The following is a 121158-nucleotide window of genomic DNA, read 5'->3' as shown; positions in this document are numbered from 1 at the left end:
CATCTCCAGTAACATGTACGGTATCTTGCTGACACTCTCTATCACCTGTGACATGTGCAGTATCTTGCTGGCACTCTCTATCACCAGTAACATGTATGGTATCTTGCTGACACACTCTATCACCAGTAACATGTACAGTATCTTACTGACACTCTCTATCACCAGTAACATGTACAGTATCTTGCTGACACTCTCGATCACCAGTAACATGTACGGTACATTGCTGACACACTCTATCACCAGTAACATGTACAGTATCTTACTGACACTCTCTATCACCAGTAACATGTACAGTATCTTGCTGACACTCTCGATCACCAGTAACATGTACGGTGCCTTGCTGGAACTCTCTATCTCCAGTGACATGTGCGATACCTTGCTGACACTCTCTCTACCAGTAACATGTACGGTGTCTTACAGACAATCTATCTCCAGTGACATGTACAATACCTTTCTGGCACTCTCTATCTCTAGTGACATGTATAGTACCTTGCTCGCACTCTCCAGTGACATGTACAGTATCTTGCTGACACTCTCTATCACCAGTGACATGTACGGTACATTGCTGACACACTCTATCACCAGTAACATGTACAGTATCTTACTGACACTCTCTATCACCAGTAACATGTACAGTATCTTGCTGACACTCTCGATCACCAGTAACATGTACGGTGCCTTGCTGGAACTCTCTATCTCCAGTGACATGTGCGATACCTTGCTGACACTCTCTCTACCAGTAACATGTACGGTGTCTTACAGACAATCTATCTCCAGTGACATGTACAATACCTTTCTGGCACTCTCTATCTCTAGTGACATGTATAGTACCTTGCTCGCACTCTCCAGTGACATGTACAGTATCTTGCTGACACTCTCTATCACCAGTGACATGTACGGTACATTGCTGGCACTCTCTATCTCCAGTGACATGTACAGTACTTTGCTGGAACTCTCTATCTCAAGTGACATGTACGGTATCTTGCTGGCACTATCTTTCTGCAGTGACATGTACTATGTCTTGCTGGCACTCTCTACCCCCAGTGACATGTACGGTATCTTACTGACACTGTCTATCACCAGTGACATGCACAGTGCCTTGCTGGCACGCTCCAGTGACATGTACGGTATCTTGCTGGCACTCTATATCGCCAGTGGCATGTACGGTATCTTGCTTGCACTCTCTAACTCCAGTAACATGTACGGTATCTTGCTGGCACTCTATATCTCCAGTGACATGTACGGTATCTTGCTGGCACTCTCTATCACCAGTAACATGTACAAAATCTTGCTGACACTCTCTATCTCCAGTGACATGTACGGTATCTTGCTGGCACACTCTAGTGACATGTACAGTACCTTGCTGGCACTCTCTATCTCCAGTGACATGTACGATATCTTGCTGGCACTCTCTATCTCCAGTGACATGTTCGGTATCTTACTGACACTCTCTATCACCAGTAACATGTACAGTATCTTACTGTCACTATCTATCTCCAGTGACATGTACGGTACCTTGCAGGCACTCTCTACCCCCAGTGACATGTACGGTATCTTACTGTCACTCTCTATCTCCAGTGACATGTATGGTATCTTACTGACACTCTATATCCCCAGTGACACGTACGGTACCTTGCTGGCACTCTCTATCTCCAGTAACATGTACGATATCTTGCTGACACTCTCTATCTCCAGTGACATGTACGATACCTTGCTGGCACTCTCTATCACCAGTGATATGTACGGTATCTTGCAGACACTCTCTATCTCCAGTGACATGTACGATACCTTGCTGGCACTCTCTATCTCCAGTGACATGTACGGTATCTTTCTGACATTCTCTATCACCAGGAACATGTACGGTATCTTACTGTCACTCTCTATCTCCAGTGACATGTACGGTATCTTTCTGACACTCTCTATCTCCAGTGACATGTACGGTATCTTTCTGACACTCTCTATCACCAGTAACATGCACAGTACATTTCTGGCACTCTGCTGTGACATGTACGGTATCTTGCTTGCACTCTCTATCTCCAGTGACATGTACAGTATCTTGCTGACACTCTCTATCTTCAGTAACATGTACGGTATATTACTGACACTCTCTGTCACCAGTACCATGTACGGTATCTTACTGTCACTCTCTATCTCCAGTAACATGTACGGTAACTTGCTGACACTCTCTATCACCAGTAACATGTACGGTATCTTACTGTCATTCTCTATCATCAGTGACATGTACGGTACCTTGCTGCACTCTCTATCTCCAGTGACATGTACGGTACCTTGCTGGTACTCTCTATCTCCAGTGACATGTACTATATCTTGCTGGCACTCTCCAGTAACATGTACGGTATATTACTGACACTCTCTGTCACCAGTAACATGTACGGTATCTTACTGTCACTCTCTATCTCCAGTAACATGTATGGTATCTTGCTGACACTCTCTATCACCAGTAACATGTACGGTATCTTACTGTCACTCTCTATCTCCAGTAACATGTACGGTATCTTGCTGACACTCTCTATCACCAGTGACATGTACGATATCTTACTGACACTCTATATCACCAGTAACATGTAAGGTATCTTGCTGACACTCTCTATCTCTAGTGACATGTACGGTATCTTGCTGGGCCCTTCCAGTGACATGTACGGTATCTTGCTGGCACTCTCTATTCCTAGTGACATGTACAGTACCTTGCTGGCACTCTCTATCTCCAGTGACATGTGCGATACCTTGCTGAAACTCTCTATCACCAGTAACATGTACGGTATCTTACAGACAATCTGTCTCCAGTGACATGTGCGATACCTTGCTGACACTCTCTATCACCAGTAACATGTACGGTATATTACAGACAATCTATCTCCAGTGACATGTACGATACCTTGCTGGCACTCTCTATCTCTAGTGACATGTATAGTACCTTGCTCGCACTCTCCAGTGACATGTACGGTATCTTGCTGGCACTCTCAATCTCCAGTGACATGTACGGTACCTTGCTGGCACTCTCTATCTCCAGTAACATGTACGGTATCTTTCTGACACTCTCTATCTCCACTGACATGTACGGTACCTTTCTGCCACCCTCTATCACCAGGAGCATGTACGGTATCTTGCTGGCACTATCTATCTGCAGTGACATGTACTATGTCTTGCTGGCACTCTCTACCCCCAGTGACATGTTCGGTATCTTACTGACACTGTCTATCACCAGTGACATGCACAGTGCCTTGCTGGCACGCTCCAGTGACATGTACGGTATCTTGCTGGCACTCTATATCGCCAGTGGCATGTACGGTATCTTGCTTGCACTCTCTAACTCCAGTAACATGTACGGTATCTTGCTGGCACTCTATATCTCCAGTGACATGTACGGTATCTTGCTGGCACTCTCTATCACCAGTAACATGTACAGTATCTTGCTGACACTCTCTATCTCCAGTGACATGTACGGTATCTTGCTGGCACACTCTAGTGACATGTACAGTACCTTGCTGGCACTCTCTATCTCCAGTGACATGTACGATATCTTGCTGGCACTCTCTATCTCCAGTGACATGTTCGGTATCTTACTGACACTCTCTATCACCAGTAACATGTACAGTATCTTACTGTCACTCTCTATCTCCAGTGACATGTACGGTACCTTGCAGGCACTCTCTACCCCCAGTGACATGTACGGTATCTTACTGTCACTCTCTATCTCCAGTGACATGTATGGTATCTTACTGACACTCTATATCCCCAGTGACACGTACGGTACCTTGCTGGCACTCTCTATCTCCAGTAACATGTACGATATCTTGCTGACACTCTCTATCTCCAGTGACATGTACGATACCTTGCTGGCACTCTCTATCACCAGTGACATGTACGGTATCTTGCAGACACTCTCTATCTCCAGTGACATGTACGATACCTTGCTGGCACTCTCTATCTCCAGTGACATGTACGGTATCTTTCTGACATTCTCTATCACCAGGAACATGTACGGTATCTTACTGTCACTCTCTAACTCCAGTGACATGTACGGTATCTTTCTGACACTCTCTATCTCCAGTGACATGTACGGTATCTTTCTGACACTCTCTATCACCAGTAACATGCACAGTACATTGCTGGCACTCTGCTGTGACATGTACGGTATCTTGCTTGCACTCTCTATCTCCAGTGACATGTACAGTATCTTGCTGACACTCTCTATCTTCAGTAACATGTACGGTATACTACTGACACTCTCTGTCACCAGTACCATGTACGGTATCTTACTGTCACTCTCTATCTTCAGTAACATGTACGGTAACTTGCTGACACTCTCTATCACCAGTAACATGTACGGAATCTTACTGTCACTCTCTATCATCAGTGACATGTACGGTACCTTGCTGCGCTCTCTATCTCCAGTGACATGTACGGTACCTTGCTGGTACTCTCTATCTCCAGTGACATGTACTATATCTTGCTGGCACTCTCCAGTAACATGTACGGTATATTACTGACACTCTCTGTCACCAGTTACATGTACGGTATCTTACTGTCACTCTCTATCTCCAGTAACATGTATGGTATCTTGCTGACACTCTCTATCACCAGTAACATGTACGGTATCTTACTGTCACTCTCTATCTCCAGTAACATGTACGGTATCTTGCTGACACTCTCTATCACCAGTGACATGTACGATATCTTACTGACACTCTATATCACCAGTAACATGTAAGGTATCTTGCTGACACTCTCTATCTCCAGTGACATGTACGGTATCTTGCTGGCCCCCTCCAGTGACATGTACGGTATCTTGCTGGCACTCTCTATTCCCAGTGACATGTACAGTACCTTGCTGGCACTCTCTATCTCCAGTGACATGTGCGATACCTTGCTGAAACTCTCTATCACCAGTAACATGTACGGTATCTTACAGACAATCTATCTCCAGTGACAGGTGCGATACCTTGCTGACACTCTCTATCACCAGTAACATGTACGGTATATTACAGACAATCTATCTCCAGTGACATGTACGATACCTTGCTGGCACTCTCTATCTCTAGTGACATGTATAGTACCTTGCTCGCACTCTCCAGTGACAGGTACGGTATCTTGCTGGCACTCTCAATCTCCAGTGACATGTACGGTACCTTGCTGGCACTCTCTATCTCCAGTAACATGTACGGTATCTTTCTGACACTCTCTATCTCCACTGACATGTACGGTACCTTTCTGCCACCCTCTATCACCAGGAACATGTACGGTATCTTGCTGGCACTCTCTATCTCCAGTGACATGTACTATGTCTTGGTGGCACTCTCTACCCCCAGTGACATGTACAGTATCTTGCTGGCACTCTCCAGTGACATGTACGGTATCTTGCTGACACTCTCCAGTGACATGTACGGTATCTTGCTTGCACTCTCTATCTCTGGTGACATGTACGGTATCTTGCTGGCACTCTGTATTATATCTCCAGTGACATGTACGGTATCTTGCTGGCACTCTCCAGTGACATGTACGATATCTTGCTGGCACTCTCTATCTCCAATGACATGTATGGTATCTTGCTGACACTCTCTATCACCAGTAACATGTACAGTATCTTGCTGACACGCTCTATCTCCAGTGACATGTACGGTATCTTGCTGGCACTATCTATCTCCAGTGACATGTACGGTACCTTACTGACACTCCATCTCCAAGTAACATGTACGGTATCTTGCTGACACTCTCTATCACCTGTGACATGTGCAGTATCTTGCTGGCACTCTCTATCACCAGTAACATGTACGGTATCTTGCTGACACTCTCTATCACCAGTAACATGTACAGTATCTTACTGACACTCTCTATCACCAGTAACATGTACAGTATCTTGCTGACACTCTCGATCACCAGTTACATGTACGGTGCCTTGCTGGAACTCTCTATCTCCAGTGACATGTGTGATACCTTGCTGACACTCTCTCTACCAGTAACATGTACGGTGTCTTACAGACAATCTATCTCCAGTGACATGTACAATACCTTTCTGGCACACTCTATCTCTAGTGACATGTATAGTACCTTGCTCGCACTCTCCAGTGACATGTACGGTATCTTGCTGGCACTCTATATCGCCAGTGGCATGTACGGTATCTTGCTTGCACTCTCTATCTCCAGTAACATGTACGGTATCTTGCTGGCACTCTATATTCCCAGTGACATGTACAGTACCTTGCTGGCACTCTCTATCTCCAGTGACATGTGCGATACCTTGCTGACACTCTCTATCACCAGTAACATGTACGGTATCTTACAGACAATCTATCTCCAGTGACATGTACGATACCTTGCTGGCACTCTCTATCTCTAGTGACATGTATAGTACCTTGCTCGCACTCTCCAGTGACATGTACGGTATCTTTCTGACACTCTCTATCTCCACTGACATGTACGGTACCTTTCTGCCACTCTCTATCACCAGGAACATGTACGGTATCTTACTGACACTGTCTATCACCAGTGACATGCACAGTGCCTTGCTGGCACACTCCAGTGACATGTACGGTATCTTGCTGGCACTCTCTATCTCCAGTGACATGTACTATGTCTTGGTGGCACTCTCTGCCCCCAGTGACATGTACAGTATCTTGCTGGCACTCTCCAGTGACATGTACGGTATCTTGCTTGCACTCTCTATCTCTAGTGACATGTACGGTATCTTGCTGGCACTCTATATCTCCAGTGACATGTACGGTATCTTGCTGACACTCTCCAGTGACATGTACGGTATCTTGCTTGCACTCTCTATCTCTGGTGACATGTACGGTATCTTGCTGGCACTCTGTATTATATCTCCAGTGACATGTACGGTATCTTGCTGGCACTCTCCAGTGACATGTACGATATCTTGCTGGCACTCTCTATCTCCAATGACATGTATGGTATCTTGCTGACACTCTCTATCACCAGTAACATGTACAGTATCTTGCTGACACGCTCTATCTCCAGTGACATGTACGGTATCTTGCTGGCACTATCTATCTCCAGTGACATGTACGGTACCTTACTGACACTCCATCTCCAAGTAACATGTACGGTATCTTGCTGACACTCTCTATCACCTGTGACATGTGCAGTATCTTGCTGGCACTCTCTATCACCAGTAACATGTACGGTATCTTGCTGACACTCTCTATCACCAGTAACATGTACAGTATCTTACTGACACTCTCTATCACCAGTAACATGTACAGTATCTTGCTGACACTCTCGATCACCAGTTACATGTACGGTGCCTTGCTGGAACTCTCTATCTCCAGTGACATGTGTGATACCTTGCTGACACTCTCTCTACCAGTAACATGTACGGTGTCTTACAGACAATCTATCTCCAGTGACATGTACAATACCTTTCTGGCACACTCTATCTCTAGTGACATGTATAGTACCTTGCTCGCACTCTCCAGTGGCATGTACGGTATCTTGCTGGCACTCTATATCGCCAGTGGCATGTACGGTATCTTGCTTGCACTCTCTATCTCCAGTAACATGTACGGTATCTTGCTGGCACTCTATATTCCCAGTGACATGTACAGTACCTTGCTGGCACTCTCTATCTCCAGTGACATGTGCGATACCTTGCTGACACTCTCTATCACCAGTAACATGTACGGTATCTTACAGACAATCTATCTCCAGTGACATGTACGATACCTTGCTGGCACTCTCTATCTCTAGTGACATGTATAGTACCTTGCTCGCACTCTCCAGTGACATGTACGGTATCTTTCTGACACTCTCTATCTCCACTGACATGTACGGTACCTTTCTGCCACTCTCTATCACCAGGAACATGTACGGTATCTTACTGACACTGTCTATCACCAGTGACATGCACAGTGCCTTGCTGGCACACTCCAGTGACATGTACGGTATCTTGCTGGCACTCTCTATCTCCAGTGACATGTACTATGTCTTGGTGGCACTCTCTGCCCCCAGTGACATGTACAGTATCTTGCTGGCACTCTCCAGTGACATGTACGGTATCTTGCTTGCACTCTCTATCTCTAGTGACATGTACGGTATCTTGCTGGCACTCTATATCTCCAGTGACATGTACAGTATCTTGCTGGCACTCTCCAGTGACATGTACGATATCTTACTGGCACTCTCTATCACCAGTAACATGTCCAGTATCTTACTGTCACTCTCTATCTCCAGTGACATGTACGGTACCTTGCAGGCACTCTCCAGTGACATGTACAGTATCTTGCTGACACTCTCTATCACCAGTGACATGTACGGTACCTTGTTGGCACTATCTATCTCCAGTGACATGTACTATGTCTTGCTGGCACTCTCTACCCACAGTGACATGTACAGTATCTTGCTGGCACTCTCCAGTGACATGTACAGTACCTTGCTGCACTCTCTATCTCCAGTGACATGTACTGTACCTTACTGTCACTCTCTATCTCCAGTACCATGTATGGAATCTTGCTGACACTCTCTATCACCAGTAACATGTACGGTATCTTAATGTCACTCTCTATCTCCAGTGACATGTACGGTACCTTACTGTCACTCTCTATCACCAGTAACATGTAAGGTATCTTGCTGACACTCTCTATCACCAGTATCATGTACGGTATCTTAATGTCACTCTCTATCTCCAGTGACATGTACGGTACATTACTGTCACTCTCTATCACCAGTAACATGTAAGGTATCTTGCTGACACTCTCTATCTACAGTGACATGTACGGTATCTTTCTGGCCCCCTCCAGTGACGTGTACGGTATCTTGCTGGCACTCTCTATTCCCAGTGACACGTACAGTACCTTGCTGGCACTCTCTATCTCCAGTGACATGTGCGATACCTTGCTGACACTCTCTATCACCAGTAACATGTACGGTATCTTACAGACAATCTATCTCCAGTGACATGTATGGTACTTTGCAGGCACTCTCTATCTCCCGTGACATGTGCGATACCTTGCTGACACTCTCTATCACCAGTAACATGTACGGTATCTTACAGACAATCTATCTCCAGTGACATGTACGATACCTTGCTGGCACTCTCTATCTCTAGTGACATGTATAGTATCTTGCTCACACTCTCCAGTGACATGTACGGTATCTTGCTGGCACTCTCAATCTCCAGTGACATGTACGGTACCTTGCTGGCACTCTCTATCTCCAGTAACATGTACGGTATCTTTCCGACACTCTCTATCTCCACTGACATGTACGGTACCTTTCTGCCACTCTCTATCACCAGGAACATGTACGGTATCTTACTGACACTGTCTATCACCAGTGACATGCACAGTGCCTTGCTGGCACTCTCCAGTGACATGTACGGTATCTTGCTGGCACTCTCTATCTCCAGTGACATGTACTATGTCTTGGTGGCACTCTCTGCCCCCAGTGACATGTACATTACCTTGCTGGCACTCTCCCGTGACATGTACGGTATCTTGCTTGCACTCTCTATCTCTAGTGACATGTACGGTATCTTGCTGGCACTCTATATCTCCAGTGACATGTACGGTATCTTGCTGGCACTCTCCAGTGACATGTACGATATCTTACTGGCACTCTCTATCTCCAATGACATGTACGGTATCTTGCTGACACTCTCTATCACCAGTAACATGTACAGTATCTTGCTGACACTCTCTATCTCCAGTGACATGTACGGTATCTTGCTGGCACTATCTATCTCCAGTGACATGTACGTTACCTTACTGACACTCCATCTTCAGTAACATGTACGGTATCTTGCTGATACTCTCTATCACCTGTGACATGTGCAGTATCTTGCTGGCACTTTCTATCACCAGTAACATGTACGGTATCTTGCTGACACTCTCTATCACCAGTAACATGTACAGTATCTTGCTGACACTCTCAATCTCCAGTGACATGTACGGTATCTTGCTGGCACACTCTATCACCAGTAACATGTACAGTATCTTGCTGGCACTCTCTATCTCCAGTGACATGTACGATATCTTGCTGGCACTCTCTATTTCCAGTGACATGTACGGTATCTTGCTAACACTCTCTATCACCAGTAACATGTACAGTATCTTGCTGACACTCTCTATCTCCAGTGACATGTACGGTATCTTGCTGGCACAATCTAGTGACATGTACAGTACCTTGCTGGTACTCTCTATCTCCAGTGACATGTACGATATCTTGCTGACACTCTCTATCACCAGTAACATGTACGGTATCTTAATGTCACTCTCTATCTCCAGTGACTTGTACGGTACCTTACACTCACTCTCTATCACCAGTAACATGTAAGGTATTTTGCTGACACTCTCTATCACCTGTGACATGTACGGTATCTTGCTGGCACTCTCTATCACCAGTAACATGTACGGTATCTTGCTGACACTCTCTATCACCAGTAACATGTACAGTATCTTACTGACACTCTCTATCACCAGTAACATGTACAGTATCTTGCTGACACTCTCGATCACCAGTTACATGTACGGTGCCTTGCTGGAACTCTCTATCTCCAGTGACATGTGTGATACCTTGCTGACACTCTCTCTACCAGTAACATGTACGGTGTCTTACAGACAATCTATCTCCAGTGACATGTACAATACCTTTCTGGCACACTCTATCTCTAGTGACATGTATAGTACCTTGCTCGCACTCTCCAGTGGCATGTACGGTATCTTGCTGGCACTCTATATCGCCAGTGGCATGTACGGTATCTTGCTTGCACTCTCTATCTCCAGTAACATGTACGGTATCTTGCTGGCACTCTATATTCCCAGTGACATGTACAGTACCTTGCTGGCACTCTCTATCTCCAGTGACATGTGCGATACCTTGCTGACACTCTCTATCACCAGTAACATGTACGGTATCTTACAGACAATCTATCTCCAGTGACATGTACGATACCTTGCTGGCACTCTCTATCTCTAGTGACATGTATAGTACCTTGCTCGCACTCTCCAGTGACATGTACGGTATCTTTCTGACACTCTCTATCTCCACTGACATGTACGGTACCTTTCTGCCACTCTCTATCACCAGGAACATGTACGGTATCTTACTGACACTGTCTATCACCAGTGACATGCACAGTGCCTTGCTGGCACACTCCAGTGACATGTACGGTATCTTGCTGGCACTCTCTATCTCCAGTGACATGTACTATGTCTTGGTGGCACTCTCTGCCCCCAGTGACATGTACAGTATCTTGCTGGCACTCTCCAGTGACATGTACGGTATCTTGCTTGCACTCTCTATCTCTAGTGACATGTACGGTATCTTGCTGGCACTCTATATCTCCAGTGACATGTACAGTATCTTGCTGGCACTCTCCAGTGACATGTACGATATCTTACTGGCACTCTCTATCACCAGTAACATGTCCAGTATCTTACTGTCACTCTCTATCTCCAGTGACATGTACGGTACCTTGCAGGCACTCTCCAGTGACATGTACAGTATCTTGCTGACACTCTCTATCACCAGTGACATGTACGGTACCTTGCTGGCACTATCTATCTCCAGTGACATGTACTATGTCTTGCTGGCACTCTCTACCCACAGTGACATGTACAGTATCTTGCTGGCACTCTCCAGTGACATGTACAGTACCTTGCTGCACTCTCTATCTCCAGTGACATGTACTGTACCTTACTGTCACTCTCTATCTCCAGTACCATGTATGGAATCTTGCTGACACTCTCTATCACCAGTAACATGTACGGTATCTTAATGTCACTCTCTATCTCCAGTGACATGTACGGTACCTTACTGTCACTCTCTATCACCAGTAACATGTAAGGTATCTTGCTGACACTCTCTATCACCAGTATCATGTACGGTATCTTAATGTCACTCTCTATCTCCAGTGACATGTACGGTACATTACTGTCACTCTCTATCACCAGTAACATGTAAGGTATCTTGCTGACACTCTCTATCTACAGTGACATGTACGGTATCTTTCTGGCCCCCTCCAGTGACGTGTACGGTATCTTGCTGGCACTCTCTATTCCCAGTGACATGTACAGTACCTTGCTGGCACTCTCTATCTCCAGTGACATGTGCGATACCTTGCTGACACTCTCTATCACCAGTAACATGTACGGTATCTTACAGACAATCTATCTCCAGTGACATGTATGGTACTTTGCAGGCACTCTCTATCTCCCGTGACATGTGCGATACCTTGCTGACACTCTCTATCACCAGTAACATGTACGGTATCTTACAGACAATCTATCTCCAGTGACATGTACGATACCTTGCTGGCACTCTCTATCTCTAGTGACATGTATAGTATCTTGCTCACACTCTCCAGTGACATGTACGGTATCTTGCTGGCACTCTCAATCTCCAGTGACATGTACGGTACCTTGCTGGCACTCTCTATCTCCAGTAACATGTACGGTATCTTTCCGACACTCTCTATCTCCACTGACATGTACGGTACCTTTCTGCCACTCTCTATCACCAGGAACATGTACGGTATCTTACTGACACTGTCTATCACCAGTGACATGCACAGTGCCTTGCTGGCACTCTCCAGTGACATGTACGGTATCTTGCTGGCACTCTCTATCTCCAGTGACATGTACTATGTCTTGGTGGCACTCTCTGCCCCCAGTGACATGTACATTACCTTGCTGGCACTCTCCCGTGACATGTACGGTATCTTGCTTGCACTCTCTATCTCTAGTGACATGTACGGTATCTTGCTGGCACTCTATATCTCCAGTGACATGTACGGTATCTTGCTGGCACTCTCCAGTGACATGTACGATATCTTACTGGCACTCTCTATCTCCAATGACATGTACGGTATCTTGCTGACACTCTCTATCACCAGTAACATGTACAGTATCTTGCTGACACTCTCTATCTCCAGTGACATGTACGGTATCTTGCTGGCACTATCTATCTCCAGTGACATGTACGTTACCTTACTGACACTCCATCTTCAGTAACATGTACGGTATCTTGCTGATACTCTCTATCACCTGTGACATGTGCAGTATCTTGCTGGCACTTTCTATCACCAGTAACATGTACGGTATCTTGCTGACACTCTCTATCACCAGTAACATGTACAGTATCTTGCTGACACTCTCAATCTCCAGTGACATGTACGGTATCTTGCTGGCACACTCTATCACCAGTAACATGTACAGTATCTTGCTGGCACTCTCTATCTCCAGTGACATGTACGATATCTTGCTGGCACTCTCTATTTCCAGTGACATGTACGGTATCTTGCTAACACTCTCTATCACCAGTAACATGTACAGTATCTTGCTGACACTCTCTATCTCCAGTGACATGTACGGTATCTTGCTGGCACAATCTAGTGACATGTACAGTACCTTGCTGGTACTCTCTATCTCCAGTGACATGTACGATATCTTGCTGACACTCTCTATCACCAGTAACATGTACGGTATCTTAATGTCACTCTCTATCTCCAGTGACTTGTACGGTACCTTACACTCACTCTCTATCACCAGTAACATGTAAGGTATTTTGCTGACACTCTCTATCTCCAGTGACATGTACGGTATCTTGCTGGCCCCCTCCAGTGGCATGTACGGTATCTTGCTGGCACTCTCTATCTCCATTAACATGTACGGTATCTTACTGACACTCTCTATCACCAGTAACATGTACGGCATCTTACTGACTCTCTCTATCACTAGTGACATGTACAGTATCTTACTGTCACTCTCTATCGCCAGTGACATGTACGGTATCTTGCTGACACTCTCTATCTCCAGTGACATGTACGATATCTTACTGACACTCTCTATCGCCATTAACATGTATGGTATCTTACTGACACTCTATAACTCCAGTGACATGTACGGTATCTTTCTAACACTCTCTATCTCCAGTAACATGTACGGTATCTTACTGTCACTCTCTATCACCAGTAACATGTACGGTATCTTGCTGAAACTCTCTATCACCAGTAACATGTACAGTTTCTTGCTGACACTCTCTATCACCAGTAACATGTACGGTATCTTACAGACAATCTATCACCAGTCACATGTATGATATCTTACTGACACTCTCTATCGCCATTAACATGTATGGTATCTTACTGACACTCTCTAACTCCAGTGACATGTACGGTATCTTTCTGACGCTCTCTACCTCCAGTAACATGTACGGTATCTTACTGTCACTCTCTATCGCCAGTGACATGTACGGTATCTTGCTGACACTCTCTATCACCAGTAACATGTACGGATTCTTACTGTCACTCTCTATCACCAGTAACATGTACGGCATCTTGCTGACACTCTCTATGACTAGTGACATGTACAGTATCTTACTGTCACTCACTATCGCCAGTGACATGTACGGTATCTTGCTGACACTCTCTATCACCAGTAACATGTACGGTATCTTACTGTCACTCTCTATCTCCAGTGACATGTACGTTATCTTGCTGGCACTCTCCAGTGACATGTACGGTATCTTGCTGGCACTCTCTATCTCCAGTGACATGTACGATACCTTGCTGGCACTCTCTATCTCCAGTAACATGTACGGTATCTTACTGACACTCTCTATCACCAGTAACATGTACGGTATCTTACTGACACTCTCTATCACTAGTGACATGTACAGTATCTTACTGTCACTCTCTATCGCCAGTGACATGTACAGTATCTTGCTGACACTCTCTATCTCCAGTGACATGTACGATATCATACTGACACTCTCTATCACCAGTAACATATACGGTATCTTGCTGACACTCTCTATCACCAGTAACATGTACGGTATCTTGCTGGCACTTTCCAGTGACATGTACGGTATCTTGCTGGCACTCTCTATCTCCAGTGACATGTACGATACCTTGCTGACACTCTCTATCTCCAGTAACATGTACGGTATCTTACTGACACTCTCTATCACCAGCAACATGTACGGTATCTTACAGACAATCTATCTCCAGTGACATGTACGATACCTTGCTGGCACTCTCTATCTCTAGTGACATGTATAGTACCTTGCTCGCACTCTCCAGTGACATGTACGGTATCTTGCTGGCACTCTCAATCTCCAGTGACATGTACGGTACCTTGCTGGCACTCTCTATCTCCAGTAACATGTACGGTATCTTTCTGACACTCTCTAACTCCACTGACATGTACGGTACCTTTCTGCCACTCTCTATCACCAGGAACATGTACGGTATCTTACTGACACTGTCTTTCACCAGTGACATGCACAGTGCCTTGCTGGCACTCTCCAGTGACATGTACGGTATCTTGCTGGCACTCTCTATCTCCAGTGACATGTACGGTATCTTGCTGGCACTCTCTATCTCCAGTGACATGTACTATGTCTTGGTGGCACTCTCTGCCCCCAGTGACATGTACAGTATATTGCTGGCACTCTCCAGTGACATGTACAGTATCTTGCTTGCACTCTCTATCTCTAGTGACATGTACGGTATCTTGCTGGCACTCTATATCTCCAGTGACATGTACGGTATCTTGCTGGCACTCTCCAGTGACATGTACGATATCTTACTGGCACTCTCTATCTCCAATGACATGTACGGTATCTTGCTGACACTCTCTATCACCAGTAACATGTACAGTATCTTGCTGACACTCTCTATCTCCAATGACATGTACGATATCTTGCTGACACACTCTATCACCAGTAACATGTACGGTATCTTAATGTCACTCTCTATCTCCAGTGACTTGTACGGTACCTTACACTCACTCTCTATCACCAGTAACATGTAAGGTATTTTGCTGACGCTCTCTATCTCCAGTGACATGTACGGTATCTTGCTGGCCCCCTCCAGTGGCATGTACGGTATCTTGCTGGCACTCTCTATCTCCATTAACATGTACGGTATCTTACTGACACTCTCTATCACCAGTAACATGTCCGGTTTCTTACTGACACTCTCTATCACTAGTGACATGTACAGTATCTTACTGTCACTCTCTATCGCCAGTGACATGTACGGTATCTTGCTGACACTCTCTATCTCCAGTGACATGTACGATATCTTACTGACACTCTCTATCGCCATTAACATGTATGGTATCTTACTGACACTCTATAACTCCAGTGACATGTACGGTATCTTTCTGACACTCTCTATCTCCAGTAACATGTACGGTATCTTACTGTCACTCTCTATCACCAGTAACATGTACGGTATCTTGCTGAAACTCTCTATCACCAGTAACATGTACAGTTTCTTGCTGACACTCTCTATCACTAGTAACATGTACGGTATCTTACAGACAATCTATCACCAGTAACATGTACGATATCTTACTGACACTCTCTATCGCCATTAACATGTATGGTATCTTACTGACACTCTCTAACTCCAGTGACATGTACGGTATCTTGCTGAAACTCTCTATCACCAGTAACATGTACAGTTTCTTGCTGACACTCTCTATCACTAGTAACATGTACGGTATCTTACAGACAATCTATCACCAGTCACATGTACGATATCTTACTGACACTCTCTATCGCCATTAACATGTATGGTATCTTACTGACACTCTCTAACTCCAGTGACATGTACGGTATCTTTCTGATGCTCTCTATCTCCAGTAACATGTACGGTATCTTACTGTCACTCTCTATCGTCAGTGACATGTACGGATTCTTACTGTCACTCTCTATCACCAGTAACATGTACGGCATCTTGCTGACACTCTCTATGACTAGTGACATGTACAGTATCTTACTGTCACTCTCTATCGCCAGTGACATGTACGGTATCTTGCTGACACTCTCTATCACCAGTAACATGTACGGTATCTTACTGTCACTCTCTATCTGCAGTGACATGTACGTTGTCTTGCTGGCACTCTCCAGTGAAATGTACGGTATCTTGCTGGCACTCTCTATCTCCAGTGACATGTACGATACCTTGCTGGCACTCTCTATCTCCAGTAACATGTACGGTATCTTACTGACACTCTCTATTACTAGTGACATGTACAGTATCTTACTGTCACTCTCTATCGCCAGTGACATGTACAGTATCTTGCTGACACTCTCTATCTCCAGTGACATGTACGATATCATACTGACACTCTCTATCACCAGTAACATGTACGGTATCTTGCTGACACTCTCTATCACCAGTAACATGTACGGTATCTTGCTGGCACTCTCCAGTGACATATACGGTATCTTGCTGGCACTCTCTATCTCCAGTGACATGTACGATACCTTGCTGGCACTCTCTATCTCCAGTAACATGTACGGTATCTTACTGACACGCTCTATCACCAGTAACATGTACTGTATCTTACTGACATTCTCTATCACTAGTGACATGTACAGTATCTTACTGTCACTCTCTATCGCCAGTGACATGTACAGTATCTTGCTGACACTCTCTATCTCCAGTGACATGTACGATATCTTACTGACACTCTCTATAACCAGTAACATATACGGTATCTTGCTGACACTCTCTATCACCAGTAACATGTACAGTATCTTGCTTGCACTCTCTATCTCTAGTGACATGTACGGTATCTTGCTGGCACTCTATATCTCCAGTGACATGTACGGTATCTTGCTGGCACTCTCCAGTGACATGTACGATATCTTACTGGCACTCTCTATCTCCAATGACATGTACGGTATCTTGCTGACACTCTCTATCACCAGTAACATGTACAGTATCTTGCTGACACTCTCTATCTCCAATGACATGTACGATATCTTGCTGACACACTCTATCACCAGTAACATGTACGGTATCTTAATGTCACTCTCTATCTCCAGTGACTTGCACGGTACCTTACACTCACTCTCTATCACCAGTAACATGTAAGGTATTTTGCTGACGCTCTCTATCACCAGTGACATGTACGGTATCTTGCTGGCACACTCTAGTGACATGTACAGTACCTTGCTGGCACTCTCTATCTCCAGTGACATGTACGGTATCTTACTGACACTCTCTATCACTAGTGACATGTACAGTATCTTACTGTCACTCTCTATCGCCAGTGACATGTACAGTATCTTGCTGACACTCTCTATCTCCAGTGACATGTACTATGTCTTGGTGGCACTCTCTGCCCCCAGTGACATGTACATTATCTTGCTGGCACTCTCCAGTGACATGTACGGTATCTTGCTTGCACTCTCTATCTCTAGTGACATGTACGGTATCTTGCTGGCACTCTATATCTCCAGTGACATGTACGGTATCTTGCTGGCACTCTCCAATGACATGTACGATATCTTACTGGCACTCTCTATCTCCAATGACATGTACGGTATCTTGCTGACACTCTCTATCACCAGTAACATGTACAGTATCTTGCTGACACTCTCTATCTCCAGTGAAATGTACGGTATCTTGCTGGCACTATCTATCTCTAGTGACATGTACGGTACCTTACTGACACTCCATCTCCAGTAACATGTACGGTATCTTGCTGACACTCTCTATCACCTGTGACATGTGCAGTATCTTGCTGGCACTCTCTATAACCAGTAACATGTACGGTATCTTGCTGACACTCTCTATCACCAGTAACATGTACGGTATCTTGCTGGCACTCTCCAGTGACATGTACGGTATCTTGCTGGCACTCTCTATCGCCAGTGACATGTACGGTATCTTGCTGACACTCTCTATCACCAGTAACATGTACGGATTCTTACTGTCACTCTCTATCACCAGTAACATGTACGGCATCTTGCTGACACTCTCTATGACTAGTGACATGTACAGTATCTTACTGTCACTCTCTATCGCCAGTGACATGTATGGTATCTTGCTGACACTCTCTATCACCAGTAACATGTATGGTATCTTACTGTTACTCTCTATCTCCAGTGACATGTACGTTATCTTGCTGGCACTCTCCAGTGACATGTACGGTATCTTGCTGGCACTCTCTATCTCCAGTGACATGTACGATACCTTGCTGGCACTCTCTATCTCCAGTAACATGTACGGTATCTTACTGACACTCTCTATCACCAGTAACATGTACGGTATCTTACTGACACTCTCTATCACTAGTGACATGTACAGTATCTTACTGTCACTCTCTATCGCCAGTGACATGTACAGTATCTTGCTGACACTCTCTATCTCCAGTGACATGTACTATGTCTTGGTGGCACTCTCTGCCCCCAGTGACATGTACATTATCTTGCTGGCACTCTCCAGTGACATGTACGGTATCTTGCTTGCACTCTCTATCTCTAGTGACATGTACGGTATCTTGCTGGCACTCTATATCTCCAGTGACATGTACGGTATCTTGCTGGCACTCTCCAGTGACATGTACGATATCTTACTGGCACTCTCTATCTCCAATGACATGTACGGTATCTTGCTGACACTCTCTATCACCAGTAACATGTACAGTATCTTGCTGACACTCTCTATCTCCAGTGAAATGTACGGTATCTTGCTGGCACTATCTATCTCCAGTGACATGTACGGTACCTTACTGACACTCCATCTCCAGTAACATGTACGGTATCTTGCTGACACTCTCTATCACCTGTGACATGTGCAGTATCTTGCTGGCACTCTCTATCACCAGTAACATGTACGGTATCTTGCTGACACTCTCTATCACCAGTAACATGTACAGTATCTTGCTGACACTCTCAATCTCCAGTGACATGTACGGTATCTTGCTGGCACACTCTAGTGACATGTACAGTACCTTGCTGGCACTCTCTATCTCCAGTGACATGTACGATATCTTGCTGGCACTCTCTATTTCCAGTGACATGTACGGTATCTTGCTAACACTCTCTATCACCAGTAACATGTACAGTATCTTGCTGACACTCTCTATCTCCAGTGACATGTACGGTATCTTGCTGGCACAATCTAGTGACATGTACAGTACCTTGCTGGTACTCTCTATCTCCAGTGACATGTACAATATCTTACTGACACTCTCTATCGCCATTAACATGTATGGTATCTTACTGACACTCTATAACTCCAGTGACATGTACGGTATCTTTCTAACACTCTTTATCTCCAGTAATATGTACGGTATCTTACTGTCACTCTCTATCACCAGTAACATGTACGGTATCTTGCTGAAACTCTCTATCACCAGTAACATGTACAGTTTCTTGCTGACACTCTCTATCACCAGTAACATGTTCGGTATCTTACAGACAATCTATCACCAGTCACATGTACGATATCTTACTGACACTCTCTATCGCCATTAACATGTATGGTATCTTACTGACACTCTCTAACTCCAGTGACATGTACGGTATCTTGCTGACACTCTCTATTACCAGTAACATGTACGGATTCTTACTGTCACTCTCTATCACCAGTAACATGTACGGCATCTTGCTGACACTCTCTATGACTAGTGACATGTACAGTATCTTACTGTCACTCTCTATCGCCAGTGACATGTACGGTATCTTGCTGACACTCTCTATCACCAGTAACATGTACGGTATCTTACTGTCACTCTCTATCTCCAGTGACATGTACGTTATCTCGCTGGCACTCTCCAGTGACATGTACGGTATCTTGCTGGCACTCTCTATCTCCAGTGACATGTACGATACCTTGCTGGCACTCTCTATCTCCAGTAACATGTACGGTATCTTACTGACACTCTCTATCACCAGTAACATGTACGGTATCTTACTGACACTCTCTATCACTAGTGACATGTACAGTATCTTACTGTCACTCTCTATCGCAAGTGACATGTACAGTATCTTGCTGGCACTCTCTATCTCCAGTGACATGTACGATACCTTGCTGACACTCTCTATCTCCAGTAACATGTACGGTATCTTACTGACACTCTCTATCACCAGTAACATGTACGGTATCTTACAGACAATCTATCTCCAGTGACATGTACGATATCTTGCTGGCACTCTCTATCTCTAGTGACATGTATAGTACCTTGCTCGCACTCTCCAGTGACATGTACGGTATCTTGCTGGCACTCTCAATCTCCAGTGACATGTACGGTACCTTGCTGGCACTCTCTATCTCCAGTAACATGTACGGTATCTTTCTGACACTCTCTAACTCCACTGACATGTACGGTACCTTTCTGCCACTCTCTATCACCAGGAACATGTACGGTATCTTACTGACACTGTCTATCACCAGTGACATGCACAGTGCCTTGCTGGCACTCTCCAGTGACATGTACGGTATCTTGCTTACACTCTCTATCTCTAGTGACATGTACGGTATCTTGCTGGCACTCTCTATCACCAGTAACATGTACGGTATCTTACTGTCACTCTCTATCTCCAGTGACATGTACGTTATCTTGCTGGCACTCTCCAGTGACATGTACGGCATCTTGCTGGCACTCTCTATCTCCAGTGACATGTACGGTATCTTACTGTCACTCTCTATCTCCAGTGACATGTACGGTATCTTGCTGACACTCTCTATCACCAGTAACATGTACGGTATCTTACTGACACTCTCTATGACTAGTGACATGTACAGTATCTTACTGTCACTCTCTATCGCCAGTGACATGTACGGTATCTTGCTGACACTCTCTATCACCAGTAACATGTACGGTATCTTACTGACACTCTCTCTCACCAGTAACATGTACAGTATCTTGCTGGCACTCTCTATCTCCAGTGACATGTACGATACCTTGCTGGCACTCTCTATCTCCAGTAACATGTACGGTATCTTACTGACACTCTCTATCACCAGTAACATGTACAGTATCTTACTGACACTCTCTATCACTAGTGACATGTACAGTATCTTACTGTCACTCTCTGTCGCCAGTGACATGTACAGTATCTTGCTGACACTCTCTATCTCCAGTGACATGTACTATGTCTTGGTGGCACTCTCTGCCCCCAGTGACATGTACATTATCTTGCTGGCACTCTCCAGTGACATGTACGGTATCTTGCTTGCACTCTCTATCTCTAGTGACATGTACGGTACCTTGCTGGCACTCTATATCTCCAGTGACATGTACGGTATCTTGCTGGCACTCTCCAGTGACATGTACGATATCTTACTGGCACTCCCTATCTGCAATGACATGTACGGTATCTTGCTGACACTCTCTATCACCAGTAACATGTACAGTATCTTGCTGACACTCTCTATCTCCAGTGACATTTAGCGTATCTTGCTGGCACTATCTATCTCCAGTGACATGTACGGTACCTTACTGACACTCCATCTCCAGTAACATGTATGGTATCTTGCTGACACTCTCTATCACCTGTGACATGTGCAGTATCTTGCTGGCACTCTCTATCACCAGTAACATGTACGGTATCTTGCTGACACTCTCTATCACCAGTAACATGTACAGTATCTTGCTGACACTCTCAATCCCCAGTGACATGTACGGTATCTTGCTGGCACACTCTAGTGACATGTACAGTACCTTGCTGGCACTCTCTATCTCCAGTGACATGTACGATATCTTGCTGGCACTCTCTATTTCCAGTGACATGTACGGTATCTTGCTAACACTCTCTATCACCAGTAACATGTACGGTATCTTGCTGGCACAATCTAGTGACATGTACAGTACCTTGCTGGTACTCTCTATCTCCAGTGACATGTACGATATCTTTCTGACACTCTCTATCGCCATTAACATGTATGGTATCTTACTGACACTCTATAACTCCAGTGACATGTACGGTATCTTTCTAACACTCTCTATCTCCAGTAACATGTACGGAATCTTACTGTCACTCTCTATCACCAGTAACATGTACGGTATCTTGCTGAAACTCTCTATCACCAGTAACATGTACAGTTTCTTGCTGACACTCTCTATCACCAGTAACATGTACGGTATCTTACAGACAATCTCTATCACCTGTGACATGTGCAGTATCTTACTGTCACTCTCTATCGCCAGTGACATGTATGGTATCTTGCTGACACTCTCTATCACCAGTAACATGTATGGTATCTTACTGTCACTCTCTATCTCCAGTGACATGTACGTTATCTTGCTGGCACTCTCCAGTGACATGTACGGTATCTTGCTGGCACTCTCTATCTCCAGTGACATGTACGATACCTTGCTGGCACTCTCTATCTCCAGTAACATGTACGGTATCTTACTGACACTCTCTATCACCAGTAACATGTACGGTATCATGCTGACACTCTCTATCACCAGTAACATGTACGGATTCTTACTGTCACTCTCTATCACCAGTAACATGTACGGCATCTTGCTGACACTCTCTATGACTAGTGACATGTACAGTATCTTACTGTCACTCTCTGTCGCCAGTGACATGTACAGTATCTTGCTGACACTCTCTATCTCCAGTGACATGTACTATGTCTTGGTGGCACTCTCTGCCCCCAGTGACATGTACATTATCTTGCTGGCACTCTCCAGTGACATGTACGGTATCTTGCTTGCACTCTCTATCTCTAGTGACATGTACGGTATCTTGCTGGCACTCTATATCTCCAGTGACATGTACGGTATCTTACTGGCACTCTCCAGTGACATGTACGATATCTTACTGGCACTCTCTATCTCCAATGACATGTACGGTATCTTGCTGACACTCTCTATCACCAGTAACATGTACAGTATCTTGCTGACACTCTCTATCTCCAGTGAAATGTATGGTATCTTGCTGGCACTATCTATCTCCAGTGACATGTACGGTACATTACTGACACTCCATCTCCAGTAACATGTACGGTATCTTGCTGACATTCTCTATCACCTGTGACATGTGCAGTATCTTGCTGGCACTCTCTATCACCAGTAACATGTACGGTATCTTGCTGACACTCTCTATCACCAGTAACATGTACAGTATCTTGCTGACACTCTCAATCTCCAGTGACATGTACGGTATCTTGCTGGCACACTCGAGTGACATGTACAGTACCTTGCTGGCTCTCTCTATCTCCAGTGACATGTACGATATCTTGCTGGCACTCTCTATTTCCAGTGACATGTACGGTATCTTGCTAACACTCTCTATCACCAGTAACATGTACAGTATCTTGCTGACACTCTCTATCTTCAGTGACATGTACGGTATCTTGCTGGCACAATCTAGTGACATTTACAGTACCTTGCTGGTACTCTCTATCTCCAGTGACATGTACAATATCTTACTGACACTCTCTATCGCCATTAACATGTATGGTATCTTACTGACACTCTATAACTCCAGTGACATGTACGGTATCTTTCTAACACTCTCTATCTCCAGTAACATGTACGGTATCTTACTGTCACTCTCTATCACCAGTAACATGTACGGTATCTTGCTGAAACTCTCTATCACCAGTAACATGTACAGTTTCTTGCTGACACTCTCTATCACCAGTAACATGTTCGGTATCTTACAGACAATCTATCACCAGTCACATGTACGATATCTTACTGACACTCTCTAACTCCAGTGACATGTACGGTATCTTTCTGACGCTCTCTATCTCCAGTAACATGTACGGTTTCTTACTGTCACTCTCTATCGCCAGTGACATGTACGGTATCTTGCTGACGCTCTCTATTACCAGTAACATGTACGGATTCTTACTGTCACTCTCTATCACCAGTAACATGTACGGCATCTTGCTGACACTCTCTATGACTAGTGACATGTACAGTATCTTACTGTCACTCTCTATCGCCAGTGACATGTACGGTATCTTGCTGACACTCTCTATCACCAGTAACATGTACGGTATCTTACTGTCACTCTCTATCTCCAGTGACATGTACGTTATCTCGCTGGCACTCTCCAGTGACATGTACGGTATCTTGCTGGCACTCTCTATCTCCAGTGACATGTACGATACCTTGCTGGCACTCTCTATCTCCAGTAACATGTACGGTATCTTATTGACACTCTCTATCACCAGTAACATGTACGGTATCTTACTGACACTCTCTATCACTAGTGACATGTACAGTATCTTACTGTCACTCTCTATCGCAAGTGACATGTACAGTATCTTGCTGGCACTCTCTATCTCCAGTGACATGTACGATACCTTGCTGACACTCTCTATCTCCAGTAACATGTACGGTATCTTACTGACACTCTCTATCACCAGTAACATGTACGGTATCTTACAGACAATCTATCTCCAGTGACATGTACGATACCTTGCTGGCACTCTCTATCTCTAGTGACATGTATAGTACCTTGCTCGCACACTCCAGTGACATGTACGGTATCTTGCTGGCACTCTCAATCTCCAGTGACATGTACGGTACCTTGCTGGCACTCTCTATCTCCAGTAACATGTACGGTATCTTTCTGACACTCTCTAACTCCACTGACATGTACGGTACCTTTCTGCCACTCTCTATCACCAGGAACATGTATGGTATCTTACTGTCACTCTCTATCTCCAGTGACATGTACGTTATCTTGCTGGCACTCTCCAGTGACATGTACGGTATCTTGCTGGCACTCTCTATCTCCAGTGACATGTACGATACCTTGCTGGCACTCTCTATCTCCAGTAACATGTACGGTATCTTACTGACACTCTCTATCACCAGTAACATGTACGGTATCATGCTGACACTCTCTATCACCAGTAACATGTACGGATTCTTACTGTCACTCTCTATCACCAGTAACATGTACGGCATCTTGCTGACACTCTCTATGACTAGTGACATGTACAGTATCTTACTGTCACTCTCTGTCGCCAGTGACATGTACAGTATCTTGCTGACACTCTCTATCTCCAGTGACATGTACTATGTCTTGGTGGCACTCTCTGCCCCCAGTGACATGTACATTATCTTGCTGGCACTCTCCAGTGACATGTACGGTATCTTGCTTGCACTCTCTATCTCTAGTGACATGTACGGTATCTTGCTGGCACTCTATATCTCCAGTGACATGTACGGTATCTTACTGGCACTCTCCAGTGACATGTACGATATCTTACTGGCACTCTCTATCTCCAATGACATGTACGGTATCTTGCTGACACTCTCTATCACCAGTAACATGTACAGTATCTTGCTGACACTCTCTATCTCCAGTGAAATGTATGGTATCTTGCTGGCACTATCTATCTCCAGTGACATGTACGGTACATTACTGACACTCCATCTCCAGTAACATGTACGGTATCTTGCTGACATTCTCTATCACCTGTGACATGTGCAGTATCTTGCTGGCACTCTCTATCACCAGTAACATGTACGGTATCTTGCTGACACTCTCTATCACCAGTAACATGTACAGTATCTTGCTGACACTCTCAATCTCCAGTGACATGTACGGTATCTTGCTGGCACACTCGAGTGACATGTACAGTACCTTGCTGGCTCTCTCTATCTCCAGTGACATGTACGATATCTTGCTGGCACTCTCTATTTCCAGTGACATGTACGGTATCTTGCTAACACTCTCTATCACCAGTAACATGTACAGTATCTTGCTGACACTCTCTATCTTCAGTGACATGTACGGTATCTTGCTGGCACAATCTAGTGACATGTACAGTACCTTGCTGGTACTCTCTATCTCCAGTGACATGTACAATATCTTACTGACACTCTCTATCGCCATTAACATGTATGGTATCTTACTGACACTCTATAACTCCAGTGACATGTACGGTATCTTTCTAACACTCTCTATCTCCAGTAACATGTACGGTATCTTACTGTCACTCTCTATCACCAGTAACATGTACGGTATCTTGCTGAAACTCTCTATCACCAGTAACATGTACAGTTTCTTGCTGACACTCTCTATCACCAGTAACATGTTCGGTATCTTACAGACAATCTATCACCAGTCACATGTACGATATCTTACTGACACTCTCTAACTCCAGTGACATGTACGGTATCTTTCTGACGCTCTCTATCTCCAGTAACATGTACGGTTTCTTACTGTCACTCTCTATCGCCAGTGACATGTACGGTATCTTGCTGACGCTCTCTATTACCAGTAACATGTACGGATTCTTACTGTCACTCTCTATCACCAGTAACATGTACGGCATCTTGCTGACACTCTCTATGACTAGTGACATGTACAGTATCTTACTGTCACTCTCTATCGCCAGTGACATGTACGGTATCTTGCTGACACTCTCTATCACCAGTAACATGTACGGTATCTTACTGTCACTCTCTATCTCCAGTGACATGTACGTTATCTCGCTGGCACTCTCCAGTGACATGTACGGTATCTTGCTGGCACTCTCTATCTCCAGTGACATGTACGATACCTTGCTGGCACTCTCTATCTCCAGTAACATGTACGGTATCTTATTGACACTCTCTATCACCAGTAACATGTACGGTATCTTACTGACACTCTCTATCACTAGTGACATGTACAGTATCTTACTGTCACTCTCTATCGCAAGTGACATGTACAGTATCTTGCTGGCACTCTCTATCTCCAGTGACATGTACGATACCTTGCTGACACTCTCTATCTCCAGTAACATGTACGGTATCTTACTGACACTCTCTATCACCAGTAACATGTACGGTATCTTACAGACAATCTATCTCCAGTGACATGTACGATACCTTGCTGGCACTCTCTATCTCTAGTGACATGTATAGTACCTTGCTCGCACTCTCCAGTGACATGTACGGTATCTTGCTGGCACTCTCAATCTCCAGTGACATGTACGGTACCTTGCTGGCACTCTCTATCTCCAGTAACATGTACGGTATCTTTCTGACACTCTCTAACTCCACTGACATGTACGGTACCTTTCTGCCACTCTCTATCACCAGGAACATGTACGGTATCTTACTGACACTGTCTATCACCAGTGACATGCACAGTGCCTTGCTGGCACTCTCCAGTGACATGTACGGTATCTTGCTTACACTCTCTATCTCTAGTGACATGTACGGTATCTTGCTGGCACTCTCTATCACCAGTAACATGTACGGTATCTTACTGTCACTCTCTATCTCCAGTGACATGTACGTTATCTTGCTGGCACTCTCCAGTGACATGTACGGTATCTTGCTGGCACTCTCTATCTCCAGTGACATGTACGGTATCTTACTGTCACTCTCTATCTCCAGTGACATGTACGGTATCTTGCTGACACTCTCTATCACCAGTAACATGTACGGTATCTTACTGACACTCTCTATGACTAGTGACATGTACAGTATCTTACTGTCACTCTCTATCGCCAGTGACATGTACGGTATCTTGCTGACACTCTCTATCACCAGTAACATGTACGGTATCTTACTGTCACTCTCTATCTCCAGTGACATGTACGTTATCTTGCTGGCACTCTCCAGTGACATGTACGGTATCTTGCTGGCACTCTCTATCTCCAGTGACATGTACGATACCTTGCTGGCACTCTCTATCTCCAGTAACATGTACGGTATCTTACTGACACTCTCTATCACCAGTAACATGTACGGTATCTTACTGACACTCTCTATCACTAGTGACATGTACAGTATCTTACTGTCACTCTCTGTCGCCAGTGACATGTACAGTATCTTGCTGACACTCTCTATCTCAAGTGACATGTACTATGTCTTGGTGGCACTCTCTGCCCCCAGTGACATGTACATTATCTTGCTGGCACTCTCCAGTGACATGTACGGTATCTTGCTTGCACTCTCTATCTCTAGTGACATGTACGGTATCTTGCTGGCACTCTATATCTCCAGTGAGATGTACGGTATCTTGCTGGCACTCTCCAGTGACATGTACGATATCTTACTGGCACTCCCTATCTGCAATGACATGTACAGTATCTTGCTGACACTCTCTATCACCAGTAACATGTACAGTATCTTGCTGACACTCTCTATCTCCAGTGACATGTACCGTATCTTGCTGGCACTATCTATCTCCAGTGACATGTACGGTACCTTACTGACACTCCATCTCCAGTAACATGTATGGTATCTTGCTGACACTCTCTATCACCTGTGACATGTGCAGTATCTTGCTGGCACTCTCTATCACCAGTAACATGTACGGTATCTTGCTGACACTCTCTATCACCAGTAACATGTACAGTATCTTGCTGACACTCTCAATCTCCAGTGACATGCACGGTATCTTGCTGGCACACTCTAGTGACATCTACAGTACCTTGCTGGCACTCTCTATCTCCAGTGACATGTACGATATCTTGCTGGCACTCTCTATTTCCAGTGACATGTACGGTATCTTGCTAACACTCTCTATCACCAGTAACATGTACGGTATCTTGCTGGCACAATCTAGTGACATGTACAGTACCTTGCTGGTACTCTCTATCTCCAGTGACATGTACGATATCTTACTGACACTCTCTATCGCCATTAACATGTATGGTATCTTACTGACACTCTATAACTCCAGTGACATGTACGGTATCTTTCTAACACTCTCTATCTCCAGTAACATGTACGGTATCTTACTGTCACTCTCTATCACCAGTAACATGTACGGTATCTTGCTGAAACTCTCTATCACCAGTAACATGTACAGTTTCTTGCTGACACTCTCTATCACCAGTAACATGTACGGTATCTTACAGACAATCTATCACCAGTCACATGTACGATATCTTACTGACACTCTCTATCGCCATTAACATGTATGGTATCTTACTGACACTCTCTAACTCCAGTGACATGTACGGTATCTTTCTGACGCTCTCTATCTCCAGTAACATGTACGGTATCTTACTGTCACTCTCTATCACCAGTAACATGTACGGCATCTTGCTGACACTCTCTATGACTAGTGACATGTACAGTATCTTACTGTCACTCTCTATCGCCAGTGACATGTACGGTATCTTGCTGACACTCTCTATCACCAGTAACATGTACGGTATCTTACTGTCACTCTCTATCTCCAGTGACATGTACGTTATCTTGCTGGCACTCTCCAGTGACATGTACGGTATCTTGCTGGCACTCTCTATCTCCAGTGACATGTACGGTATCTTACTGACACTCTCTATCACCAGTAACATGTACGGTATCTTACAGACAATCTATCTCCAGTGACATGTACGATACCTTGCTGGCACTCTCTATCTCTAGTGACATGTATAGTACCTTGCTCGCACTCTCCAGTGACATGTACGGTATCTTGCTGGCACTCTCAATCTCCAGTGACATGTACGGTACCTTGCTGGCACTCTCTATCTCCAGTAACATGTACGGTATCTTTCTGACACTCTCTAACTCCACTGACATGTACGGTACCTTTCTGCCACTCTCTATCACCAGGAACATGTACGGTATCTTACTGACACTGTCTATCACCAGTGACATGCACAGTGCCTTGCTGGCACTCTCCAGTGACATGTACGGTATCTAGCTGGCACTCTCTATCTCCAGTGACATGTACTATGACTTGGTGGCACTCTCTGCCCCCAGTGACATGTACAGTATCTTGCTGGCACTCTCCAGTGACATGTACGGTATCTTGCTGGCACTCTATATCTCCAGTGACATGTACGGTATCTTGCTGGCACTCTCCAGTGACATGTACGATATCTTACTGGCACTCTCTATCTCCAATGACATGTACGGTATCTTGCTGACACTCTCTATCACCAGTAACATGTACAGTATCTTGCTGACACTCTCTATCTCCAGTGACATGTACGGTATCTTGCTGGCACTATCTATCTCCAGTAACATGTACGGTATCTTGCTGACACTCTCTATCACCAGTAACATGTACAGTATCTTGCTGACACTCTCAATCTCCAGTGACATGTACAATATCTTGCTGGCACACTCTAGTGACATGTACAGTACCTTGCTGGCACTCTCTATCTCCAGTGACATGTACGATATCTTGCTGGCACTCTCTATTTCCAGTGACATGTACGGTATCTTGCTAACACTCTCTATCACCAGTAACATGTACAGTATCTTGCTGACACTCTCTATCTCCAGTGACATGTACGGTATCTTGCTGGCACAATCTAGTGACATGTACAGTACCTTGCTGGTACTCTCTATCTCCAGTGACATGTACGATATCTTGCTGACACACTCTATCACCAGTAACATGTACGGTATCTTAATGTCACTCTCTATCTCCAGTGACTTGTACGGTACCTTACACTCACTCTCTATCACCAGTAACATGTAAGGTATTTTGCTGACACTCTCTATCTCCAGTGACATGTACGGTATCTTGCTGGCCCCCTCCAGTGGCATGTACGGTATCTTGCTGGCACTCTCTATCTCCATTAACATGTACGGTATCTTACTGACACTCTCTATCACCAGTAACATGTCCGGTATCTTACTGACACTCTCTATCACTAGTGACATGTACAGTATCTTACTGTCACTCTCTATCGCCAGTGACATGTACGGTATCTTGCTGACACTCTCTATCTCCAGTGACATGTACGATATCTTACTGACACTCTCTATCGCCATTAACATGTATGGTATCTTACTGACACTCTATAACTCCAGTGACATGTACAGTATCTTTCTGACACTCTCTATCTCCAGTAACATGTACGGTATCTTACTGTCACTCTCTATCACCAGTAACATGTACGGTATCTTGCTGAAACTCTCTATCACCAGTAACATGTACAGTTTCTTGCTGACACTCTCTATCTCCAGTGACATGTACGATACCTTGCTGGCACTCTCTATCTCCAGTAACATGTACGGTATCTTACTGACACTCTCTATCACCAGTAACATGTACGGTATCTTACTGACACTCTCTATCACTAGTGACATGTACAGTATCTTACTGTCACTCTCTATCGCCAGTGACATGTACAGTATCTTGCTGACACTCTCTATCTCCAGTGACATGTACGATATCATACTGACACTCTCTATCACCAGTAACATGTACGGTATCTTGCTGACACTCTCTATCACCAGTAACATGTACGGTATCTTGCTGGCACTCTCCAGTGACATGTACGGTATCTTGCTGGCACTCTCTATCTCCAGTGACATGTACGATACCTTGCTGGCACTCTCTATCTCCAGTAACATGTACGGTATCTTACTGACACTCTCTATCACCAGTAACATGTACGGTATCTTACTGACATTCTCTATCACTAGTGACATGTACAGTATCTTACTGTCACTCTCTATCGCCAGTGTCATGTACAGTATCTTGCTGACACTCTCTATCTCCAGTGACATGTACGATATCTTACTGACACTCTCTATCACCAGTAACATGTACGGTATCTTGCTGAAACTCTCTATCACCAGTAACATGTACAGTTTCTTGCTGACACTCTCTATCTCCAGTGACATGTACGATACCTTGCTGGCACTCTCTATCTCCAGTAACATGTACGGTATCTTACTGACACTCTCTATCACCAGTAACATGTACGGTATCTTACTGACACTCTCTATCACTAGTGACATGTACAATATCTTACTGTCACTCTCTATCGCCAGTGACATGTACAGTATCTTGCTGACACTCTCTATCTCCAGTGACATGTACGATATCATACTGACACTCTCTATCACCAGTAACATGTACGGTATCTTGCTGACACTCTCTATCACCAGTAACATGTACGGTATCTTGCTGGCACTCTCCAGTGACATGTACGGTATCTTGCTGGCACTCTCTATCTCCAGTGACATGTACGATACCTTGCTGGCACTCTCTATCTCCTGTAACATGTACGGTATCTTACTGACACTCTCTATCACCAGTAACATGTACGGTATCTTACTGACATTCTCTATCACTAGTGACATGTACAGTATCTTACTGTCACTCTCTATCGCCAGTGACATGTACGGTATCTTGCTGAAACTCTCTATCACCAGTAACATGTACAGTTTCTTGCTGACACTCTCTATCTCCAGTGACATGTACGATACCTTGCTGGCACTCTCTATCTCCTGTAACATGTACGGTATCTTACTGACACTCTCTATCACCAGTAACATGTACGGTATCTTACTGACATTCTCTATCACTAGTGACATGTACAGTATCTTACTGTCACTCTCTATCGCCAGTGACATGTACAGTATCTTGCTGACACTCTCTATCTCCAGTGACATGTACGATATCTTACTGACACTCTCTATCACCAGTAACATATACGGTATCTTGCTGACACTCTCTATCACCAGTAACATGTACAGTATCTTGCTGACACTCTCTATCTCCAGTGACATGTACGGTATCTTGCTGGCACACTCTAGTGACATGTACAGTACCTTGCTGGCACTCTCTATCTCCAGTGACATGTACGATATCTTGCTGGCACTCTCTATCTCCAGTGACATGTACGGTATCTTGCTGACACTCTCTATCACCAGTAACATGTACAGTATCTTGCTGACACTCTCTATCTCCAGTGACATGTACGGTATCTTGCTGACACTCTCTATCACCAGTAACATGTACGGTATCTTACAGACAATCTATCTCCAGTGACATGTACGGTATCTTGCTGGCCCCCTCCAGTGACATGTACGGTATCTTCCTGGCACTCTCTATCTCCAGTGACATGTACGATACCTTGCTGGTACTCTCTATCACCAGTAACATGTACGGTATCTTGCTGGCACTCTCTATCTCCAGTAACATGTACGGTATCTTACTGACACTCTCTATCACCAGTAACATGTACGGTATCTTACTGACACTCTCTATCACTAGTGACATGTACAGTATCTTACTGACACTCTCTATCGCCAGTGACATGTACGGTATCTTGCTGACACTCTCTATCTCCAGTGACATGTACGATATCTTACTGACACTCTCTATCGCCATTAACATGTATGGTATCTTACTGACACTCTCTAACTCCAGTGACATGTACGGTATCTTTCTGACGCTCTCTATCTCCAGTAACATGTACGGTATCTTACTGTCACTCTCTATCACCATTAACATGTACGGTATCTTGCTGAAACTCTCTATCACCAGTAACATGTACGGTATCTTACTTTTCACCAAGTGCCTTAACATAGACATGCACCTAAAGTTGTTTGCTTTCACTTGTGATCTTTGTTTTTCTTTGTGAGCAAAATAATACCTTGTTAAAAAAATTTAACGGGTACTATGTCATTTTCAATGACTCATCAATCTTAAATTCTACTCTTTAACATAGATCAAGTATGAAGAAGATAGACGATAGCTTTTCAACTTATGATGAGGAATCTAAATTCAGCATCACGACTCATACCTTCGGACCACATGCAGCTTGTGGTCTCCTCAATTTATTGAAAGAAGGCCTATAAACCAATCCATGAAAGATTTCTGTAATGTGTGCCACATTTAGGATGAAATATCAATACTTATTGTTTAAATTCCTGGAGAAAAAACTCAGAATTACTCACCTGCTGATTTACCTATGATACACCAAATCCATGGGAGTTCAGTCGATTTTTTACATAAAGGCGCCAACATTTCAAACCCATATTTGCCCTGGTACATGTAAACTGATACTGATATAAGGCTGATTCTATGTGGATACATTTTAACCAAATCTGAATTATATTGGTATATAGACCATATTCACACCATGGCCATTGCTGTTGGATAACAAGTCTCCTTACAAAAAAGTACCAAAACGTCATTTATGCACATCCGTTTCAGATTCGTTATGACCGCTTATTTGTTGACTCAAATTGCGTATTTAGAACATTTTGCAAAAAGTGCCTTGTTATCAAACAGCAATGGCCGCGATGTGAATAAGGTCTATTAATATTCATATGTATTGGATGTCTTTCCAACTCTCCTGGCTGCACAGTTGTTCATTGTCATATTGGCACCCAATATAAATTTGCAAAATTTATTATGTGCTTTTTAGTATCTATGCAAGTATGTATCCCCAAACTGCACTGACATAGAGGAGAATTGAGAGGATTTTACAATAAAAAATTTCAAATGCGATATTTATTGTTAACCCAGTGAACTTAATTTCTGGAGACTATAAAGTGCTGTCTTGGCCTGGTCAGAAATATATTTTTGTGCTTTGTACCATATACCAGAGCTGGAGAATATTACCCCTAAATAATTATATTTTGAAAACACCTCAGTTGTTGTTCTTTCCACATCCAATTTTCACTTTGTTTTAATCTCCCCTTTCCAAAACTCAATAATTTTACTGCGTAAATATATATACTACCGTAATGCCATATTTACATATGACAATATGATAATATGATAATAGAGGGATCACACACACTGAAACCTTGGGAAAGAATAATTGATAGAAGACTAAGGAAGAAAGTGAAGATATTAGAGCAGCAGTTTGGCTTATGCCAGGAAGGAGTACAACAGATGCTATTTTTGCACTGCGCCAGTTGGAGAAAATACAGGGAAGGTCAGAGAAATCTACACTGTGCGTTTGTTGACCTGGAAAATGCATATAACCGGGTTCCAGGGGAAAAGGAGTTGGATTGTTTTGGATTGAAGAAAGTGGACGAAAAGTACATCAGATTAGTACAGGACATGTATGAGGACAGCAAAACGAAGGTTAGTTGTGCGGCAAGCAATACGAGGGATTTCAATGTGACTGTTGGCCTGCACCAAGGCAGTGGGGGAAAGAACAGCATGCTCCCCAGGGAAGGCAACACAACGAGAGACGAGTAGGGGAAAAGGCGCTTTTTAATGAAGAGGAGGGGAAAGATGAATTTGGTCAGCAGGAGGGCAAGAAAGCCAAGTTGGCGGTAGGGGAGTAAGCAAAAAAAGTGTTTTTTTAATGAGGGCAGGGGAAAGATGAGTTTGGTCAGCAGAAGGGGAAGACATTTTTTTTTAGGTAGAGGGTAGCTTATGAACAGCTATTAATTTCCCATCTTTCCTTTATACTAATTAGCATAATTCAAAAGGCCTATAAAATATATTTATTGGTCGTTGGCTGCACCTGGATCCAGATGATGTGGTCCTGTGTGAAGACAACAGAGAAGAGATGGATGATATGTTAGAGACATGGAGAAGAGAAATGGAAGATGGAGAAATGAGAGTGAGCAGGCAGAAGACGGAATATTTGTGCATATAGAGACGTGGGGAGGAAGGTGCGGTGAAAATGCAAGAAAAGGAACTGAACCGGGTGGAAGAGTATCTGGGATTGTCAGTACAGAAGAATGGAGGATCAGAGAAGGAGGTAGTGAAGAGAGTGCAGGTTGGCTGGAGCACCTGGAAGAAAATTACAGGGGTCATGTGTGACAGGAAAGTGCCAGTAAAGTTGAAAGGAAGGTTGCACAAGGTAATAGTGATACCAGTGATGTTGTATGGAGTGGAGGCAGTGACAGTGACAAAGGCACAAGAGAGAAAGATGGAGGTGGCAGAAATGAAGATGTTGAGATTCTCCCTGGGAAACACTAGATTAAATAGAATCCAAAATGAGGAAGTGGGGCGAAGACTAGGAATTACAGAACTGGGACATAAGTTGAGAAAAACGAGACTGGTGGCTTGGACATGTGGTGAGAAAGGAAGAGACATGTGTTGAAAACAGAATGCGTAACATGGTAGTTGGAAAAAGGAAGAAATGAAGACCAAAAAGACCAAAAAGATGGCAGGATTGCATAGATGACGACCTGAAAGCGGCGGGAAAACAGGAGAAAGATGCGCTTGATAGAAACGAATGGAGAAGAATTATCCGCACGGGCGACCTCAGCAACTGGGAATAAAGCCGTAGAAGAGGAAGATGACTCCAAAGACAATTGACCTTCTCATCACAAACAATACATCATCAATGTCTATATTTCTATTGTGTAGCCATATTGAAAATATGCACATGAATCAGTTATAAGTGCGTTGAACTTGTGTAGTGTCACAAAACAACCTAGTATAATTTGAAAATAGCCAATAGTATGTATAATAACGCATTGGCAGCCATATTGGCTTTATGCAAATCACATACTCCTTTCTGACTGTCGTGACATCTGCCCTAGATCATTTTGCTCAGCACCTTCATATTATTTGAAACTTGGGTCAAATATTATTGGTGAAATAACACTATAATATTTATTCTAATAATCAAAATGACAGACCATAGACGTTAATAAATATATTAGATATGTGTGTTACAGTTTAGCCATATTTTAATTATGCAATGCAGTATATGTTATCTTGGATCTTCTGCAAATTACCGATTTCCCCAATTACAAATACCCTATGAAAACGAAACATCACTAAATTAACAAATTTGAAATTTATCACATATGGACTTTCTCTTACAAAGTGGCGGCGGCACTTGGGAGGCAGAGAGGCGGCCGCAAACTCGAAAAAAATGTTGGGGCACCCAAATCAAGTTGAAACCCTTTGTGTCCGCAAAATTTGCCCCTCAAAATCCAGGAGGGTCTAAATTTCAGATCTGATACTGAGTAACTAACAAACAGATTACGATTTCTCACAGCCGATGCCAAATACAACAACATCATATGTGAAAGTATACATTCAATCACACACATAGAATAATATAATATATTATAATCTCGTCTGTAAACAAAAACACCATTCATAGACATGCCGACGGGGTTAAAAAACACAAATACACAAATCAAATATACGACAATGTAGCAGTTGGTTTGATATGTAGAGGTAAAACACGTAGCGAGTTAACCAAATTGTGAAGTATTGAGCTTAGTATTGAATTACGGTGTTGTCCACATTGCCGACACACTTTATGGTAATATTTGAGTTTGTGCCACAACAGTGGTTATACATAATTATTTTCAAAAAGTAAAGAAAATGATTATGTAACAAAATATGAATACAATGGGAAAATCTGGCAAATATTTGTATTATTATGACGAAAGTATTACCTTAAAGTATATGTGAAATTCAAGCTTTTTATGCATATCACGATGCCTTCAACTGACAATACGAGGAATGTTGCTTCATTCATACAAACTTCCAAGGTTAACACTGTCACATTACCAATGCGTAAAATAAATAACAATAGAGTAAACCTAGCACAATAATATATTCTGTGATTAATTTCATTAAAGTTATATTTTATTTATGGATAAAGATCGTTTGTGTTTCACCAAATCAGCAAATTATACAGAATATTACTATTGCGATGTACGTTGTGTGCGCTATGCCGAAAGTCGTTCGTAATCCATTCATTGTATGTCAGTGAGCAAGGCCTGTAAGCAATGTGGATCAAGAGATTAATAGAGTTGGCTGTGTAAACAAAATCGAATACATATCTTTTTATTAAAAATGGTTTAAAACAATATCGACGCCATGACGTATTGCTTAGACAATTTTCCATAACACAGCCCCTCTGTATTTACACCTGTTTACGTCACAAAAGCCACGCGTCGCTTGTAGAACTGGTTGATTTTATTTAATGGTGAGCCAATATTCATCACTCACTCAAAACAATGAACTGAATTGTGCTAATATTTCACTTTTACAACTACAATTCCTCAAAGAAAGCTCTCTTTTCTAAGTGGAAGATTTCTAAAGCCTTTTCATATATTCTAATGTCATAATACAAAGCATCGTACGCTGTCGAATCCTGTTGCAGCTGGAGCTTTAATTGTTTAATAAGGTCATCTTTAGACGACCCTTGTACTCGGCCTTCCTCCGTTGCATATTTTGTGATTTGAGTTCGGAAACCCCCGCAAAGCTCGTAAAATGGCAAGTTAAAGGCACGTTGCAACAACTTCAAAGACATGTCATACTCCTCCGTGATGACAATGAGAGCAAACCACTCTTCTAGCTTCTCTAGAATGAAATCCAGCACGATGTCTTTTTCATTCTTCGACATGACGTTATCTAACAGTAATTTATGCCTGTACCAACACGGTACTCGTTTATGCCCGTTTCTGTAGTACCCCTTCGATTGTAATATAGGCAGTATTGTCGAGTTAAAAGTTGCTTCAGAGCAGAACGTTGATGGTTTGTACATCAACTGCCTAAAAAAATAACTGCCTTGGTGACTTGCCCACTGTGTGAGGTTCATCTGATGTACGTCACTGGCGATGCAAATTGAATCGAACACATGCTCCTTGCAGTACTCAAAACTTGAAATCATTCTGTCGATTGGGTCACGTAATAAAGTAAAGTACGAGCACAGGGGATCATCAAGTTCATCACATAGTCCAAACGCATTGTGGCTAACATATAACTTAGATCTGTTATGGAAATCAGATGTACCAGAGAAGGTTTCTGAGAGATCGGATACATCACGATCCATAATTCCGACAGCGTCTGGGAGATGAAGGTGTGCTGTTATTCTGTCAATGCATTTTTTCAAAGTGGTGCCTCCTGATTTTTGGTTATGCAAAAAAAGTAAAACATTATCCCGAGAATTGTTATACTTTCCGCTTCGTCGTAAAAACATATTGGGCGTGAAACGAGTTATATTTATCCAGTTGTATTTGTGCAGCACATCGTCTCTAATAGTATTGCGATATGCCTCCCTCGATGTTATTTTCGCTGATTGGACTAAAACATTATTAGGTTCGTTCCCGGGTGACCGAGAATCGTTTTCTGTGATGTGTGGTGTAGAACTTACGCCCAGTCTGCCATTTCGCAAAACATCATTGGGTATCGAGATGTCCATATTATGATCATCGTGGACGACGGGACGGTATGTCTCAGATTGTGGATAATCCACGGGTGTCAATCCAGTATCCCTAAGTAGACATAGAAACAAAACAATACATATATGCTTATCTTGTGTTTATGCGTTACCTGTTCATTATTATAGCAAGAATACTATGGTGTGCCATTAGGGCCAAAATTGAAAAACACCAATAAATAAAAGAATAAATAAAAGAATAGATAAATAAATAAAAGAATAAATAAAAGAATAGATAAATAAATAAAAGACTAAATCAAAAAATAAAACAATAAATAAAAGAATAAATTGAAGAATAGAACAAGAAATAAAAGACTAAATTCAAGAATAGAACGATAAATTAAAAATAGAAGAATAAATAAAATAATAAAACAAAAAATAAATCAAAGAATAAAATAATAAATAAAAGATTAAATTGAAAAATAGAACGATAAATTAAAAATAGAAGAATAAATAAAATAATAAAATAAAAGAATAAATCAAAGAATAAAATAATAAATAAAAGATTAAATTGAAAAATAGAACGATAAATTAAAAATAGAAGAATAAATAAAATAATAAAACAAAAAATAAAAGAAGAAATAAACAAATAGAAAAATGTATAAAACAACAAATAAATAAATAAATAGAACTGCGAATCGATAAAACATCAAGCATATAGACTGACAATTAAAGAAACCAGCTTATTTAAAAGCGTAATTTTTAAACGTTGACAAGAAAAAGTAAAAGGCGTTGTTTTATACTGAACCACCTTTACTGATGGTAAACATCATGGCAGCCATGGATGGTAAACACTTCCTTTTTAGGCGGGTACATCTTTTGCTTAGCGATGTTTTGAAGTGTATTGAGGATGAAGATCGTATGAATTATGATAGCATTCAATACAAGCTTAACTGTTTGAAGCGTATTTGTTCGCAAGTTAACTCCTACTACTGTGATATGTCTTCTGTTTTGAGCGATATAAGCGAGGTCAATGAAACATTTGCGGCCCTGAACAATGATGTATTCGAAGGATATTGTGTGGACACAGAAGTACTATCTGGAAGAGGAAGACCTCCATATTGTATTACGAAGGATCAGTTGATATACCTAGTCGATACTGGATTTACTATTCCGTATATTAGCCAGTTACTGTGTGTAAGTGAGCGGACGGTGAAAAGACGCATGAGTAAGTTTGACATCAAAATAAGAGATACATATTCTGATATTTCCGACATTCAGTTGGATGACGTTATAAGAGAAATCATCCTCGATTTTCCAAATTGTGGTTATCGCCGTATGACAGGCTTCCTCCGAAGTATGGGGTTACGAGTCCAGCAACAGAGAATGAGACTTAGTTTACACAGGGTCGACCCTGTTGGAGTTCTTTTGCGATCACTAGAAATATTTTCAACGCCAAGGCGTGCATACAGGGTGTATGCACCACTGTCTCTATGGCACACAGATGGACATCACAAGTTAATACGGTAAGGAACATAAATTATGTATACATGGACAATTCAATATCCGAGAGTGGACATAATATATAGCTGAAAATAAAACCATCCACAGAGAGGTAGAACATACGACTACGGTGAAATTGCAATTTAATTTGGATTTGGACTGTATAAACACACCACACAATATACTGGTGTAGCTGGTACTGTATAAACACACCACACATTATACTGGTGTACCTGGTACTGTGTAAATACACCACACAATATACTGGTGTACCTGGTACTGTGTAAATACACCACACAATATACTGGTGTACCTGGTACTGCGTAAACACACCATACATTATACTGGTGTACCCGGTACTGTATAAACACACCAAACAATATACTGGTGTACCTGGTACTGTCTAAATACACCACACATTATACTGGTGTACCTGATAATGTGTAAATACACCACACATTATACTGGTGTACCTGGTACTGTGTAAATACACCACACATTATACTGGTGTACCTGGTACTGTGTAAATACACCACACATTATACTGGTGTGCCTGGTACTGTGTGAATACACCACACATTATACTGGTGTACCTGGTACTGTCTAAACACACCACACAATATACTGGTGTACCTGGTACTGTGTAAACACACCATACATTATACTGGTGTAGCTGGTACTGTGTAAACACACCAAACAATATACTGGTGTAGCTGGTACTGTATAAACACACCAAACAATATACTGGTGTATCTGGTACTGTGTAAACACACCACACAATATACTGGTGTAGCTGGTACTGTATAAACACACCACACATTATACTGGTGTGCCTGGTACTGTGTAAATACACCACACATTATACTGGTGTGCATGGTACTGTGTGAATACACCACACATTATACTGGTGTACCTGGTACTGTCTAAACACACCACACATTATACTGGTGTGCCTGGTACTGTGTAAATACACCACACATTATACTGGTGTGCCTGGTACTGTGTAAATACACCACACATTATACTGGTGTGCCTGGTACTGTGTAAATACACCACACATTATACTGGTGTGCCTGGTACTGTGTGAATACACCACACATTATACTGGTGTACCTGGTACTGTCTAAACACACCACACATTATACTGGTGTGCCTGGTACTGTGTGAATACACCACACATTATACTGGTGTACCTGGTACTGTGTAAATACACCACACATTATACTGGTGTGCCTGGTACTGTGTGAATACACCACACATTATACTGGTGTACCTGGTACTGTCTAAACACACCACACATTATACTGGTGTACCTGGTACTGTGTAAACACACCATACATTATACTGGTGTAGCTGGTACTGTGTAAACACACCACACAATATACTGGTGTACCTGGTACTGTATAAACACACCAAACAATATACTGGTGTAGCTGGTACTGTATAAACACACCAAACAATATACTGGTGTAGCTGGTACTGTATAAATACACCACACAATATACTGGTGTAGCTGGTACTGTATAAACACACCAAACATTATACTGGTGTACCTGGTACTGTATAAACACACCAAACAATATACTGGTGTAGCTGGTACTGTGTAAATACACCATACATTATACTGGTGTAGCTGGTACTGTGTAAACACACCAAACAATATACTGGTGTAGCTGGTACTGTCTAAATACACCAAACAATATACTGGTGTAGCTGGTACTGTATAAACACACCAAACAATATACTGATGTACCTGGTACTGTGTAAACACACCAAACAATATACTGGTGTAGCTGGTACTGTATAAACACACCACACAATATACTGGTGTAGCTGGTACTGTATAAACACACCACACAATATACTGGTGTACCTGGTACTGTATAAACACACCAAACAATATACTGGTGTAGCTGGTACTGTGTAAACACACCAAACAATATACTGGTGTAGCTGGTACTGTATAAACACACCAAACAATATACTGGTGTAGCTGGTACTGTGTAAATACACCACACAATATACTGGTGTAGCTGGTACTGTATAAACACACCACACAATATACTGGTGTAGCTGGTACTGTATAAACACACCAAACAATATACTGGTGTAGCTGGTACTGTATAAACACACCACACAATATACTGGTGTAGCTGGTACTGTGTAAACACACCAAACAATATACTGGTGTAGCTGGTACTGTATAAACACACCAAACAATATACTGGTGTAGCTGGTACTGTATAAACACACCAAACAATATACTGGTGTAGCTGGTACTGTATAAACACACCACACAATATACTGGTGTAGCTGGTACTGTGTAAACACACCAAACAATATACTGGTGTAGCTGGTACTGTATAAACACACCAAACAATATACTGGTGTAGCTGGTACTGTATAAACACACCAAACAATATACTGGTGTAGCTGGTACTGTATAAACACACCACACAATATACTGGTGTAGCTGGTACTGTATAAACACACCAAACAATATACTGGTGTAGCTGGTACTGTGTAAACACACCAAACAATATACTGGTGTAGCTGGTACTGTATAAACACACCAAACAATATACTGGTGTAGCTGGTACTGTATAAACACACCAAACAATATACTGGTGTAGCTGGTACTGTATAAACACACCACACATTATACTGGTGTAGCTGGTACTGTGTAAACACACCACACAATATACTGGTGTAGCTGGTACTGTCTAAATACACCAAACAATATACTGGTGTAGCTGGTACTGTATAAACACACCAAACAATATACTGGTGTAGCTGGTACTGTATAAACACACCACACAATATACTGGTGTAGCTGGTACTGTATAAACACACCACACATTATACTGGTGTAGCTGGTACTGTGTAAACACACCACACAATATACTGGTGTAGCTGGTACTGTCTAAATACACCAAACAATATACTGGTGTAGCTGGTACTGTATAAACACACCAAACAATATACTGGTGTAGCTGGTACTGTATAAACACACCACACAATATACTGGTGTACCTGGTACTGTATAAACACACCAAACAATATACTGGTGTAGCTGGTACTGTATAAACACACCACACATTATACTGGTGTAGCTGGTACTGTGTAAACACACCACACAATATACTGGTGTAGCTGGTACTGTCTAAATACACCAAACAATATACTGGTGTAGCTGGTACTGTATAAACACACCACACATTATACTGGTGTAGCTGGTACTGTGTAAACACACCACACAATATACTGGTGTAGCTGGTACTGTCTAAATACACCAAACAATATACTGGTGTAGCTGGTACTGTATAAACACACCAAACAATATACTGGTGTACCTGGTACTGTATAAACACACCAAACAATATACTGGTGTAGCTGGTACTGTATAAACACACCACACATTATACTGGTGTAGCTGGTACTGTGTAAACACACCACACAATATACTGGTGTAGCTGGTACTGTGTAAACACACCACACAATATACTGGTGTAGCTGGTACTGTATAAACACACCAAACAATATACTGGTGTAGCTGGTACTGTATAAACACACCAAACAATATACTGGTGTACCTGGTACTGTATAAACACACCAAACAATATACTGGTGTAGCTGGTACTGTATAAACACACCACACAATATACTGGTGTAGCTGGTACTGTATAAACACACCACACAATATACTGGTGTAGCTGGTACTGTGTAAACACACCACACAATATACTGGTGTAGCTGGTACTGTATAAACACACCAAACAATATACTGGTGTAGCTGGTACTGTATAAATACACCATACATTATACTGGTGTAGCTGGTACTGTGTAAACACACCAAACAATATACTGGTGTAGCTGGTACTGTATAAACACACCACACATTATACTGGTGTAGCTGGTACTGTGTAAACACACCACACAATATACTGGTGTAGCTGGTACTGTGTAAACACACCACACAATATACTGGTGTAGCTGGTACTGTGTAAACACACCACACAATATACTGGTGTAGCTGGTACTGTATAAACACACCACACAATATACTGGTGTAGCTGGTACTGTATAAACACACCACACATTATACTGGTGTAGCTGGTACTGTATAAACACACCAAACAATATACTGGTGTAGCTGGTACTGTATAAACACACCACACATTATACTGGTGTAGCTGGTACTGTGTAAACACACCACACAATATACTGGTGTAGCTGGTACTGTGTAAACACACCACACAATATACTGGTGTAGCTGGTACTGTATAAACACACCAAACAATATACTGGTGTAGCTGGTACTGTATAAACACACCAAACAATATACTGGTGTACCTGGTACTGTATAAACACACCAAACAATATACTGGTGTAGCTGGTACTGTATAAACACACCACACAATATACTGGTGTAGCTGGTACTGTATAAACACACCACACAATATACTGGTGTAGCTGGTACTGTGTAAACACACCACACAATATACTGGTGTAGCTGGTACTGTATAAACACACCACACAATATACTGGTGTAGCTGGTACTGTATAAACACACCAAACAATATACTGGTGTAGCTGGTACTGTATAAACACACCACACAATATACTGGTGTAGCTGGTACTGTATAAACACACCACACAATATACTGGTGTAGCTGGTACTGTATAAACACACCAAACAATATACTGGTGTACCTGGTACTGTATAAACACACCAAACAATATACTGGTGTAGCTGGTACTGTATAAACACACCAAACAATATACTGGTGTAGCTGGTACTGTATAAACACACCACACAATATACTGGTGTAGCTGGTACTGTATAAACACACCACACAATATACTGGTGTAGCTGGTACTGTATAAACACACCACACAATATACTGGTGTAGCTGGTACTGTATAAACACACCAAACAATATACTGGTGTACCTGGTACTGTATAAACACACCAAACAATATACTGGTGTAGCTGGTACTGTATAAACACACCAAACAATATACTGGTGTAGCTGGTACTGTGTAAACACACCACACAATATACTGGTGTAGCTGGTACTGTATAAACACACCAAACAATATACTGGTGTAGCTGGTACTGTATAAATACACCATACATTATACTGGTGTAGCTGGTACTGTATAAACACACCAAACAATATACTGGTGTAGCTGGTACTGTATAAACACACCAAACAATATACTGGTGTAGCTGGTACTGTGTAAACACACCACACAATATACTGGTGTAGCTGGTACTGTATAAACACACCAAACAATATACTGGTGTAGCTGGTACTGTATAAACACACCACACAATATACTGGTGTAGCTGGTACTGTATAAACACACCAAACAATATACTGGTGTAGCTGGTACTGTATAAACACACCAAACAATATACTGGTGTAGCTGGTACTGTATAAACACACCAAACAATATACTGGTGTAGCTGGTACTGTATAAACACACCAAACAATATACTGGTGTAGCTGGTACTGTATAAACACACCAAACAATATACTGGTGTAGCTGGTACTGTATAAACACACCACACATTATACTGGTGTAGCTGGTACTGTGTAAACACACCACACAATATACTGGTGTAGCTGGTACTGTATAAACACACCACACAATATACTGGTGTAGCTGGTACTGTATAAACACACCACACAATATACTGGTGTAGCTGGTACTGTGTAAACACACCAAACAATATACTGGTGTAGCTGGTACTGTATAAACACACCAAACAATATACTGGTGTAGCTGGTACTGTATAAACACACCAAACAATATACTGGTGTAGCTGGTACTGTATAAACACACCACACAATATACTGGTGTAGCTGGTACTGTATAAACACACCACACAATATACTGGTGTAGCTGGTACTGTATAAACACACCACACAATATACTGGTGTACCTGGTACTGTATAAACACACCAAACAATATACTGATGTACCTGGTACTGTATAAACACACCACACAATATACTGGTGTAGCTGGTACTGTATAAACACACCACACAATATACTGGTGTAGCTGGTACTGTATAAACACACCACATAATATACTGGTGTAGCTGGTACTGTATAAACACACCACACAATATACTGGTGTAGCTGGTACTGTATAAACACACCACACAATATACTGGTGTACCTGGTACTGTATAAACACACCAAACAATATACTGATGTACCTGGTACTGTATAAACACACCACACAATATACTGGTGTAGCTGGTACTGTATAAACACACCACACAATATACTGGTGTAGCTGGTACTGTATAAACACACCACACAATATACTGGTGTAGCTGGTACTGTATAAACACACCAAACATTATACTGGTGTACCTGGTACTGTATAAACACACCAAACAATATACTGGTGTAGCTGGTACTGTATAAACACACCACACAATATACTGGTGTAGCTGGTACTGTATAAACACACCAAACAATATACTGGTGTAGCTGGTACTGTATAAACACACCAAACAATATACTGGTGTACCTGGTACTGTATAAACACACCATACATTATACTGGTGTAGCTGGTACTGTATAAACACACCAAACAATATACTGGTGTACCTGGTACTGTATAAACACACCAAACAATATACTGGTGTACCTGGTACTGTATAAATACACCAAACAATATACTGGTGTACCTGGTACTGTGTAAACACACCATACATTATACTGGTGTAGCTGGTACTGTATAAACACACCAAACAATATACTGGTGTAGCTGGTACTGTGTAAACACACCAAACAATATACTGGTGTAGCTGGTACTGTATAAACACACCAAACAATATACTGGTGTAGCTGGTACTGTATAAACACACCAAACAATATACTGGTGTAGCTGGTACTGTATAAACACACCAAACAATATACTGGTGTAGCTGGTACTGTATAAACACACCAAACAATATACTGGTGTAGCTGGTACTGTATAAACACACCAAACAATATACTGGTGTAGCTGGTACTGTATAAACACACCACACAATATACTGGTGTAGCTGGTACTGTATAAACACACCAAACAATATACTGGTGTAGCTGGTACTGTATAAACACACCAAACAATATACTGGTGTAGCTGGTACTGTATAAACACACCAAACAATATACTGGTGTAGCTGGTACTGTATAAACACACCACACAATATACTGGTGTAGCTGGTACTGTATAAATACACCAAACAATATACTGGTGTACCTGGTACTGTATAAACACACCAAACAATATACTGGTGTAGCTGGTACTGTATAAACACACCAAACAATATACTGGTGTAGCTGGTACTGTATAAACACACCAAACAATATACTGGTGTAGCTGGTACTGTATAAACACACCACACAATATACTGGTGTAGCTGGTACTGTATAAATACACCAAACAATATACTGGTGTACCTGGTACTGTATAAACACACCAAACAATATACTGGTGTAGCTGGTACTGTATAAACACACCATACATTATACTGGTGTAGCTGGTACTGTATAAACACACCATACATTATACTGGTGTAGCTGGTACTGTATAAACACACCACACATTATACTGGTGTAGCTGGTACTGTATAAACACACCACACATTATACTGGTGTACCTGGTACTGTGTAAACACACCATACATTATACTGGTGTAGCTGGTACTGTATAAACACACCAAACAATATACTGGTGTACCTGGTACTGTATAAACACACCATACATTATACTGGTGTAGCTGGTACTGTATAAACACACCACACATTATACTGGTGTACCTGGTACTGTGTAAACACACCATACATTATACTGGTGTAGCTGGTACTGTATAAACACACCAAACAATATACTGGTGTACCTGGTACTGTATAAACACACCACACAATATACTGGTGTACCTGGTACTGTATAAACACACCATACATTATACTGGTGTAGCTGGTACTGTATAAACACACCAAACAATATACTGGTGTAGCTGGTACTGTGTAAACACACCAAACAATATACTGGTGTACCTGGTACTGTATAAACACACCAAACAATATACTGGTGTACCTGGTACTGTATAAACACACCAAACAATATACTGGTGTACCTGGTACTGTATAAACACACCAAACAATATACTGGTGTACCTGGTACTGTATAAACACACCATACATTATACTGGTGTAGCTGGTACTGTATAAACACACCAAACAATATACTGGTGTAGCTGGTACTGTGTAAACACACCATACATTATACTGGTGTAGCTGGTACTGTGTAAACACACCAAACAATATACTGGTGTAGCTGGTACTGTATAAACACACCACACAATATACTGGTGTAGCTGGTACTGTGTAAACACACCACACAATATACTGGTGTAGCTGGTACTGTATAAACACACCAAACAATATACTGGTGTAGCTGGTACTGTGTAAACACACCACACAATATACTGGTGTAGCTGGTACTGTATAAACACACCAAACAATATACTGGTGTAGCTGGTACTGTGTAAACACACCACACAATATACTGGTGTAGCTGGTACTGTATAAACACACCAAACAATATACTGGTGTAGCTGGTACTGTATAAACACACCAAACAATATACTGGTGTAGCTGGTACTGTATAAACACACCACACAATATACTGGTGTAGCTGGTACTGTATAAACACACCAAACAATATACTGGTGTAGCTGGTACTGTGTAAACACACCAAACAATATACTGGTGTAGCTGGTACTGTCTAAATACACCAAACAATATACTGGTGTAGCTGGTACTGTATAAACACACCAAACAATATACTGGTGTAGCTGGTACTGTGTAAACACACCAAACAATATACTGGTGTAGCTGGTACTGTCTAAATACACCAAACAATATACTGGTGTAGCTGGTACTGTGTAAACACACCAAACAATATACTGGTGTAGCTGGTACTGTCTAAACACACCACACATTATACTGGTGTAGCTGGTACTGTGTAAACACACCAAACAATATACTGGTGTAGCTGGTACTGTATAAACACACCAAACAATATACTGGTGTACCTGGTACTGTATAAACACACCAAACAATATACTGGTGTAGCTGGTACTGTGTAAACACACCAAACAATATACTGGTGTAGCTGGTACTGTCTAAATACACCAAACAATATACTGGTGTAGCTGGTACTGTGTAAACACACCAAACAATATACTGGTGTAGCTGGTACTGTGTAAACACACCACACAATATACTGGTGTACCTGGTACTGTGTAAATACACCATACATTATACTGGTGTACCTGGTACTGTCTAAATACACCAAACAATATACTGGTGTATCTGGTACTGTATAAACACACCACACAATATACTGGTGTAGCTGGTACTGTATAAACACACCACACAATATACTGGTGTACCTGGTACTGTATAAACACACCAAACAATATACTGGTGTAGCTGGTACTGTATAAACACACCAAACATTATACTGGTGTAGCTGGTACTGTATAAACACACCACACAATATACTGGTGTACCTGGTACTGTGTAAACACACCAAACAATATACTGGTGTACCTGGTACTGTATAAACACACCACACAATATACTGGTGTAGCTGGTACTGTATAAACACACCACACAATATACTGGTGTACCTGGTACTGTATAAACACACCACACAATATACTGGTGTAGCTGGTACTGTATAAACACACCAAACATTATACTGGTGTAGCTGGTACTGTGTAAACACACCACACATTATACTGGTGTAGCTGGTACTGTGTAAATACACCATACATTATACTGGTGTAGCTGGTACTGTCTAAATACACCAAACAATATACTGGTGTATCTGGTACTGTGTAAATACACCACACATTATACTGGTGTACCTGGTACTGTGTAAATACACCATACATTATACTGGTGTACCTGGTACTGTCTAAATACACCAAACAATATACTGGTGTATCTGGTACTGTGTAAATACACCACACAATATACTGGTGTACCTGGTACTTGTGATATTCTGGGGTGGACCCGTAGCAAAAGCACGCACACAATGACAAGACACAAACACGACCAAGGCTTATAGAATACTGACCACATTTTATTGAATTACCTTTCTTTTATAGCAGCGCATGCCAGATGTACTGGCATACCAGGTGTACATTAATTAGCATATCAATAGTGTGTGCAAATCACTACACCTCTCTTCACCTTTAAATAGTAAGCTCTACAACAAATTATGATTAACCAGTATTCGATTTTTTTATATGCAATACATGAACAACTATGCTTTTACAAATACAAATTACAATTGTTAGTACATACAATACTTGTCCAAATATATACTTTTTGTTTTTTTACTTTTATTTATTATTCAACTTTTTTTTGGATTAGAACAATTGTTTTTATTTATTTTATTTAATCTATAAATTTAATAAGTAATCTAATAATATAAATAATCTGGTCTAATATTTGGTTTTCTTATTCGTGTTGACCTTCTAAGTGGTCGTGCATGCTGTGTGTTTTGTTGCGTAATCTGTGCATCTTGCACTTCAATATTTGGTGCATTGTTTTCCGCAGGGAGTTTTTGGTTATTGTGGATGTTCAATTCCATGCGCTTCGCGTTCTGATATCTCAAGTGATCTTGCTAGGGAAATAATTTTGTCTAGAGTTAGTTCTTCCTGGAGAGCTTTTCTGCGAACCCTTTTATTCTTACCTCCTTGGACAATCTGATGTTTTATTTCTTCATCCCCCACTACTTGGTCAGAAATGCCACAATTGTTGATCAATTTTCGAAGTCGTGCAACGAACTGATCAATACTTTCCGTATCATGTTGTACGACACGACGAAATTGAAAAATTTCAAATTCAGTGTTCTTTTTAGGTGTGAAATAATCATCGAATGCCTTTATTATCTTTTTATAATTGTCGTCATATTCATGTGCAGTAGGCATAACAAGAGTTTCGGAAATGTCAAATAGATCTTCACCACCTGTTCAGTATTGTTTATCCTCGTCGCCAATGTGGTATTCTGGGGTGGACCCGTAGCAAAAGCACGCACACAATGACAAGACACAAACACGACCAAGGCTTATAGAATACTGACAACGGTTTATTGAATTACCTTTCTTTTATAGCAGCGCATGCCAGATGTACTGGCATACCAGGTGTACATTAATTAGCATATCAATAGTGTGTGCAAATCACTACAGTACTGTATAAACACACCAAACAATATACTGGTGTAGCTGGTACTGTATAAACACACCAAACAATATACTGGTGTGCCTGGTACTGTCTAAATACACCAAACAATATACTGGTGTACCTGGTACTTTGTAAATACACCATACATTATACTGGTGTACCTGGTACTGTCTAAATACACCAAACAATATACTGGTGTACCTGGTACTGTCTAAATACACCAAACAATATACTGGTGTACCTGGTACTGTCTAAATACACCACACTTTATACTGATGTACCTGGTACTGTGTAAACATACCACACATTATACTTTCATTCTAATTTTATTGCAGTTGGAGATTTGTGATCCATGGTGGCATAGACGGATATTCATGTAGAATTATGTATTTACAGTGCAATGACAACAACAGAGCATTCACAGTACTGGAGGACTTTATGTCAGCTGTGTGTGAATATGGTGTACCGTCTAGAGTGCGATCTGATCATGGATTAGAAAACGTTGAAATTGCAAAGTATATGCTTTCGCACCCAGACAGAGGACCTGGGAGAGGTAGTCATATCACAGGAAAAAGTATACACAATCAACGTATTGAGCGCTTATGGCGTGATGTATTTTGTGGGTGCTTATATGTATTTTATAATACATTTTATGCTCTCGAAGACCAGGGTCTTCTTGATTCATGTAATGATATGCATTTATTCTGTTTACATTATGTGTATTTACCAAGTATAAGAAGACACTTGTCCATGTTTTCTGCAAGTTGGAATCAACACCCAATTAGAACAACAGAAGGGAACATGTCTCCCAATCAACTTTGGGTGTCCGGACTGCTGAATATCGCAGCCTCTTCTAGTACTGAAGCTACAGAAGCATTTGAACCTAGCACAAATGTAAGTAATAAACACAGACAATATCATCTAGCGGGTTTAATGACTGATCAAAGAAAGTTTAGAAAGAACTCCCGTGTGCTGAGTGTATTAGAGACACAGTAAATATTAATTCAAAATTACTTGTACTTGAGATATTGATGGAAAAGCTGAAAACTAATTATGCAAATCAGAAAATTTAAAATGAACAGAGTGTAAAACTAATAAGGTCTGTGCAATGTAACAGACCATCTATGTACCAAGTTTCATTGAAATGTGATCAGAACAATTATGAATTATTATGCTAATTAGAAAATTTATATGAACAGATTTTAACCCAAAACTGATCATATTTGTACATTGTCCTAGAGCATCTATGTACAAAGTTTCATGTAAAGGTGATGATAAGTACTTGAGATATCAGTGAAAAAACTGAAAATTAAATAATTATGCAAATAAGTTAATTAATATGCACAATTATTTACGCCACAACTAATCAGATCTCTGCATAGTCCTAGAGGATCTATGTACCAAGTTATATTGAAATGTGATGATTAGTACTTGAGATGTATGTGCAAATCCGAAAATTAACTAATTATGCAAATTAGGTGATTCATATGCACAAATATTATCCCAAAACAATCGATCTCTGCATAGTCCTTCAGTATCTATGTACCATTGAAATGTATTGCTTACTACTTGAAATATCAAAAGCTGAAAATTAATTTATTATGCAAATTAGGTAATCAATATGTACTGATATTACCCTAAAACATACTAGGTCTGTGCAGTGTCCTAAGACATCTAGGTACCAAGTTTCATTGAAATGTGATGATTAGTAGTTGAGGTATCAGTGGAAAAGCCGAAAATTTACTAATCATTATGCACATTAAGTAATTAATATGCACAGATTTTCACCCAAAACTAATCAAAACCTGGCATTAGTTCAAAGCATCTATGAACCAAGTTTCATCAAAATCCAATGAGTAGTTCTTTTGATACCAGTGGAACAGTTATGGAACAGCTAAAAATGAGCTAATTATCATGCAAATTAGGTAATTAATATGCATGGTTTCTACTAAAACCTAATCAAATCTGCGCATCTATGCACCAAGTTTCATAAAAAAACAATGTATGGTTCTTGAGATATCAGTGGAACAGAAGGACACACACACATACAGACAGGGTAACTGCAAAGACTCCCATTGTGTGCTTTGCACACAGGAGTAAAAAATGTGGAAGTATCATTGACCTAATTAGTGCATATGTTCACCAGCTACTTTCTGTTTGGACATGCATCTCACTCAACTTATATGATTCAATATAATATCTGTTAGAAGAGCAAATTGTGCCCCCGGATGATCTGCTATTGTGATAATTTGGGCAGTTTTTGTGTATATTATGGGCATTAACTTGATAATTAACATCTTTTTAATTAACTTTGTCTCTGAATTGTGTGAAAGTCACAATTTATGTTGTTTAAATTTCATTTTGCAGACAGAGTTATCATCTTATGGAATAGACTGGGAAGGTCCTACTCCAGCTGATGATGATATTCCAAATGTTGATGTACCAACAATTGAATGTGATATTACTTCAGCAGAGATTCGTCTGTTGGAGGCACGAATAGACCCATTGCAGCAAAGTAATGTTTTTGGAACAGATCTGTATCAAATGGCATTGCAGACAATTAATGAATTTTAGACTGTGTCTGCGTGTTCCATGATTTTATTGTAATGTGCTGAATAAAGTAATTAATTTGTATAGCCATTAAAACAGCGTCCGGATAACTTTCGGAAATTCCGTCGCGTTTCGGAAAGATTTAATTTTCACAACTTTTGAATATTTATTCATACTTTTAGGCTAGTGAGGAGGTTATAATAATTTTTCATTTCACTTTAACTCTGTTTTTTTCACCCCTCAGACCCCTTTGAAAAGTCACTTCTGGCCATTGTAATGGCCACTATTTTCTTAATGGCCAGAATACCAACCAGAAATTTTTTAATGGTCAAAATATTGACCAGTATTTTCAAACTGGTAGTTATAATGACCACTATTTTCACACTGGTCAGAATAATAGTAATTTTTTATTTAATGATGGAGTGGGTGACAATCTATTTTTTTAATGGGTATTATAATGATCATTTTATTTTTCATTACATGAATAAAATGGTCATTTTTTTTTTCATGTCACAGATATACCCGGTAATGGCACATGGGGATTGACAGCTCTCCTCTTTTTCCTCACTCGCTTCAGTTTGCTTCAATTTTAAGCCAGTACAATTGTAGGTAAACGTAAAATACAAGATTTTGAAAAATTTGAATTATGGAATTATATATCTTGAAAAAATATGACGTTTTGGGTTAATTTGTTTTTAAAATCACAACAAATCATGCATTTGATACTGTTGACTTAATAATATATAGTGTAATGCAATAGGTTATTGAACATAGAAGATGACTCGTTTTCAAAATTCGGTCTAGACCCTTATCACGGGTGCTAATGAAGTGTGTGCAAACATTGAGCCCAGGCTAATCACCCAAAATACCATTGTACTTGATGTCCATTTGAAAATTTAACTATTATATTCATAACTATTCTTATTCATAACTATACTAAACTTGACAATCAATACAAGCACATTCTGTGACATTATTCTTGAGATAAAAATGGACTGACAATGAGACTCTGTACTACATCCTGTTCTTATAAAGGCAATGTCCAGCATTTTAATACCTTGAACCACAGTCCCTCAATTGAGGGACTGTGCTTGAACAAACAAACAAGACATTCACTACTGAACCTTCGAAAAGGGTGCAACCCCAAAAATACTCAGCAACTGACTTTCCACCAAAAAAAGTCACATAAACAGCTGGTTACTCCAAAAAGTCACAGGGAGTTACTCCAAAAAGTCACATAAACAGCGAGTTATTAATCCGAAAATGAGCCTGTCTTTATGAGTGGGGTTAAGCTCAAACATAAACAAAATTCCCATTTTAATAATGACAAAAAACTAAAGTTTAGTCTTCAAATACACCCAAACTATAACATTTTAAATTGAAATACTTAACCAGTAACTTTTCATAACATGTGTTATAAACTGTAGAAGTTTATGTTGAAGGGTTGATGGAAGGTGATTTTAAAGTGGCTAAGACACAGTCAACTAAAAAATACCCATGATGCTCTGCTTTATTTTTATATTTTGCTATTTTCTCTATTATGAATGGTTTAATGTGATATGAAAATTATCTGTGAAAATATTCCACGACTACTGCATGTGTACAAAACGGTGTTGGGTGGTTCAGTAAGTTATATGGGGGGGGGGTCCTAGCATAGAGCTCCATGTGTGTAGCTAGCTGACTTAGCAGTGAATGGCATGTTTGTTTGTTCACGGTATTATAATGATGTACAATAATAGTGTTCATGCTACATGAAGTACTGGCTAAGATTTTAGCTGATGTTTTGACTAGACCCAATTGCATCCATGCATTGGGAGGGCCAGTCCTTAGCACGGGCTAAGGGGCGCTGTTTACGAACGCAAAATTTCTGCTGCTGACATGTTTCATTCTAATTTATGAAGCGAAGTGCACTGGAACACGAGCGTAGACAGACCGATTTATTTGGATGCACAGGAACAGTATATAACGGCGTTACAGAATGCAGAGTTTTATTAGTGCATGTTGTAGACAGCGAACCAAATTGGCGTTGTTGTATGCTCTACTACAGCGACCCAATCAGTGTGGAAGCGTGTACGGAGTAATTAATGACTGGTGGGATACTAGTTGACGACTTCCCCAGAAGTCGAAGATATGGTGTTTCGCATGCGCACGCATGCCGTTTTGGAGTGTAACGTAAATTGCACATGTGATATTGCTTTTGAGTGTACCAATCAACATCACAAAAATTCCCTTCTAACAACTATCAGCAAACTAGTATCGGAAGCACCACAATGGTTTAAAAAAAAAAACAATTGAAAAAACTGGTGATGATATTAATAAAAAAAAATAAGCATTATAAATCAATAAAACATGGAAAAGGAATGAAAAAAAAAATATTAAGGGAGAAAAATATATGGTGGTTGTTTCGATAATTTGTGGTTGGTTTATTTCGGTTAACAGTGTAGTTATAGAACTGTACCATTGCTGTTTAATTGTTTGTTCATAATTGCTGCCTCCCTTGGGAAACAAGTTTGGGTGTTGTTAGCCAGTGCACAGACCCTCAACACTGTGGCCTGTGCTATAACTGTTGGGCCCTCCTGTGAGTGAACACAATTGGGTATAGCTGATATGCAAACATTTGGGATTAGCTTATATCTTAGCCTGTACTTGGTCAAAGTCCCTCTAAGGACTGTGACTTGGTGTAGCCTGAAACCAGACTACTGTGGATTAGTGATGTTTTGTAATGTATTACCTCCCTGATGAGTACATTTAAATAACAATGGAAACTAGCATATCACTGGCAACACATATAAGGATTTTGGCAAATTTTCACCGTTTTGTATGAAACTATTTTCACAACAACATTAATCTCTTACAATAAATTATATCAAACATATGTATAATTTAGTAGTATTAAAACTTTTTAAGTTTTTTTGAATTAAGAATGCACCAATCTTACTAGGAATCTATTCAAATCTAACCTAATGTGTGCTATTAATAATGGCTCATCAAAGGTATTGAATTACTGAACACACATCTTTGCATAGTTTCCAAAACTAAAATATTATTTCATGCTCTGCCCCCTCTTATGTAACAGTTTGTTAAGAATACGTACATTATTTAAAATCATTTTAAAAATGTGACTGGAATGTCCAGGCCCAAACTTCTGCTGCTGCAACATCCGACCATTCCTGCATGTACATGCAATTGTTTCTCTGAGATTCTGCATGCAACCAGTTTATTTTTTGAACTGAATAACAGATTCCTAGAAGTTTATTTTGACATTTTCAAATAACACTATATATAATTTAACAATTTCATGAATAGATTAGATTGCTTGCTATTCCATTAGAAACTCTTACTTCCAAGTGTGATTTTCAACAAGCGTTCATATGTTTAGCTAACCACAGTCCCTTCTGTTGAAGGACTGTGAGCTAACCAAAGGGAAACAAAAGCATAGTGACAGGAAGTCAACACAGCAGAAAGTATGACAAAGGTTTACACTTCAAAAATGACTGGAAAGTAAATAATTTATAACCAAAGACCATCTATGCATAAACAACTAAAGATCTGGGAGGTACAGCTTTGCAAAGTAAAAATGTCATATGGGGGAGGGGGGGGGGTTAAAACATTGCTTCAAACACAGTCCCTCTATCACTGTGCTTCAAAACATCATCTTAATTATTCAGCTCAGTGTACAAACACATAAAGTACAGAAATTGGATAATTAATGAAAACATTAGACAAAACAAGAATATGTAAGCAATATTTTGTTTTGTTTTTTAAAAATCATGATGTAGTGCACAGCCATACAGACTGTTTTAGTGGATAATAATATTTTAGGTTTGCAATGTCATACTCCTCCAGATATTCATCAAGTTTTCTTGAAAGGCGATTAGCTTAAGGAGGGGGCTGTGCAAAATGTTTTTTCTCCTCTTTGTTTTTGTGCTATTCTTTTTCTAGTGTAAAATATTTTTTCTCAAAGATGTAGGCCTGTCAAATTTGTTCATGTTTTTGATCTCTACAGAATTTATTCAATAATATTTTCCTGTTAATTATTATTAAGAAGATGAAAGATTGTGGAGTGAGTGTGGGTGTGTACAAAAGGGTCAGCAAGAAGAACTATATAAGATAGCTGAAAATCATGAAATACCAGTTGAAAGATGTCACTTTTATTTGAGGGAAAACATAAAAAAAGGAATGTACAGTAACTCTACACACTTGGAACTTTCAAAATCTGTGTGCAAATGTAAAACTGATAAACATGCAAATGCTAAACCATTGCATCCATCAATACTGGTTAAACTTTTTTTTTCCCTTAACGTCCATAAATTCTGGTTCTTCAACTTCTTACGTTCCATTTATATAGTATTTCCTTTTTTTAAATTGTCATTATCTGCAAAAAATAATTCAGATTGCTATTAGCTTACAATGACCAGTTTTTAATTAAGACACTTTGTAATCAATTTTGGAAACAAAAATTTGTGGTGTCTGTGTATTTTGGCATATTTCTGTCCTCAATAATAACAATGTGGATAAAATGACATCTTGTGATATGTCAATTTTTCCCCTATGCAACTCAGATATACTTTCAAAAAGATGATACCCGTTACATTCTGATTGAAAAAATATAAATATCAAATAAAACAGAATAACATCAAATTGTTTCCTAACCGAATATATTAGGGGTTGGTGCCATATATACACACAGTTCATCTCTTGAGAGACTAGGACAGTACACAGTCCCTCTGTGGACAGTACATTGCTGTACTTGGGAACCTAATTTCTGAGAACAATAGGGGGATTTAACTTTCTACAAGAGACAAAAGAAAGTTATGTAACAATGCAGCTGCATGATTTTGTCTTTCAAAGTAGGAAGCTGTGTACATACAAAATTATAGAGTCCCTCCACAATGGGAATGCCACCATGCATGTACAACTTCATCGATCCCCAGGTACTTTCACAAAATAAATAATTGTATTATAATTATGATCCAATACAATACCATATTTGCTCTAAAATTACATTTGTGGATACTAAATCATGAAAATATTACATATTTCGACCATTGAAGATCCCTGTAATTTACCTAAGTGCATGTGCTGCTAATAGAGTAATAATGTTAAGTGTAATATTGTTTCTATATTTTTTTTTCAAAATCAAAAAAATGATATTAAAAATATAAAAACAGTTTAGTTTGAAAAGTGAAATAATGGTATTCAGATGGTTATGATTTAAGCATGACCTTAGAAAACAGGGTCATGCAACTTCTGTCTGAGACAATGTGCAATGTGGGTTATAACCTCCTGTATAATCTCATTAATACATATACATGTACCTAGAAGATTTATACATCTGAAACAGTTTTTACTAGTATTCCCATTAGTCAGTGTATAACAAGTGCACTATGCTATATCTGTTCTAACACAGTCCCTCAAAGGTGTTGAGGGACTGTGGTTCTAAATATGATGAAAAATCCACTTGTTATAATGACACAAATTTCCACAGGTCAACTTATCATTTTTGTTTCGCTTTCCTTATTTCATAGTGGAATAAAAATTGTTAATTTTTAGTTTCACTCGCATCAATAGAATGGACTTGGCTATTCAAGTTTTGATCAAATTTAATTTTTCTGATTATATTCCAACCACAAAATTGTCTCATTTTGTCACAGTCCCTCAACACCAGTGTTGAGGGACTGTGATTTTGTGTAGCTACACCCTGGCAACCATGTTTGGCTTATGAAACAGGAGAGGATGTAACAGTGGTGTTGACATAGATTTATTATCAGTTTCTCTAAGGTGTTAATTTGGGTAGGGGGATTATAACTAAGGTTACATGAAAGGGGTAGCCACAGTAGCATGTCCCTGTTCTCTAAGGTCTATGATTTAAGTACCATTATATAGACTAAATATTTTTTTGTCCAAGTTGAGCAAGAGTACCCATGATCAATTTGGCTGACCCAGAAATGCCTAGGACATTTACTGACTGCATATTACACCTTCATTATATTTTGTTTAAGTCTCGCCCATTTGCCCCCTGTATCTTCAAAAGTAGTGTTCATGCTACACAAAGTACGGGCTAAGATTAAAGCTAATCTCATATGTTTGAGTTCATGCACAGAAGGAAACAATGGTTAGCACGGGGTAAGGAATGCCCAAACTTATTAAGAATAGGCAAAATCTTCAGAAATTTTAACTATGAGTGCTCAGTAAGAGTAAGTAGGAAGGTTAGTTCTACAGCTATAAAACAATACCAAAGCAAATTCAGAAAGTGCAAATTGCAGAATAACAGGAAGTAGCACAGTATCTCATCGGTACATTTTTTCTTGAGTCAATCTCTCTATATGTGTTAGCGTTGATTGTCAGGCAGGAAATGGCACACCAAAATAAAAAGTTATGAATATAGTAGTAAATCTCTTAAATGAACATTAAATACAATGGTTTTTTTAGCCGAGCTAAGCGTTCATGCTTGTTTTGTTTTGCCTGTGCTAAGGCTTTGGACTGACCAGATTTACTCTGTACCTAGTATTTCTTAGCCTGTATTCATGCACATTTTTTTAGCACAGGTTAAGGTATTGGACCTCTTAGCCTTTGCTAAAGAGCTCTACGTGAATCTACGAATAAGTGTCTTCTGTTTATTTCTACCTTAGGTGCATACATTAAGATTCACTTCCCCTTTATATTGATCTCTACAACTCATTCAAATCAAATCAAAGATGAGCAAAGAATATTAGATTCAATTGAAATTTAGTTTAAATCCATGCTAAATTAAAAGTTATTTTGAGTATGAGTTTTACTTTTTTCTTTTGTGCGCAAAGAAAAATGAACTGTTGCACACTGTAGGCATATATCATCTATACTAGTTTACAGGAAAAAGGGATTCTGTATGGTATTTGATGTTATGGGCATAATATATACATGTATAGTTAATACATGATTATTAAATTAGATTTCCCAGTGTACAGTACACTATTGCTGGTATTGTCTGAAGAGAAAAAAAAAACAATATACATAGTCTTCAAAAATTTAAAAAAAAAAAACATTTTGCAGTCAGTTAAATTATTTTATTAAAATAATTTGAAAACATTGCCATGAATGGAAACAAATTTACGTTGATGTTTTTTTGCAGATTTCAGGAGTTGGAAATAAATTTTGTTTATACTTTTCTTGTATTAACAAACATAGGAGCTAATCCTCATTAACACCTACTTGAGCTTGTTGTTTGACAATTATGAATAATAATGAAGCATTACTTACACAGTGTGCCATGACTGAACAAAAACGAAAGCCCCAAAAGACTATCCTGCTACATAAACAACAACAAAAGTATCTAATATTGTATTGAAGTCATTGTAAAATGGTAAAATAATTACAAATTCATACCTTGATGTGCCAGTTGCAGTACTGCAATCATCCTATGATTCAACACCATCTAAATACTCCGCAGGTTATGCAGTCCACCAGCAGTCACTGGCATCAGCGTTACTATGAAATTTCACTGGGGATCGAGGCAATATTCGCGAAATTTCATTTAAGTGTACTTGGAAGCGCCAGTGAAACTTGGGAAAAATAAATTCCCACACGTATATTGAGGCTGTTTTCTGGGCCATTATATTTAGAGACATGAACAAAAATACTGGTCATTTTATGTATGTAATGAAAAATAAAATGACCATTATACTGCCCATAAAAAAAAAAATGTTTATCAACTCCATCATTTAAAAAGCAATTGTAATTATTCTGACCAGTATAAAAAACATGGGTCATTAAAACCACCATTTTAAAAACACTGGTAAATATTTTGGCCACTTAAAATATTCTGGTCAATACTCTGGCCATTAAGAAAATAGTGGCCATTATAATGGCCAGAAGTGACTTTTTAAAGGGGTCTGAGGGGTGTAAAAACAGTGTTAAAGTGAAATGAAGAATTATTATAACCTTCTCACTAACCTAAAAGCACAAATAAATATTCAAAAGTTTTGAAAATTAAAACTTTCCGAAACGCGACGGAATTTCCGAAAGTAATCCGGACGCTGTTTTAAGTACTTTCTAGGTTATACGATGTTACTATATTAAGTCTCAATTTGACAAGTACATAATCAGCAGTGCTGTTCAGTGCACGGACACATGTAGAACATGTTTTCCAATATATTATACATATTATTTGGGGTAATTTATCACAGACCAATGCAGTGACAAAACCTAATTTATCTAATTATTAACTCATTTTCACTAAGTATTTTCGAGCAGTAACTTTATACAAACTCATTCTTGAAGAATCAATGAAATTTAAGTTGCTGATTTTAGTCAGAATGAATGCTTCACCAGTTGATGTCCCTAAAACAGAGAAGCTCTTTTCTGAAAACAGTATTGTTGTTCATTGGTATATTAAATGCCAGACTATGATTTGACAAATTTGTTTTTAAACTGAACATGTGTGTAACAACTCCTTTGTTTATTATCAACACTTATGATAAAAAAACTAATAAAGTTACAAATTGTACATTATAAACATGTAAATTTAAACACAACAGAGAATATATTCCTGAATTAGGTCATTATGTACAGTGATTATCACAACTTTAATGTGTCTTTGCCATGTACAAAAATATAGTAAATATGTAGGTCACTTGATGGTACTGTGACATGAGCTAAAACTGCAATAACTATGCGCCAATGACTTTAAATGTTCATATTACTGTAAACCTTTGCAACATTCAATTGCTGTAAACAGTGTGAACATGCCAGACTAATCAAAGATATTCATATCTTGAAAACAGGTTCACAACTGTTGTTTCACATTGTTTCATTAGCCTGCCGTCTGTATAATAAACTGTTTACAACAACACTGGTCAGATTTTTACTTTATATAATATTTTATGGAGAAAATAAACAACAAGGAGGGAGGTATACTCCAACTGAAACGATTGTAGATGCATCCGGATAAATTTGAGATTTTTCAATGATTTTGCAGCAACAAAGCACAAAGCTATTTTTATAATCAAAATGCCCCAATGGCCAATCAACTTGTTGCAGAGCATACCTCAAATTCAGGAGAGTACCCTCCACCCCCACTACTTGGACAACTTGTTTGATACTGCTCACTGTTTTTAAAATCAACTGTACACTGCACAAATGGGCATAACCTGTAAATATTTTGACTAAAATCAGTGTAATAACTGGTATTTATACCAACTTATCCCTGATGAACATCAAATCATGAAAACATTAAATTAAGAACAATTAGTAACAATTAAATTATGAACAAGATAATTAGGAACAATTAAAGACTTGTGATTTGCAATAAACAAATCAAAACCAGCTCTCTTCTATGTTTTGAACAAGTGTGAATTCCAGTTCTACACTGTCAACTGAATCAATTATAATGAAAAGCAATTCAAAGTTGTAATGTTGGCAAAACTTTGTTAAAATTCTCTCAATTTTGAGTAACTAGACCTAAAATCATATCTGAACTTAATACTGTGCATGGAACTGCTTAATGTTTGACTATTGTGCAAGACATCTGATGTGGATATCTTGAAGATACTGTACATTCAGCTTTAACATGTGTTACAGTACACATACTACTTGACACGTCAGAAGATTACAAACAAAATTTCCCAACTATAAAGTTCTGGGATGACGAAAATGTTCAATGTTTTTGTAATTTGTTGGAAGTGAAATGTCCACTATTCAGCAATCTTGAAACGAGTCAACAAATGAAGTCTATTCCAGGATGTATTCTGTGTGTCAAGTTTGACTGAACAGGGTGAATTCTTGGTGATGTGCTAGAATGCAAATGTCTGTGTACCAAATTTGGCTCTAAATAGACTATGTGAATTTGAGATATAAGCAGAATTATGCACAAAAAACAGATAAAATTGTCAGCCATCTCAGACAGCTGTTACCAAGTTTTGAATAATTGGTCTATAAAACTCCAAAGAAATACAACATAAGAAATAAAAGACTGACAAATGGAATCAAACATATAATCATGCCCAGTTGGGGATTAAAAGTTCTCTTTTCAACCTACGAGAAAATGCATCAATAATATACACATATTGTGGAAAACATTTCTTATGCAAAAAATGTGTGGCAGTAGAACGGAATGATTATTTCATAACATTTGACAATACATAGCATATAAGAGTTTCTAATATAAACCGTGAAATAATGTGCCACATGATTAAGCATCAACTAATCATAGAACACATACTCAATCAACAGCAAATTTGAGACCATTACAAGCTATGGTTCATAAGAGTATAAGTTTTTATAAAAAAAATCAAACAGACCGTTGGACAGATGACAGAGTGACAGATCACCAATATGAATATAGCTTCATGTAGTCAACAACAGAACTAAACAAACAGATACAAATTTGAAAAAGCTCCAAACTCTCCTCAGAATGTTGCTATACTGTTTCTATATTATAAGCTCATCCGTGTGTCCATGTATAAACTTACAAATGTTTGAGTACAGAATAAACTTACTGCATGCACCACACACAGACCACAAAATATGTTGATACATGATACTGTGTATGAGAATCAATATTAAACATTTTCAGTTAGGCTGAAGTTCTTCTAAGCAGATATATTTAGTTGTACTCCAACATTTGAAGTTTAATGAAAAATACTGCTACTACAGCTATCTATGGTGGCTTTCAGCAGGCAATGTATTAAGCAGGTAGTAGTATACATGTTGCTGGCACTGGTTGCTGTCTCAATAACTGCAGATTGTGACTGACATGGTAAGCAGGTAGTAGTATACATGTTGCTGGCACTGGTTGCTGTCTCAATAACTGCAGATTGTGACTGACATGGTAAGCAGGTAGTAGTATACATGTTGCTGGCACTAGCTGCTGTCTCAATAACTGCAGATTGTGACTGACTTGGTAAGCAGGTAGTAGTATACATGTTGCTGGCACTAGCTGCTGTCTCAATAACTGCAGATTGTGACTGACATGGTAAGCAGGTAGTAGTATACATGTTGCTGGCACTAGCTGCTGTCTCAATAACTGCAGATTGTGACTGACTTGGTAAGCAGGTAGTAGTATACATGTTGCTGGCACTAGCTGCTGTCTCAATAACTGCAGATTGTGACTGACATGGAAAACTTGTATAAATGTTGCTGGCACTGGTTGCTGCCGCAGTAACTGCAGATTGTGGCTGACTTGGACAACTTGTATAAATGTTGCTGGTACTGGTTGCTGTTGCAGTAACTGCAGTTAGCTGCTGACTTGGAAAACTTGTATAGAAGTTGCTGGCACTGGTTGCTGATGCAGTAACTGCAGACTGTGACTGACTTGGAAAACTTGTGTACGTGTTGCTGGCACTTGATACTGCTCCAGTATTTGTATATACTGCAGTTTGCTGTTGACTTGAAAAGCTAGTAGTATACATGCTATTGATATTGGCTGCTGTTTCAGTACATGTATTTACTGCAGTTTGCAATTGATTTGGAAGTACAATACTATACAAGTCACTGGCCATGGCACTGGCTGCTGTCTCAGTAGATACAACAGGTTCAAACGGATCACTTTGAAAGCTACAATGACCAACATCACTGTCACTGGCAGCTGGTTCAACTATAGAAGTGTAAACATTCTGACTTGACACATTTGATAGTGATGCACCTGAAATAGAGTGCATATTCATCATAAAACATCATCATCCTTTAGTTGAGTGAATGTGAGTGAGTTAATACAATTAGAACAAACAACTTTAAAAAGTGCACCATTAATTGCCACAATATAATATTCATATATTAATTGAATGACACAGTTTCAGGGTAAAAAGAGGTTTTGTCAAAGTCACCATTTCTAGCCTCTAAATACCTCAATAAATGCAGATTAGGAAGGCGTTGTTATGATTGTACAATCACATAGAGAAAAGTCAAATTACAAGTTATGGAAGTATAGTCCTCATTTTAATCTGAATGAGCAGATACTGAAGAGTTGTAGCCTAAACATGATTATGATTGAAAGAAGAAAAATATCCTACAAAGAATAAAAATAGATACAATCTAGGCACAATTAATATCAAAGTCCATCTATTTAACATATCAGAGGGAGGAAGGGAGTATGATCAACATTCAATACTGATAAAAATATTGTGAAAGGGTACAAAAATGATTTATGCACTCGTTCTAAGCACGGTTACTAACCATGCTCTAAGTACATGTATCAGATTTGGGAGAGTTGCAATAAAAAAGAAACATGTTCCTTATGAACAATGGCTATATTTTAGGTGGATATAGGTTGCTAGGTTGTAATAAGAGTAGATTTTTGAATGACATTCCTGACATATTAAGTTAATGCAGATTTTGTAGAAACATTTTTACCAAAATCTCCAAAATTATATGCACTAAACCTAGCCAACACTGAACAGCACCAAGATTATACAATAAGTTTGCTCACTGACCAGCAATTGCCCATGATCTGCTGTGACAACATTACCCATAGTGGAAAATGGACACAAAATGTAAACAAGTGTACTCTAGAACCTTCTCTTTCATTTCATTACAGACATGGCATATATTAATATTTTCCATAAAAATTTAATTTTTATAGCAATTTTTGGTAAGCTATTGAGAATGTCACAGAATCCTCTGTTCTTGTAATTAAATATATGACAAATGAAATGTCAGCTCATTTTTGATCAAGTGCATACATGTACCAGTTCTACACTGAACTAATGACTTGGACTGCCAGACAATTCAATATGTGCGATATGTCTAATGTATTCCCAAGTTGCTGCAAAAATGAACCAAAATAAATTTTCTTTTCACTAACAAATTTTTAAAAATCTGAAAAACAGGTTTATCCATATTCTAAGTTTGAACAGAATTGGCCAGCACAATGTAGAAATAATACTCTACACATATAAAATGAGGTTTTTAGGCTATTTTGGGGTCAATTAATGGCCATTGTTCAGCCATAATGTATCAGAACAGAGGCAAAAATGTGGGTCATTTGTACACCATCATGTATATACCATATGTACCAAGTTTAGGGAAAATCGGTTCATGAACTTTGAAGATAATGCAACGGACAGACAAACAGACAGAACCCAAACCGTAAGCACCCAATGGCACAAAGACATCCCTCTCCTGCAAACAAGTTTAAAATGTCTTCATACAAATTACATACAATAGTTCTAGAAATAGAAAAAGTCAGCTTTTTGATTTTTGGAACACACAACAAAACAAATATGACACAATTTCTTACCACTTTCATGTTCAGACAGAATATCATATGCTTTTTCTGAGTTACCATTGCAGAAAGACATGCATCTTAGAATTTCTTCCTTATTTTTAGTTCCATTGAAGACACTCATTAACACGACAACTTTAGCATTGAACTAAAATGTAATTTAAAATCAAATTACAATCATGATGTGACAACTACATATCTAATGTAACAAAATATATTTAAAATCTAGTGTCTTTCTTATTGCTATGTCCTGTTAATTCCAGAGTTTCATTGTTTAATGCATTCAATATTTTTTTATCTCTTGCAATACTGTACAGTAAATTCCATAAAGGCATGAACGAGGTTCATGACAAATTAATAAAATTAAACATTTTATAAATAAAATTAAATGTTTTATAAATACACAAATTTTTATAAATCATAATGACTAATAATTAAATTGATCGGATAATATTGTAACATTGCCACAAGTTCTAACAAATAAGTTAGTTCAACATAATTTAATCAAAAAGTGCTTTATTTTGGGCTACTAGTATTCAATATTTAATATTTCAATTTGAAATAACACTGATAATCAGTAATCACAAATTTTTATAAATATTCCTATCACTGTATATCACTACAGAGAGATAAATAAACTTTGCAATAGCATACTTTATTTTAACAGTACACCATGGGGGTGTCACAGAAAACTTACCTGATCCTCTAATCGGCTACTTGTAAAATCTACAGCTAGATTTTCCACCTTGGATTTTTTTGATTCATTGCTACATTCTTCATCAGTTATCCCTTCATCACTGGTGTTATCACTGGAGTCAGTCTCTTTATTACAATGTTTGTAATGATCACTAAAGCAATCTATGTCAACAGATGCATTACAGTGAATGCATGTAACTTGTGGGGTCTGTTTTCCTGAAATTAACTATGATAAAAAAACAATACAAGGTTATTTATTACCTTATATCACTTGTATATAGAGCTGATTGATATGAGTAATGCCATGAGCTAGTATTATTCATGAACCAAAGATGAGGTGAATAAATAACCCATGATGCCATTATTATTAACCAGCTCTATGAATAAGTGATATCAAGTGACAACCTTTTTATCACATGACCATCTACAAGCATCAAAACAACAAATAAATCATGCTTTCATGGAACATTCCTTACAAATTACAATTACAAATTTATGCTAATTGGGCATGATGTTAATTAATTTTAGTGGACAAATTTAAATTTAGTGGACATGCATTTGCAAAAAATTACAGTCGCTGTTGGTTCTCAAAATAGGCAGAAAAATATGACTATTCCTACGGATGTTTTCAAAATAAACTTTCAGTTGTCATTAATATGAGGTTATTAAGAGGATACCAAAAAGTATTGACCGATGCGCACCGGAGGTCAATGCTAGGGTGTACAGTCTGAGTGCATACTTTGCGGTATCCTAGTAATAACCTTTTTATTATACATCTTTTCCTCTCGAAGATACAATGCCGAAAAGTTTAGTACAGAATCAGTGAACTTCTTTGTGTGGAGTCCGGTCAAACCATGATTAATGATTGCAGCCATGTTTGTTTTTATTATTAGAGGACGTTTACGGGCATAATCATTCCATATTTGGTAGGATGAAAATACACTGTAAAATACTGCAAAATTACGACACACTGTAACTTATGGCATTAGGGTGACAGATGTATAATAATATGAGTTAATGTCACCAAGCAAAATAACATATATACAGTACTGTGGTATGTCTTAAATTTGCTGAGTACCAATTAATGTGAAATGTGCTTTACCTAAGGTAAAGTTAACATGGTAAAATGTTTGTGTATATTACACTACCTGTATTTTGAGAAAATTGACCTAATATTTTTAGGGAAATTTCATAGAACATAATTCAAGATAGCAAAAAGTATCCCACCAGGCATCAAATATATATATATATATATATATATATATATATATATATATATATATATATATATATATTCACTCTGTCACCATACAGCCTAGAATTTGAGATATTTCATAATATGTCATAATATCTAGGAACCAATAGTAGAAGCATTACAAAACTAACAAAATGGCTGCCATTCATTAAAATACAGTTGGTGACACCCAACTTTTTTATGCCATTATACTTCGATTGACAAGGAGTACAATTTTGCAAAATGAATAAATTCTGCATATTTTCAGTTATGAGTAGATTTCTACCTTAATTAATCTAGAATAGCCAAAAATATGAACTTTAAATTTGTGCATGATGTACTAAATAAATAAATTTATAAACAAATAAATAAATACAAAGCATACAAGAACACTTACGTCTGAGCTTAATGATCTTGTCGTCATTTCTGGTTCCAATAACAGATTTTTTTGTAATGGCTTCACATAGGCAACAGCAGATCCTAGTATAGAGTCCTTTCTGAGAAACTTCAGCGAATATCCATATATAGGCGGCTTGAGTTCAACAAGCGTTTTGCTATTTCGGCCACACGTGCGCCAAATTGTGAATCCCATAGCATGTCTTAGCTTTGGAAATTCAGAATATAATGTATTCATGAGATACTCGTGATCGCCGCTTTTGTTTTGAAAAACAATTTTCTTCTCGCCTAAACCAGCAAGTTTCAATTGTTCCTTATCCGCAGTGCTTGGGACAAATGTGGCGTCTTTCAATGCCAGAACACAAAACTTATGTGTCCATGTGTTTGGGGGCGTCAAGAGAGCAATAAACTTGCTTTTAGGTTTTGAGCGACCTTTTCCAGAACGTTGATCCCTTAAACTAGGGAATAATTCACCAAGAGCTTCTTTACTAGAAAAGTCGTGTGTCGATTTTGTCAACGAACTGCTCGCGTCGCGGGAGCCCGAAGGCGCCGACAATATTGGCGGGGATATTTGTAACTGTGAATGACTTGGTTCATTGCGACGACTTGTCTGGTCTTCGGCCAATAATTTCGCCACGTCAGCAGCGGCTCGGTGAAGTGTTTCAGTCGCAGTTACCAAACGAGATCGACGATGATCAGCACCTCCCTGTTGGTGATGACTTTCCTTCGACATCTTGTTTTTCAAGCGCGTTGTGACTTTGGGGTTAAAGTTTGGGTCAAAGTTTTAGCTCCGTTGCGGCGCAACGGCGGTTAAATTTTTAGCTCCGTTGCGGCGCAACGGCGGTTAAATTTTTAGCTCCGTTGCGGCGCAACGGCGGTTAAATTTTTAGCTCCGTTGCGGCGCAACAGCGGTTAAATTTTTAGCTCCGTTGCGGCGCAACAGCGGTTTAATTTTTCCCTCCGTTGCGGTGCAACGGCGGTTTACTTTTAAACAGGTTTTTTAAAACACTTATTTAAATAAGCTGATTCTATTTTTCTATTCTTTTATTTATTCATTTAATTTTCTATTCTTTCGTTTATTGTTTTATTTATTTTTCTATTCTTTTATTTTTTGTTTGATTATTTTATTTATTCTTCTATTTTTTAATTTATCGTTCTATTCTTCAATTTAATCTTTTATTTCTTGTTCTAATTTTCAATTTATTTTTTTATTTATTGTTTTATTCTTTGATTTATTCTTTCATTTATTTATCTATTCTTTGATTTATTCTTTGATTTATTTACCTATTCTTTGATTTATTCTTTTATTTATTGGTGTTTTTCAATTTTGGCCCTAATGGCACACCATAGAATACTGTCATTGTAAGATCACCGTACATATTTAAAAAACACGTCGCAACCATCATATTGAGTCGTTTTTTTATATTGTACTCATGCAATGTTTTTTTTTCACTTTCATCGTGTTGTAGACACGATATTAGAACATCACTCTTATCCATAAATGGAACAGGGGCTAACGTATGCCCAGAATAAGAATAGACTATTTGAATGCATTCACATCATAACGGGAGACATCATTTTAGATCAAACAAAAGAGAGCGTGAAATCTACAGTTTACATGTGCGTTAAAACGAGTGGTCGATACAAAACCAACTATCTGACTGACTGAAAATCAGTGAATAATGTTCTAGCATAAACATTGAACTTATTAGACTATATGAACCATGCTCAAAGCATAATATAAATTAATTCAGCAAAGCAGTTTCAAGTGTTTAGTAGAAATGAAATACTGAAAGATCACCTCGTGACAAAATCATTTTCTATTGAGTTCGATTGTGCAACAACATCCTACTGTTTGAATTACTAAATGTTTACGCATTTGTCTACAGCTACGTCTTACCTTCTCGTGAATGAAGCAGGACGATGAACGACAATTTGAAAATACATCACTGTGATAAAAATTCCCACGAATATGAAACCCAAGGAGTGAATAAGCTTTTTTGGAGACATAATTGTCATGAGTGCTGCTCACTCCAATGACGGGCAGGAAACTGTACCTACTCAACAACTTATGCACATATTTAGTACAAGCTGTAACACACACGGTATGGTGGTTTAATCCATTAAAATAACACTTTTAACAAAATGACAAACCATAGACGTCTATAAATATATTAGATATGTGTGTTACAGTTTAGCCATATATGCAAAGCAGTAGAGTTATCTTGGATTTTCTGCAAATTACCGATTTCCCAAATTACAAATACCCTAATAATGAAAATAATGGCCTGAATTATGTAAGCCGTAAAAATAGTGGGCGCCCTCACACGTTGTACTTTTGTACAATTGGGTCAAAGGTTATATTATATGGTTATTTACTATATATCGTGTGTTCCGAAGTCCTCGGACTTTTAACTCCTTCGATCCCTGTTTGCATCGTTCGATGAACTTTTTGTTATCGGAACACATAGGTCATGCGTCTGTCGTCTGTCTGTCTACTTAGTTAGTTAGTTAGTTATTTTTGCCACAGAAGTTGCCGTTTGAGGTAAGTTCTACCCCGAGGATGAGTTTGCAAATTTAAAATGTTTTCCCATACGACCGGATTCGAAGTACTCCGATCTTCAAAATAGTACCCTGGAGCTGCGAAACTACGATTAAGCAGACTAATGACTGACAGAGCCTTTACTTGCGACCGTAGATATAATTGCTGCCCAAATCGCAGTGTCAATTATGTCATAACTAGCAAGCCAACGCATGGGGGCACAGGAGCTTATCACGTTATCTGCTCAGATCTGCTCACGATCCTTCGCGCCGAAGGCTCAACCTTACTGGGGGGGGGGGTGTTTATCAAAATTGAAATCTAGTCCCTCTTAAACTCTATTTCCTGTATTTTGAGGGACAAATTTTGTGGACACAAAGGGTTTCAGCTTGATTTGGGGGGAACATATAAAAAGATAGGCATTTAATAATAAAGGGAAATTATGGGGTGAAAACGATTAAAATCAAAACTGAAAAAGAATAACTATATGAAAAATAATTATTTGTTCTTAGTTTACATTAAAAATGTCATTCCCGTCATAACGACAAACACAAATTGTCATCTGGCCAATCCCAACTTCGCGAGAAACACCCGGTACTGACGTCCAATGGGTAAATAAACATAGCTCACCAAAGACAAATGTTTTATCGATGTTGACGAATCCCAGTTAAATGTGCTCGAAAATGCGAGAAATGAAAAAAATACTTCACAGCAGACTAAATTGGGAGTACCAATTTTGAAGACCTTCCTGTCGTTGAGTTCGCCGATTTGCTGTGGGAATTTTACGCTTCAGCTCGCAAGCAAGATGGGGTGCAGTACAGCAGGCCATTGCTGTCTGGTTTACGAGCTTCAATCCATCTGCACATCACTGGTCCTCTCGATCATCGCAAAATTAACATTATGTAGGATAGGGAGTTCCAAGTTTGTCTATTTTTTTGTATACGTGTTATGTTGAAATGACCACTGCACACTTTATTGTGTTTGTGTGTGTGAATGGGAATCATTGTGTGAATGCGACAACGTTATATACAGTATACAGATATCAAGGCCCATATAATTGTAGACGTGGTTCTGTCAAATGTTTTCGATCGTTTCTTCCATATTATCTTAGTTTTAACGCGTGAAAATTTACTGGAATTGCCGATGCAACAAAATAATAACAATAATGTACTACGCCTCGCACATTATGTCGTGCAAAGTGTGCTTTCGTTTGTTATGAGCCATCGGGGAGTACATTATTGTTTAAATATAACCCATTGTTTCCTTGACAAATTCGTGACATTAAAACACAGTTAATTTAAATGTCAGTGAAAATAAATGGTTATACATACTGTCGATAGCTAAAATCTACTGGTATATACATTTTACAAGAACATTTACAATAAAATAGTAGCCAACTTAATCTTTATGGTGGTCTGTTTATATTCCACAACGCAAACATATATTTAAATGTGATGTGATATAAACTGAATGTAAATAAAGTATTTTTAATTAATGAACCAATCATATTTGTAGTGTATATCTGATCAATGGGTGCATCACGTTCATTGAACAGTAAAATGGTAATTTTATCTGACCTTTGATCCCTCTGAACTTTGACATCTAGAAGCCCATAAATCTGTGTCAGTACACCAAATAGAAGAGACCAGCAAGGCTTGTTGTTTAATGTGATAGTAAAACAAATTTGGTGTTTCCAATAACAGTCTAGCCAATTTCTTTTTTTTTTTCGAGTTGTGTAGGTTTTTTGAAACATGACATTTGATTTTGTTTTTAGAATACTTTTAACATAATTTTTTTTTAATAAATGTTTTTGTTCCATCAGACAGTTTCGGTGTTGAATGTCACTGTAGCCCTTTTCTTAATGAAATATATATACCGTTGTTATCATTTAGCCCTCTCCTCCCCTTCATTATCGTATTGCTGTAAAGTATGTGTAATTTTGTGATTTCTCTAATTATAGATTCTTCCATTGATGTGCGCATTTTGTATCAATTTATTTTCATATACTTGAAAATGCCTTCAGTGGATGATATCATGCCTGTCTTAGATACGAATGTCATCTCAGCCAAGGGTAAAGAAACTCTAGAAAAGGTGAAATTGTTCATGCAGGACCATGTCTACCCAGCTGAAGCAGTAAGTATGAAACTGTTTTCTTATTCAAATTCTGGCTGTATTGGGTATGCCCTCTAGCAAAATTGGTTTTCCCATGTTTTTATTCCGTCAGCTTGATGAAAGAGAAAATTCAGCAAAAGCAGTTTAAAAATCGCAAAATTAAAAAAAACAGAGGCTTGCTAATTTCCCCTTATTTTCACTATTATGTATATTTTATTAATGCAAATAGTTTGAATCAAATTGTGAATTCCATGAATAATTATTATGGTTAATGACTGGAAAGGCTTGTATTTGGCTGAGCCCTGGTTGACACCGAGATAGTTCATTAAATTTCCACAATGCATTATGATAGGAAAATGGTCACACATCCCTGTAATGTAGTATTGGTTTCATTGGCAAAATGCACTGTATGTCAGCACTTACCATTTGCACATTACATTTGTACCAGTAAAAAGTCATGAGATACTATGACATTCAAAGTCACCCTGAACTGTCATCTGACACAAAATTATTTCTTTTTAAACAAAAAAAAATAGCATATTGACAGCTTTGTTCAAAGTGATTGGGAAGAAATAAACATTAGAGTACATGTGAAATATAATGTATTATAAGAGGATCAAGCCAAATAGACTCCTTGGCAAGTAAAGCTAGGACCCTGGGGAAATATTCAGACCCCTGGTTAAAATTATAGTGAATGTACTGTATGTTCATTTTTAGCACAATTGAACAATACAAAACACAGTGTGTTTCTCAAATTTGATATAATAATATTTATCCAGAGAAAACATGAGATACTGAGATTATAAGCATTTGAATATGAAAATATTTACTCATTACCTCATAGATAAAGGTCAAGGTATATGAGGAGAAAATGTCTGTCCTTATTGTTGTTGTTATTGACTCCGTCATCAAAATATTCTTTTGTGGTTACAATAAATCACAAAGTTTTTATCTACCTTTTTTCAAACTTGGATATTGTATTAACCAGTTTGGAATCTCAACCAAGTATAGTTTTCAAGATAATTGTTAAGTTTCACTTAGTAAACATATGTTGTTATGAGTATAAATAAAAAAAAGTGACAAGTGCAGTATTTTCCTGCCTTTTTCAAATCTGGCGAGTATTTAATTTTGTGTATATACGCGATGGGCGTCTTTCGCTGTCAGTAATATTTCCGAAAATATTTGTTCACTATTTTGGCTTGATGTATGATGATGCTTTCTCCGGAGCCTTCAGAGTCCCATGTTGACTACCGGTATGTCCCAGCCTGTTTACTTACTTTACTTTACAAAATACGACCAAGTAAACGTCAGAATATAAAAGAAACCTAAAAATCAGTTGCCCATGCCAAGAGAGCCTCAGAACCAAAACAATCTGTCAGCCGTCACCGTCCACAGCAGCGATATGATTTTACACATCGAAATTGAGAATTGCAAGTGTAGACATATTGCATGAACACTAAATACAGCTACCCCGACCAGCAATCAAATCAGCAATCTTCATGAGTGATGTAACTGGTATTTCCATCTATTTGCTTCTATTCCCACTATCCTACAATGCTCAAGTGAATGTTGTCAAATTCACGAGTGTGCATATTTTCATACAGTGGCATAAACATTGCTACAATCGAAGACATGCTGAACAGGAAGTCCATTCTGGGCTAGTACCAGTGTCAATTTTTGGAGAGTCTGCTCTATTTATACAGGGGAAGCTCCAGTAAAAAGTTGTTAAAATTGCCTGATTGGCATGTCAAAATCCTTCATTGACACAGAATATATTCTATATTCACTAAAAAACAACATTGTTATGTTTCTAGACTCACAACGAACTCGAAACAAAAGAAACAGTCCGATCCAAACAACCTGCGTCCTTGAAAATCGAGTCTTATCGCCATTGCATTTCTGAGCGAAAACACGTTGATGCCGAAAACGACGGATTTTTGTCAAATCTTGTATGATTTTTTGATAATATCATTAATTCAGTCCAGCGGTTAGATAGGTTATTTATTAGAGATGCTCAGGGAACCAAAATTGACGATGTAAATCACTCTGGCGACAAAAAATCGGCGATATTAACCAAGGGGGTGAGGAACTGAATTTCAAAAACATATTTTATATATAGGGTATATAATTGCTGCACTATTATCATACTAATAGCTTCTAAAACAAGAGTTTTATAAGGTGCATTGAGATTAATGCAGTACATGTAGTATTAATCGAGGAACATAATGGCTAGTATTTTTCTTTTGCTTAGATATGTTGCTGTAGTATTATTTAGGAACTTTTATACAATCCATGCTAATTGCTTCTAAAAAAGAGTTTTATAAGGTGCATTGAGATTAATGCAGTACATGTAGTATTAATCAAGGAACATAATGGCTAGTATTTTTCTTTTGCTTAGATATGTTGCTGTAGTATTATTTAGGAACTTTTATACAATCCATGCTAATAGCTTCTAAAACAAGAGTTTTATAAGGTGCATTGAGATTAATGCAGTACATGTAGTATTAATCAAGGAACATAATGGCTAGTATTTTTCTTTTGCTTAGATATGTTGCTGTAGTATTATTTAGGAACTTTTATACAATCCATGCTAATAGCTTCTAAAACAAGAGTTTTATAAGGTGCATTGGGATTAATGCAGTACATGTACCTTTATACAAATAATGTTAGATTATTCAATGAGGGACATTCAGACTAATACAGTAGTATTGTTTGATAAACATGATTTTAAATATTTTTTTTTAATGTAACTTTAATGTTTTTGTTCATTTGGTCAGGATTGTTCCCACTTACATTTTAGACAGTTTTTTCCATGCAAAAGGTTTAGATATATAGTATTGCATTGTTTACTATTTTGTTTTATTTTTGCTGTTTTCAGGTGTATACTCAACAGCTAGAAGAGTCATCAACAAAATGGTGTGTTCCACCAGTCATAGAAGAACTGAAAGTGAGCTTTTACTTGATTTGTGGTGGTGAGGATCGCAGTGATAATGACTAAAGTGACAATAAGGGCAGTAGTGGCTATATGGTTACAATGATGGCCTGATACCTATTATGTCCCCATATCTCTGATCCGTAACTCAAAATTGGTAAAATCATACCATCAAATAATTTAAAATATTCATTATATGGAAGACTCCCACTATTATGTATCATGCGAAAAATTGCCCCCATCGCTTTTTGTGCTTGTCTTGCTAATGTATTTACAGCCATTGATTATGAATTTCTACTGGAGATCAATTAACCAAGGTATTTGTAGTAACTGACTATATTAATCTGTGTCCCTCCAAAAGCCCAGTTTTCACTTTTCTTAACAATGCCCCCGCGTCTAAAATCTATAATTTCTGTTTTACTTAAGTTTACCAACATTTTCCAAAGTGTACAAAATTTTTCCAAAATCTACAGAAGTCTCTGTAAGCCAATAGGAGAATCACTAAAAATGGCCACATCATCTGCATACAAAAGTGAAAATAAATTTAAAAAAGTTCCTGTGAGATTTGAATACCCACGTGACCTGAATTTTTTAACATAGTATTGAGTTCATTGATGAATAATGTAAATAAAAATGGACTAATCATGCAACCCTGACGTACCCCAACATGACAAGAGAAGTAGTTTGTAATACCTTGCTGCGATTTAACACAGGCTTTGACATCTTTGTACATGAACTTCAAAATAATAAGCATTTTCCCACTAATACCCTCTATACATAGTCTATACAATAATAAGTTATGGTCTACTGAATCAAAAGCTTTGCTAAAATCCACAAATGCACAATAAAATCTACCTTTTGATTTACTCAAATATTTTTGAACCATAACATGCAAGACAAAGATGTTATCAACCGTACTATAACCTTTGCGAAAACCTGCCTAACAATCTGTAATACAACCCACAGCATCTGCCCATTTGACCAGTCTTATATTCAATATTGATGTGAAAATTTTACTCAATGAGTTTAATAAGGTAATTTCCCTGTAAATCTGTGGATCAGTCATACTTCCCTTTTTATGTATCGGTACTATTATACCTTTACACCATTCATTTGGAAAGACTCCAGTGTCAAAAATAACATTAAACATAAACATTAGAACGGGAACAAGTATATTTTTGGCAGCTTTATAAAAATCATTGGGAATGCCATCTGGTCCAGGCGATTTGTCATTTTTTAGTTTTTTCAGTGCATGTAAAATTTCGTTTTCTGAAATTTTCCCATTCAAAATTTCATCTATACTGCCATCCTGACTATTGCCCGCGTAATCAAAATCTTCTAAATATTGCTCAACTGTGGCATCTAAAGGTGACTTTTGTCTTTCAGGGTTGTAAAGTATTCCAAAATGTTGCAGCCATTTTGTCGGTGCAATGTTTGGACAATGCTTACTGACTTCCGTGAACCGTTTGACCTATTTCCACAAATCATTTCTATCTACTTCTTGTAAATTCTTACATCACGTTTGAATTTGCTTTTTGTTTTTTCACATACCTTTATAAAAGCTACCTTTAATGTTTTATAATTTTGTAAGCTCTCAAGATCATCATGCATCATCAATTTACGTAATGCAGAGTACATATCACGTTTAGCTGACATACAATGTGTATTAAACCAGGTCGAGTATGGCTGCCTGTGAACACATTTGCCACAATATGCACATTTCCTGAAATCACTAGCTGCCCATTATACAGATTTTCGATAATATCACTTACACATTCTGTACTAGAATTTAGAACCTGATTTATCATATTTATCCCCTTATTGGACATCATATTTTCTAAAAAGAGGTGACTCTTTTCCTTATCACATTTAAATGGTAAATAAGTGGTGACTATATGGTTGTAATGATGGCCATGGTAGTGGTGACTATATGGTTGCAATGATGGCCATGGTGGTGGTGACTGTATGGTTGTAATGATGGCCATGGTAGTGGTGACTATATGGTTTCAATGATGGCCATGGTAGTGGTGACTATATGGTTGCAATGATGGCCATGGTAGTGGTGACTATATGGTTGCAATGATGGCCATGGTAGTTGTGACTATATGGTTACAATGATGGCCATGGTAGTGGTGACTATATGGTTGCAATAATGGCCATGCTAGTTGTGACTATGTGGTTACAATGATGGCCATGATAGTGGTGACTATATGGTTACATTGATGGCCATGGTAGTTGTGACTATATGGTTGCAATGATGGCCATGGTAGTGGTGACTATGTGGTTACAATGATGGCCATGGTAGTGGTGACTATATGGTTGCAATAATAGCCATGGTAGTGGTGACTATATGGTTGCAATGATGGCCATGGTAGTGGTGACTATATGGTTGCAATGATGGCCATGGTAGTGGTGACTATATGGTTGCAATGATGGCCATGGTAATTGTGACTATATAGTTGCAATGATGGCCATGGTAGTGGTGACTATATGGTTGCAATGATGGCCATGGTAGTGGTGACTATATGGTTGCAATGATGGCCATGGTAGTGGTGACTATATGGTTGCAATGATGGCCATGGTAGTGGTGACCATATGGTTGTAATGATGGCCATGGTAGTTGTGACTATATAGTTGCAATGATGGTCATGGTAGTGGTGACTATATGGTTGCAATGATGGCCATGGTAGTGGTGACTATATGGTTGCAATGATGGCCATGGTAGTTGTGACTATATGGTTGTAATGATGGCCATGGTAGTAGTGACTATGTGGTTGCAATGATGGCCATGGTAGTAGTGACTATGTGGTTGCAATGATGGCCATGGTAGTGGTGACTATATTGTTGCAATGATGGCCATGGTAGTGGTGACTATATTGTTGCAATGATGGCCATGGTAGTGGTGACTATATGGTTGCAATGATGGCCATGGTAGTGATGACTATATGATTGCAATGATGCCCATGGTAGCCGTGACTATATGGTTGCAATGATGGCCATGGTAGTGGTGACTATATGGTTGCAACGATGGCCATGGTAGTGGTGACTATATGGTTGTAATGACGGCCATGGTAGTTGTGACTATATGGTTGCAATGATGGCCATGGTAGAGGTGACTATATGGTTGTAATGATGGCCATGGTAGTTGTGACTGTATGGTTACAATGATGGCCATGGTAGTTGTGACTATATGGTTGCAATGATGGCCATGGTAGTGGTGACTATATGTTGCAATGATGGCCATGGTAGTGGTGACTATATGGTTGCAATGATGGCCATGGTAGTTGTGACTATATGGTTACAATGATGGCCATGGTAGCTGTGACTATATGGTTGCAATGATGGCCATGGTAGTGATGACTATATTGTTGCACTGATGGCCATGCTAGTTGTGACTATATGGTTGCAATGATGGCCATGGTAGTGGTGACTATATGGTAACAATGATGGCCATGGTAGTGGTGGTTATATGGTTACAATGATGGTCATGGTAGTGGTGACTATATGGTTACAATGATGGCCATGGTAGTAGTGACTATATTGTTACAATGATGGCCATGGTAGTGGTGACTATATGGTTACAATGATGGCCATGGTAGTAGTGACTATATTGTTACAATGATGGCCATGGTAGTGGTGGTTATATGGTAGTGATGCATATGTTTGTGTTGGTTGTGGTAGTGGTCACATATGTCAAGATAATGGCCATGGTGATGATTGTCGTCATATTGATGGTTACCATGTGAAGAATGCTATTATAGTGGTTGTAATCATCGATGATCATAGTAAATTATATAAAATTTTGTTTTTCAGAGTAAGGCCAGATCACAGGGACTCTGGAATCTGTTTTTACCTGGTATAAGTGGACTGAGTGTGTTGGAATATGCATTGATTGCAGAAGAGACCGGCAAGTCACGAATTGGTCCAGAAGCCTTTAACTGTTCTGCTCCTGGTAAGAATTGGTCTGGCCACAGTCCCTCTATCTATGATAGAGGGACTGTGGTCTGGCCTAAAACCCATCTGATATTCTACTGATTGTCATGCCACGCTTGACCCCTGACCCTTGTATTCGTGGGGCACAGCTATGTCACTGAACGTTCTATGTTGATATGGTATGCAGAGCCAACTTTGCGGCAATCCTGAACAACAAAATTGATATATGTGTCCACATACAGTACAGTTTTCCATGAGTATTTGACCGTTGTTTTCACCAGTGATGTTGTCCAGGTAGTGAAAATGCTTGATGTCTGTCCCAAAAACAGCCTGACTTATGATTAGATCTCTGTATCAATACACAAGTACTCTCATGTCCCAAATAAACGTACCGGTACGTTTATTTTTTTCCCCAAAAAATTCCACACAGTACATTTCTATTTGGGCCGGTACGATTAAAAAAAAATCCTGATTTAAAAACAAAAATAATGCCATATTCCCATGGAAAACGAAGCCAAAATATCGCACTAAAACATCGGTAAATCTCTCCCATGTTACTTTTACCATGAGGTCGCTGAACTACCATTAACATATTTAAATGCCCTATGGTAATTTGAACACGTGAGCACCATCCAGCATTTTGATTGGTTGATTAGCGACTTGACCTATCCGGTCAATAAACACGTCTCATGGGCATGGATAACATGGCGGATATCGTATCGCATCGAGCATTTACATGTGACTAAAATCGATCGCTTACGATGAAACTAATTTGAATTGTACTTGCATTTCATAACAATTCAACGAATTTATTTTTTGTACGTTATAATAATCACAACTGAGTACTAATCAACAATTGCAACACTTCGAAAACAGTAAGTTATTCACTTGTGAAATACAGCATGACCGGATTGCGCTAATGTTACCGTGATCATTTGCTACTAAGCAATGTTTGTTTTTATTCAAAACTTCTTTTAGAATATATTTTTTCATTACCAACAAAATTAAAAAACTAATGCATATTAAATATACTGAGTATTTTTGTTGTCATGTGAAATTTTGTTTGATTGACTCTAATTTTCCAACATTTCGTGACGCCCATTATAGAACCAAATTTAGGCCTTTCACTCCTCCTTGACGCCTATTTATAATATTATACGGTACCTTGCTTTTCGCCAGCCACGAGGGCCACCCTAGACGAACTTTATAGATACTGCCGACCATTCCGTGTCTTTTTTATCAACGCACTATGGCACACAAATCAAGAAAATTATTGTCCTTGCAACAATTTCGCACAATACGTCACCATTGTACCATGATTTAATTATAATATTTATTCAACACTAAAACAAACTACAGTGAGTTATTCTATGGTTGTATATAAAAAAAAAATACATGTACATTAAAATACATTAAAGTTAATCAACTAAACAGAATGCTAAATAAAGCAAAATAATATAAAAACACATATAGAATCACAATAAACTTGTACGGTACGGTACAGTACAATACAATACACTACACGAGCTACTATTGCTAAGGAGTGGAAAATCACATTAGAGTCATAACTATGGTGGAAAGAATATTTTTAAATTTGGTGAAGCTGCTCATATCTACATTTTTGTAAGTAAAGTAAGTAAATAACTTTATTGATTTAAATAATACAATAAGGAATGTTGTTTAAATAAAGAACAGCTAGCTAAAAAAATAACAAGCTAAAGTAAACAATTAGACAATTAGACAACAACAAAAAAATAAAAAAAATACAAGAAATGTAAAATTGAGTGATTATTTTGGGGCAGCTGGCGTTTTTTTCAGTGCAATATCTCTGCGGTTAAAGCAGTTAAATATAAATTTTGCATAGTCAGTGATTTCTTTGTTGTCGATAGAGCTGTATGTATTTGTATGTATTGTGCAGTTTCCCAGACTCTGGTTGTGATTGGTTTGCTATTTCATTACATCTTGCAGCCTTTCAAACAGGGATTTGAAGTATATTGCTAGAAATGCATTATTTGTTTTCCATTTATATTTCTAATTACAAGGAACAGTGAAAAGTTTGCATATACACCAGTGAGAGCACATTTTAGAAGCAAGAAAACAATTTACCAGTCATTTTGGAAATTTTCCAAGGGGTATGTTTATCCCGGGGGGTATGTTTATTTGTTTACTTGGTAAAAATTCATATTCTGAATATTCGGCTCTAGGTAATCCATGATTTGTTTATAGGGAACATTCCTGTGTCAGTGGAAGTCAGGCCTGAGTAATTACATACTTATCTTTATAGGGCAGAATTGTGTATATATATGGTTCCTATAGTCAGCTTGCAGCAGAAAACAGTAAAAAAGTCTTCAAAACAAACTTCCCAATGAAATTGATTGAAAGTCCAACAATATAAACATACAATTGAAAAAAAAGAAGGCCTTTACCGTTGATGTTAGCACTGGGCTGTATGGAATAGATATTAGTTACCCCCCAGGCCTCTATAGTTTAATTTTCCATCCCATATTCTTTTGCAAATTCCAATATTGAGGAATTGATATGATGTCTTGTATCTTGGTTGTAGACACTGGCAATATGGAAGTTCTGTATGAGTATGGAAGCCCTGCACAGAAGAAACAGTGGCTGGAGCCACTATTAGAAGGAAAGATTAGATCTTGTTTTTCAATGACTGGTGAGTAACGAAATTTAATTCTTTCACAGTCAACGCATTTTACCTGACCTAATGAAGAGAGAAAAAAACAAAAACTGACCTTTGAAAAAAAATGTAGATTTCAAATTTTCACCATAGCATATATATATTTAAAAAAGCCACTTCGTGAAACCAAGGCAACAAAAAATTATGATTTTTCAAGAAAATTTAATTTAGTTATTTTCTGAAAAACCTAATACAAAGCTTAAAACACATGTTTTTTTAACTGATGCATATAATAACCAAAAACATGAATATGTTATGTCTACTTGCTGCTACATTTTTGCTCATTAATTGTAAATCACAAATTTATTGCAATATCATGAAGAATGGGCAGTCACATTTTTGTCACTGTGGCATTATGATCTAAGCTGAAACAGGTTGTTGGGAAAACATCATTGTCATCCATTGTTTGGAAAATTAGCATATTCAGATTAGCAGTGTGCTATATTTATCAGCCAATCAAGTCATGGTCATCCAATGTTTTTAAATTAGCATATTCAGATTAGCAGTGTGCTATATTTATCAGCCAATCAAGTCATGGTCATCTATTGTTTGGAAAATTAGCATATTCAGATTAGCAGTGTGTTATATTTATCAGCCAATCAAGTCATGGTCATCCAATGTTTTTAAATTAGCATATTCAGATTAGCAGTGTGCTATATTTATCAGCCAATCAAGTCATGGTCATCCAATGTTTTTAAATTAGCATATTCAGATTAGCAGTGTGCTATATTTATCAGCCAATCAAGTCATGGTCATCTATTGTTTGGAAAATTAGCATATTCAGATTAGCAGTGTGTTATATTTATCAGCCAATCAAGTCATGGTCATCCAATGTTTTTAAATTAGCATATTCAGATTAGCAGTGTGCTATATTTATCAGCCAATCAAGTCGTGGTCATCCAATGTTTTTAAATTAGCCTATTCAGATTAGCAGTGTGTTATATTTATCAGCCAATCAAGTCATGGTCATCCAATGTTTTTAAATTAGCATATTCAGATTAGCAGTGTGCTATATTTATCAGCCAATCAAGTCATGGTCATCTATTGTTTGGAAAATTAGCATATTCAGATTAGCAGTGTGTTATATTTATCAGCCAATCAAGTCATGGTCATCCAATGTTTTTAAATTAGCATATTCAGATTAGCAGTGTGCTATATTTATCAGCCAATCAAGTCGTGGTCATCCATTGTTTGGAAAATTAGCATATTCAGATTAGCAGTGTGCTATATTTATCAGCCAATCATGTCATGGTCATCCAATGTTTTTAAATTAGCATATTCAGATTAGCAGTGTGCTATATTTATCAGCCAATCAAGTCATGGTCATCCATTGTTTGGAAAATTAGCATATTCAGATTAGCAGTGTGCTATATTTATCAGCCAATCATGTCATGGTCATCCAATGTTTTTAAATTAGCATATTCAGATTAGCAGTGTGCTATATTTATCAGCCAATCAAGTCATGGTCATCTATTGTTTGGAAAATTAGCATATTCAGATTAGCAGTGTGTTATATTTATCAGCTACTACTGTTGAGAGAGGCTCACCAGTGGATTGGTTGTCAGGTAGGTACAAGTATCCAGGCTAGTATAATTCATGTTTTATTAACTTGTACCTCTTTACGTCTCACAGAACCTCAAGTTGCTTCCAGTGATGCCACTAATATGGAGTGCACCATTCAAAGAGATGGCAATAGTTTTGTTATCAATGGAAGAAAATGGTGGAGCAGTGGTATGTCATAATTTCAAACATAGTTTTATTCATTTAATGTCTTCCCTTACTGTCCTACATGGGAAATAGATTTTTTTTTTCGAGATCCTGTATTATGGGTGAAATTGAACATGAAAACAAATAAAGGGTATAGCATTGTAATGGTGTCAAAGGATCATATATTTGACAAACACAAACATATTTTTGGGATATTTTCACATTTTGATGACAATAATTTTGATGCAGTAATGCTATCTCAATGCCATAATTCCCTCTGAAAAATCAGCCTTAAAATATATTTTGTGGTAGACATGTTCTGTCTACGCATTTTCTCAACTTTAGACAAGATCTCACAGTAAATGGAAAACCACCTTCTGTTTTTAGAAATCAAGGTCAGCTGCATATTTGAAACTGATCTTGTGCATATATTGGACTTTTCTAATCTTAGATTTGCAATTGTGTGATTTTATATTATACAACACAATTAACTGAGAAATTCAATGCATGTAACACTTGGGAAATAGAATGATATAAATTTCACCTATACATGTATTCTTTTCGCCACCAGTTCCCTTTTTTATCACAAATTCACAAAAAAGTTCTGTTTATATTCTGCAATATCTTTCAGAGGTTTGGGATAAAAATAGCTAAATTTTCTGTGTAAAAACTGAAAATTAAAACAAATTTTGTTTGTTGGCTCATTTTCAGAAATATTAAAAAATATAAGAAAAAAGTGCAGAAACAATTTGGCTAGAAAGTCTAGTGGTGCTATGCTAAAAGCATAGAAGATAAATAATTTGTTGTTTAGTTGCAATGCTTGAATAACAAAAACACTAAATATAGTTTCAGTCATACCTGAATATGTATAATTTTACTAACCTGTTCCAACAACCTAAATATTATAATCAAGTTATAGTCATGCATACTATAAGTGATGATGTCATGGGTAGTATTAAGATGTACAATTGAAATAGTGATGGGTCAGTTCTTAAAATACAAATGAATACATTGATTTATAATAAATAAATCTTGAGTCCATTCATTAATACTAATTACTGCTTGTACTTATGCCAGGTGCTGGAGATCCACGATGTAAAGTTGCTATACTGATGGGAAGAACTGGTGATGATTCTACACCAAGGTAAACCAAATATAATACCCTAATTTAGACATTTTTGAACACTATAATTTTTCCAAGTTTTAGCTCCTCTGTTATCATCCGTCCAATGTCTATCAACAATTGCATTTTCGACTTCTTCTTGAAAACTACCAGAAGAATTGTTTTGTTGTTGGCATGCAGGTATCTTGGTTGGATCTCAGTCAGGTTTCTTCCTTTCATGACGATATCTTCAATTCTCTATTTTTGGCGAATATTTGTTTTCACTTTTTTTTCAACTGCATTGGATTGCATTGATATTTGAGATGTACATTTTGAGAAATTGCCATTTTCTCAACAGCAAAACCAAACCACACTTTGTCGTTTGAGTGTTTGTTACTCAACATGGGTAGTACGATAGTCTTGTAGAACAGTAAAATTATTTCAACCATCAGGTCGCTTGTATAAACTTTCTTTTCCAATTTCTTTGACCAAATAGCCATAATTTTATTTTGGTTGTTGGTCTTGATAACATTTTTGAATTGAGGTGGATTTTATATTGTAAATGGTGATGAAAGTTGACTTTGGTGCTCAAGGGGTTAATGATATGTAAATTACCTAATTAATATGCACATACAGTATATAGAACTATTTTGTGAATGGTGACAGAAGTTGACTTTGGTGGTCAAAGGGTTAATGATATGTAAATTACCTAATTAATATGCAGATACAGTATATAAAACTATTTTGTGAATCGTGTTAAAAGTTGACTTTATCACTCAAAGGGTTAGTGATATGCAAATTACCTGATTAATATGCACATACAGTATATATAACTATTTTGTGAATGGTTACAGAAGTTGACTTTGGTGGTCAAAGGGTTAATGATATGTAAATTACCTAATTAATATGCAGATACAGTATATAAAACTATTTTGTGAATCGTGTTAAAAGTTGACTTTATCACTCAAAGGGTTAATGATATGCAAATTACCTAATTAATATGCACATATGGTATATAGAACTATTTTGTGAATGGTGACGAAAGTTGACTTTGGTGGTCAAAATTTAATACAATTGATCAATGCTAAGTTATTTTTAGTATAAAATATATGCATAGATACTGGTCACAGAGCTAGTAAATACATAATAACCCAATCATAGAAATGTATATAATCCCAATTTTCAGGCACAAGCGACACAGTATGATTCTTGTGCCACTTGATACCCCTGGAGTGAAAATTGTCAGAATGTTGCAAGTTTTTGGGAATGACCGTAAGTGTTTTAATATTTTTTACGTTATCTCTATATTGTCTGATAACAATTAATGTACCACAGGAGGCATAATACCGTCAGGTATCATTCTTCAGTGTCAAGAGAAGACACTGTGATATAATGTGTTTTATGTTTATCTAGTGTTTTCCATTTTTCATAAATGATATCCAGATTGAAATAAAAATGATTTGCTTGTTTGCATTTCATATACAATATGTGATGGTATATACATATATACATTCAAAACTGTAAAACTACTCAATTTGTTGGTGTCTTTTTATTAGTAAGTTCATAAGTTATTTATTTTGTGAATAACAACATGACTAGAATTTGTCAACAAATATATTGGAATTCATGAAGTTTGTCTTGATAAATTGAAATTTTCAGTGTGATGACTATAGCGTAAAACACTAAACATATAATCAGTCATTTGTCTTCATATATTAGGGTAAATTAACAGTATGGTCACATTACGTCATAACCTGCTGACCTCATTTTTTATTCATTTCTTTGGAGGCTTTCAGCAGACAATGCATTAAAAATATGGTCTTTATATACCGGTACATACACATGTACAGTTCATCTAATCAAGTCTAATTTTTGTATATTGACAATAGAAATGAGTATAATTTCAAGGATGCAACAAAGTGAACTCTTGTACATACAAGAACTAATGAATTCAATATTATATGCCTTTTTTCTGAACATCTACCGGTACTGATTTTCTGAATCTGGTTAGGACATTAATTTAGCAGTATGTGATGAAACTTCGTTGATGAGATGGAACGAAAGCGATCAGGTATGATGACACCTTATTTATGAGATGATGTACATTTCTATTTCAGAAGCCCCACATGGACATGCTGAGTTTGAGTTCAAGAATGTTCGAGTACCTCTATCAAATATAATACTTGGTAAGGATGCTAATATATTCATATGTATCAATGAAATAGGGGTATTAAAATTAGAATCATTAGCTCGATGTACATTTTGGTTTATATCTATAAATCCACACTATTCTGTTATGTAATGTTGACCAAGTAAAAATACATTAAATGATAATTACTGATCCAAACAAATCCTAAGTGGCTCAAAAATGTTAAAGGTCAAATAACTACTATAGTTGCATTTATGGATTTGAATACATACCAACTTTTCAATAGCTGAGGAAGGCCCTTTCGTCATCTCCAAACTTTGTCATTTTACAATCTATATGAATAATTGTGTTACTATCTACAATTATGTTACAGATTATGTGAGATTTACAAATCTGCATTTTTGACAAAATGGAATAATTGTTCATTTTTTTCTGTACGTTTCATTTTTTCATTGTACTGTTCATTTCACAGGTGAAGGTAGAGGTTTTGAGATTGCACAAGGACGTCTAGGACCTGGTCGTATTCATCACTGCATGAGGTGTATTGGTGTTTCGGAGATAACCTTAGCTATGATGTGTGCTAGAGTTCATCAAAGATCACCATTCGGCAAAACATTAGCCCACCAGGTACATAAATATCCTATATCTATTGTATGAAGTCATCTCAGATCTCAACTTTAATATGAGTGATATGATAATTGTCATATATTTGGTATTTGTAGGGCTATGGAAGTTATTTTCACGAGAGATGCAGTAAATTTTATCCTGTAGCACAATTTTTCCCACTGGGCAAAGATAATTTATGAAAATACAACATATACATCATGTTTGTGTATGATCTTTCATAGTTCGAATAAAACGAATTTTTTTCATACCAATTTTTATAATATTCAATATTATGTATTTTGAAACTCATGGAATACTACAATAACACACAAATTTTGTTGGTGCTAATTTGTATATCAGTAGTACAACAAAGTAAACTGCAGTACATGTGTAAGAAACATATGGGTATCCAGTAAATAAATAGTCCTGAAAGTAAATTAAATCTTCTGAAGGTCATTAAAACTGATTAATGACAGACACTAAGGTAACTATATATTAGACTAAACCCGAAACCCATCACATGTTTCAAATGAATTTTTTGTGCTAGCTATACATAAAAAACAAATTTCGTTATAGAATGTTGTATGAGTTGAAGAAATTAATTAAAATTATTACAGATTAACAAATATATTACATATATTGAAATTCAAAAGGGGTCTGTCTTATTAAATTTTGTTGTACAGTGTTAACTCATTATACTCATTATTAAGATAATTAATCAGTAACCCCATGCTTTGTCTCCTTTAAATGCCAGTATACCACAACATTTGCATCACTATGTAAAATGTATACAAAGCAAATTGAAATTGCGTGACTATTAGAATATTTGCTTTATTTGTTTAATTGGCTATGGCTAAAATAATGAATACTTGTAATTATCCAGTATACAGTACATGCAACTGTTGGTTTACCTGCGATTATATTAGGGATGTGTTTCTAATAAAGCAAATACTGTGAGTTATGTAATATATGTGCAGTTTGCAGAAAATTGGTTAGGGTCAATAATTTAGAACACTGAAATGGAATTTGTACATGCTGAAAATGAAAAAAATAATTGGACACTTAGTACTTATTTGCTGCAGTTTGATTGCTCGAGTACAGATAATTACAAAACTCACATAATGGTCTCAAGACCCTAATAGTGTTTTACGATTGATCTCACTGTAAAAGTTTCACTGTAATTTAAAGTCATATTTGTACATGTATATTTTACCACTGAAGCATCTACAGTCGATGTTTTACTATTGTGTTCTGTTTATTTAGGGTGTAGTGCAGCAACAAATAGCTGAAAGTCGATTGGAAATTGAAGCTATGAGATTGATGGTGCTTAAAGCCGCATATACCATTGATAAGTATGGAGTAAAAGCTGCAAGAAAACAGGTAACAATTTATCATTTTTTTTTAAGATTAGGGAATTCATTTTTAGTTAAAGACATTCGTTATGAGTTGAGCTTCAAATAAAAGCAAATTACATGATGTATCTTCGCGATTCGGATCACACTTAATCCATATATATATAATAACAGGCAAACAAACACAAATGAATTACCGGTACAAACTGCTATACTTAAGTCTCCTGCTTAACGTCAAAACCTGCAATCATAGAAAGTACCACACTACATGTACACCACACTTACTTTCCTAAGAAGAATAGCTCGATGTGATCCACAGTTCATTGTACTTAAACAAAGTTTCATGTATATTTGTGGGATCATTCTTGAGAAATATAAATACAACATAGATAGCACAATGTTATAACATTTGGTCACATAATATTGTTATTTAACTGACTCAAAATTAAGTTAATTAATATATGAAGAATTTACGAATAACATGTCAAAGTTGCATTATGTTTTCTTGCACAGGTTGGAATGATTAAGATAATGGTTCCACGTACAACACTTAAGATTATAGATCGTGCTATCCAAATACATGGAGGTGCTGGTGTTTCACAGGACTACCCACTATCAGAGATGTTTGCTTTGATCCGGACATTAAGGATTGCTGATGGTCCAGATGAAGTCCATCTGATGTCGCTTGGTCTCCAAGAAATGAGAGATCAGATGCAAAAATCCAGACTATAATGTTTGAAATGTTATTAGTGAGGAAATTATAATGTACATTCCAACTTCTTTTTAATTTGAAAAAGGTTTAAGCAGAATTGAAGATCAAATGTCATCTGCTTTTATGGTTTTATTATTATGGGTTTAAGACAATTTAGATGGCAAATATGAAAACAAAACAAATAGCAGATTGGGTTCCCCTTTTTGAGAAACAAGCGACAGAATGTCATGAAAAATGGTCAGATTTTGTACTGAATTCTATGGTGTGATTATTTATACATAACGGGGTACCACCATTGGATGAAAAAATCATTATTAATTTAAATCCTGATATTGTTGAAACATTTAAAAACATTTAATTATTCTTTAAAATAAAATAATATTGCTCCAATACAATAATTATGTGTATTTTTCATGACATGTAGACAGATAACTGAGATGGGAACACAGTATCGATGTATGATATTATGTACTCGCCTTCATGTCATTTATGATTGTCTTTACAGCAAAGTAGAAATAAACCATTCATGGTAGCACCATTGAAAAATAAGTATCATATTACAAAGATAAAAATGTATTACTCCGTAATGGTACACCAATGATTAAAAACTTGAATATATAAATATATTTTATGAAAAGTGTATGATGTTTCAATTAATTATGTTAGATAGTGGTTGTATTACAGACATTTTTTGTCAGATAAGAAATATAATTATTAAATATCTGGACCTAAAAAGAATAAAACATGCTCAACATCTGCAAATTAATTGATTTGTTAACATGAAATTTGTACATGGACACTTTTCTATAATCTATTTTATGAAAACAATATTTTACATGATTAACTACGATATCAGTTTGAAGATATCAGTTTGAGAGTTATACTGTCTTTAATATTGTATAATTTTGCAATAAATCATGGTCAGTTGACTCAAAGCATATTTACAGAATATGATTAGTCAAAAAATCCTGTCAACAATCAAGCATTTTTCTGATTGGTCTGGCTTGTGTGTTAATGTGGACTAGCCAATCACACACAATCTTATATGTAGCTTCACATTGATCCCGGTTCGTGATTGGTTTAAAAATGCCAGTTTCATGTAATATAATCGCTGCACCTGTCACGACCAATATTGTCCATGTTATACTACAATCATGTGACGGTTACCCAGATATATGCATATATAATTTATGTGTAACAATCGAGATGTCGTTATTGTTAGCGACAGGTCGATTATATAGCCATATGTTAAATTAACAACTGCTCTATATGTTTATATGGCTGTAACGGTGTAGGATAAACCTGTATTGTTTGCACTTTTTTTTCCAATATCCGACGGATCTGAGATAATATTTTGAGGTCAGATACACTTACCTGTCACTACATTTTCTATAGTTTCCACAGCTTGCATCCAAAAACAGTAAAACAATCTAAAAAAATCTTCAAAATATTCTTCCCAGTAAAATTAATATAAAGTCCAACAATATAACCATGAAATAATTAAAAAAAACAAATAAATAAAATAATTACGCGTTGTGCTGTATGGAAAAGGTACGAGCCCCCCCCCCCCCCCCACACACACACACAAAACACGCGCTCTATAGTTCAATTGTGTCAGTTTTATACAACACTGAAGATTTTAAAACAAACTACGACTAAACAAATCAAGCAAGCCAAACAACCAACAAACATATATCTGTAGAAGAAAGGCGGAGAGCTGAATTAATTCGTCACCGGAAGTCAGAATTAATAATCCTTCATTAGGATGCTGATCAGCAAAACATGGTAATTGTACTGTGTCCTAGATGACGCCACAGATGGCTTCCAGGGGTCGAGAATAGATGTAGACCGCCTGCCCCATGTAAAAAAGGTAAGAATTTGATAGCTTTTACCACAGTCTCTATAGAGGGACTGTGCTTTTACATGAACTGGGGTTTATCTTGTTTTTGTTTATTCTCGAAATATACAACTGGCTGCGTTTATTTTGTCATGTCTCGCACCCGAAGTTTCAATGCTGACTGTGTGGTTGTAAATGGATGAAACCCATTATCAACTGTTTGTGAACATTATGTGTTGGGTTTACTTCTGTTGAGGGATTCACACATTTCTATTGTCTCATAAATTGCTTCAGAAATTCGTTTTGATACTCTGATCTACCTCCATGCTCTGATCACATACTGCAAAACGCAACAAGTGAGCATCTTAATAATTCAGAGAATGATGCAGAAAGTATAATAGTATGTCTCCTGTAGAAGCGTGATCGCAGTGTGATATTGTTTTTTTTTAGAGAAAATGGAGATCTGTCGTTTTGCGGCAGTTTAATTTATGTACTATTACATACTCTGTCTTCATGAACGAGATATTAAAACATGAGCAATTAAAATTCCACTGTGAGTGATCACGCCAGCAAAGCAACAGACGAGACGTGACCTCTTGTAAACTTTTTCCGCATGCGACATGCGTAGATAAATTTATTACGTTCAAATTGGTTGCAAACGATTCACGTTGGATTCTATGATTCGCGACTTCTTTAACCAGAGTATTATCAAGTAATATGTATAGTATAGATAGATGAAGGTCTGAAACAGTGAACGGAACTTTCAGTATTCAATGACGAAATAAAATAAATTTCTTTCAATACATTTTCTGCATAAGGGTATTACGGAAGACGTCAGAATTTTTGAAATTAGAGGTTCAAAAACGACAAAACAAAACGTCGTCATATTTAGTTACTTCTTATAATCAGTGGTTCGCGACTCGATCTCGGGTTATGTCACATTTGTTGACTTCATGTATGATAGGCTCGTACAGAGCCCGAGAACGCAGTTCGCTCACCACGGTCAAAAGCCATTGCTATGTTTTACATATAGCAGTTCCATATAAAATAATGAGGTAAACTAAAAATGACTTTCGACGGACGTCCCACTTTCCGTGGCAAAAAGTTTAAATTTTTCGTCTAGAGCCTAAAAAAATGCTGCAGAACAATATACGTCTTCTAATCGCACAAATATAACAACACACGCTTACTGATTGCCGCATTTGACCAATTGGATAGGTAAGTATTTTCAAAACGAAATGAAAAAGACGAAATCTTTAAGACTGCTTGCTATAATTAGATAAATGTATGTTGTTAAATACATATAACACGATGTGTCTGATAACCAAACAGTTATAAAAAGAAGACTATACGACGAAATCCAGAAAATTTAATTTCTTCTGACCTAATTGACAATAATTTAAATACATAAAGGTAATTAATATGAATAGTAGTCTAAGTTTTGACTGATTTTGTGGAGGATTATTCAAGCGGGAGGAATTTGTCATAATCTCTTCCTTTTGCTGGTGTGTGTTATGCTACAATTATTTTAATGAGTTTGTGTCAGAGTTTTAGATAACACTAAATATTTGACATATGCATTTATGGCATTGGAGTAGTGCTAACAAACAAACCAACCAATAAAACAAACGACTACTAAACCAAACAAACAAACAAATCAAGCAAGCCATCAAACAAACAAACTCTATTGATGAGTTTCATGCATATATCCCGAGAAGACAGGTGGTATAGAACTGGATTAATTCGTCACCGGAACTCAGAATTAACTTGATAATCCCTCATTACGATGCTGGGCTATCCAGCAAAACATAGTAATTGTACTGCCACAGATGGCTTCCAGGGGTGGAGAATAGATGTACACCATCGGTCTTATGTACAAAAATAAACATTTGATAGCTTTTACATAAACTGGGGTTAATCGGGTAAAAAATTTTAATCGATTTTTGTTGAAAAAACAAATTTAAAATCTAAATTATAAGACCAAAAATGCGTTTTCCTGTCAGATGACAGATATAACAAAATATGAGGATACACTATAGTTTTAATGAATCACAACAGTCAGTGGGTAAACCTGTAATTATCTGCCTGTGTACAACTGTATTCAGAATGAGATCGTGTTTGCGCATCAAAGCGATCGATTAGCTGAAGTACTCCATATGAAGACAGCAGAAAATGCTATGCTATAATCTGTCACCAATATTTCGAGATCGTATCGCGGAATTATGGGAAGCAACTACAACTGACGACAGAATTTTAGTTTTTTGTTTGTTTTTGAACCCCTTATTTTAAGAATTTGACGTGTTCTGTAATACCTCTTTGTGGATTTACCAATTATTTCCTATTTTATTTCGTCACTGAATACTAAAATGTTCAGTTCCCTGTTTTGGACATTCACCCATCCATAGTCTGTACATATTAGTTGATTAATAATCTGGTGATTGAAGTCACGACTGGTGGGACCCAGCGTGAAATGTTTTGTAACCAATGCTCCGGGCTGGTTGTCTGAGACTTATGTGAAAACAATGCATTAGTCAATGCATCTCGCATGCGTAGACAAATACGACGTATGCTGGTGTGATCACTCACAATGGAATTTTAGTTGCTTTATGTTTTATGTTTCGTTTATGAAGACAGAGTATGTAATAATACATAAATTAATATTTCGCTAAATGACAGACGCTTTGTTAGTAGATTTGGACCTTTTGAATTTTATTTTTTATAAGCAAATTAAGGTCAAACTGATTTCTAAAAGAATTTTAGAAACGAAAAATATTGTGAATCCCTCGGAAGAGGTAAACCGAACATACAATGTTAACCCATATCACATGGCAGCTGATAATGTGTTTCATCCATTTAAAGAAGCAAGCAGAAAAAAGATCTCGTGGGTACAAAAAAATGTTGGGGGGGGGTCCTTCCCCTAAATCAAGCTGAAACGTTTGTGTTGTGTCACAGTTGAAGAGGTATGCCCGCCTTGCACCTCAAAATGCAGGAAATAGCGTTTCTGTGGGTCTACATTTAAACAAAAATTTGCATGCCGGACCCCTCTAGTAAGGTCAATCCTTCAGCACGACTACCCACTCAAACACTTCCATGTACCCTATAGCCCATAGCAACGTGAGGTGGGCGCAGAATGCAAGTAAGAGAGCGATATCGTAACTTTGATTTCCCGTATTCTACTAGTAGCTTATAATTGTAATTGTTTACAGGTGAATTGCGTTTCTGATAATTTGCGTTTATTTCGTCAGTTTGTTGAAACAAGTGCGCATTAATTTGCGTCGCATCACGTCATTTCGCTATGACCGGATTCATGGCGATGTATGCGATGGATAACCGATTGTAAATAACGTCTACTTTCAGGCTGATAACGCCTTGGATCTATATATCCCGGGGTGGGGTTGGGGGCAGCTACTTCCACATTAAGTGGGTAAGGGTGTGCAGCCCACCTCTCGTAAACTATACTCACTCCTAAACATTGTTTTTCTATTTATATACCCACTTCTAAACCCAAGTGTTTTTAGCGAAAAAAAAACACCCAGCTCACAACTTTCGCAACCAGTGAGCGCATCCGTGCGACACATTTTATTCAGCCTTTTCCATTATCCGGCTTTGAATATAAGAACCTGTGATAAAGTAAATAAATGATACACACTTCTTAACCAAAACATTGATAAATGACCACCCACTTCTAAACAAAAAAACGTGAAATGACATCCCAGTCGGGCGGCACATACCCGTATTGCACTTATATGGAAGTACCCTCCGGGCCATGTATACATCGCCCTAAATACCTTCTCCTGGACCATCCGCCATCGCATAGTATTCCGTTATGTTGAGACAAAAAAATAAGGAACGATCTTAGACAACAAAATACATGAAATATATCTCCGTTCATTGATGTTTACCTCCGACTGTTGTCACGGTGCAAACCCAAATTGAATGCAACTATTTTCGTAAGCATGTGGGCGGGAACAGGAAATGTACATTGCACAGTCCGTTAATCTAAACCGATACAGTTTGCGTATCATGGGTTGTTCAGGTCGTAATACGGCTCGGAACAATGCAACACTCCCACATTTGATGACGTCTAACTACATGTAGTGTAATAATTTTATGTCGGCTTTTGCTTCACAAATAATCACTGCTTCAAGATATCAGGGGTAAATTCTTCTCCTCGGGGTTCTCCACACGTGTCAGGGGGAATCTCGTCTCTGTCTCCATATCTCGTTCCCTTGAGGTGCGGGATCGGGGAAAGTCACTTTAGCCTTACAGTCAAATAGACACACACAACGAAATACGTTTCAACTCTCGTCTTAGTCGGTAATTCGAGCACTCTATAAGACACAGTGCCCTGGAGAAAAGTCCCCAAGACTATCGCAAGGCTGACCCAAGACTCTGTCCCTAGACTGCGTGCGTCTCAAGACTCTCCAAGACTGGACTCTAGACTGCGTCTCTCCTAGAGTGTACTCGCCAAGACCAACTCAAAACTCTCTTTATTCATTTTCAAAACTCTAACCAATTACAAAACAGTAAAAAGACTCTAGGGCGTAACCTTCAATCATAAAGCCAATCACACTAAGTACCGAATACGTCATAACTTTTGATTAATCGTTCACTACATTAATAACTACGGATACCAACTGTCAGAAATAGTAGTCTGAATAGCGACGTTTATCTCGTAATTAGTTCCAAATCACTGAGCCAAGTTCCGTCCAAAACTTCAAATAGGCCTAAACGATGACAGACATAACACAGCAATTCACTCGTAATCAGCTAATTAAGTCGATTAATAACAGATACGCAAAAACAAATTCATGACACATCCCTTCACCCAAACTGAGATTATGCCTCCCGGCATTGCACGTTCACAAATCAAAGATACCGTCCTCTACTCATCGTCATACAGGTTAAATACAATACAAAGAAAAGGTATAATTCAAAAAGAGTAAAACACACTAATTAATAAACTGATTATAAGTCTAAATACAATGGTTATAAAGTCTCAAATATCAACGGTTATAAATCAAAAAACAAGGGAAAGGCTACCAATCGACTCACTTTTCTCAAAACGGTCCGCTGAGGTAACCCTTCGCTGCACTGTCTCTCGTTACTAAGGTTACAAACTCTATATCAAAAGGTCAAAAAAACTAAGGCGTGGCGGTGTAACCAAGCGATCGGCCAATCGCGGCCGTCGACAGCACGATCACGTGATTACCAGGGATGCGTCTCTCGGTTAAAGCATTGCAAAGCGGTAACTAATAAACAATGAATAAAAAGCTATTAATCAAACTCCTGTCATATACGCTTATAAACTTCAACTGAACTCACAAGTCGTTAATCTAAACAAAAGTCATACGGCGTGGAAACGGAATGAAAAGACAAAGCTATCTTAAGACGGGCTAAAACGATAGACACTAGTAAGTTACATATAATCCTGTCAATCATGAACAAAAGCTTGCGTTATCAAACAATACGTATATAAGCGCACCATACTCTCATTCCAAAAAGACATTAAAAAACGTTAGAAGTATTCCGAAAACAACACGAAAACAAAAACAACTCTTAAAACGTCGATATCTCTGTACTCGACACATCTCAAAACTCTTAAAACTCGTGGGGGCATCATTCCTCCCATCATATTCCATACTCATAAACTCATTAAAACACCATCAAACTTCACAAAACTCAAAACACTGTGTTGCAAATACTTGTCCACTGAGGCGCGCGTAAATCGTTATAAAGGACCTCGCACGTCACTAAATATCAGTTCAAAACAAAAATATGGGCGCTTACATACATACAATTCAACATCACGAAAAAAACGTTAAGAAAAACCGATAGGAAAAGCAAGCAATACATTACATTACTGAACAATAGGGTTAGGATTCTGAAAAAAAAAGAGTTTAACGTCTTGAGTTACACAGTGTCAGTTACAGTGTCCAGCGAGCGATTCTCTATACAAATAGCTAAAGTTCTAATCAAAGTCTATAAGCGTCTCCTCTTGTCAACGCGTTAGTCCGGTCGTTCTTTATCATCTTCTTGTCTTTAATGTCGTTCAATTCTTGATTATACTGTCCTATCGATACTCGTCCTTCGTAAGGGGTTCCGAAGTCTTCATCTCTTCAGCGTTGTACATCGGTGCCATGCTGTTAACGGTGTTAGTCGTCAAGCGCGGTTTTGTCTTTGTGGTCGAGCTGTTAGTTCGGTTCGCAAGAAAGACACACCTTCGCCATTTCACTTTTCTTCACAGGATGTCAATGTGTGTTAAACACCTGCCCGGGATCTCCACTCACGTATCAGGGGTAAATTCTTCTCCTCGGGGTTCTCCACACGTGCCAGGGGGGAATCTCGTCTCTGTTTCCATATCTCGTTCCCTTGAGGTGCGGGATCGGGGAAAGTCACTTTAGCCTTACAGTCAAATAGACACACACAACGAAATACGTTTCAACTCTCGTCTTAGTCGGTAATTCGAGCACTCTATAAGACACAGTGCCCTGGGGAAAAGTCCCCAAGACTATCGCAAGGCTGACCCAAGACTCTGTCCCTAGACTGCGTGCGTCTCAAGACTCTCCAAGACTGGACTCTAGACTGTGTCTCTCCTAGTGTACTCGCCAAGACCAACTCAAAACTCTCTTTATTCATTTTCAAAACTCTAACCAATTACAAAATAGTAAAAAGACTCTAGGGCGTAACCTTCAATCATAAAGCCAATCACACTAAGTACTGAATACGTCATATCTTTTGATTAATCATTCACTACATTAATAACTACGGATACCAACTGTCAGAAATAGTAGTCTGAATAGCGACGGTTATCTCGTAATTAGTTCCAAATCACTGAGCCAAGTTCCGTCCAAAACTTCAAATAGGCCTAAACGATGACAGACATAACACAGCAATTCACTCGTAATCAGCTAATTAAGTCGATTTACAGATACGCAAAAACAAATTCATGACAAAGAACCGGATCGCGGCAAGTTTTATTTGACAAACATCTGTCTTGTGACTTGCTAGTGTGAAGAATCGTTAATTTGTGATATTTCCAATAATAATAAAAAAACAAATTTGGTACTAATAGTCAATTGAATTGTGTCAAGTCACTGACGGAATAACGAAGATTAAATCAAAACAGTTGTCCCGCTATGCGCACTCGAATTCCGTGCAATGACACGCGTGTGATACGTCGCGTGGGACCAATACGGCGGCTTGTGACACTTAAAGTACTGAATTCCCCTACATCAGTGAAATACCACCAACCCTTTGCTATATTGATCTACTTCAGACTGATAGTAAACAATTTCCCAAATTTATTATTAGTATGCATTTTTTAAGACACAATATAAAATGAAGATTAAACTATATAACTGCTCTCAGCGCATAGCCTTTAACCTACCGGACAGTAGTGCACGCAGTGCGCAGTGCACGAACACATCATTTCCTGAGCTGTACGCTTGTACAAGTTTCAATTCGATATCGTCACAATAACATTATAATTGAAAGTAAAAGTCACTATATGATGGAAATAACAATCAACAAATAAAATGTGCAATTTTACTAAGTACAATATTATTATCATTAACGTTAATGTCGAGTATTATACGTCAAAATCAACAATAAACGCTATAGTATATGACATATTAACATTATTATAACAGTAATACGCTTAAATGCTTATTATTTTTTAAGGGTCAAGTGAGTAGACCAGATCATTCTATCATATTAAAATAACACCTAGTTAATTTTATATATAGTTAATATTATGATATATGTTATATTAGGCATATCTAGATTCTAAAATAAGACTCTTATAACTGTACATTAAATGATTTCAATGATTGAACATTACTCGAATGATCAAAGACCAAACCGCGACCACGGATCGATACTTTGATTGAGTGATATCATCTCGAGATAAATGGGTCTTAATTTTGGTTACTCCGATTGTTTCAGTTAAATCATAGATACTGTCTCTGATTAAATCACAGTCCCCCTAGAGGGATTTTTCCCTACAGTATGATATTTAACGGAACGGGGGACTAACATAACATACGCAAATAAACAGTGTGTCGACATAACAGAGTTAATCAACGTTTGTAGAACGACAATAAACAATTCAGTATAAATGAATTATGACTGACACATGACAGTTGCGAATACGGTAACAGGATTAACATAATAATAAGGAGTGGGTTTCCAAATGCCACTTCTAATTATATTTATTCGTGTAGTCATTTCACTAGATGATGCTGAGGTTGATGTACATTACCCTGGCCTTAGTGGCAGCGAGTGAACTGTCTATCCAGGTAAAATATCTTTCAAGAAATGTATATTATTATTTTTTTTCAATACTTTTCGACTTCTACTTTTGCGGTGTGTATGTGAGTTTATACAACTAAGCAAATAATCACAACAGAGATTATATATATCATAAACATTGTTGGCTCATGTAAGGTTTTTTGGATTCCTTGTAGGAAGACCCGTATAACAGAGGTGAGTAATACCACAAGTTAAATCACAATATACAATACTGTTATTTGTGATACACTTAAACCACGACTTGTTTAGCATATGTTTCTGAAGAAACAGTTTTGCGTTTCATAGAGACGTGAGGCGAACAACTGCGCTTTTGTGATTTTAATTTCAGATATTTGGAGATCGCAAAAAGTCACGACGAAATTGTTTACTAATAATAAGTGCTAATAAGTTCGATAATTATTACAATATTTCTGTGACTGTCTTAGCAATTGTCACAGACGGTGTTTGCTATATTAAATAAGGCATATCTTACGAAAATTTACAGAACATGTCATTACATCCACAATCCCAAAAGTTACAACGTGTTGAACGAACATTTAAATCTGCACATACCTATGTGAGTTGAAGTGTAGACGTCGATGGTTATTAGTTCACTCGGGAATTGAACGCAATTGCTATGCACCATTTCAAAATGACGAGAGATAGGTCAAGTTGTTGTCAGAAACGATTGTCTAATCATTGACGAACATTTCTGTATGCTTTTTTATCGCCATGAATGAACTGCCCCGTATTGCGTAATTTGCGAAACAACAAACCAAATAGCGCCGTTCATGGGACGAACATGTATAATTTTCAATATCATGAAGTATCTAGATTTTGTCTACATTCTCTGGGTTTTACTATGGTGGCAATACCACTGATGGGTGGGATCATTGGTCTCTACAAAATCGAGCTCTCTATCACAGAGACCTCAAGAAATCCCCCGTTAACCTCACCATTGCATCAGTGACCTGGCATCCTTCAAATTATTATCAGCATTGGCTGTAATCAACAGAAACCCGTGAAACAACACAATAAGTGTCATTACCAATCAATCACAAGCTTGGGTATTTCGCCTAATCCGTTCTTGTATAAAATAAATACAATGGCCGTACGATGTAATAATGACGTTGGTAGCGTCCAATAGGCCGAATGTGCTCAAGCGATTTTAAACTTTCCTAGTTAGTTCCAGAAGCAGCGAATATACTCAGTTGCATCTCCTGGTATCAAGTAGTGCAGATATTAATATACACCCGCAACCCATACTTTGGTTGCTTGGTTGGTTGGTGATCAGTGTTTTGAACACAACTTTGTTTCTCCCCTACGAAAATAGTCCTGCTCAAATAAGGGGAACATCATAACATTATAGTTAATAGTTATTCAGGGTTGCAGTGTTTTGGGGATATTACTAATAATTCGTATGAAAAAGAATTAATCATTGACCTCTAACTAGTACTACCCAGCTCTGAATCCTTCCAACAACTACCATATAAATACACCGTGTAGTTAGGAAGAGATGACACCAACTCCAAGCTACTTATTTATTCCACCCGTTTCACAACTGCTTATAATTTAGATCCAAATCGCACGCGTGCACTTAAATATGTTATTCTAGATAGAACGTGCGTATACATTTGGAGCAGTGTTTTATTATTCATCCTGCCTCACATACTAGATATGGAATCAACAAACGAAAGAACGAGAAGCGGCAATGCATATAAAAAACACGCAATTTTCAAACGAAACATTATTTTAAATATCCAATGTAATATACATGGCATCAGAGCAGCTGTTTATCTGTGACGTATTCAACACGTGTTACCGGATCAGTGATGGATTGTGTGATATATGGATTAATGTAAAATAATATAATCATATTTATATGCAGGTGTCCAGAGACCTAATCATGACGTCATTGGTATGAAATAATTTTATTTTCTATAATAAATATTAATATATGAAATGAATTGAATGCTCCTCCAACAGAACCGAGTAAATAATTTGCATACACAATTTCTTGGTGACTGGTTATATTACATTATACAAATTGCACGGTACGGTACGTGTTTGTTTTAGATTTTATTTTACTAATCTTCCAGCTTGTGACGAAAACGAAGTCAGTTTCAAAGGTCATTGTTATATGTTTTCCACGGACAAGGAAACGGGGTTAAGAGCAACAACAATTTGCGAAAGACTCGGCTCTGCATTGGTCACGATATCGTCCAAAGAAGAATTCGAATTTTTGAAGAACACAATTACCGGTGACTCTCGACTGAATGGGATGAATTACTTGACTGGTGCCCGCAAAATACGAAAAAAATGGAGATGGTTATCAGGTGGTAAAATTGGGAGTTGCTGGGCCCCGGGCAAACCTGAAATTCGGAGAAACCGTAACTGTGCGTGCATGTCGCCCTCACATAACTATGATATGATTAATTTGAAGTGCGCTCAATTACAAAGATACATTTGTGAGAAAGGTGCGTACATGGTTTTGTTTCTATTTTCCTGATTCTCTGATTTGCCCTGTTACATTACTTTACTTTAATTTACATACGCTTGTGGAGTTTATAGGAGAATGAGGTTACCTTTTTCCTCAACTACCTCCTGGTCACCCTTGGGGAAGGTGTAGTACCTGTCAGCTTTGGGTGCCAACTTCCCACATGATAAGTTTGGTTGACGTCAGTAAGGGCATACGGTCATAAAAACCTTGCACCAACTCAACCTCATATGTGAGGTATACCTGATAATGGCAACGTTTACGTTTATTTAAATTTGTATATATTTGTCCTGGGTAAGATTTTAAACTACATCCGGTTGTGGAGTCTATGTCCTGCCAATTACAAAGTTTGAAGGTGACTTGCAATGGCGTATTGTACATGGTGGTTACGCTACCACCGGTTTTTTTTTATGCGTGCTAATTTCACTGATTCGCATAGATGTCCACTTTGCGGTGATTATGACTCGTTGTCGCATGTTTTTTTCTGAAGTGTCAGGCAATTGGCGCCCTCTGTCGTCTCATTAAACGTATAGCGTCCGGGCTCCTGCAGCCAGATATGTCAGCTCCACCGTGGTGGTTTGTAGCGTTACCACCTAATCACTACCGCAAGTTTTACTCTCACCAATGCGAGAATATTTTTTATGTTTATAATATGTCATGCAAAAATCTCCATCCACATGAGTCGTCGTAACAAATGCGATGGAAATGATTCCACCAGTCTACTTGAAAACTTCAAAAACCGTATTACCAGTAGAATCGAATCAGAATGTGATTTTTATAAACTTTCAGACAAGTCACAGCAATTATGGGCTTGCAATGACGCACTTTGCTCACTAAATAATGGATCACTTCAATTCAATTGGTGAACACTTCATTTCTCTCTCATCTCGGTCATGACTGGCCTGTTAATTTGCCCGTGAATCAAAAATCACTTTAATTTACTTTATTTTATTTTCATTTAAATTTATTTAAATTTTACCACAGAATTTTCCGCGCTAAGTAGAGACCAAATTCCAAAAGGTACGTCCAACATATTATTTAGTGTTCAGTTTTTGTGTTATGACTATTTTGTATATAGATCCATAGCGCCCTCTTGTGTGCTGGCACAGCTGTAGCGGAAATGATCAAGATGTTTGTTGTATTGTATACACGAGACGACTAAACGGCCAAACATTGGTGTAGCTGTGAACTATCTGCTTTATATCTTGAATTATTGAATGAAAGAAAATGTTTACTCATATGCAAAATGTACCACCGACTATTTGGCGGAAAATATAGTATAAATACATCACGCACAAATATCCCGTATGTTTCAACAGGAGGCTGTATGTGTATGGTACGTGGTGACCCCCACTATATGACCTGCGATGGAAAGCGACATAACTTTCAGGGAAACTGTACTTACACAACGTTTCTTGACCAATTGCACTCCAATCAACCGTACTTCAAAGTGATGGCCAAGAATGAACACAACCCCCAAAATTCCAGAAAGGTGACCTACCAGAAAACAATTACGGTGGAGTTGTTTCACCCAGACTTCAAAACAAGCCATAGCGTTGTATTATTCAGAAACCACACAATATATGTAAGTTAACTCACGCTAGTCCGCTAATATATAGAAGAGTTTTACGGAATGTACGCGTGTATGAAATTATATTTCGTAAAAAGAACAATTTCACGAACCGAAACATATAACATTTGGCTACCACGTGACTAGCATACAATTTCTTAACTTCATATCGCCGTGTATGTTTTTAACAGCTTGACGGAGTTTCAGTAACCCCACCTTCAAATCCCGAGGAAGGTTTGATCATATCGTATTTTGGTAGACACATATTGCTTGAAACATCATTCGGGTTTTGGGTTACTTGGGACTTCAGGCATCGTACTGAAATGAGGGCGCCACCAGAGTATGAGAATAACATCGGAGGCATGTGCGGCAATTGTGATGGCAATCCCGACAATGACTACTTCAGTCCCGATGGAAGTCTGGCCAAATCGTCTAAAGAGTATGGAAACAGTTGGAAAACGAGTATAAGGTAAATGCACTAGAATAGCGGAAACTTATTAAACTGTGATATAAGAGATCCGTTCCAAAATGATGGTGTTTTGCTCCGGGGCACTGAGGTGTAGTACTCATTGCCAAGTAGTACTCTGCTTTTTTAAGGTAGCAAGAAAACCATAGAACTGGCCGTATTTCTTCAAAGCTATATTCATGGTGTGTCATAATAATGAATACAATAAAAGGTAAAGAAATAAAATGTTTCATAGTATTTCAATCCATGTCAATTTGATATTTATTCACCGTGACGTTATCAACTTACTGTTTTACAGTTGCCCGGATGTTTATGAAGAAGAACAGGAATGTGACAATGACATTCAGAACCTCTACACGGGGAGCGACCAATGTGGTCTGATAAAGGATACAACGGGACCCTTTGCTGAATGTATTGCTGAACTTGATTCCGAAACCGTAGATGGATTCTTCAAAGATTGCATCTATGATATGTGTTACATCGGTGGAAACGACACTCTATGTGACAGCATTGAATCCATGTACGATGAATGCATGTACATTGGTGTACAGGTTTCGACGTTCAGGACTACTACGTTTTGTCGTAAGTGTTAATTAACATATTATTGCAATGTGCATAATATTACTTAGTAATTGCTTAGTGCAACAATAGAAGTACCACCTATTCACATTAACTCATCGGCCAGATATACTGGTGAGCTGAAACTGTGTTTGTTGTTGTTTGCAGCACTCGACTGTCCAAACAACAGTCGATACACCCCCAGCGCATCTCCCTGTGAGAAAACCTGTGTTGAGCCGTCAGCCGCTGACTTCTGTCCTGAACTAAACACGGAGATGTGTGAATGCATAGATGGATATGTCCGTAGCGGCGTTGATTGTGTTCGTTCAACTGATTGTGGTTGCCGTGGAGCTGATAACATATATCGTCTGGTTAGTATATTGACTTGATGTCATTGAGACATCTTTGGGCTTGTTGTACCTCTAGTAGGGCTGCGCGGGTGAACGACGTTGACTCATGAGAAATATCAAATTCAGTTAACACAAAGTATACCAGAAAAAACACACATTGTACAGCATAGATCTTAGAATAGACGCATATGGTCTCCGTGGTCTCATTTTGTCTTGCAAATAGTGTTCCACTTTCTACCAACGCCTAATTTTGTCCTGATCAATGCAATCATAGCATTCTGAACATTCGGACGCAATGGTGAGGCACTCACTCACTAATGCTCAGTTGCCGACTTGGCATGTAGGGCAGCACCAAGGCTTCTTCACTCCCGGGCTAGCTTCTGTATGGTTGTCCAAGTGTTTTGAAAGGTCCGCAGCTCCGCTTCCATAGGTCGTCGCCCTGTGATGATGGCTTCCATGCTGTCCTGGTCACAGCGAGCGAGCAATTGCTGGTTGTGGATAGTTTCAGGTCAGCACATCTGCAGGATCCTACTGAGGTTATTGGTGTGGGTAGTTTATTGAGGTCAATTTCCGTCATCCTCTAGCGTTGTGATCCGTACAGCAAGCTGGAGAATGCGTAGCTTTGGTGCAGTCTTTGTTTGGTCTTGGTGTTGTACTCGGATGACTTATACACATTGTTCAGCATTCTGAAGGCATTACGTCCATTGCTGAGGCTGTTTTGATGGAGTTGCCTGCTCCACCGTTATGCTTGACCATGCTCCCAAGGTACTAGGTGAATTATTCTGTCGTCGGTAGGTCTTCCTCTTTCAACCTGACAGTTGAGGGTTTCTTGACGTTGAACAAAATCACCATCGTCTGGTCGTATTTTGTTCGTGTTGGTTCGTTGGCGAGACCGTCAGCAGAGTCCAGGTCTTCGAGGGTTGAGAAGGGGGTAAACCAGATGCATTTAAAGTTCCTGTAAAAACTTTTAATGATATGTCAAATTGGTGAGACAGAATGAACCCTATTTGCGGAGACACACACAAGTCACAGAACTCACTCTCAACGAGATCCCGTGCAGTTTCTTGTATTAATATGTAATTGCCATTACAAATATAACAAGACTATACATTCTTCAAATGACCCGCTATTACAAGAAACATTAATATTTGCCTGTGCTTCACCACAATGTTATATCACTAAGTATGTGCATATTCAATTATTGTAATTGACCTACTCAGTACAACTGCACCTCAATATATGACTCAGCACATTACTTTGCCACAACACTCATAGTACTGCCTCGATGTATATCACCATTAGAGAGGCGAGACATGGAAAAACTCCAACTGCACTGAGACGTGTACCTGCACAGAGGGAGGTATTGTATGTGAAGAGGTCATATGTGACGTCAATTCATTGTGTTCACCTGTTGACGGCGTGTACACTTGTGTGTGCTCACCAGGTTACTCTGGTGATGGGATTACGTGTACTTGTAAGTATGTTGTTCATTCTCAAACAATATTCAGTATACTTTAAAAAACATTTACATGTAAAACGGTCTGGTGTCGGTAGAGTTTCGTAACATTTTGGCAATCAAAGCACTTCTCGAGATGTGAGTACATTGATGGCATAATTGTGCAATATCCATTTTAATTATTTTGAGTAGATTTTGTGCTGAATTTATGTGGCGCGGAAATAAATAAAAAAAAAGTTTAAGGTACAAGCGACTTTTTTTACCAGACATTAAAACCGTATTTTATAGTGTGTCGTTGGTATAAAAAAATATTTTACAAAAAAATGTTTTTCTTTCTGGATTTAATCTGAGCTTTATCACATTCAATCAATTGAATCTCTGTTAAATTTGTAAGCTATTAATGGTGAGGCATTGAAATAGTATTTGTAGAGGCATATCGCATGTAGCCACAACAACGCCATATTCCGCATGAAACATGCGTTCAAAAAGGCGATCACGGAGTGTGCCTCGCTGCTGCATGAATAGTGTGAAGTAAATGGCATGCCTGATTTTAATTACAGTCATCAACAATTGTGAGTTATGAAGTTTGGACAATTCTTTAAATTAAACTTATTATTTTATTTTATTTCTAAACTGAAGTGAATGATGCGTGCCCCGCCGGAGGTATGTATTTAGTTGTCTATTTCAAATATTTATTATGATGAAAATAATGCATGAGTTGTAAATTTCATAAATACATACGTTTAATTACCAAAATCGTCACAAGTGGGCCTAACTGTAGGCATAAATTATTTCTGATCCTTGTTGTTTTGATAATATTACTAAATATTCTACAATTCTGATTATCATATTATAAACGACAGCTATTTCATCTGGATGTTCTCTTATTGGCGGCCTTTGCAAAACCTCATGCGACGAAAATGTTGACCATTTGGCAATGAACAAACTGTTATGTCCTGGTGACTGTTTCTGCTGTCACCAATCGACTGGTAAGTCAGAATCAGAGCTAAATAATTGTATTTACTAAAGTGTTCTGCTGAGACGTAAATGTATAAATTGTACTGAATCTCGTGTCAATAAATGTTGCCGATGTTTAACATCGACCATTACGTTCGTCCGAGATTAGTTGTTTTAGCTCGTTCTCATAATAGAATTGAGGGAATTTATTGTTGTGAAGACAAATAATAACTAACTACTCAGTACAACACACTTCGAATGCGATCGCCGTAAGGTTCAGGCTTGAATTTTGGGAAAAAAAATTAAAAAGGCTTATACCTAAGGTTTGTACACAGTACACATTTACCGTGCGACAGAAGTGCTACGAATATTGACCCGGGATATATTATTGTGTGAAAATCAAATAATGACAATTTTGAATAACATTATTTCAGATCTCTGTTCGACCTCTCATTTTGGCGGATATTGTTATCCCGATTGCCAGGAATCTATGGTTGCTCTGGAAAACGCAGCATTTTGTGAAAGCCGCAAGTGTTGTAAACCCAGACGTGAGTTCTTCGAATAGTTAAATATACCCCAGTGTCATTGTGAAATATAATACTTTCCATCCTTTTATCTACAGTTAAATATACCCCAGTGTCATTGTGAAATATTATACTTTCCATCCTGGTATCTACATTCGTGTACATCAGAACCTTAGATCCACGAGAGTATTACTGATCGCTCTCCATTAGGCTATTTCGAAGCGGCCGTTTATTCGGTGTTATTTGCTTACTTTACTTCCTATGTCGACAGCAACTATGAGGCTGTTTCGAAAATCATTTGCCAAAAATTTGACGTTGCATATCATGATATTCCATACTTTACAGTTCTTTGTATTACGTTATTGGACATGTGTATTTCCTTTAGGGTTGTGAATTTGTGCAATATTTTATTTTGACATTATAATATTTTTTTCTTCTAATTAGGTATTCCAGGTTTAGGGTGTAAGTATCACATATGTTGTTTAATTCGACGTCGATATCTACCTATCCATATGTTCTATTTACGTTTACATATTTAAGACATTATGAATGTATTCTGCATTCACAGATTACAACCCAGATCCTGTCGAAGTCAATGGAGGTGAGTGTAATAAACCAACGGGGCGTTAATACTGTGCGTGTGATTTTTCAGCGATAAAGTGCACACATACCATAACTCATCGAACGTTTTGGTAAATTTTGTAACAATCTACAAGCATATTGGTATCTATAAAAATAGGAACCATGTCGTATGACTATTATCATTATATTATTTTCTGCCTACTTTTTTTTCAGTTACCATAACACCAGCAATGCTGGAAAAAAGTAAGTATCCAATATATTACCATTTTGGGAAAGTTTGTGGAAATAATTATGCAGGTCTCAATGCACTTTTATGCGCCATTTGAAAATTAAATTTGTACAGAAGTTGGGATTGGACAGCAATAATAGAAATTTGTTTTTACTCTGATTGTTCTTTGTTGTTTTTTTTCAATATAAAACGTAATTGAATAAACCAAATAAAGCGATTTATTAAAACATTGTGATGTTTTTTTGTTTGTTTTTTATAATAATGTCTTTTGTTTTCTATTTGTCTAATTGCGTCTGAAATGTTTGTGAATGTGATAATCGTATACATAATTTCCAGATTCCTCACAGACAAGACCGGTCCTTGGAATCGGTAAGTGCTACGTAAGGATATATGTATTATATATTATTATATATTAATTTCTCTTGCAACACTCTGTAATATATAGAAATAGTTTTATTATGGATGTTTATTTTCTATAGGTTAAGTGTGCATACACATATAATAATAGCATAACAATAGTTACTTTATGATATAATATCTATTCTTAATATGTGTGTATCTGATTGTTTTGTAAATGTAATATTTATATACACTCTTTCCAGACTCGTCAAAGACAAGACCAGACACTGGAACTGGTGAGTGATACACCAAAGTTTACGAAAATTATTTTTTCCTAGCATTACAGTATTTGACGTGTTTTCAAAAGTTATTTTCAAACCAAGTCCATACAATGTTTTTTTCTTTAATTTTATTTAAACATCATCTCACTTTTTGTTTATTCTTTAATGCCTTATTCAGATACTCCCGTGTATTCAGAACTTGCTATCACATTAAGTCAATCACAAAATATTAAGATACTGAAACATTGTTTCCCTCTTTCACATTAAAGTATTCAATTATTATGAGCACTTACGTAATTTTCATTATCCTCGTAACCATGAGCAACCGTAGATGGCACACCAACTGAAGGTAAGAACAAAGAAACAAACAAACTGTATGTACATCACGTGGGCGAATCATAATTCCAAACGAAGTAGTATCATTTCTAAGCAACACTGTAGTATGTACGTTTCTGAACTTTCTTATGTTCCTATTTGATATATTGTACGTAATATTTTTTTTCAGATGAGTATGTACTTTTCGGTACAACATATGGAGGTATCTAAAACATTTTTACATATATTTATGTTCTATCTATCACAACACTACAGTCGTATCCCCGCATCGTGTTCGATATAGACTTTGTGGAACCTTCACAACACGTATAAACAGATTTTTTATACTAAATTACCTTTTGAATATTAAGCAATTTCAATTTAAAGCATAATTAATATGTTACACAGAACAATAGTATGAAATATCGATTATTGATTGTTTTTATATTTCTACCGTACAGGATTTAAAGTTCCGAACTATATAGGCGGCGGTGAGTGATGTTTTTTTATTATTTAAAGGAAACACCAATCCAAACAACATAATACCCCTAAAGAAAAAGCCCCACAAATGTAGTAGAATGTAATTTACATATAATAAAAGATGAAATAATTTTCTCGATTTCTGAAAACAGATGTTATGATATCATACTTTATCCATAATCCTTTGCTTGAGAATCAACATGGCTGACTACATAATATCGATGAAAAGTTGAATATCTAGAGAATGAAAACAGATATAAAAAATTGTAAATTGCATTCTCCTATATTTGTGAAGCTTTTTCTGTAGGGGTCATTATGTTGTTTGGATTGATGTTTCCTTTAACACTAGTCCTTAAACTCCAATGTCCGCCGAGATCTCGATGAGACTGAGAGAGCACCGATATTTGCTTTTGCCCATCAGAATAGTGTTGTATTCTCCTTGTCCCGCGTTCCGTGTTTCTCTCTTCTGTGTAAGAATTATATTCAGGTAGTGAAGGAAATGAAAGGAGATGATGAACACTATTTGAATTGCAAACAATAGGTCTCGTGGCTCTCGCACACAACGAGATTTGGCGGTCATTTCAATTCAAGGTGTTCTTGTTTGACTGTTTATAAAATGTGCAGATGGGCAAATTGTTATACGCACACATGCCTTAATAATATTTTTTGTTTTGTTCACACAGGTGATGGTGGCGGTAAGTTAAATGCAGATAGTATATTACATAGAACTACAGTGAAATTCAACTTGTTACTCATATTGTTTTGATTCAAATCGCAAATTATACAGGACCTGGTGGCCAGGGTGATCCTATAATAAAAACCGGTGATGGGTTCAGGTTTAAGTTCATTGGCGATGCGTGCCGGTATATCTTGTTTCAAGAAGACTCCGATGACCCGAGTTACAGAGTTGTCACTCATCACTTCGGTGGATCAATATTTGGGAAGGAGGCTTACTTCATTGGAAGTGTCACTGTAGATTACGGAGGGCAGCGATTACAGCTTCTTGAAGGGAATAACATCAAAGTAAGCCACCTTTATTAATATTGTGATTAGATTTTTCTAGAGATTCCTACTACGAGAATATACGATTTCAACTTTACTATTAATTTCCCGCATTTTTTCCGATTTTTGGAACATTTTATACAACCAATGGGTCATACAGTCTATCAAATATGTCATAGCACTTTATCAAATGCATTAATGAGCCCAGAATTTTATAGGGAATGACTTACCTTGACATACAGCAATTTGATTGGTAGATATAAAAGGATTGAAGGAAGTGTTACATATCCGGTATACAATTTGACCATGCCTATGGCGGGTGCCGCGTGTTAAGCAGAAGGTGCAATATTTTTTTAACATCGTATTTGCTCTGATCGTTTTCTTAGACTGTTTGACCATAATTCGATATCTGAGTTTGTGGGTTGTTTTTCAGTAATTTGTGTTCTTGGAATGGTAAATAATCTTTCGTAACTACGAGTATGAATACCATTTTGGTTTATGCTAATTTTACGTTTTAGGTCAATGAAAAAGACGTAACATCTCAGATATCAACTAACAGCACTGTATTTGGAGACTTCGCTCTTAAATGGAATAACCGACGCAGGAAGTTTATGACAGCAGATGTCGGACCAGGGTGCTTTGCAGTTATATGGAACGGTCACGAAGGTCACGTGAATGTCTACCCTAGTGCTGATCTCTCTGGGAAAGTGACAGGCATTCTGGGGAACTTCAATGGGAAAAAAGAAGATGACCTCCAGTTCCAGGAAAGTGGGAAATGGCATACTTTGCCCCTCTTGGCGACCAAGAAAGACATGGCACGGTTTTCCAGAGGATGGCGTCTTGATTTGAATAGGTTCGTTTGCAAGTTTCATATTATATCGCCGTATCCCTGAACTAATAGAAAGAATTGTGCGTCCATGTCTATGAGATGACGGTGTTTACCGGATCGTGTTGTTCTGAGTGTCTCGCTACTTGAATAGTCATGTTAGTCTATTCATTGGTGACGACAAACAAAAACATATAACGTATTCACACTTATAGCTTTATATCTAATATATGTTGCCAACTAAGTAACCGCATTGAGATTGATTGGTACGTGAAAACTGTGTAATCAGTGTATTTTCGAAACAAAAACTAGTCAAATTGTTACTACTGGAATTATATCAAACATATAATATGGTATTCTAGGTATGAAATTATCAAGATACAGAGAAATGAAAAACGGGGTCATATTCGTGAATCAAATTCTTTTATGAAAACCATTCGAGAATACATTAATAATTGTTCGTCTAAGGCGCCATTTTTTTTGGAGAACCCTTAACTCCATATGAATGAATAGACGCGTAGCTATGTCTCCAGTCTCCAGTTCCACGGACACATTATTGTTTCAATATATGAATAGCGCGGTCGCCCACCCTAAACAAAATGACAGTTACGGTGGTTGCCCCTACAATCAAGCTGAAACCCTCAAAATTCACGTGATAGAGTTTCAGAAGGTTTAGATTTCAGACCCCCCCCCCCCCCCCATGCAAAATTACGTGCCGATGCCTCTGCAGCTGCAGTTCTCGAATTGTCCAAGATACTAACACGTCACATCTTTGGGCACATATATAACCCAAGCTTTGGTAAATATTTTGTTTTGAAGTTGGGAAGACGGAGACAATGATCTTATTTATGCCTAACTTCCGCCGGTATTACCGCTTGTCATACAATATTCGCTGACTAGAACTGTCATAAGACTAAACATATATTTTTATTTCAAATTTACAGCTGCTGAGATTTAATTTAAAGAAGATATATATCACCATATAGGTGGGTTGGGAGTAGGTGAAGCGAATACTAGTACATAATTACCTATTCCTAATAATAGTATGTTCCATTACATTTACATAATCATGAATGTGCAAAATACAATAATGTAATTTCTTATAATTAATACAAATGTTATTTCTGTGTCGGCTATACGGATTATGCATTGTCAAAGACCAACTATATTTGGAAAATGTCCGAATTAATTTGTGAAAGATATATGCCATTGTATTCTGAGAATATAATATAATATGTATTCAAATCTCTATTGAATAAAGTTCATTTCCGGTAAAAATTAAATGCTTTTAGGAATAGTTTCTGCTGACCAGAATGTATGAATTATTTTCTACAAAGAGGAATAATTATTTGAGTTTGATTTTAGCCGTATACTCTACGTGGTAAACAGATTTAATTCGCAATTAAACGACGCAATTAACGGTAAATTGTTGTTTGTATCATTTGCACCATTAATTTCCAAATATCATGGTTACATAGGGCCTGGGAACAGTGAACACAATGGCGGATTTTTGTATTTTTTAACTTGACAAATCGGCACTTTACTTTATTGTTTGGTAGACTGGGTATGTGAATGTGTTTGTACGCGTATTCTTACATTAGTATGTAAAAGTGGATTTGTCTGCATTTTTGAGCGAAATATGTCTTTATCTCAATTAGTTGACTTTAAAGGGGAACTAAATAGAGCCTATTTTGGTGTTTGTATTTATCAAGTTAGGGGAACTAAATAGAGCCTATTTTGGTGTTTGTATTTATCAAGTTACATGTATGTATATTGATTATAAATTTGAAAAAAAAAAATGATTATCTTCAGAGTTATGATGATTTAAATATGAGAAACCATAAACCTGCCAAGGACTTCCGTTTGCGCCATCTTGCCATAAAAGAACGCCCTTATGAGGTATAAACAGGTAAGGTAACAAAGCATGATGACGAAATAGTATCTGATTAAATATAAGCAACTTAGGGAGCCATAGCTGGCTGGACTGGTGAATTGACTTCTAGTCTAGGTTGTTTCAACTTTTATGTTATTTACAAGCGTATCAACATACAAACATTATGGATGTGCGATTGATCGAGACAGGCATTTTGTTTTGTTTTTTGTCTGTCTAATAAATGCTGTTTCCAGTACTGCACTGTGTGGCGTGCAAATTATTCAAAGTCTGGATGCTGGAGTATGCAATCTTGAGTTCGTAGGGTGGTGGTGGAAACATTTTCGTCCATATATTCACGGGGCTGCACTGGCAAATCATGGGACAAGTGTCACAGGAACACCAAGCAGATTGTTCACAGACTTGCGTGTAATTTGAAATAAAACTTTCATCCGAACAAGGGGCATCGTCGACGATATACTCTCATCACTCACACTGGACTGATCTAAATCGTCACAGTATACCGTACTTCCCTGATCATAAGCCCGGAGGCATGAACACGTAAAGGAAAAGTAAGGGATGAGCTTGTACTCGAGGACCAACTCAGAAAAAATGATTTTGTTTTGGGGTTAAACACTGTAACCATCTTGCAAACAACGAAAAATTATCCAAAAAAAATATTCGTTCACCACGCCGGGCTCGGGAAAATAATAGTTATTTTTGAAAAAAAATGCGTCATTGATTTGAACGATACTTACAATGAAGAAACAAACATGTTCATAAAAAACACACACATTTTATTACAATACGATTTACATACCGTCTGAATTTACGGTGAAATAATGGGTGGGTCTGTGAGGAAACAGTGGACGAAGGCATTTATCATTATCTTCGTTTTGGTATGTTTTCGATCGTACGCAAACTCTCGACGCAAAACAATTTTCCACCATGTGGTTTTTCAACACGATTTGACCTGGAACAACTTCCTTTGACATAACAGGTCATGTCTTTCATTAACCAATCAAAATGATGTGTCGTAATGATGAAATTTTCCGATTATTGACGATGATTTTTTAGCGCAATGCGGAAGTGAATTACCGCAATGTTAAAATGCGATCTGTAGCACTGATTGCAACGAAAAAACGCTGATTTTTTTTCCCTAAAAATTGGCGATTCGCAATTTCCGAAATATAAACGACGGTTAATAGTAACCGTGGGTAAACTGAGTGTGGAGGAAGAATTTAAACACCTTTCTCGGTCGCCAACATGTCTCACCGTTCAAGCCCTAGGCCTTTCATGATAGTCTCAAAGTAAACCATGCCCAAAAACCAGGTACACACCTTGACGATCACATTTTTGGCTTTTCGAAGGCTACTACTCAAAGAAATATGGATTACTCCAGAATTGCAACATCGATGTTCATCCTGAGTAAATGAAAGAATAGAAACGATGCGAATCACGTTGTGTATGTTCGCCACATGCACTCTGAACTTGAAATTAATGCGAGTTTTCTCATAAAACTAAAAGCATGAACCAAACTAACATGCCAATCACGATTATTATGAAATGAAACACACCTTTTACACGCATATTTTAAAGAATATCGTCGACGCCCAGTAAAAACACTCTGGGCTTATAATCGTGAATGCCCTCAACTCGATAAATACCAAGTAAAAACATAGGGATGGGCTTCATACTCGGGAGGGGCTTACGATCGGGGAAGTACGGTACTTTAACGCAATTGGGCTTTCACTCTCAGAATACTGTGGTTCAAACGCATAAGGCTCTAACCCAAGTTTTAAAAAGCACATTGTGCATATAAAAGTTTATACTAATAGTACACGATGCTTGGCAGCATGAACGGCTATGTACAATGGCGTATACGAATGCGATCAGATACTAAAACGTCATAGCTTTGAAAAGTACCCGGATGTTAAATATGTTCGTTCGTTAATTATTCCCCTCCATGAATGGCCTCCATGGCAAGCACTTCAAATGCCTATCCAAGCTACAGTTATAATTAAAACAAAATTAAACCACTGCAATATTATTTCGAATACAGTTTAGAATATACACAACTATAAATTAAGGCCGCATTTAGGTTCGCTTTAATGATAGTCAAGGAAGTAAAAAAAAAGCCGAGAAAAAAACGTTTTACTTGTATTAAGTCTGGTTTGGCCTTCCCTGGACTAACATAAATTATTTTACAGTAGTTGTTTTTGGAACAGTTGAATATTTATCATAATCAAGCGAAGATAAACACAACGCAATATGAGTGTAATGCAAAAAAATGTAACCAGGTTTCATAAATCAAGCAGTGTAAGTTTTACCAATTAAACACACCTGAAGCGATCTATATGTAATATCTCATTCTATACTGTTTATAATATGTAAATGATGGAATTAGCATATTCATGCGTATAATTAACCGTCATATATAAACACATACGTGTACATATACACTCTCTTTTGTTGACATTGTTTGTTTTAGTTCACATGCTTTGAAATCACTGCAACAAAATGGTACAAAATGCGCCACGAACGTTGGTTTGGTCTTTTAATATGGCTGTCTTAGCGCAGCAGATGTAGCGCCAACTAGTGTCAGGACACAATATCACAATATTTTGATTGCCAAATAATCGGATCTGAATAATCGGATCTGACGTGACTAATTCTACATACTAGTAGTTACATTACGAGCATAACTATCCGACGATCACGAACAGATCGTTATAGGACAGTGTGGCTGTCAATACGTCCATTTGTATTTACGTTGTCCCACCACTTGATAGTTCAAAACGGTCTCAATATACGTGGTCCACGAGAAACAACACGAGAGCACATTAAACATTGGTTTTACTACTATGTTATTGTGGCGCACTCGCTTTTATGTCCTCAGTTCGTCAAATGACACAATAAATATCACAGCGGCAGCTTATGTTAATAATTTTGTCTTTATTTGGAACGTAATGTCTGTGTGCACGGCGCGAGAACGAACATAATTATACAGTATGCGCTCAAGAAAATACGAGATTAATCATCATCAATTCAAGTAGATTACATCAATTCACTATGTACTTAATGTTTTAATCATACCATTTCAATTTTAATATTTAAACATTGCGTTCACATGTCATTTCCGTTCTTTGCCAGACGGCAAATTAGTTCTGCATATCAATCGGGATCTGCATAACATTATGACATTACATTCGGCAATGGAAAATCAAATGTATCATTTCCAGTGTTGCGAGGTTTGTTATAATACAAAAATAGCACTTGGCCTAGAAAATGAGGATAAGAAAGTGGGCCAAAGAATTTTAACTGTACGAGCTTGGTTATAATTTCGATGTGTGGGTAGGAATCATTAATTCATTTGAGTTTTTTTTTCTTTATTGTGTTACGAACAGACTGTCATGCCTAATTAACTGTATAACCTGGAACGTTCTGTTCGCAATAAGTCAACAATAATATAAAATTTTCTCATCCAATTACAGCTGACCTGTTTAAATATGGCTGTGTCAGGTGACATGTTTCAACTCTGAATACTACTGTGACAGCTGCTGTCTCTCCTGAATCGTGTACGTGCAATCTGTCATCCCAGGGATGCCAGTACATACATTGTGATGTCAACCAATCCCCTTCGAACACAGAAGTGCATGTAAGTTGATATGACCGGGAATGAAACTCTGTCGGAACTCGACAATTAAGTGCTTTGGGTGTCTTTTTGAATCGATAATCGGTGTGGTTTGAATTCTAGACCTACCAAACATTGATCTAATGCAGCACTCGTTACGTTACTGGTGGTGATCGATAAAGTACGATTTACAGATAGTTAATTTAAAAACAAAACATTTCCCAGACGCACAATTCGTAGTATAAAACTTGAAACGCCCTGTTGAAATGTCCCCAACAGTACTCTTGTAGGATGGCGAATTGCAGGTTATAATTACGTCAGGATAACACTGCTTTTCCCACAATTCAATACGCTTTCTAATCTATTTTTTAATCACTGGAACAATTACTTAATTGAAGCGTTGTATCGCCTCAGCTTGTACTCATTGGTCTGCACAACAGTCGCCATCTGTGTTCTCATAAGACCCATATCTCGCGCATGCGCGGCTCCACGACCACCGCCCTCTAAATCATTGTAATCTTGCACAACAAGCTCCCCATATTTAAAATCTTAATATTTGTAACAACGAATTGTATTGGTTTACAACAACCTCTGACACGCGCCCATGAATAGAACCAGATTTGTGAAGCGAGGGAACCAGGCTGCAATGCACAACCCAACACATATTTTCATGTATTTTAGCGGTTGTACCTGCTTCGAATTCCTATTCAGATAGTATAACGGAACAAGAAGTGAAACCGTACTTGGCAGAATCTAGTAGGATCAGAATTTCGGTCAATTCAAGTTATCGTTCACTAAAAATACTAGAAATTATACTAGTTTAAGAGAAATGTTTTTCAGCGAAATATGTTGATGGTATCATACCAGAATTGACTTATCATTGTGTATTTTTTTGTGT

The 121158-nt window shown here is 38.2% G+C and overlaps 6 protein-coding genes and 1 long non-coding RNA gene across 10 annotated transcripts; 5 read left to right on the top strand and 2 right to left on the bottom strand.

Moving 5' to 3' along the window:
* Positions 1 to 35184: 35184 nt before the first annotated feature.
* Positions 35185 to 35616, top strand: LOC146728635 (uncharacterized). The gene has a single exon (XM_085496131.1). It carries the CDS (start codon positions 35185 to 35187, stop codon positions 35614 to 35616), a length of 432 nt encoding a protein of 143 aa, XP_085352257.1.
* A 433-nt stretch (positions 35617 to 36049) lies between these two features.
* LOC146728634 (uncharacterized) lies at positions 36050 to 36472 on the top strand. The gene has a single exon (XM_085496130.1). The coding sequence runs from the start codon at positions 36050 to 36052 to the stop codon at positions 36470 to 36472; it is 423 nt and encodes a 140-aa protein (XP_085352256.1).
* Positions 36473 to 36964: 492 nt separating this feature from the next.
* Positions 36965 to 72397, bottom strand: LOC146728632 (uncharacterized). The gene is made up of 2 exons (XM_085496190.1): positions 72257 to 72397; positions 36965 to 39617 (listed from the first exon to the last, which is right to left on the bottom strand). Exons 1-2 carry the CDS (start codon positions 72373 to 72375, stop codon positions 38393 to 38395), a joined length of 1344 nt encoding a protein of 447 aa, XP_085352316.1. The 5' UTR covers positions 72376 to 72397; the 3' UTR covers positions 36965 to 38392.
* LOC146728633 (uncharacterized) lies at positions 52667 to 54856 on the top strand. The gene is made up of 2 exons (XM_085496098.1): positions 52667 to 53176; positions 54650 to 54856. The coding sequence occupies exons 1-2, from the start codon at positions 52667 to 52669 to the stop codon at positions 54854 to 54856; spliced, it is 717 nt and encodes a 238-aa protein (XP_085352224.1).
* LOC144361256 (uncharacterized) lies at positions 58968 to 62499 on the bottom strand. Of its 2 annotated transcripts, none has more exons than XR_014928216.1 (2): positions 62198 to 62499; positions 58968 to 59207 (listed from the first exon to the last, which is right to left on the bottom strand). It is a non-coding gene; the product is annotated as an uncharacterized LOC144361256 (long non-coding RNA). The 2 variants fall into 2 exon arrangements; XR_014928217.1 differs by lacking the exon at positions 62198 to 62499 and adding an exon at positions 59486 to 59613.
* A 329-nt stretch (positions 72398 to 72726) lies between the features above and the next one.
* Positions 72727 to 92938, top strand: LOC102804928 (acyl-CoA dehydrogenase family member 11-like). Of its 2 annotated transcripts, none has more exons than XM_085496166.1 (12): positions 72727 to 72901; positions 74919 to 75028; positions 77886 to 77954; positions 81753 to 81891; positions 84436 to 84543; positions 86200 to 86298; positions 87352 to 87418; positions 88563 to 88648; positions 89494 to 89562; positions 89998 to 90152; positions 91395 to 91511; positions 91997 to 92938. In XM_085496166.1, the coding sequence occupies exons 2-12, from the start codon at positions 74930 to 74932 to the stop codon at positions 92213 to 92215; spliced, it is 1227 nt and encodes a 408-aa protein (XP_085352292.1). In that variant the 5' UTR covers positions 72727 to 72901; positions 74919 to 74929; the 3' UTR covers positions 92216 to 92938. The 2 variants fall into 2 exon arrangements, with proteins under 2 accessions (XP_085352292.1, XP_085352291.1); XM_085496165.1 differs by having other exon boundaries at positions 72764 to 72901; positions 74856 to 75028.
* A 1057-nt stretch (positions 92939 to 93995) lies between these two features.
* Positions 93996 to 116039, top strand: LOC100370059 (von Willebrand factor-like). Of its 2 annotated transcripts, XM_085495649.1 has the most exons (26): positions 93996 to 94065; positions 102258 to 102332; positions 102501 to 102519; positions 104213 to 104242; positions 104424 to 104801; positions 105806 to 105841; positions 106141 to 106406; positions 106583 to 106860; positions 107156 to 107439; positions 107584 to 107786; positions 109068 to 109239; positions 109861 to 109884; positions 110085 to 110210; positions 110613 to 110726; positions 111147 to 111164; positions 111271 to 111303; positions 111498 to 111527; positions 111850 to 111882; positions 112116 to 112148; positions 112465 to 112482; positions 112639 to 112671; positions 112910 to 112939; positions 113612 to 113623; positions 113716 to 113951; positions 114449 to 114783; positions 115701 to 116039. In XM_085495649.1, the coding sequence occupies exons 2-26, from the start codon at positions 102270 to 102272 to the stop codon at positions 115705 to 115707; spliced, it is 2811 nt and encodes a 936-aa protein (XP_085351775.1). In that variant the 5' UTR covers positions 93996 to 94065; positions 102258 to 102269; the 3' UTR covers positions 115708 to 116039. The 2 variants fall into 2 exon arrangements, with proteins under 2 accessions (XP_085351775.1, XP_077864770.2); XM_078008644.2 differs by lacking the exon at positions 112465 to 112482.
* The last annotated feature ends 5119 nt before the right edge of the window (positions 116040 to 121158 follow it).

Source organism: Saccoglossus kowalevskii, chromosome 22 (assembly GCF_978046115.1).
Source record: "Saccoglossus kowalevskii chromosome 22, keSacKowa6.1, whole genome shotgun sequence".
NCBI classification, from domain to species: Eukaryota; Metazoa; Hemichordata; class Enteropneusta; family Harrimaniidae; genus Saccoglossus; species Saccoglossus kowalevskii.
This window is presented reverse-complemented; position numbering and strand designations above follow the sequence as displayed.

What these genes read in the sequence shown, in the direction of transcription:
- LOC146728633 (XM_085496098.1), top strand. Translation starts at nt 52,667, where the DNA reads ATGTATTTACAGTGCAATGACAACAACAGAGCATTCACAGTACTGGAG. An exon ending in CATTTGAACCTAGCACAAAT is followed by an intron (nt 53,177 to 54,649) that starts GTAAGTAATAAA and finishes TTCATTTTGCAG; the next exon opens with ACAGAGTTATCATCTTATGG.
- LOC146728634 (XM_085496130.1), top strand. Translation starts at nt 36,050, where the DNA reads ATGCAAGAAAAGGAACTGAACCGGGTGGAAGAGTATCTGGGATTGTCA.
- LOC146728635 (XM_085496131.1), top strand. Translation starts at nt 35,185, where the DNA reads ATGATAATAGAGGGATCACACACACTGAAACCTTGGGAAAGAATAATT.
- LOC146728632 (XM_085496190.1), bottom strand. Translation starts at nt 72,375, where the DNA reads ATGACAATTATGTCTCCAAAAAAGCTTATTCACTCCTTGGGTTTCATA. An exon ending in CCTGCTTCATTCACGAGAAG is followed by an intron (nt 39,618 to 72,256) that starts GTAAGACGTAGC and finishes ATGTCTACTTAG; the next exon opens with GGATACTGGATTGACACCCG.
- LOC100370059 (XM_085495649.1), top strand. Translation starts at nt 102,270, where the DNA reads ATGATGCTGAGGTTGATGTACATTACCCTGGCCTTAGTGGCAGCGAGT. An exon ending in ACCTAATCATGACGTCATTG is followed by an intron (nt 104,243 to 104,423) that starts GTATGAAATAAT and finishes CTAATCTTCCAG; the next exon opens with CTTGTGACGAAAACGAAGTC. An exon ending in CTGCTGTCACCAATCGACTG is followed by an intron (nt 110,211 to 110,612) that starts GTAAGTCAGAAT and finishes ACATTATTTCAG; the next exon opens with ATCTCTGTTCGACCTCTCAT.
- LOC102804928 (XM_085496165.1), top strand. Translation starts at nt 74,909, where the DNA reads ATGCCTTCAGTGGATGATATCATGCCTGTCTTAGATACGAATGTCATC. An exon ending in ATGTCTACCCAGCTGAAGCA is followed by an intron (nt 75,029 to 77,885) that starts GTAAGTATGAAA and finishes TGCTGTTTTCAG; the next exon opens with GTGTATACTCAACAGCTAGA. An exon ending in TAAAAGCTGCAAGAAAACAG is followed by an intron (nt 91,512 to 91,996) that starts GTAACAATTTAT and finishes TTTCTTGCACAG; the next exon opens with GTTGGAATGATTAAGATAAT.